Consider the following 144,179-nt stretch of genomic DNA (forward strand, 5'->3'; position numbering starts at 1 on the left):
GTTTTGTACGATTCACATCATACGGACTCGTGCGGATAACCCATTCCGTAAAACCGCTACGAATTCCCGGGAGACCAGGTTTAAATGACCAAACAAATGATAAAATAGTTTTTCAGTGCAGTTTCAATATGTTTTCTGTTCCATTCAGTAAGCCACAAACGGCAAAAATAAAGCTCTATGCCTAAATGTTAATTTCAGCTAGGTTTCTGCTAAGCAATGCTGTAATGTAGCAACCTGTCAATATAGGCACCACAACAATAAAAATAATACATAGTTTATGCATGCGGTGTGAAGCAGGCCCTAGTATGTATGAAAGAATGCCCAAAGAATCAAATGGACGGCCACCTTGCTGCATAAAGGAAAGTTACCTGTGCTTTGCGAGGAAAAGAGAGTGACTGGGTCACGCTAGCTGCCCGTCAGACCTGCTCACACAAAAGTGTTAGCGATAGTGTGTATGAGTATGCACCTCAGTCAGATGTGCTTTAGAAAGACCTGCATGTATGTCTGTCATGTACAGGTGGCCATATGTTTTAGGACGACCTCTAAACCCAACCAGAACTGCAGACTTTGGTCGACTGAGCATGCGGGCATACATACACGCTCACACAGATCTAGTGAAAAGACACGATCAAGCTGCTGAAGGTGCAACAATGGAAACATGACTAATCTGCTGCAGGTAGATTAAGAAAAGGGCTTTCATATTGCATGTTCACTAGGTTGAATTACAAGATTAAATTGCTTAGCATATATGTACCGTATATACTGTATATATAAAATTGGAAGAAAGCTATATCCTAGTTTGTTTACATATCACTTTACAAATCTAAAATAATGAATACCAAGAATATGTATATGTATATATATACTGTATATAAATATACATAAGTACATAGGTATATCTACACATATATATTTATAGTGCCACAGACCATACATATATATGCAGATTTGTGTATATTTATAATATAGCCACACATACACATGTGGTAAATATACAATGATAATGCCTATATTGCAATGCCAAGTCAAGAGTAACTCAACTGAACATTCACATCATCTCAAGTAAGCTTAAAGCCCAAAGAAGTTCAAGTGTATTGCTATATACGGAGGAAACGAGGTCCCCAGCCGTTTTTCGGGATGAGCAAGTCAAATGGAATATTGCTTTTGTAAGATTGGTGCCGTTTTGGATCCATAGATAGGGTATGGATGGGTTTGAGTGGACAGTGTATGAAGTTTGGGCCATTTCTGTGCGGTGGAGACAGCCTGGCCAAGCCTGGAGTGGTACGACACTTTAAAGCCACACAACCTGATGGTTCTAGAAGTCAGAGAAGAGATCTTGAGGACCCAAGTGAATAAAAAAAGGAGCGATGGTCCGAGGCTGGTAAAAGGGATTGTCAATGAAAAGACCACCTACAGTAAGGACAAGAGCAGAGAAAGCTGTGATTAATGGTGCGGCCCAGCAGGAGGCAGGGGAATACATTCTGATGAAGGTAAATGGAGTTGGGGTGTGCCCCAGGGGTGGATACTAGGGCCTCTGCTCTTTCAGGCTGTACGTGGAGTTTTCATTGCACTGGGAGCGTTTCAGGTTAATAAAAAACATCAACAACTTAAGCTGCACGTTTATCACTTTCCGACAAAAAAGAAAAAATCATACAGGGAAAAAAACTATTCAAATGGAAAGAACTCTGAGCTCGTTCATTCGATATAAAAGGCAGAGGAAATGTGAAACGTATGCGGCAACTTTTAAGTTTCCGTACAGATGTAGTTAGTACATAACTCTGACAAATCAGGTCTGTTGTGATTTTCGAGAGAGTATAGTACAATGACAGCAATAATCACTACCAAAGAGGACAAGCCATCGGTTGAGAGTGGACACATGAGGATGACCATGAGGAATGGGGAGGGGGAGTCCATTAACAATGAATGGGAAAACCGTGACCACTCATGTAACCATGGCAATTGTATTCCTCTTTGGTAAGCGATGATCATGACCCAGCCATAAGCCAGCACAAGCGCCGCTAAAAACATCTGACAAGAAGTATTGTAGTCAATTCTTAAACACGTTTTCATCAACCCTCGGCTGAAGAAGCATTAAAACAAGGACAAACCTTTCGTCTTGGTCCTTGGTGTGAGGCAGTCACAATTAAGTGGGGTCATCTTTGGAGGTATCGGGAATGACCCATAAAGGGTCTGGAATACTACCAGGCAATGTGCAACTGGCCTTTATATGAATTTGCTTGTGCTGGCCTCTGGAGGAGTATGAAATAACATCTCACACACAATTAGATACTCATCAATAAGTAAAAACAAACAAACAAAAACACATATCAGTAGCATGTCTCCATGGATCCCTTGTTGCTGCTTTCGATTCTCCGTTGTAAGGCTGTGACTGGAGGCTCCGGTGTGTGTCCGTGTGAGTGCTCATGTTTGAGTCGTGTAATGTGTGTGTCTCTCCTTAAGATTGTTACTCTACTGACCTTCTAGTGGAACAACGAAGAAGAAAGCTAAAGCCTGACTAACTTGTCTTCTGTGGAGAGGCTTTGACATTTAATGAAGTTACCATTTCTTGGGACCACTAAAGTAAAGATCTATGGGTGACGCAAAGGTCACTCAACACTAAAAGACTTTTCAAAAGATTGAGCTACATTTGAAAACACAAGCTGTTAAAGAACTGTTTTGGGTTCCAAATCCGTTTTTCCTGAGTGCCACAGAAAATAATTTCATCTCATCAGATAGTTGGACAGAATAATCACAAGACCTTTGACCACTACATTTGTCTGTACAAATTAATATTTTATGTTTTACAATAACTTTAAATTGCACAAATTCAAGGATACTGTAGACGGTTTCATCAGACGCACGCACCGTGGAGCCCGTGGAGCATGTCTTTCCGTTCTGTGTTTGGTTATCGCTCTGGCTAGTTGTATAACACTTAATATTTAATGTATCTTTTATTGTATATTAATTTCAAATACTTAACAGTTATTGATTCTTTGCAGAAGTCTCACAGAAATTAAGTTTGGTCATATTAAATCGACTTATAAAGACAATTCTACTACAACGAAAACTCCACTGTATAACCTTAAAGTAAAACCACAAAAAGAAGCCTTGGACAAATTTTAGAATAGACACGCTTTAACCGTTTAACAAATGCCTTACTCGAAATGACTTTCTGTGGAAATGTCTGCCATCACCGATGCTAGAGCCCAAAACATTCTTTAAAACATCTACATAAAAATTGACATTCTGAACTGCTATTTTCAGTACTAAATTCAAGAGTAGAATGCGGAAATGCTACGTCGCCACTAAAGCAGCGTCAAACCTACACCAGTCAGTTCATGAAGATAAGGTTTATTTGTCAACAGTAGTTTGTATTACATCTATACATCTTAAACAGCTCCTGATATCCATACATCGATTACGCCCGTGTCAAAACACAACCTCTTTCCATTCTACAGAGAAAGAATTACAACCATGATAACAAAAAAGGCTGATATAATTTAAGTTTCCCAGAATGAGGTAACAATTCACAGTACAAATCCTTCAAGTTTTCTAGAATGTAAAACCTGCATTTCGTTTTAAAATCGGAGGACAGTAAGAACAAAAAAAGTGAAAATGAGGAAATAAAAGCACTTGACAAACCCCCTTTTAGTTATCCCTGCATTTGATAGGGCTGTTCTACCTGACCATTCCTTGTGATGTCATCTGAAGCTCTGTGTGCGCGCGCGCGCGTGTGTGTGTGTGTGTGTGTGTAGACAGGCTCCTGAGCTAAAAGGAGTAGTAGTGGTGGGGGACAGGGTAGGCGGGCATTTTCATGATGGGCAACAGAAGCATTCTCTTGGGCAAACCTGGAGAGAAAACGAAAAGAGCACTCCACATAAGTCCAGGAGAAATTAAAGAACTTGAGGGTGTCTAAAATGAAAGCGTGTGCCAATTTAATATATTCTAGCATGGGCTTATGCATCCCAGAGTGGGGAGGACAGTGGGGAAAAAAACTGTAAGAATTGCAAGATAAAAAGAGAGGTGTTAATAAAGCATTTATTGGGATTAGAAATAAGATGTGTACCTGTTTTATATACTGTGGTTATGTCATCAATCATGGTATAGATCACTTTGCAAGATGTAAACACTAGTCCAGAAACACTTCTGGTTTCAGTTTTTATCTTGCATGCATCAAGAAATCTTAAAGTTATTTGTTTAACACTGTTATAAATGTTCTGTTGGTTGCATGTTGTTCAAAAGCTTGTGGAACTGAAACAGGAAGTTATTTTGGATCAGCGCTGAAACAGTATTGTTTACGTCATCCAAAGAGGTCTATAAAGACTTGTGACGTATTCAATAATACGGTATATCGTGATAACTTGCACAATATTGTTAGCACTGGCTATTCAGAAGACTGTAAATAATTTGAGATAACATGTTAACATAATCGTTTACATTTCTCTCCTTTTTTATATCTTTTTAAGCAAGCCGTGTTTTTGTTTAATGAAATCAACAAATAAATACCAGTTACATGAGTATGAAAGTGTGTTGTTATTCACCAAAGTAAATATATCTGCCTAAAATGCTGTGACTGATCATTCATTAACTTGAAATTGAAGTAAATTGTGTTAATTGAATAGCCATTCTTAATATAAATATGTCTATTATTCTCCTATTTCTAACAGACGATTACAGAATTTAACGCATAATCCACAAACTCGGCAATATCTGCGGCGATTTGAAATTTAGAGATCGTCACAAATTTTCTGCATAATTTGGCTGAAGATGTTCCCTCAAAACCAGCTCCAAAGTGAAGCAGAGATAGAAAGGTCTGTAACACTTACAATTGGAGAAAGCGTAACGGCTGACAACATCCATTGACATCCATTAAAAAAAACTAGCTTTTTGTTCTCCTTTTTCCAAACCCCCCATTTTAATAGCAAAATTTGAAATAAAGCCGCTACAAAATCAAGCATTTTTGGCCGCAGAAATCACTAAAACAATCGCTGCAAACTGGATTTTAATTAGTAAATATTGTGTCACGAAATGCAATCTACTTCGCAGTCTATAAAACTGTATATAAATCATTATCGAATAAAATCTAAATGATTTAATTTATTATCAATTGGTTAAAAGACACTACAAACCCAATAGCGCAAAATACGATATACCGTAACAAAAGTCCCAGCAACAAGAATACTTAAAAACACATTCCTATGGGTTTATTTAGTCATCTGAATACTGGCTTTAACTATTATTCTGACTAGTGTATTGCCTGAAGTGTACGGAGGGATACAGAGTGCTGGTTCGTCGGCTGGCGCTCTTATGTGGAGTGTTCATTCTATGTCATGTGTGTGTTTGTGTGCAAACAGAAGCGCAGTCGTAGTCTCACAGTCGCTCCCATTTAGAAATCTCAAAGCAGCAACAGGAGGCACAGGGTTGAACAGCATGGCTGGTGAGAATTAATGCATGCACACAGCTCTCAGGCACCCGACCAAAAGGATGGTAAGGGGGGGGCACTGTTCTTTTACAGCTCGATTCACAGGTTTCACCTTCCACCTAAAGGAACGCTCTTTATGTGGCAGGCAGAGACCAGGGCGCTGGGAGCGAACCCGTATCCACCCCCCGCCCACCCCTCTTATCCTCCAACAAACGCAGAAAACCCAGCAAACAACCCTTCGAATTCGGTCCTCGTTCCGGAACCCCACCTCACCTAGTCCACCCTGCACATAAGACTCATTCAAAGCATCCTTATTTGGGACGGATCTGAGAGATGATCGGAATAATACTCGATACTTAAAAACACAGACGGTTTACGCATCAGTGCGATGTTTCAAACCTGAAGAAATGTCTTTGTTCTGTTGAACACAAAAAACTCATTTGGAAGAATGCTTGTAATCAAACCGTTCTGGGGCACCATTGACTACTATAGTAGGAAGAAATCTACTACGGTAGCCAATGGTGACCCTGTTTTGTGTAGTTTCCCACAATCTTCCCACATAACATTCTTTAAAATATCTTCTTTTGTGTTCAACAGAACAATGAAATGTATACAGGTTTGAAAACTGCAGTGATAGAGGTTTCTTGGTTTACCAGTGCCATAACTTTGGTTTTACTACAGTAACATCATGGTTTTAACTGTAGTAAAACCATGGTTAGTAATGTCCATTGTGTCCTGTATGAGATTTTTGAACTGTAAAAATAGCTTAAGCACATACGCACTATAGTTGACGGCATCCATTGACTTTTGGAATGGTGCATTGCAAAGATGAAGAGAGAAATGCAGGGTTTGTAAAAGTGACTCCAATGTTGACCAATGTTCATTACTTACACTAAAAGTAGAGATTGGTCACAATTATAAATAATGTTTATTAATGTTTTTGATTAGTTTTAGCTGTTATAAAGACTGACATATGAGGCCATTAACCATTTACGCAACTCTAATCACAGATGCGAGGACTTGGGAACGCATTAGTGTGGCCTACTTGAACATTCTACAAGCACCAAAATGTTTGTCAAGTTTAGCGCGCTCTCTCTCTCCCTCTCTCTCTTATCGATCCATCACGCGCAGCGGCTGCTTTGAATGATGTAACTGTGCGCTGTAGACAGCAGCACTAAAGTTGACGCCCACAGAGCCGCCCAGACTGAAGAGAAATGGGCCAAGCGTCGAGCAGGCAGACTACACGAGCAAAGTCACACTCAGGCCAGATGCAGCAAGTCTTGCTCCAACCACAGTTCAGAACCAAAAGGCTATGATTCGGTTCCATCATCCAGGAAGATCTTTCTTTACCGGTTTCTTAGTGGACGTAAGTTTTTGGGGTTCTGCTAGGTTTCAAAGCCCAATCTTAGAGCTGAATGGAGGAGTAAGTGGGGGCAGATTTGGACGGTAGACCCTGACTGGAGGAAGGGTGGACAGGAAGGAAGGGCGTACGTACCGTATGCGGGAGCAGCAGCTGCTGCGCTGTACCCGTAGGGCGTTCCGAAGCCTGTGAGAACAAGGTATTCATCATCCACAGGGAAGCGCTCGTGTCAAAGGGTCGGTTGACCAAAACACGATAGTTATCATTCTTTATTTACCCTCATGTCATTCCAAACACATTTTACCAAAGAACAAAAACAGCATGATAAAACTATTATATAAGGGATGCATGATGTGTTTTTTCATGGAATCTGTCTACTTATATTCATAAACCGCATTAAAGAGATAATTCATCCAAAAATAAAAATGATGTTTTACTCAACCTCAAGTTGTTCCAAACCTGTATACATTTCTTTGTTTTGATATTTGGAAGAATGTTACTGGCTGACATTTCTGGGGCACCATTGACTATAAGTATGGTGGTCAAAGTTGCCTCAGAACTGTTTGTTTTCCTAAATTCTTCAATGTATTTTCTTTGGTGTTCAACCGAACAAATAATAATTATACAAGTTTGGAACAACTTTGTGATAAAACTTTGTTTTAACTGAATAATAAGTGGTTTGGCTTTACACACCTGGCGTGACGTATCCCGGTGCAGCGGCGCTGACGAATGCTCCTCGCGTGAGGGTGGGACGTCCTCTCCCCCGCGCTGCATGAGCCGCAACAGCAGACACTGCAGCAGCTGCAGCTAATGCTCCTTTAGACTACAACACACACAAAATTAAAAACCCAGCCAATCCCATGACAGCTTTGATGCGATTATTAACGCCAGTGCTCATGAGCTACCAGACCCTGTGACTCATGACTGTAGATGTTATTGATCATCTACCTGAGGGATTATTTTTTTCTTCTTGTTGCCAGCAGCATTGGGCCCAGAGAAGAGTTTCTCTAGAGCGGCGAGGGCGGCGCTGGCTTTGGCTACTTTTTTATTGGGCCCTGCGCCACGGAACTTCTGTCCATCAACCTCCACCTGCCAAAGAGAGCATAGGGGGAGGGTTTTACACAGGAAATTACATCATACATTTGTTATTTATGACCGAATGCTGGGTTCACACCAAAACGAAAATAACAAGTGACATTAAGTCGATGCAAAAACGCCAGTAGATGTGAACTTGCGGCAGGCGATGCGAATGACACAAATCGGAACGGCGCGATTGTCTTCCGAGGACACCATAAAAAATTTCAACTCGAAAAATAAATTTGCGCAAACAGCTCATTGACACCTACTGTTTGAGGGGCCCGGACGCACAAAGACACTCCTCTCGTCTCCCCGCGCTGTGTTTTCACAGACTTTTCCCGCAAGTAATCGAGCGGGTATGAGCAAAGCCCACTTTCAATGGCGTCTGATTGGAGGATGACGGATGTGTGACTCACCTCCATGACGAAGCGTTTGTCATGACTTCCTCCGCTCTCCGAGATGAGCTCGTACTTGAGGCCTCTACGTTTTTCATTGAGCTCCATCACAGGGTTTTTGCCGCTGGCCGTCAGAATAGGACCCTGAGTTCGCACCTACACACATCCAATTTACATTTCATGTACAAGCATATACAATTACATTTCATTTTTGACAGTGTTTGTGTGTGTGGTTGTGCACCTCCAGTGTGTTGGAGTTGTCTGAGGAGTGTGATGTGTTATTGCTTAAATGTGTGGTCGCTTCGCTTTTCCCTTCCCCGTCTGACTTCTCATCTGCACTCATGGAGTCCAGGTCTGTGTCGAAGCCCGTGGGGTATCCCATCGCCTGAAGCACCTACACCAAATGTCCACAAAAACACTACTTTACTACACACAGGGCATGACTAAAAGCAAATTGTCATTCAGTACACACTTTATCCAAATCGCTCTTGTTTGTGCATATACTTTCAGTTTAAATGTGCAAGTCATGCAAGTCAGAAGAATCTGTAAAAGCATTGTGAACATTCCTCCTTTCATATTTCATGGAAGTCATACAAGATTGAAACACCAACATTGAGTAAATGGTGAGCTTTTTTAACAATGCCACATGACCCTCAACAGTAATGAGTATGTAACTTTTGTCACAAAAGAGAACACCATGAGCTATAAAGTTAAAATTCTTAAAGAAATACATATATTTAACATGCTGGGACAGCCATCATGAGTCGACCGGTTTCAGGGATAATGAGCTCATTATTGAGAGCGAATTCATGATTGAAAAAAATCTGAGCTGACATAAAAGAGCACAGAAGATCCTGAAATCTGACCACGGCACATACTCGAGGCTGAAAAATCACTGTATCAGTGTGAATCCAGCTGTCGGCTTCCCTACACAACACACGCTGACAACATTACTCACTTTCCTGTCCCAACACATCAGAAATGCCCAAAAAACACTGTCTTTGCTAACATAATCTGACATATACTGAAGTAAAATCCAAAAAAATTTTCATTTTTGGAAGGTACACTGTTTCTTTAAGATGCTCTCATAAGATATCGCCAATGTGGTTTTAACATACAGCAGCATCGCTGTCAGACTGAAAACCTTTTACTTCTATTCTCCGTGATGTTTTCATAAATCATTACTATTGGTCACTCCTTATGATTTGTCTGTGTGCATTTAACCGATACAAAAATATTGAAAGTTTGTGTTTACATCATATTTGTCGGTGCACTGTGCATATTTATTTTGTATTTATAAGCACGCACACATACAAATACATGCAAATATTTCCTAAATATATACATGCATGTATTTATATATCATTTAAATTATATATTAACATATATAGATTTGTATTTTTTCTTACATTTAAAAACATGTTTAGATGCGTGTGTTTATAAATACAAAATGAATATGCAAAGTGTACAGACATGTATTACGTAAACGCAAACCTTTATTTCATTAGTATTTGTAATCGCGATGAATTGTTTAAGCCTCCTACTTTCAACAGCGGTCCAACTTCTGTTAATAAAGTGAATTTTCATATACTTCTGATGTTTTTATATGGTTTATGTAAAAAGCAACCTTTCCAATGAGATAATAAGGAGTAACAGTTGTCACACAATATTTTATTGCATTTTTAATCTACGGTTATTATTTTTTTTAAATCGATGCCGTAATCGTTCACATCAGCATCGTGATGCGTCCAAAAAACAATTATATTCAACAGTCCTGGTAAGAAGACAAAGATCTCATCAAGATCGCAACAATGTTCATTTGTCAGTCAGACCTATATTGGGTCTGTTGGTGCCATTATTGGCTGTGCACAGACAGAAAGAGGATTAAAGCAGTTCTGCGCTCCACAGAGCTGTTGTTCACACAGACTTCATGGATCCGAGGCCTTCATTGCAATCCGAGAATAACTTGTGTAACATAAACGCTTCTTTAGAAGTCGAAATGTAGATATACATGCATAGACCAACATAAACCAAGACCACATTTGCAATTGTGCTTATACGGATACTGAATATTAGCATAGCAGTGACTATTGAGATGAAGTCACCTGTGCTAATATTCAGTACTGTAAAACATCACTGTTGCATGTGTGATACTGCTCATCACTGTAACCTTGCAGGTTTTTATGCCCCTCATTCCCTTAGTATACCTTGACAGCCACGTGTAGCTTGGCGGTCTTCTTCGAAGAGCCGGAGGCCTCATAAACTGTGCCGTCCACGTCTACAGACATGGTGAAGACAGGGGCATGAACCGGACCTGACTGAGACAGCAGTTTATACTGCAGCCCCGGCCGGATCTGGTTCAACCGCATCAGAGCGTTCATGGGTTGGTTTGAGTCTATTGCTTTACTGTCAAGAACTGCTGAAATGAAAAGAGAAAGACAAGAAAGAAATGACAAATGATACCAAACTGAAGCTGTGTGAGGACAATATTATGGGATGCTACTTTCAGTTGTGAGACGCTTGTTGCTTGACAAACTACAATTTCAAAAACGTTCAAGAAAAGTCAAGCGAGCCTGGCACTGACATTTTCTTTTTGGATGCAACTTTTTTTTTCTTCGCAGAAATGTTTTACACTGGAATCAACTGCATTTTCCCATTACAAAATGTTTACTTTCTAACGGTGTGATCCAAGGAGTTACAAATGGCGGAAAAAAAACTTTAGGTAGAGATGTTCAACAAATAATCGTAATGTATTGCACTGTATGTATATATTTACAAACACGTACAAATTATATAAATGTATTAAAATATAATTTAAATTATATGTAAATATTATAATTAAAAGATTAATATTTAAATTATACATGCAAATAGTTCCTAAATATGAAGAGTTTGGTTCCGAAATGAGCCAAGACCCATTTTAAAAAATCATGTTTTGTATTATGTTATGTTTCTATTGTGTTTTATTGTGTTAGATAGCAGTATTTGTTTTGTTATAATGTCTTTAATCAAAACCAACTGCGGTTTGATTGATATTAATGGAATGCACAGTAAAAAAAAACTTTTATTATGGATGCGATTAATCATTGAAGTGCCCTAACTTCAGGCATAAAAAACAAATGCTCAAGGCAATAATTTATTTATTCATTTGAAATTTTTAGCTTTACAGTTATCATGTATGGATATGGTTAGCACTACAGACTACACTTTTTTATTTGTATATTTTCTGTGAAGCTGCTTTACAACCACGAGAAATCCTGAAAGCACTATTTAAAGCTTTATTTGCTATTTCAGGCTATTTTGATTGAACAAAACAAGCTTGTTACTTTTAAACGCTATTCTGTTTTGAAAACAGTTCAACTACTGTCACACGATGGTAAAAATGTAGTTGAGTTACAGTAGCAGTGCCGCTTCTATTAGTTAGCTACTCCCCGATGGTCCCTTACACACACAGATCATTTTCTAATGTTGTATCATCCTAACTCGCTCCATCAGCTGGCTAATTGCAAAATTCTGCTGCTTTGAAAGCAATTAATTTCAGTCCGGTGAGAATCTCAGGCTTGGGACAGCAGCACGAGTCCAAGAGAAATTAAGAATCAATGCCATTGATTTCCCAAAGGCTGCATCCTTCCTGTACGAGAGAAAGAGAGATGAAGACGCAGCGGGACGAGGAGGGAATTGGAAGAGGGGAAGCAAAAAATAAAAGACTAAAGCGAGAGAGACAAAGAACATAAACCTGGAGAGATTACAGAAGAAGATAGCAGGTGCAACATAGCAAATGAAGAAAATCTGAGTTCCTGCTAGTTAAAGACCGGCGAGAACATCAGAAGCAGTTTATGATATTTCACAATCTCTTAGCGAGGTCAGAATTTAGCTTCTGTAAAATGCGTGCGTGTGAGACACCTTTTCTGAGGTTGCGTTTCATCTTCTTGATGAGGTCTTTGTCGTCAAACAGACCGTCTTCATAAGGCCTCTTCAATCCCAGACCTGACACAATGTGAAATGATATCAATATTGTTTATATACAACCAAAAGGTGACGTGTGTCATTTTTGTGATGTTAACTATCAATGCATGCTCACCATCTTTATCTGACCAGGGGAATTTCTGTGAGGGTTTACTTGAAGGTAGAGGATCCATTTCTAAGACTTTATAGATCTGCCCAAAAGCCATCAGCCGCAATGCATACTGCAACACACACACACACACACACACACACACACAGATAAGGTTCCATACAAGTTAATACATTTGCAAAAACTAAACTATAATAAACTAAATCTGCAAAGTATATCATCTAACATTAAAAAATAATCTTTACCCTGAAGAAACGCACACACTTTATTTATCTTTTCCGATGTAGAGTTACGTGACTAGATCTAATATAGACGGCCTGGCATCAGGCATGCTTATAGCTGTTGGTGTGAAACATTAGACGGCAGCGGGACACTTTAATGAATCACCACATCCAGAAGAATAGAGGCCACAGATTGCCTCGCAAATAATTCATGCTCAAACAAACTAACCCACGGCTCATGTCAACATATATTAGCAAAGTGGTTTGCTTTAGTCATGGCCCTATTAGGAGACCCCTACAGTATTTCTAGAAAATGATTCCGTTTGACGAAACTCCTCGTAAAACTGGTTCAATTGATCACTTACCAGCTAACAAAGTCAACCCCTGTTTATAACCACAGTTTTGAAGAAAACAACACTGGTTGTCATTCTAAAAACTAATGCATGACATTCATACTCCATAGTAGGTCAATGAAATATAAATTGAATCAATACATAACACATTTTTCAATATGCTTCACATTTAGTGTCGTTTTGTTTCTTTTTAGAATGAAGCAATAATATGGTCCAAGAAGACATCTTCCTGGCTTTCCTAGTCTGTGTGCTCTTCATCCGATCTGATGCCAAAAATGTGAACACACACACACACTACCCCCGGCGCAGGAGTGAGATCTACGGCTGCATGGTTTTCCCACACTCATTACAGAGCCAATCATCAGGGAGCTCTTTAAGGATTTGTGTGTTATGGTTGTTATATCATGACATCTGTTGTGTTATTCTTATAGGGTTATTAAATTAAGCAACCATAAGAATACTGACATTCAATTTCACTTACACTAGACCAGGGGTCGGGAACCTTTGTTACCCAAAGAGCCATTTTTCCAGTTTTGGTTAATTCATTTGTGCAAAAGAGCTGTAGCCGAACCTACTATTATATACATATACAGTATATATATATTTCCATTACTTAACCCTCCATTCAATTATACTTCATTATATCGAACATAAAACAATTTGCATGTTCCTATATTTCTGATACTCCCAAAATACTGGATGTGTCTCTTCTGACTATGTTCGACTTCTTGAAATGCAGACCGATCTGGGAATGTCTGAGCACTGCAACGTTTCGAAAAGCACACAGAACTCTGCTCTCGCGGCACTTTGATGTCACACGCTGATCGGGCTGCGCAACGGCGCAACACCTCATGAAAGCTAACATAATTAGCATCTTGCTAATAGCTTCGTAGTTCGCTTTGCACAAAGTATGCTCACTACATGTATCAACTACATGTCAACTTATTCTCCCAACCCAAACCCTGTATAGTAACCTGTATAGTTACTTAAAGAGCACTTTTCGACCATCGCGCCGAGTTGCATTTCCATGGCCGAATCGTGCTAATCGTATGCATGCAGAGACATCACAGCGCCAATCTCTTGCTCTTGTGTTACGGCACATGGATCGGCACAGAGTCGAATGATTGAGCAACGAGGACGCTTTGGCGCGATGGTGGAAAAACGCTTATAGTTAGTAGTATGTGTAGTATTTAACATTGTTAAATGCTGTTAAAAGAGATTGTTTATTGTAAGTTCTTGTCAGCTAATACATTATATAATGTTCATTAATTTCACCATGTTTTAAGGTCTTAGCTAGTATTTATTTAGATTATTTTAAGATTAAATAGTTTACTTTCCTGGTATCGATTCAGCATTGGTATGGAAATTATTTTCTTCGTATTGTTGTCATCGCGACGACACTGCCGTTGAGCTTGACTAGCTTTTTACTGTGCATTTTTGTGATTAAATATTTTTAGCACTTGTTCTTTAATCAATCCACTGTGCTTTAGCTTTTTAGATAGTTTGTATGGTGTGATAGACTAGAAACGTGTGCCTTGTTTCATCACACACCACTCCGTCTAGATGCTTTTGAATGAAAGTAAAAAATGAATAATATACAGTCCTCATAACCAAACTTTTCACAAGTCGTTGACTAGTCGATTTAAAAATATATACAGTTTTGCGTATCCCCTGTAAAGTAACCGGCCATCTGGCAAGTAATGTGGCAAACCTTAACGCTGTAGATCACATGCACACACCTGAGCGTTGTATGTGATGGCCTCTGACTCCTCATCTGTCATGGCCGAGAGCGTGTTCACTGGTTCCTTCTCACAAGGATCGTGCAGACCAGGTCCACCTACATATAAGAGAATGAAGGACATCACTCTTCATCAAATAAAATATGTATGTACTGTAGTCTAACAGAAATATAATACGATTAATACAGATTCGTACAATTTTAAAAAACAAACTTATTCCTGATATTAAGTAGCTATTAAATACTCCCCGTTTATTGTAATCCTATTAAAATTATTTTGTTGTCATGAGCTTGTAACACATAAAGGCAAGTAAATGACAATGGCATCTCTGGATCAATTATTCCAGTAAAATACTCTATAAATAGACAAACAATATATGCTGTAATGCACAAATATTAGGACATACTTAAATCGCTAAATGTGTATTAGAAATGAGTTACGCTTTATATGTGAATGAAAAGAGAATAAGACCACAGAGGAATAGACTAGTTATGTCAAAAGGAGATAAATGAGCGGGTATTATTCCTCTGGGCCACAGGAACTAGATCTTATCTGCTCGACTGTCTCTACATTCACATTTACAATGAACTTCTACATTTACATTGTCATTTAGCAGGAGCATAATACATTATTACTTCTTTAATTTGAAAAAATATAGGCATTGAAGTCAAGAATTTAGCTTGATGATCAAATTAATTTAATAAAGCCCCCACTTAGATGCTTAAAATGGAATTTCTCACTCCATGAAGGATGTACAATTCCTTTTTCGCACTCAAAACTGTGTATTATTACTGTGAGTTTTGATCCTAATTCATACCTGGAAGCAGAATGCCCGAGGCGAGACACTCCATGACCCGGCGCAGGGCCTCACCTGCCCCCAGAGGCCTGTTACACGTGGCGATGGCCTTTTCACAAATTAACTCCAAAGGCTGAGGATAAAAGAGACTATCGTGATCAGAGAGTGATTTATTATGCACCTATTGAGATGTTATTGATGTGTCAAGGGGCCTCCGAGATAAAAGCTTTACAAACACTGACTGTTAATACAGCACAATACAATACAGCTCTACAAAGGCTGTACAAAACTAGGTTAAACGTTTTTTTGTAAAGTTTAACCTTGAGAACACGTCTATTAAAGGATGTTAGACAATAAACCAATGTGTAATACATTTTATGTGTTATAACATGCTTGTTACATGTTAACACATGTTATTACATGGTCTTAATGCATATTCATGATAAGATGCGTGACATTCGTACAAAAAAAGTTCAATTAGATACTCACCCATCCTTTCAGAGGTTCCCACGCTGGGAGTCTATTGCACATGTCTCTCAGTATTCGCAGGACAATCACGCACGATTTTAAGCCGTTAACTCTAGCCTGAGGAAACCAGAGGGAATCGCCCAATAAACCAAAAGCAACCATCAAACCCACCTTAAACCAATCAAATCTTTAGATCTTGACTCTGCTTTATGTGTTTGTTCGACTGTGGTCTGTGTTTTGTGATGACAGTGGGAACGGGTGGGACTTATGTTAGGTGGGATGGGAGAAGGGAAGATTCAGTCTAGGGAAGCACTAGACAAATTCTTCATGGTGACAAGCAGATTATGGAGAAAACAAAAGAAAAACAAGCAAAAGAAACCAAAAAAGTGTACCAAATTGCTTTTGTAGCCTTACGATACTTAAAAGTTTGTGATGAGGTGTTGAGCATTTGGGCAGCTGGAGGAAATCAAGGAATATGGCATATGTTTTTGTTCATAAGGCTACAATAACAATAAAAAAGTGAGCGCCAACCTGGAACCATTTGGCATGTCGCAGAGAGGCCAACGCCACCAGGCACCTCTGTCTATCCAACAGGTCCGCCGGCTCGCTCGACTCAACGCTCTCTATCGGTGAGAAGAACGGGACAGGAAATCAAATCACACACGCGTAGACAAGCACACTCACACACACGTACACGTGATGAGTTTGGTGGGGTCGAGGGGGCGGGGCTGATTAGGGGGAGGGAAAGAGGAAGACGCCGATCGGCTTCGGTGATCCAGGTCATCCAGAAGAGATGGAAGCTCAACGCATCTCTTTGGCTGGCTGGAAACTGGAGGAGGGATTCGCAAAAGGTGTTAGCATGCGTAAAGCGTTGAAAACGCCAGAAAACGGCTGAACCAGGCTTTAATGGGGGTTACACAGCGTCCTAACCGGGCAGCATGAAATGAATGTCAAGTGATAAAACAAGTTTTTTTTGTCCTAGGTGTAAATGCAACAGGCGAAAATAGACCATGGATTTTGTCAGTCGTGTTTGTTAGCTCCATCCGCAGTGAAATCTGACTGAAGCAAAGTAATACGGAGGAGAAACAAATATACAGTGGCACCAAAATGTATATGCACTATTTTAGGCACAGAAGAACACAGAAAAATGTCTAATGTCATTGTGTCAAGCAAACAAGAGGAGGGATTCGCAAACTAAGTTTTAAAATTTTTAACATCAATTTTCAATAAAATGTCTGCTTAAATAAAACATACATAAAATAGAACAAAACACAGACGTTCTTCAATAAATTTTATAATTCTCAAATAAATTAAAATATCAAATTAAGTAAAAATATGCAAATAAAGGGCAAATAAGATAGGGATAATACAGTTACTATACAACAGTATTATAATTTTAAATTGTAATATTAAACCAATGGTAAAATGACTATCGCTGTCGTCTTTCTGAAACCTGGTCTCTCTATATTAAGTGATTTTTAGTGTATACTGGTAAAAAGATTATTGTAAAACCCAGTAACAAAGTATTACAAAAATATATAAAAAAACGATAACAGACCAGATTTTTATTTAGCCTATAAATGTGGGACTATTTGAATTACCTGAAGTTCTTTGCTCCACTTTTCAGATGCAACTCTGTGACATTGGCACTTTCAGTACGCCAAAATGAGGTGAAAAACTTAAAATCAAGTTAAAGGACTTGAAATCACACATGACAGCTTGACGTTAAAACATGTGGATAAGAATTAGTTTAACAAGGCCCTAATTATTTATGTATTTACTGCATAAAGATTTGCCATGTATATGCATTCATTTGGAGAGTGTACAGTGTTCTGTCCACTTCCTGAAAAATGAGATTTCAGAAGGACAGCAGCGTTACGGGGAAAATCTGTAACAATAGATCACTTTACTATTAACCAAAGTAATAACATAGTATACTGTAGTTCTTTTTCATGTGAGTGTCATAGTTCGAATTATTTTGATGAGTCGTCGTAAACACATTTGAGTTAAACATTGCATTTGGTACTAGTGATGTAACAATATCAAAATCTCACTACCACGGTTGCAATATTCAAAATGATGACTTGGAAACGTGCCATAAGCATCCTCTTTTCATTATAATCCAATCATAACTGTTGCTTTGGGGTTAGATGAACTAAAAGTCCCACCCGATTGACCTTGCCAAAGGCAACATCTATACATTTTTTCTAACATTTTCTATACTAGACCAAGAAGACCTATTGCTTTATACAGTCATGTGAACACAATAACAGTGAGACAATTTTGCTATTGCGATAACACGATATCGATAATATTGTAACATCCCTATTCGGTACGAAGACGTCCTGTACTGAAACAGTTTGGTACGAATACATCGTTACACCCCAAATATGATCCACTAAAAGTTGACAACGGGAACACTGAATGTGATAAATATTTTGTGTGCAGAGTTTGTATTTGTCTGTGCCACTTTTATTGAAAATAAATGCCACTAATATTTTGTTACATAAAGCGTGTACACATTTTTAAGTGCCTCGAGCTGAGGGTTATGCGAGTGGTCAAAATAATTACATTTAGAATGGAAAAAAAGCTGATGCTGAGAAATGAAGTGTTCTGCCCGGTGGTGACACCGTGTTAACATTGAATGTGGCTGTACATGCTAACACCCTGAGCGAATCAGTGCCAGTTTGTGCTTTTGACACTGGAATAATGAAAACATGCTGTGGGTATTGTTATAGACCAGTCACAAGAGAAGAAATCCCTCACACACAAACACTTTTCAGGTTATTACTCTTCAGCTCTCCCACCCAAGTAACACACAACGCTCATTCTGCAGCTTCTCTGCGATCCTTTCAGTCATTTTCATGTTTACATTGTGTCCCAGTGCAGATATACAGATATAAACACTTCCCCAGGGTAAATTCAGAAAAAAAGTGTGTGAGTTTACAAGATATTTACATTCCTAACAGGATTTTGCAGACATTTTTTGTGATTTCTGCGGCCAAAATTTTGCAATGGCTAAATTCTTATATGGAGTATTAAATACTACTTGAATTGGCAAATAAGGTGTTCTTTAAAAATTCCACCTGTGAAAACATTATTTATGAATTTAAATTAAAAGGCATGCAGCAGATTCATATGACTTGACTGCTTTAAGTTTAAAGGTCTTTGCACAGTCTGACATTTTCGTAAACGTTTTTCCGTATTCGGCGCTTGTTAGTACGGTGTCTCTGAATTGTCAAAACGCTTCTCAAACTGCTTGCTACGGATGCGAAAAACGGACCCGGTCCAAATTCTTTTATGACGGACGAAAACATCAAAGGCAGTGTGGTAAGTGATTGACACAATGTATTTATTTTTTAACATGAGGACATTTCGGACGCAAATGTTGGACTCGATGTGCAATGACCTTAAGGCCAACCCAAGACAGGTCAAGCTAACCAATCACGTTTCGTTTCATGCCGCTTCATGTTTATGGTTTTGGAAATGTCTCTGCGTTTACATTTATGTATTCGCAAAAGTATTCGCATACTTTTAAGAAATCAATTAGTTAAGAAATCGTTTAGTTGATTGTGATGAATGTTCATAGACACTGAAATAAACATGATAGCTTTCTTCATTGATCATATGGCTTGGTGATGTTTCCAGGTGTGTTGTTTAAGAACGTGACAAACACATCGGTGAGGCTGACTTGACTCAAAGCCACTAGCCTGCAACATTTAGCCAAAAAAACGTAAAGGCGAATGCTAATGCTAAAAAAGCAGGATTTTGACGTAATGTCGTCTTCAGAAAACTTCTGCGACAATCTCTAAACTAAAGTTAAATTAAATGAGCCGCAAATTCTGCAGAGTTTGTCTGACTATGCATAGAAGATCCGTCAGAGTTACCCCACCTTCTAATCACCAAAACACACACACATACACACACGGCAAAAAACATTATCAGAAATATAAATGAATTAAGAATTAAAAGACAAATGGTTTAGAGCATTTACAATCTAATCATGAAACTCAAACAAAAACAGATGCATCTACTAAAAACATGTATAAGCATTTTCTTACTCCAAATTTTATCTAACTTTCAGCAAAGTATAATACATTCTGGTGTGTGCTATCAGATCATATTATCGTTGCTTTCATATATTCTGTTTATAAATACTTTTATTACTTCCTTCTCTTCCGATTGAAGACTGAAATATGATTTCTAGACATTCACTACCTAATATCGTAGTGTTATATGTGTGTATTGATGAGTCCTGAGATTGAGTCGTTTCTCAACTGGACAGGGCCCTTGACCTGGCCGGGAAATACGAGGTGCTCCCGTCGCGATCTACAACCTACCCCTCTATATCTCTCTCTCATTCTCATCCCTCACTTCAGGGGCAGCGTCCACATCTGACACGTCTGTTAGATGGATGAGGTGTGTGCTGATACGACTATTGATTCCTCGAGCCGGATACATTCTTTCATTTGCCACCCCCTCACCCACCTTTCTAACACCGCACATGAAAGAGGGCGTGCGAGTAAATGAACGAGAAAATGAGCAAAGCAGGAAAGAGAGTGTGTGACGGAGAGAAAATGAAGGACCTAAACATACTCCATTCAAAAGAGAGAGAGAGCAAAACAATGTTCTGCATCGCTGCAGATGTAATTGTTGCAGTCCAGACGCTGTCATTTAAAGTTACAGTGCAGATGTTGCCACAACAGACCCAGGTCGCGGCACTAAAAACTTCCTGGAGCTCTTAAAACACAAGCCCACCCTGATTTGACTCATTTGTGCTTGGAGCTTAAGTGCCTCGGCATCAGCAAAAACAAACCGTAAGACCAATTAGACTGCGCAAAGCATTCAGATTGATGTCAAGACTTTAAAAGACAGACAGGGAGAGAGAGAGACTTGAGGACGGGGGCGAGTTAACTGACGGATGAAAGGAAGAAAACAAAACACAAAGACTAATGGCTCTCCCGCGCACCTGCCACCCCTGCCAGAAACCCACCCATAATGCACTGGGCTGCTCTTATTGCTTAGGATATGGTTATTTTTTTCAATAAGGAGAGTTTATTTGCAGTTCTATATAGTTCTGTACCCTTTAACGAAACTTATTTCACTTTATATCATATACTATATTTATATTGTGTATAATTAATCAATGCTGATTGTCATAAAGAAAAAATGAGGCCTCACTCATTCACATTTAATAAACCTCTTAGTCTCTAAAATGATTTTTATTCTGCAGATGTAGGATGCGTTTGGCAAAAATAATTCACACAAATATTAATTAATAATAATAATAATAACATTACTTCTTTTATCACAAGCTAGTTATGCAAGCACATAAAAACCCAATTCTACATTGTTGTCAACTGTATATTTCGTTTAATTCAGCAAATATAAGAGACACTATATGCAGTTTCATATTTAAAGTACTTCTCTATTTTATTTCTGTCCACCATCTTGATTTCAGCACCCGCTACATAGAATGTTTCATCTGACGTGCGCGGCGAGACTTCAGTTAACCTCCGGCCTGTGTTAGGCTAGTATCTAATAATATAACTATTTATAATGACACCGCATTTAAAGACACCGTATGGCACATTGTCATCTAGCGGTTGAGCTTGGTATCGCTGTATTGGCGTGACGAGTTTAGCCAAGTAACGGTTCTTCTCGGTTGCTTGTTATCAGAAATAGTGTACAGGCCGATTAACTGCAACCCACGAAGGCACGCATGTTCAGTGACGTTTGCTTATGTGGTCACTTTCAAACAGTCTATATACTACAATATACTGTAACGAAATATTTCTAACAATGAATGCACACAACTCATCCATCTCCCTCTCTCACCACTAGTTTAGATCATAAAAGACCAGCTCACCCAAAAGGTCAAGTTGTTGCTTTTTTTTAAATCCCCATCATGTCACCTTTTTTTAGTACTGTATTGTACTTTTGCTTTATAGAACAAAGTTGCTTGCCATAAGAGTGAATTAACTACAGTATTTCTATAGGAAAATCTCTCACACCAAATAACGAATTTCTCAAAACACTGTCCACATTCCCGGCTCACCCACACACAAGCACAAACCTTGTTCATCCGTCTCTCCATCGTCTTTCATCTTTGGGGAGGTGAGTGTCACCTTCAGCGTGAATTTGGGTTCTGTCGCTGTGCACACTAAGACGGCCGCCTCAGGAATACAGCTCTGTACCTCGTATTTCTCCTCTGTTAACTTCTGTTGGGGGTCAAAGATCAAAATGTCAAAAACTGTGCTCAATTTATTGTAAAAATACATTTCTGTATAGCTGATTTCATCAGACGCCCACGCTGGCCCGAAGTTAACTTCAGGTATAAGCTCGGTATAACATAAAAACTGTTTTATATTTCATTTTAAAACCATGGTCTGTTTAAATACTGCATTCTGATTGGCTGAAGGGTGTGCATTAACTTAAAAATGAATAATAAAAAACATTACGCTGTTAACATCAATAAAAGCTTTAACTTGGAAAATGACCATGGTATAAGCATGATAATCAACAGCTAGCCGTGCGTTAAAGGGTTTTATTCGCTTCGTGTCGGGTGCTTCCAGACCTACACGTCGTGCATTAAAACCCTTTAACGCACGGCTAGCTGTGGATTATCCCTTACTTATATATTTACATCGTATAGTAATTGAATTACACTAGTTTTTGACTTGAAAAGGTCTACCTAAAGTTGCGCTGCCGTAAACCATCTATTAATAAAAATTAAACTTAAATCACTATATTTGTATATTTAAGTATACAAAAACTACACTTTTTATAATAAAACCACGGTATTTTTCAAAATAAACATTTATAAATATGCATTATATTAATATTTAAAGCCCTAAGTCAATGTACAGTATACATACACACCCACAGTTTTTCGATTCTATTCAAATCGATGTTAAATATGTCCATTCCATGAAGGAACTGGTCTTGTGCAAAACTGCAAGATCAAGTATTCAAGTAAGATCAAAGAAAAGTTTAGTAACAATATAAATGGACTTAAGAGTAATGAAATTGCGTAAAATGCATCTCCCTTATAGAGAAAAGAGGCAACTTTTCATCTAACATTTGAATGTCATTGCCGATGGTGCAATGAGTACAAATAAGCAGACACACGCATTTATAAACCAGATTATGAGGTGGTGGAGAAAGTAGACGGCTTGCTTTCATGTTTAATGTAATCTGGTCTGATGTGTTAACCAGGTCTGTAATCCATTCCATTAATTCCAGCCGGACCTTTCCAATCCACTCCGCTCCTTTCATGTAAACCAGAAATCAAATGACCTCGGTGTACATGCTGTGTGTTTGTGTGTGACAGGACGCACGTAAGGAGCACACAAACGGTCACATCATTCGTTTGCACAAAGCTATGGACAGCTACTTGACCATGAACGGTACATTGAGACGCATATAAACGCGACTGGCTCAAGTGTGCATGCATCTGATCGTTTAAGCTACATATATAACGAAAATACATCAGCATAGCAGCAAGCCTGCGATCCACCGATGGATGAGGCGAAGGAATGAATCGACTTTAAAACTCAAACGCTAATTGCTATCGCTCGATCGCTGATGTAACAACGCTGTGATTGATAGACTGAGAGAGAGCCAATGAATGAGAGAGAGATAAGGACACAGCAGAAAAGAAAGCAGTCGACTGCCATTCCACTAAGAACTGATCTATCATACTGAGACTCGACCTGCTGGTAACACACTCTCCTTTAATGGGATTTCTGTCTGGATGTGCGTGCGCGCGTCTCTGAGTACCGCGTGTCACCGATGGGCACCCCCTGTCCCCGGCCTGTCCTGGGTGTCTAATTAGGGACGCTGGCAGCTGGCAGGTCTAGATGAATTACACATGCTGAATATAAATAGATCGGCTCTTATGATGTTGCAGATTTCTTGAAGGAAAAATCATTTTTGCAGGTTTCCGACCATTTTATTTTATAGACAAAAATACTTCATATCGCTGCTCTAATAAAAAAAAAACACATTACCGGTTAATAAAAATACTGTAGCATCAGGATACAGTATTACTGCTGATGTCTTTGGGGTGTGTATCATTTCATTGGATTGTTTTTTGTATTACTGTAGGGCTGAGGTGTTGAGCGGCGTCAGCATTCTCATCGCACATCACAGTCACCCTAAAATATCTGAAATGAACTCCTTTAAAAATCTTCGACTGTGTGAATCCTCACTCCATTTTCAGAAAGCTGTGGTGCTTGATTTGATGTTATTTTACTCCGAAACATCCCCTTAGCAGTCAATAAAAATCTTTAAAATGTGTTAAAGTATTATCTTTCCTTCTACTCCGTGAAGGCACCACATGGGCAGCAATGTTCAGCATTATTTATACCAACCACCAGTCAAGCCTAATCAAAAAAATGAAATGTTATCAAATACAGTTACTGATACAAATCTAGCAACATGGGCGATTTAGATTTTATCAAAAGAAGCTCACTCAAAAATCATTCTGTATTGATGCCAAATACATGAATTGATATATATGCTCAATATACATTCGCAGTCAAAAAGTTTGGAAACATTTCCACATTTTAGAATAAGAATAAACTCATTGGAACTGTGGGAATTATCTTGTGACAAAGCATCCAAAATATATTTTTAAAATTTTTTCAGTTGTCATCGTAAAATTTGCTAAATCGTACACTTGCCATTTTAACATCCAGCTTTTTTTAAATCCCTTGGTTTAAGTCTTTCATTTCAAAAATATATTTTTATGCAATTTTTGTTTTCTAATTTAAGATTCTCTTTTTTTAAGATCAAGATCATTTTTTCAAGCGCGTCCAAACGTGGCTACAGTACTTTTGGTATTACATTGAGTGTGATTGTTTTGTTTCCTGTTTCAAACACATTATAATAGAGTATTATCATATTGCAGTGTGTCATTTTAGTACACACGTTATAGTAAAATATACTATATATTTTATAGTATATATTGTCCAAGTGTGGTTAATCTGTTGCTTCATCCGAGTATAAAACTACAGTTATTTCAGACTTGATTCAGATGGGAATCAAATTTATTAAAAGCTCCGTCTGATTTATTTCACTGGAGTATTTGTCGTTTGGCTTCACATCGATTGCTGTGTGATTCATTAAAAGAGCCAGCTCATAAACCTGATTCATGACCCAGAATACAGCCCTCTGTATGGTTGCTTTTGCATCCAGTGAAGACAAAATTCATTATTAAACGGTAGCTGTGCTTTTAAATCATCACAACTTTCAAAACGGAGTGCAGTTTGTTTGCTGTAGATTCACCGAGCTGCATGAATCACCGGTGTATGCGTCATTGCTCATGTGGGCCGAGCAGGTGTGCAGTTACCTCGATCTGCAGCGGCAGGTTGTCACAGACGGCACCCAGCAGTGTCTCGGTGGGTTTCTCTTTGCACATGAGCACCAGCTCCAGGTCCATGTCACCTTTAATCAGGAGCCCTTTGGCCACCAGACCGATTCTCATCACTCCACACAGAACCCCCCCACCGGTGGGTCCATTACTACAGCTGCTGCCCTCGCTGAGACATCAAGAACACAAAACAAGATCAAAGCACATGCAATATTCAAACACAGTCTTGGTCACCGAATCATTTCAGAAAACATTCACACCACACAAAAATCTGTCCATTTTTCCCATCATGCACCGGGAAGACTTACTTCGTGCTGCCTTCTGGCGATTCGTCAGCGCTCGTCTCGATCTCTTCCTCCTGCGTGCTGGATGAATTTGATTGGCTGGTTTGAGATTGGTCCAACCATTCGGATACGTGTTTAAGGGCGCACTCCACTGTGGAGACGAGGCTCTGTACAGCTTCCAGCTCCTCAGAGGAGGGGTAGATGGTAGAGTGCTTGGCCATGACGTGACGGTCATCATTCCCGAACGACCGGATGGACCTCTGACGGACAGAAAAGATTCATCGGAATTTGAACAAGTGGAAGCATCATATTAAGAAACTACTTTAAATGTGTAGTAAAATATGTCTTCTATCTTCTGAATGGCAAATCCCACGATGAAAATCAGCGCTCTAGTGTACAAAAGCATTCTTTCTAACAGAAGAAACCAGTCAAACTGTACATAGCTGTAATACGTCTCAACAACTTCTCAAGATCACCTTGGCAGACATCTTTAATTTACCTTTCAGGCACAGTGTTTGTGCGGGTAGTACAAGGTTGGAGGGGCATTCAGCCGCAGATGAAACTTTAATCAATCAAACTCAAATCTGCTTAACCTGATGGCAAAAACAAACGTCTGCACATCACAGACCTCACATACACACAACCAATGCATGTCCAAAGCCTTATGTTGCACCCAACCTGTGTGTGTGTGCGCGTGTAGGTGCGTGCGTCAGCGCTTTCTACATCATTGTTGCGGTTGGAAATCAATTTCAGCAGCTTAGTGTCAGTCACCCAACTACCTCTTCTTATCAGACATGAAGCCCCTCTCTCTCTCTCTCTCTCTCTCTCTCATCAAGCACCATCTCTCACTGTCAGTCAATCTCGCCTTTGATAAGCTTTTTGACAAAATGATTCAAAAAAAGTGACCAATATATTGCATGTTACAGTATGTATACCAATTGTATCAAATTCAATTTAACTTAATATTTCAACAAAAAGAATAATGTTTGATCGCAACATTGTGCCATATTTTTAACCGTTATAGACGCAAGTTGCGTTTCACCCATAGGATACAACAACAAAATATGGGTCATTCTCACAAAACCACAGAAACATGGCAGTTAAGAATTTCATTGTAAAACAATTCGATAGGATAAACATTTATTTACCAAACATAATTGTGTGTCAGCGTAGCACAATATTAACATAGGAATACAATTATTTATGCAATTTACTGCAATTCCTGCTGACATTCGTATTACCGCAACACTTTCCTATTTGTCTGAGAGCTTTATATGCTGTAATATAAAATTCCAATGTTCTAAAAAACTATATGATGTTCTTCTAAATGTTCTCAAATGACAAAAATGATTGAGAGTACAATCATTTTTTATAAAAATAAAGAGATAGTGGGGAAAAGCATATTCTCCTCCGTAACATTTTCAAAGGACTGTTTAACAAACACACACACAAATATTTAAATAAAGTTTGATTTTATTTTGTAATAGTGTACGTAAGATTTCTATTTTTCAAGATGAAAGCCTTATATTCTCTTGTCACGCTGTGTACATGACTTTTTTCATTCTCGTTCCCGATACAGCATTTAAAAAATGTTACATGTATAATGTTCTATTAAAATATACTTTTATTATGTATGTTCACTAAAATCAGCTTGGACATCATGGCTTTTAATTACTTTTTCTGTTATTAAACTTAAGTGTCAGTAAAGGTATGAAATTAATGATCCTAAACCTGCCATAACTTGTTTTTAATAAATATAATACGAGAAAATCATGTTTGTGAGAATCACCCATACATCACTAAATGCTAAATGACACTATACAACATTTATAAACTGCCCAGTTCGACAAAATAATAGTATTTATTACATACATTTAGAAATGACTGCATGGTAAAATCTTTGCCTATAACAGATTTTGAATGTGTGCATAACAATATAGTCATAACACATTTTGACTGGCACATAACTTGTGTGTCCCCTTATACACACACACACACATTTGCTGCATCCTGCAGTGATTCCCGACTGACTGAAGCTCTGCAGGAACTTAAAGCTTTGAAACAGCTGTTTCTGCCTTCAATAATTCATCAACATCACTTAATGAGAATTAATCTTTCCTGACATGATTTGCTTCTAATGAGGATGCATGTAAATGTTAATGACCAAGATAATGCAAACAGTGCATCTCTAGTACACGGCCCCATTTTTAGACATTCAAATATGTTCTTCTATTACAGCTTAATATACACAGACATCGAAGTATGTCATGCATGGGGAGGATCTGATCTGTTGTGAGATCATAACTGTGTTTTGTTAGTTTGACACAACCACAAACATACTGTACATGCGGCATTGACCGCATATGCCAAAGATGCCACCATATTGGGGACGGCATGACTTCCCTGAATATTAACGTTAGGAACACTTACATTTCTCAACCAAATTCAATACTTTATAAATAGCTCCATAAAAAGCTATGCCTCCTTTTTAGTCGTAAGAATTTTGAAAGCAGTAAAATCGTTTTAGACGCCAAACCAGCTTAAAAAATCAGCATGGCGTCAAACAATGGGTGTGGGCTTGAGGTGGGACAATGTATTTGGGCGACCAATGAGTGTGCCTTTTGGAATCCAAAATAAAAATAATCATTGTTACGCAACTCTGATGGCATGAAAGACTATAACAGTTAACACTATTATTGACCGGCATTTTGAAATAAAGTAGAATGAGACTTCATTTATGCACAGAGCTTTGACTTGAGCAAGATTCTTAGATTTTTTTACTAAAGTGTAATTTTTTTATATCTCTTCAATCTTGCTTTGTGTTTCAAAAGTCGTGACTGTAAAGAAACACTATGAAAATAAAGAAAAAAATGTGAAGGACATCCTGGTAACTGTTTTCTATGCCATTAGTGAATGGGGACACAAAACCATCATCCGTTGATGAAATCCTTCAATTGACAAACGGACTGAAGCAGTCAATATCTGTCCATATTTACATAGTAGGGATGCATCGATTCATACGATTTATCTTTATAAAACCTGTTAAGACAAATAAGAAATGAACAACTGCCTTTGTATTATTTCTCAAATGCTGCACATTTCTTTGTAAAATAAAAATATATTTTGTGTCAAATAACAAAATTAAATGAAAAAGAAACAATTAAAAAGGTCTCTTTAGGGGTGAATAGTTCCTTTTAGGAATAGTATCAAATGCTGGTGTGCCACACGGCACAGAATGACTCAGAGAGAAATAAAAAGGTAGGCGTGTAATGCAACCAAATCTTCCTGTCAATCCATTCCTCATCTTCAAAGGACTGAATTTCAATCATATCAGCCCTATTTAATACGAGATCTATTTCTTAATCCTATCTTTTCATTCCGTTAGCCTTCCTGCTTCATTGCTATATTCCATAGCAGACTCCCGTGATCATATGGTACCAAAGCCATATCATCACGCTTGGAGTCCCGGGAGAAGTACGACCTTTCATGGAAAATAGACAAAAACGACATCATCTATCCGTCTTCTGAACGACGGCTGTTGTGTAACCAGCGAGGAAAGAAAAACAAGATGTTTGCCGGCTGCAACCTTTATAGAAGTTGATGAATTAGCATGTGGTGTGCAGTTTACGCTTTGACGCAACCATACAAAATTCGTGTCAAATAAAATGACCACCAGTGTTAGCATGGATCAGCTTGTGGTCTTTCTGGGCATCTCCAGAAGTAGGTGGTTGAGTAATGGAGATGAGTATCTGTGAATAAGAGTGTGTGTATGTTAGCAGCTGTAACAGTGGTCTTGATGGCATCAGGCCAGTATTTAACAGGCAGTGTGCAGAGTTTATGAGGCGCTCCTAATAGCCGCTTGCCAGCAGCCGTAAAACATACTGGGAAGTGTAAAAGAGTGTAAAATAGCTGAGGAGGAGCGGAGAGCAGTGCATCTTAATCTCACATCATTCCAGAGAGAGATAGAGAAAGATACTGTATTATGAGAGAGAGAGAGAGAGAGAGAGAGAGAGAGAGAGAGAGAGAGATCAAGAAACCGAGTTTCATCAATTCACTGGTTGCATTAGAGACACACATGACACAAAATGATCTCAATCGAGTATACAGTAAGATGGACACATACACATCTACACGAAATTATCGACTGTAAAAACTCTCACAGCAGGACACGTTTCAATTATACATTGCTAGCATTATCTGGAAACCTGATCATTTTGGGAAGCCAACAATGTTTTGGCATTAGGTCATTTAATTACGTGGTGTATTTACGGCCCCTGCGTGTCTGTCAGATGTATTAGATAACCCTTTGAGAGGCTCTGGCATGTTGTGTTATCTCTCTGCGTGTATGTGAGGTCAGTGTGAGGTATTAAATTGATTGCGACCCCCTAATTAAAATGTCTTCCAGTCGACAATCATCTGAAGAACTCTATTATGGCAGTGACTTGAACTGACCACAAACAGCTGTTGACTGACGCAAGCCTTCACCGTGACTATGTGTTTGTTATAAGACTGACACAAACAGACTTCGATAATGTGTTAGCAGTTTTAGGACGTTCAAACTGTGTAAACCGTAAACGGCCCTTGGACAGAGACATGTGGACCACCGCTATAAAAAAATGTTTGCTACACAGATTTCTGGGATAGCAGTGAAATTAAACTTTTTTTGTATAATGGCTTGTCAACAAATTCACTCTTTTATTTCCTCCAGTGCACCTTTCTCTGCAATATCAGTGCAAGTTAGTGTAGATAATTACCTTAAAAATATAAACGTTTACCAACTAGTGAGCATAAACATTTTGATCAATCCCTGGAACCTTTCAGTTAAAACACTAACTGCGTTGTAGTATTACTACAGTAATATTGCCCTAGTGTGTCATGTTTTCTGTGTTGTAATGGACTATCTTATGCTTATGCTTAGCAGAAGCTTTAAGTTAATCTACAGGTAAGATGATACTCTCAAATCAATATTTTATGTGTGTGTACTTATCATTTATTTGCCAAGTACTCATAACATAAATAGGATAGTGTTTAGTCAGCTAGTCAAATGCAAAATAAACCTCTACATTTGGATGATAAAGAACTGGCTCAGTACATTATCCCTTGCATATACTCTCTATAATGCTGACAAATACGCAAATGCAAATCGTTATCTGCTTTTACTGACATGATATAATTAGAGCTGTCAGCTACAGTAAGTGTAACGGCACAATGAAATATTCAAATTAAATTCATAGTGTGAATGTCTGACACTGTGAAACTTCAATAGTTGGTTCAATACGCATTAAGCTCTATTTACAGTATGTTGTACTCCAGAAAAGAAATAAGGCAAAAATTAAAGGTCGATTTAATACTAGATGGATTAATTTCTGGTAATTAATATATTTTTTATAACAAAAATATGTTCTTCTGTGTCATATGAAAGTTGTTATCTTCACGAGTGGTAATATTGTCTTTTAACTGTGTTTTTAATCCTTTATGGCATTGACCCATTTTCTTCAATGGTAAGCACTTTACTGTCGCAATCCTTTTCTATAGTATTCGATTTCATTTCATTGCATGATGCAGCACTACGTACCATTGTCATGTTTTTGATAATCCATTTCTTTAGGTGCTAGCATAGCAGCCAGATTGTTTGTGTCTTTGTGTTGTGTGTACCGTATCTGAGGTCTCTGACACTTTGACCCCCGTCTGACAGTAAGTCAAGCGAAACTGGAAAGGTCACCTTGTTTTGAGTACAATAAATCAATAAGGATACAGATGCAAAAAAACAAAGACAAGGAAGCAAGTCCATGTATGCGATCGCATGTGCGTATTCAAGGTCACCCCGGCTGCGGCAGAGACACTGGGTTAGCATTAGAGCTCACGCTAGCGGGATGCTCATTACGCGGAGTTATTTATGAACCACTCCCCCACCCTCAGACTTTAATAACTCAAACCGCACAGCCCTGCTCTCCCATGAGACCTCGCTCCCCCAAAGCCGGAGGTGAGGGCCATTAATCAAACGCTGATCTCCTCCCCTCTTTTCTCTCTTTCACTGTAAGCTTCCGTCACATTTTGTTTATCGCATCTCGGCACGATGTAGATACGAACACTTTAGATAGAAACATGTGTAAGTGATATACATGTATATTTGACATTTGTCTTTGACACGCAGACAACTGTGTTAAACAGAAGTTTTTGGTTTACCATGGCGGCTGGAGGGATGCTAGTCTCGGAGACTCCGTGAACGTGTGTGTGCGAGGGCGGTGTGTGGAGACGGGGGTCTTTGGACACCCTCTCCTCATGCGCTCGCCTCTCTGCCCCCTCCGCTGCGCCTTAATGCACCAAAACCTGCAAGACAAACAAAAACATGAATCACACTATTGCGTATTTTCTTATTAGCAACAATATGAGTGTATTAGGGCACAAGCTATTACTACTTTATAATGATAGATAAATAGGATCAAAATTAAAGGGACCAAATGTGCAGCATCACAATCGCACACCCACATCCCTCAGGAGAGATCAATGTCTGTCTGTTTGAAAATGAGCAATGCAGCGTATAAACGTTGTGCATTTTTCATGAACTGGGTGCTGCCAGACAAATGAAACAAAGTCTTATTGTTTAGCTTTTATTACCGACACAGGTATGTTTGCATGTATATGTATTTTTAGTTAAGACTGTTTAAGATTATTTTTTTAAAACACACACGTTGTTACGGGAGTGATGGCAAAACCATAGTTTGTGTACTTTTTTACCTTTCTTAATCTCTTATCTAGCCAAATGTTTTCCCTGCGTCAATGCAATATCCCCGGGATATCATTTCATTTTCTGGATTACGGCCGTTAGAGCTGAACAGCTGCAACCACCCAAAAAAGCATTTCTGGATTAAAATACAGATTTTAAAGAACTGCCATCAGTGTTTAGCTGAACAGCAAAATAACTATTTTACATTTTTCTATTTAACATACCGCCAAAAATAATATCCTACTTGAAAATTTGCTGTCTTCGCCTTTTATCAAAATATATTATTAACATATATTAATCTTGCATTCATCTTGCACAGGTGTGCTAAACTAAAAATTCAAAAACATGACAACACGTGCAAAGCTTATTGAGTCAAGCTGCTGAATATTAATACGGGCGAGGATTAATACCATCAATACGCTTTATTGAAATATGCCATAAAATGCTGATAAAGCCCATATTACTTCAAACATCTGCAGTTCACATTTTTGGCCCGATAATTTTGTTTGATAAATATCTCAAAAATTGGGTGTTGTGTCCATATCATACACCTCATATTTTGATGGTTAAATCGAACCTGACAGGGTTCTGAAAAATACTGCCCAAATATCCCCAACCCCTATAATTTTTGGCCTCTACTATATTTTCCCCATTTATTTACATAATTTATGCATCTCAACACAATAATATCTGACAGAAAATCTCACCTCATGCCCAATTCACCCAATAATTTATATTCCAGACAAAAAAAGTTGTCAGAGACACAGTTTATCTTCTGAGCACCTTATAAGACAGAACAAGGAAGTTGGTAAAAGGCCCAACACAGCTGCCAACAGAGCAATCACAGCTGAACGCTGCCCTGAAGATCTGCTGTAATAATGTTCAGTGGTGTGTGTCCAAACAGAGATGTTCACAGTCTGCTCGCCGGCGTCCTCCTGTCACTCCCTTGTTATCAGACCAGCAAAACTCCGTCACAATCTGCTGAAGTCGCAGCGTGCACAAAGCGATTCAGAGAGATCAGTACTGCCAACAGAATGATCCGGGTGACGTCTATTTAAACATAACATCTAATAGAAACTCACAGAAAGCCAGATAATGAGTTACGACAGCATCAAATATAACTCATCTCTGCTACACTACCAAGTCCAGTACAATAAACGGCACTGATCAGATCTTTTATTTTCTATAGAAAGTCGCACATCGGCTTCTATGAAATGATATAATGGTGCCAAACTCAGACTTCCTGCAACAGCACCGAGGAAACTGCTTGAGCATCAATAAAAGGCTTCCTTAGCTTGCTTACAATATATAAATGACTAACCACAATGAAATAATTAAAAAAGTTCTCATGTTGGTGCATGTATAATTTAAAAGCATTTGTACATCACATCACTGAGGTTAAAGTCAGCAGGAGGTTATTGATTTGCATGCGGCTAAGGCAGCGGTCAGATCGCGAAATCATTCGCTTAACCTTCATATTTCGGCATGAAAGAGCAAAAGCGCACATACATTTACAGACTTGTACAAGACAAGAAAAAATGAGACAAGCTTCTCTCAAGCTTCTTGACCGACCTTCATCTTAGTTGAATGCCAACAGTAAATCCACCATCTCTTCTCGCTACTCTCTTTGACCGATATCAATTCTGTAATCGTTTTTCTATTTTACCGTCCTCGAGGGGTGGGGGCCTGGGGTTAACTGGATTCTGGTAATAGGAGTCTGGATTTGTTGAATGCCCTGAGGTAGCGTTTCCACCCGATGAACATTTACAGTCTGACTTTGATGCAGGATAATGGGGCGAAGCTCACACCTGCCAAAGTTACGCTTTATAGACGAGATAAACAAGCCCTCCTGAACCTGACTCGTGGATTTAAAAGCAGAATCTTTAAACGCAGAAATAAAACCTCATGAGATAAATGTGGTTTTATTAGAAAGTGATCTTTAGAATCTGTTCTTTTGATGAATATTTTATACACGTCATTTGAACGTTATTAAATGTTATACACTTGCAACATTTCTTAAAATATATTACATTTTCACTTGAGATGTGTGCAAATGATAGTCTTCAAATTATTCCTGTAGCTTGAAGGGTTAGTTCACCCCAAAAGGAAAATTCTGTCAGACTGACCCCCACCGTCAATTAGAATATCAATAGTAATAAATCACTTAAATGAGTTAAAGACCAGACTACAACTTGCGTGTCTGCCGTCTTCAGCGTAAGAAACGCAACGAGTGTCGCAGCAGGAGTTCTGTCATGTGAGAAGGAGAGTGAAGTGAGCGATGATGACGAAAGCTTTTCTGTCAAAGAACATGTAAGCATGGTTATCAAGAGCCAGATACGTTTGTTTTCATTTTAAAAGCCGGTGCTTTACCATTTATTTGACAAAATACTTTCCTTTCTTGTTCGTTTCGTATTATTTATTTATTTAACAAACATCTTTCTTATTTACAGTGTGTGCTGTGATTACTCGTTTTGTAAATTTTTTGGTTTGTTTACTTTTTAAACTTAAAGGTTTTTTATATTCGTTTCTTATTTTTTTTGCATGGTGTGTGCAGTGATGATTCTTTTTGTAAGGTGTTGTACTCATGTACTCTTTTATTAATTTTTTTATTAACTTTTTTTAATAAGAAAGATATTAAACCCACCATTAATTCATAGCCGTTCCCAAATTGCCGCAAATACAAAACTGAAAGTAAAATATGTCGTGCTGACGGACGCATCTTCGACCTCCCAACACCAGTGTCACCTGTACTACCAGTGTTTTTACACGTAAACCGGTTGAAAATTGTCATTGCCGCCACTTCACTAGCGTACAGGAAGCTTCTTATTGTCATTTTTCATTAAACTGGCTCATTAAAGTCAACCATTCCACCTGAGATTTAAAACAACAGGGAACTAGTGAGGAGCAGCTATGATTTTGACTCCAAAACTGATAATCGTTGTTCGAAGTGACTTTAAGAGGGGAGGCTTGAAAATGAATGTTAAAATGTCTTCACCTCAGTGCTACTTAAAGTGTACTGCAGAGATGATGTGTTTTTGTATGCAAAACACTGGAAGCTAGTTAACATTTAAGCACTTACACTTCCATCCCCAAAAGTAAATCGATTTTATGGTTAAATGCCTAAAGTAAGGTCGGTGGTTGAAAAAATGGTTTTATTCGATGAAAATACAAATCAGTTATAACCTGCTCAAGCGTTATTGTGTCTTAAAAACCTGCGTTTGCTAACAAGCTGCTAAAAGCGAAACAACGAATGCAACATAGCCACAAAACTCTAAAAACATAGATGGAGATTCATTCACATAGGAATGATTTCCCAGGGGACATGTTTTTAATATAGATTGAAAGTGTTGTCGGAGGCTATCGACCGTAGTTTAGTCTGTTTATAACCTTCTGTTAGCTTATTACCTCTGCTGATTATATATAGGCTTAAAAAATAGCAAATATTGGGGTAGTTTGTAAAGATCATCTTGATAGACAAAACGCATAAGTATCAAAAACAAAGCATATTTTTGCGATCTTCCGAAAAATGTACAGGCTGTCGATCGAGGCAACCAGTGCAGCGCTAACTTCAGGGTTGGCCCACAAAAATGCGTCATCCCTGCACCAGTCTATTACACACATTCATTATCTCTCTTTTATTATTCTCTCTGTGTGAGGAAAGTCTTCTCTAGGGCGATCGGGTGACGGAGGGTTTGATTAAATATGGGGGAGATTCAAACAGACTCTGCATCACAGACTTAATGCGCATCGTATACGTACATCATGACTAATTCGCAAAAAAACTTCTCGTCTTCTTAATATGTGTAAAAAAGGTTTACATGAAATTTCTTAAGGACTCCGAACAGGTGCACGCTTCTTCTCATCTCATGTTTTTGGGGGGTTTGAAGAAGGATCGGCGTTAATAAGACATCTCTCTAAGAGCTTGTGTAGAGCCAATAGTCAATCCTTTATAATCTCTAAACAAGCACTTCCTTGATTGAGAATCAAGATGTAGAAGTGTGCATACTACGCATATTTATAAAGAAAAAAGTGTTTAAACTTATTAATGAATCGTGTTTTTTGCATTGAAATGAATGACGTAGAAGGACGTTTTTCAAACATTAAGAATGTGGTGTACACGTAAATGCTTAAATTAAGTTATTTTTGCATTTTTCATCTATGAATTGACCATAGCCTTAAAAAATGTAATGTGGTCAAAAATACGTGATTTCTCGTAAAATGTATTAATTCCCTTGACATTCATAACATTTATTTGACAAATCCTTAATTAATCCATAATGTTTATATATAAAGTATCTAATTTGCATTTGAGTTTGGCAAGTGTTTTTAAAGTCTCCTCAGAGAATCTCATATTTTGGTTCTATAATTTTGTCTTAATAAAAATGTAATAAACAAACAGAATTATTTTTCCTGAAAATTGCATATAACTGACATAAATGTTTTACAAATACCATTAACTTATAAATCTCTGATAAAGTATGCTTATGTCAGCCACACAGATTATATTATATAAATGATGTAATTACACACATTTTATTGAATGCAGTAATTGCTCGTACCACATGATAAGGGGTCGTCACACATCATTTACACATAAATCGTATATAACCATTTAGCATGTGCTCCTTTTGTGCTCAAAGTTTTTTCTTTCCTCCCCACCAATATTCTATTAGATCCCTCAAAAGGAAAAGTGTTCTGGCCAGAGGCGCTGGCATGTCTCATTAGCATGAGGTTGCCAGATCAGCGCCACGCTTCTCTGCACACTGAATATTGGAAAGCCCGCTTAATGAATCTTAAACATGGCAGCCCGCACCTGCTCCCACTCTGAGCAACCAGAGAAAACATGCTTTAGTTAGGGTGTGTGCAGTAAACAGATGTTAATTCTGTTGCTCCAAACATACAAACCATCAGTCGGGGAATGTTTGTGTTGTCCTGATGTTATTTCAAACTCTCAAAGGCGACTGAAGGAAATGCAGCTGTGTATGTTTAGGTTAACAGTCACAATCAGCTGGATTATTTTAAATCCTCAGGGGAATTATAACCTGTTTAACTGGATCTATTAGTGTTTTAAACACACATGCTATGTACAGTGGGAATCAAAGGTCTGATTATTTACATTAAAATAGATTTATCAAAAAACAACTAAAAGCCCAAACAGAAATCTAATAATTAATTGAAATATTGCATGTGATAAATAGCTAAATAAACATTTGATGGTTTTAGATTTCATGTTAAAAAGTTTTCTAAAAACCTGCAAACGTGCACTCTTGAGCACCACGGCAGAACAACACGCTTCTTCGCTGTCTTACCCACAATCCCTGTGGACACGCGTGCAACACCCAAACGCAAGCATGCACATAAGCACAGGTCTAGAAAGCCAATGTGCAAGCCACTTTAGGAACTTCTACATTGTATCATTAAACAAGTGTATATACTGTAGCTTTATAGAACCAAATTGTATTGATGTTGCACAATATACCAGTGCTACAATAGTACTGGGTTTATATGCATGACAAGAATCAAGCACAAATAAATCGTCATTCAGCTCCACGTGTTTTTCGTAGAGATATACTTTTGTAACGTTCAACAAGCAGAAAATCTTAAAAGACTAAGGTGTGCTGGCTAACAAATATTCAGATTTCTACAGAAAATGCTGGTGCTATACAAAACATGACGAACTGAACTGTGTGTGTCCACGATGGCGCCAAAATGAAACATCAAGCTCGGAAAAATTTGCTATGATCCATAGCTATCACGGTTAGTTCACAGATGTGTTAAAGACCTTCTCAGACAAGCAGATGTTTTTTTAAACAAAGGATTCGTGTGTTTGTTTCAGTCAGATTTGACAATATTCAATGATTCTGTCGTCATCTCTACAGCTTGAGATGCTGGAAATACAGCACCAAAGACAAATCACTAAAATCAACGTTGTATCAAAAAGACAGTTTATGGTGTTAAAACCCCCTACATTTATACATTTTGTTCTAGTGCTTAGAATTGTTAAGAGTCATTCATCTAACATGCTCCCAAACACTAGCAGTGCACCTCGCGGAGGTAAATTTAGCTCAAATAAAAATAAACACTCTTGTCAGCTCAAGCAGATGGATGACTTAAATAAAAAGACCAGTCTGTTGAAAGGAAAATGAAAAATGTGTCAAGGTGCCAGTATGAAGTTCATTACTGACGATATGCGCAGTGCAAACAAAAATACATTCAAATCATCCCCAAACAAATAAAATGCAGAGGTTTCCTTTTTAAGGAAATATTCCTGTACCTCCGATGCGAACTTGAGATTCTTTCTGGAATCCCAGAAGGCGTCTTCATAAAAAACGGCCTATGTTCAAGTGAAAATGAGAGAGAAAGTCTGGTATGAAAGTGCAGCTTCCCACATTTGCTGATGATTTGGCAGTGCTGCGAGAGAAAACGCTGAACACGCTTAGAGACGATGGACGCCATCAATAACCGAATAACCGCAATGTCAATATTTAAGATGGAGGGGTGCTGCTTGCTGACTTGAGGTCAAACCTGGAGGGACGAGAACGAGGGAACCGAGGCTAACAAGGATAAAGAGATTACTACGGAGGGAACGCAGAGACTAGCAAGTATCCTGGGAAAAGACATTTCGTTCTGACAGACTTCTCAGAATTTTTGCACAAACGCTTGAATATTCATTACTTTCACATCTTTGGTGACTCACTTTTCTCGCTCTTTTCTCATTTGACTCACTTCCTCAATTAACTTCTGATGACATAACATGACACCGAAAAACACGTCCATGCATGATCCATCAAAGCAAACGGTTCTCAAGCATAATTCAACATTTCAGTGTATGAATCAAAGTATGCTATATATGAATGATGTCTTAAGAGTAAAACGCTTTCCCACCCTAATGTGCATAAAAATAAATATCGAGGCATATGCCATTTTTTTCTTTACTGGGTTAGAAAACTATATTCAAAGAAAAACGTTACATTCATGTTATAGACAAATAAAGCACAATAAATAAATCAAGGTGAAAACAAATGATATGTTGAGTACAAAAACAATATAAAACTCCAACCATGGTTCTTCGATGGCATTGTTCATCACCTTCATTATTAAAAGTGTAAACATTTTAAACATACTTTAGCTTTAAAACCAAGAGATTCCAAAATAAGCATGACCATATCTTAATCTTTCTTTACAGGCAGAATTTTTTCCTAAATGCTTAAGACATTTAACGTCAAATCAATAAACACACTGAGCCGGTTACACAGCACTGACAGCCGAGGAGACATAAACCTGATTTACAATACTGCGGTTTCATTCGGTTGGTTTCGTTCCGCTAGGGTTCTTCAAATGAAGACAGGCCAAGTAGCCCACGTTCAATGAAGAGAAGTAGATCAAACTGATTTCCTCTATGATCTTTGTTGAGGACAACACAGGCACAAATCCACACATCTCCCTAAATCCATCTTCTGCCACCGAGCATTTCATTCTGAATCTCTAAAGTACACACACGCAACAAATGCAGGAGCAGAATATTTATCCGGCTATTAAAAATACAGCAAGTGTGTGTAATGGCTGTCTCATGCAATGGATGGTAGAGTAGCTTCAATGGACTAAACCCTAAAGGTTATTACTAAAAAAAAAGTATATTTTAGCTCAAGAGATTCTCTCTGGTTTTACACTTCCTCTTTTACATTTTAGGTTCAACAACTTGCACTAGCGCTCTTAAAAACATCATGCCTTGTTAGGGACGCAAATATAGTTTTGTTAAGTTACAAACTGTAGCCTTAAGCTGGCACCTGCATTTCATTAACTGTAAGTGACATCAATTCAATCTCATATATTTGTACAACAGTACAACATTCCCAGGATGCTTTGTGCCTTTGTTTGCTTCGGTAACACTTTGAAAGAGCTAAAATTCTAGCTGACCATTTTACAAAACATGCGCTTATATGAAATCATTTTAGAATGGATCAGGTCTATGGAGACGTCATAATGGGACGTGAGTGGACAAACACCGGCCATTGGTTTAGTTTCTGATGCATGATTCACCGTGGTTATATTCTCTCACCCTCATTTCTTTATTATGTGGGATGCAAAATGAGAAATTGTTGCTTTAATGCTTTTGCTGCGGTTTTTAATACAATGTGATTTGTGTGGGAGAAATACAGAGCAGCTCACAGAACATTTGAAACACTGCTGGACATGAAAGAAAATATAAGATGGAATATGAATGTGTGTGAGATTGTGTGTATATACGCAGACACTGTGTCTGACCGTGCGGGTTAAGTCAACTCAACACTTTGTCTCCCGCTGATAAATCAAAGTGGCTCTTCAGAGCCGAAACACCAGTCGAACACAACACTATGGTGAACGACAGAACCATCTTTATCGTCCTGTTTCCTTCACACAGACCTCAAAGAGATGATGCATGACCACAGTGATGCTTTTGAGCTCTTGAATAAAAACATTATCATATCGATGGGGCTGCGTATAACGCTATGGTTTAGGATGTATGGAATTCCTTTCAATTCTTGAACAATTGTTAAGGAGCAATAAAAAACTAATTTAATACGATTACACCTTTATTATTTATAAGTATTAAAAAAATCTTAAGAAATGGTACAAATTATTAATTTACAATGCGAATTAACAAATCAGATTCAATTCAAATGCATTGTTACCGAACAGCAGATTTCACAGAGTTCAATCTAGAAATAAAATACTAAATGCAAATAATAAAATGCAAGTGACCACATTATTCAGCATAGTTAGGTTAGCAACACCACGCTTTTGGTCGCCCGCTGTTAACCCATGTGCAATCCTGAAGCAAAACCATTTCAAAGCGGCTTCCCTTAAATAAATAAACACGGTACATGGAACTCTTTCATTTAATAAAAACCCAGACAAATCCTGTTATCCATGATACAACCTCTTAAAATGACCCTTATATAACGGCATAAGGGTCACATTGCTCTCTCTCTCACTCCTCTCTTTTCAGGCTCACGCAGGGTGGAGTTCTGCGACAGCTCGCCGGTCGAGCCGCATCCAACCTTGAGCCGTCATGGCTCGGGATCATGAGCACCATCTGTTCGTGCTGAAATCAACCCAGCAGGCAGCACGCTGCACTCCAGCACGGATGTGTATGCGCGTGCGATCCGGGCATGTCTTCAGAAACGTCTCTGGAGTTCTGTTTGTGAAGACGGCGAGACGGTGCGGCACAAACTCGCCATGTGCACTCTTAGAAGAGATTGAACCTTTAGAGTTAGAAGAACTTTAAAGTTCAACTATGAACCTTTGTGATTATTATAAGTTCTATAAGTAACCCTTTGTTTTTGTAATTTTATTATCATAATTTAAGCCTACTTTAGCTTACATTAACACATATATAAATATGAATGTATAAAAATGTTGAACACACAAACAATTTAAGAGAGATTTAAATCTACATTCAATGAAACCCTGAATGCTTCTTCCCATTTACTACTTGGAAATAACATTGGATACTGCGCTTCTAGTCGAACATACGACCCATGAACTCCGAGCAGCTCAATGAAGCCGGAGCGCAGGGAGACGTCACATCCAAAATGCTTGCAGTCATGCAGTGAAATTAGCGCGGAGCTAATTTATGCAAAACTGTAGAGTATTTGACTGGAACGCTGTGAGGTCGGAAGTGGGATATTTCACATCTTGTGTTCAACAGAGAGCGCAGGAACTGAGAGGAAATGCTTAGTCAACCTTAAGACCGTAATGAAAACATGAAAATAAAACAAATGAAAAGTGAGATTAAAGTGTACATTAAAAACTCTGTCGGTTAAGGCAACGTGTGTTAATTATATCACGATTTGGCTGTTCTGCTAAATTTGTCCGTGCGGGATGCTGAGCAAGTTTTCCTTCACAGGTACCATCACAGGTAAATAAAATATTATTTATATTCAGAGTTCTTGCCTCTCTCTCTATTCAGAATAATTGATCAGTTTAAAGGGGATTTATTGTTTATAGTTACTGTTAATGTTAGTTAGATGTTAAAGTTAATTGTTATTTAATTCATTTGTCTGTTTTTCTTTCTCTCAGGTGTCAGTGAAGCCTACATCAATGCAATGTGACAGCTGATGGCCAAAGGGTCATTGTAAATGTGTTTTAGTGTGATGTTTGTATTACTTATTATTGCACTTTTTAAAAAAAAAAAAACACTGTGGTCCTGAAACTGTCACCCTGCAGTACTGAAGGATCATACAGCTTTAGGGATTTACACAGCTCTGCACTGCTTACATCCGTTTATGGATGTTCTCTCTGTTTTTGGCTGATGTTAGGAAGAATGTTACTGACTGACAAAGTCACAATTCACTTACACACAAAAACACTAGTCAAAAAGCTTGTGCTCTGCTAAGGAAAGAAAGTCAGGAGGGTTTGGAATATGATGGTGAGTAAATTATCATATATTGCAGATTATAATAGGCATTTTCATTTGCTTAAATAAATGTATAGGCCTATATACAGGGAGGTGGGGTTGCCTCATTTCATAATTATTTCACTTTATGTTATACATATCACAATCAGATGTTAAAAAAATTATTGTAATTGTGTGTTTTGTCTGAAATATTTCCATGTACTTATAAACATTTTATGGAGAATCATGGTGTTGCGTCCATGTTATAGAATTTGTAATATAATAACAACAGTAATAATAATACTACTGAATGGTGACTAGAAAAGGGTTCCAAAAGGACCTCTGCTGGTTCTTTAATGCACCTTTAATTGGGTTCCAATTGGAAACTTTGCAACCTTCGGGGAACCTTACAGGTTCACCTTTTTAAAATCACCAGGAACCTCAAAAGGTTTATTTTTAGCGTTTGTGTAAAAAGTGGAATCTGGGAAAAGAGTTTGGGTTTGTGCACTCGTATCCGCCACATAACCTTCAGCTGCCAAGCCGCAGCGGATCACTGAATCCATTCATTCCAGGTCAATTTGGGCATGTTACTTGACAACACCAATTCATTAGCACGAACCTTCTCTCTCTGTCTGAATAACTCCATCCAACCCGCTTGGTTATCCAGTGGTAAGCATGGCGCACAATGCACTGGGACATTCAGTCTACGGTCAATTCGACTAAGTGCTGTCGTAAATATTTCAGCGCTAGTCTCTCCCGGTTGCATCTCCTCATTCCTCATTCTCCTTTGATCAGATTCATTTAACTCTCTTTTTTTGTTTGAGCGCATCTCCCTCTGAGCCATCCAATCTCGAACATTAATTTTTTAAGTCTCTAAAACATGAATTCAGCAGTATGGGTTCTCATGGGCAACCATTACTGGCGTAGTGTTTAGAAAAATGAAAAGGAAGCATTAAAGGGTCGGTTGAACACAAAGAGAGACATTTTGGAATAATGTTAGCACCAACAGTTCTGAAGCACCATTGACTGCCATAGTAGGTAGAAAAATGTAGTAATTATTTGGTTCTGTAGAACACAAAAGAAGAATATATCTCTGTGTGTTCAAGCGAAGAAATGTATACATGTCCGGAACAACTAGAGAGTAGGTAATTCATGACAGAATTTTCATTTTTGGGTAGAGGATCCCTTTAAAGGTATCAACAATGCTATTATTAATAAGTTCATGAAAAAATAAACAGATTATGTTTTCAAATCGGAATTGTAAAAAATATGGTTTAATAGTCAAAAAGCTAACATAGATTTTCTGTCTGTTAAATAACAATTAAGTTTGAGATTTAACGCTTCTTTGTTTGTTTTGGAGTTATAGCGGCTTTGTAAATATGAAATGTTGCTTGCATCAGTTCTGTCGTGTGCATCTTGTATTCTATCGACTGACAGAATAAATGTAATAAACCTTTTCCATATTTAAGATGTAAAACAACTCAGCGTTACACACTACAATACAAGCTTTATTTCTATAACACATTTAATACTACTGTCGTTGACCAAGTGCTTTCCAATAAAAGTTCATACAAAATCTAAATACAGACCAACAATACAAAAGAAAAGAAAAAAAGTAATAATGATCAAACTAAAACCTGAAACAACTTTGGTCCGGAAGAAAAACCATAGCAAAAAAATAGTGGATCTCGATTTAAAAGCATCCACAGATGGGGATAAAGAGGTTATGGCATCTCTCGCTGTGGGTTTATGTGCGAGATCACAGGAAGTGAGGGAAATGGCTAAACACCCTGCAACCAAGCAAAGGATGACAAGCATGGTTTTTAACACCTTTCTGTTTTGTTTTCAGGCCTTCAAAGCAGACAAAACAGAAGAGAGGTGAAACGTTGTTCTTCCTGTCTCTCTCGGGAAATGTTTGGAAAGCTATATTGTCTTACAGTATAACACACATTGAACACTGAATACTGCCTATTATTGTGTAAAGCGTGTGTTGATAAACATATCAAACATAGTCAGTCACATGACTTCACATCATTTGTCACACTTTTTTGCACACACCACGTTGCAAGTGGACTTCAGTCATCAGCAGTGTTGTTTGGTCAAAACATATTTTTTTGTTAAGGATAAAGAAAACAATAACATGGTAAGAAAGTTAATGTCAATGCTCATGAGTTCAGTGTGTATATAGAGAGTGATGGGAGACCGCTGTGTGTAAGGAGGTGAAAAACAGCTCGTCTCAGCAAAGTGCTGAATTCCTAACAGTGTTCAGTGACCTCAGGGGCCGCAGTCGTTTCCAGCCGTACAGACGAGACAGAAGGATGTGTTCATTTCTCTCTGTATGTGTGTGTCTTTCCTTTCCAAGCTGCAGTTTTGACCCCTGACCCCATTTCCAGAACACACTACTCTCGTCTTTACATATTCATTACCTTTCATCCTGCATTACTGAGCGTGCTCATGGTCCGGCACTGAGTGTTCTGTAATGAATGCATTAGACTGCCTCTGCTCTGTTTATTCATGACTTATCAGAGATTCTCTGCTCCCAGGGTTGTATGTTCACTGGGCATTCCACCTTTATCTGGGTTTCTGGTTTGACACTATAAATGTTAAGGTCACATGAAATCTTTCTTTTTATTCCTTTTATTATTATTATTATTATATTTTATTGCATTGATTTTTTTATTAAATTGTATTTATTTTCATTTTATATAAATATCTTATTTAAATTACTTATTTTTATATGCAGTAAAAATATAAGGAGACTATTTTTTAATTAATTTCAGTTTTTCTAAATGTACCATTTATAGGTATATAAAGTCATTTTTGTTTCATTCTGTAAAACTAATGACAATAATTCTTGCAAATGTTAAAAAAAAATATTTGCATTTATTTGAAAAAAATAAACACTGGAGAAATATGTCATAATAATGGAAAAGATGCGCTGTACTTTTTTTTAGTTTATTCACTTTCAAGCAGTACAACGAGGGTCGGGCGATGTCTACAGTGAAACATTGTGATGGACGATGACATAAGGGGCTAAGGCGGGGGTTGGGGGTATATCAGTTTGCTAGATGGCCTTCTGCCAGAACATTAAAAACAATTATATCAAGGCTCCAGACTGCAACCAAATCGCATTTTGCGAACAATTTTCAAGACAGCAAGTACTCACGCATGCACAACCTGAAAATTTGGAATTTCCTCCAGTTGTTATTTCATGTATTTCACCAGTGTAAGCTGTGTGTGTATTAGTCAACTTCGTGGGTCACGCATCACAAGTTTTTACACACACACACGGCAAGAGCATTGTTACGATTCACTTGCTTTCACTTTCACCGTAAATCTCAGTCTCGCTTGCATACGCATTGCGGAGCCTACAAATAATACTCAACCACGGATAAGCGCTAATGGACGAACTCGACACATACACTGAATGTCATACTGTAAACTTTGCCGTCAACATTTGTCTTGGGAATGGGCTGTACGTGTAAGGATGAGTGGAGGACTTCGGACCCCGGATGACGCAAATTGCGGCATGCAGGGGAATGGCGATGCCGGCCCAACATTGTGATGGCTGTCAGATGTCACTTCTGAGGTTATTCATTGTATTGATACCCCACATAAAATATTTCCAAGATAAACAAAAATCATATAACAACACAGAGAGAGAGAGAGAGAGAGAGAAAGAGAGAGAGAGAGAGAGAGAGAGAGAGAGAGAGAATGCTAAGAGAGATCGCATGCTAAGAGAGATCCCATGCTAAGAGAGATCGCATGCTAAGATGGACAAAAAAAACAGAGGCTCTGTGCCGGATCATCCCGCAGGAATTGTCGTCATGGCTACATCTTTCCTGCAGCAGCTCCCTGATTCCCAAAGAGGGATGAATGGAAGACAGGAGGAGAGAGAGATACTGACAAAGGAGATGCAGACACATAGATCGGGTCCTATTGCCGTGAGAGATTGGGGATTGAGATGGTTAACTAACACATGGTAAAAGAAACAGAGGCGCTGTGTGACAACTGATACAAGAGAAACTCAATCTAACAACAATTTCAGCATTACAAACACTCCCAACGCAACCTTCAACCAGAGAGAATAAGATTGAAGGCTTTTACACAGTTTAATATTTATAAGGCTGTCCGTGACCTACTATAAAAAAATATGCTTGCTTGCTTAATTAAAAGGAATAGTTCTTCAAAATGACAATAATGTTGTTATTTACTCACCCTGTTGTCATTTTATATCTGTATGATTTTGTCTGATTGGTTTGCTGTTACCAACATTCTTCATAATATCTTGTGTTCTACAGAGGAAATGAAGTCATGCAGGTTTGAAATAACAAGAGGGCGTGTAAATGACAGAATTTCATTTTGAAGGTACACCTTTCCTTTAAAGTAATAGTTCACCCTAAAATGAAAATTCTGTCATTTACATGCCCTCAGATTGTTCCAAACCAGTATACATTTCTTTGTTCTGATAAAGACTGAGAAAGATATTTAGAAGAATGTCAGTAACCAAACTGATATCATCCCGCATCTATTGCCATAGTAGGGAAAATAAATACTATGGCAGTCAATGGGGGATGAGATCTGTTTGGTTACCGACATTCTTCCAAATATCTTCCTTTGTGTTCAGCAGAACAAAGAAATTAGTACAGGATGACATCATTTTCATTTTTCTGTGAACTATCCCTTTATCACAATGTGCAAAGATTAAACATGCACAATACAAAGTCAAAAAAAGTAAATTAGCTTCAATTGTTCATATTTGAGTATGTGCAGTATGTGCGTACACACAGAGCAGAAATGGCTGTTGGAACAGCGCATGGCTAAGCAAACACGCATGTCTCATGTATATCTGTGTTTATCTGTTTTCATCGGGAACGGCTGGTCTCAGCAGTCGATGGTTTTTAATCAGAAACCAAAGCAGCTTGTTGCAAGCGTTCGCCTCTCTGAGTCGCAGCTCATGGTAATGTCTTCCACTGAAGAGATGTTCAAGACCTGCTCGACAAACTTCAAAATGCATCAGACAATGATGAAAACAGATTTGAGACCGGGGGACGAGAAAGAGCAATAACAAAAACTGGCAGAACACTAAAGCTGCACAGTGGAATATAGTGGCACAAAGTATTGGACAGGAATTGACAGAAAGAGAGAGAGAGAGAAACCTTTCTCTTTCAGAGATTCAAAGAACTGTTCAAAAGAGGTACGGCACTTTTTTGGACAGGTTGCAAATTCATGTCTGAACCTCATGAGACATTTTTCTTTTTCAAGAAATATCTAAATCGCGTTGTGTGGATTGACGGAAAAAAAGCCAACCTGCAGTCTAACTGCATCAGAAGGGTGATCTAGCTGGTTACTAGGGTTTAAAGTGTAGAATGACCTGAAATCGTATAATTTCATACTGTACAGTATGGGAAATGTATGTTGGAAACCGCAGTATGCAAAAAAACTGTAGTTGGAAAATATCTCCGTATGCATTGGCTGAATACTTTTCTATCCCATAATGCCACAAATGCTGCCAAATGTAAAATGATAAACAAAATATTTCTCCAAGTGTTCTTTCCCAGTGTTAGTGATGAACGAAGTAAGAAATGAATTAAAGCACATTTTTGTGAAGTCATTCAAACTGCACTAAATGCAGTAAGAGAAGTTTCATGACCGTGGCAAACAATTACCATTAGTTACATTCAAATGGCAGATGTACTGAAATCGCAGCGCTCGAGACGCAGGCTGCCAAAGTCACAGCTTTTTCAAGGACACTGCGGCGAAAGAGAGTCTGTGTGTTTGATGGAGAGAGATGAGCATGCAAGAATATGAGAGGCAGCCTGGGAATACACTCGCGCGGATCGGCCGCATCACAAGCATGTGTGTCAGCGTGTGAGGCTTTCGGATACGGTCTGCAAAGCAATCCAGGCGGGTACAAGAAAGATGGCACGGTTGAACCTGATTGTGTCAGATGACCGGAAGGTTGCTTTATTTTTCTTCATGCATCAGTTTTGTGTGTGATCACCTGACCTGCTCTGCTTTATAGGTCCCAACCAGCTAAAAAAGCCCCAAAAACAGAGAATTCAGAACGGCAACATACTTCTGAACTAAGCAACAGAAGCACACTGAGCCAAAGACGGCAGACCTGAAATAATACAATGTCTGAGTGGTTAATTTTGGCATCGGACAAGACAAAATCGATGCCACCCACCACGACTACTTTGTTATTTTTGCTCCGAGCACTTCACTTCGCAATTCTAACTTAACAGCCGTGATAAATTGCCTTTATCTGTGCCAGCGGATGGTTGAACCGAAAATGAGTCAATGAATCCCTTTTGTGGACATAATGTGGTGCCATTACTTTGCCGGTAGACTGTACTTGGTCTCTAAAAGGTTTTAACACTTATCAGTAAAGATGAAAACCAAATTTAAGGCGGAACAAATACATCAACATGACTGAAATATAAAACATTTATTTCAACCTAAATACAAATTATATATAGTGAATATAATTCACTGGCAAGCTTCTTCCCGATACAAAATCCAAAGTGGATGGCTAAGAAGGAAACAAGCGTGTAAACTCACAATCCACAACGTCCAACACTAACCCGTCCAAGTGCCCTGATGGACTTTTCAGTGTACAGTCAAATAAAACTAAACATGGTTTGGCCAGCCCTTTAAATTTTTTGAAAGCCATAAAACGCTCTTAACACATCCCGGCACCATTAACCCCAAAGGGTCTCATATAGCGAGAGCTAATAATTTCTTACATTTACGCATTCGGAAGATTTGCCAGTGACCTCGAGTGCATTCAGTTTAGTAATTGAGCAGTATGTGGTTTGGGGGCCACCGTGACTTGTCCACCCTGGACTAAATATTCCCAAAGCAAGGAAAGACGGAGATGTTTTGGATGTCCAAAAGCCAAGCATGTTCTCAAAATAAAATCACAGTGAAGAGATGACACGATTGATTTACACAATGCGCCCTAGCCTGACCCCCTCAGATAAGCTTGAGAAAGAGTTCACTTACCGTGAACAGTTACTTCCGGTCCTCTCCAGCACCTGCTCGCAGAAGACAGACTCTGATGTATCGGGACCTGAAGAAAAAGATGAATATTTATTGGTCTGTTCACAGAAAATTGTGTTGAAAATAGGGGTTGAATGATACACTGAGGGATGGTATTCTTTAGGAAAATTTATGGGCTCAAATAAAGTACAAAACTACAACCAAGCGCTTAAATGCTCCTGCCGGTGCGTTTGAATGCACAGGGTGGGCTGCTTTTCAGCATACCCTCCGAGCACTCTGAGCGTGTTAGGAGTTGAATCACAGCTGATCCTCGGTCTACCATCCTGCGAGTACAAACACTGGTACTCCCTTTATCGCACTGACCCTGTGGTTGTTGTTCATCTCACCGTGTGAGATACAGACCGTGAGAGAAAAAGATAACGCACCGGTTCTGAACTCATGTTTTCGTGATCATGCTTCAGCACGCTGCGTGGGGACAGGGTTGCACATGCTGCCGGAGGCGGAAAGGTAAATGACACAACCTGGCAGCTCTGTAAACAATAACTCCAGCTGGTGCTAATGGAGTGACCATTTGCTACAAAAAAATCTATTTCCATCAGATAACGTAATGACAAACCATGGAATGATACCCGAACATTGCACTGCTGGCCCATGATAAGGATTTGGAAAATGAGAAATTAAAAATGATATTTAAAATGAACATCACATTGCTTTTGTCAAATAATTGGTCAGGTCATCACAAAAATCAAGTAAAATAATCCCTGTAGGCAAGACAATGGCCAGTAAACAGAAACTCATTCGCTCCCATTCTAAAATTAGCAGTCAGTCTCTAGTGGGCACTCCACTGATTCATCTGAGGACTCTTGAAATTGACCAACCGTGTCTTTCATGCTCCACCTCCGTCGATGGGCATCCGGCCAAGACTTAACTGTTAGTCGTTCCACACGTGTCCTTCCATAGGAACAGCACGCTTTATTGTTTGATGAAAAATACAGCACTGAAAGGATGCCGGGAGACCATAGACGTAGACACTGGCCCATCACTAATCTCCCCAACAGAAAATTAATCTGCATGGAACTGTGCCGCACTGAATGTACTTATGAGCCCTACATCACCGTTTGACTGGGTGGGTGGGGGAGGGATATTGAGATCAGGAAGATAAAGACAGTTAACAAAGCAAATGAAGTAAGAATATAAATGTAAAACGATAAAGAGAAACGCAAGTAATGAAGGGAGTAATGAAAGAATAAAACAAAGACGGTGTGAACAAGAAAACAATAAGTCAAACAATAGTAGTAAGCAAAAAATAGTAAGGAAAAATAAGACGAGGGGAAGGGGAAGGGTTTATTTTCAATCGAAACACCTATTGTTTAGCACATTATAAACAAAAATAAAGCAAAAACAGGACCCCTTTAAATAAAGGGAAAGGAAGGAAAAGAAGATAGATGCTTCATAAGGCAAAAAATTAAAGCAGATGTGGATTTCGGTAGCAAGACACGTAAAACACCAATGACATAGATTTGCCGAGAACTTTACTCTGACCACACAATTTAGCATTTTACACCTGTAAATATACACTGGCCCATTAACACCCAACAACACATAAAAAACAACCACAAAACAACTGCTTTTACCTTTATGTATGTATTAAAATAATAAGATCAAAAGCATTCGGATGAGTTCATTGACCTAAATGAGAGTGCAGACGTTAAGGAGGTTTTTGGTTCTATGCATTGATCAAGCTGCACTAAAACACAAGCATTAGCAGAAATGTAATCAATGTACAGCGCTCCAGTTCTAACATCAATAGCAACACTCTTCTGTGAGCTACTATGATACATGAAAGACTCAATTATCTAGAAAAACTCATTTGTCCCATGGTCTCAAGTGAATAATGGCTCCCTCATAAAGATAAAAGGCCATGGTCATTTATTTGATGTGCTTTCTGCCAGGATTACAAACTAATCAAGCTTTCAAAGACACAATACAAGAAGTGAATGGCCAAAACAGTAAGCTATGAAAGCAATCCTATCACGCACTGCAATGCGGGTCTATATACACGATGTCTATATTTTTGTAATGAGTCTAATCTCCACACAAAAGCGATGAGCCACGCAGGATCATCTGTAAAGTGAAATTCAATTAGTGCTTTCAGACGATGTCTCTCACAAGGCGCTCCACGTTGAATCCTGGAGAAAAAACTGCTTTCCAGATAAGATTCGCTCAACTGTGGGCTACGTGTCAAGCTGATGCTGTCTGTGTTATAAACTTCAACTGATAAGGACTGTCATAATCAGACTGCTACTTAAACTTTCAGATTGAACATGGCACAAAGAGAGAATATCTTTTGCCCGTGAGCCATAAGGCACAAAGGTAAATTGTAGTCACACATTCTCCATTGTCCGTTTCCCATCAATGATGGCTTTTTCGGGACGAACCTGTTTTTGTCAGGTAACGCTCTTTCTGAAGAAAACAAAAACGCCCTTCTGTATTGTGTCAGGCCTTTGTAAACACAACGTGAACTATCTTCATTCCAAAGCATCAGTTTCCATCGCTTGAAAGCCGAGGGGATTGACAAACCAGTCTGAGTAAAACTCTGCAACTATGCTCAAGGAATATCAAGAGAAATCTCCCGGCCGAACTCTGATTTTCTCTTGTCAGCAACTGTAAAGGTCAGGTATGCCATTATTATAAAGTAGCATTGCCCTTTAGCTGCAGGGATTCTGTCTGGAGGAAATCATTCAAATAGCACTGAATTAGCATTCTAATTTATTCCCACAAAAGGGCTGTCAGTATTTTGGTTTTTAGTTAATAGCGCCAATTGCTTAAATTCTTGTAGTTGTTAAAGGGATAGTTCACCCAAAAAAGAAAAATCGGTCATCTTTACTTACCCTCAGGTTGTTCCAAATCTATATGCATTTATTTGATCTGCTAAATACAAAGACATTTGGAAGAATGTCAGTAACCAAACATATCTCAGCCCCCATTTACTGTCATAGTAGGGAAAATAAATACTATGGGAGTCAATAGAGGATCTGTTTGGTAACAGTCATTCTTCCAAATATCTTCCTTTGTGTTTAGCAGAACAAAGACATTTATACAGGTTTGCAACAATCTAACTGATGACAAAATGAGCTTTAAAGGGATAGCTCACCTAAAAATGACAGAGCTTGTATTATTTCATCATGTTCCACCAAAATAAAACGGAGGAACTGCGCTGTTAAAACACTTTAGTTGTTACAATCTAAACATTCAGTCCATTTATACATGTACAAGGGTTGATCCCATGAACAAAAAAACCTTTAAACCCAGAATCACAAGAAACAATCTGACACTCAAGAAGATAAATGTCTACTGCCTGTACTTTGAAAGTCAATGGGGTCAATGTTGTGTGTTTACCAACATTCTTCAAAATATCTCCTTTTGTGTCGTTTCTTCTGCAGAAAGTCATATAGGTTTGGACTTTCATTTTGAGGTGAACTATTCCTTTAGGAAAATGAAAGTACTTTTGAAGGCTAAGCACATTCACCACTTTTAATGTATCACAGTTAAAATGTTCAAGCTTAAATTTCCCCCAAAAAAACTTTTATAAACAACGTAACAAATAAAGTATGACTAAAGGAATCATTTTCTCATTGGGGAAAATAATGGTATATTGGAGATGTATCCTTAAAATGTGCTTATATTGTCAAAGGAATCTCTTTAACTTCCATTAAAAACATATTTTTCCATCTATTGTTTAGAGAGTTAGAGGTGAAATAAGCCCTGGACGTGTTTTTGTCAGGTTTCGTGAGATTCACCCATTAGTACAAAATATCTGCTGTTGGAAATATAACACAAAGACCAGTAAACATTCATGCCAGCAACATTTTGGACGAACCAAAATATTCTTGCAAGATATTTTTCAGCTGGCCAAGACTGTTTAATTTCTGCATTTTCACTGCTGCTTTACACTGTACGACTTCACCTGGAATGTCTTCAAATGACATGAACTCAAATGACCATGAAAACCCATAAAGATGTGAAGTACAAAGTGACTAACTGCAGAGAACTATAATTACAAGTGTCAGCCTCAGACGCCCAGATGGTCTCTTCACAGAGCTGAAGCTGCATCTGAACTGAGAGAATGATGCAAAAACAACATGCATGCAACAAACTCTACTCAAGTACAACAATATGGAGAGAACAAATAATCTTAATATACAAAATAACTTAATCTGGACTATAGAAAAGTAAACAAAAAAAACTCATATACAACCGAAATCATCTGACAGGCTTCTTGAAGTCGGTGCGAACGGTTATACTTTAAACTTGATTTCCTTGTAACATCACAGTTGAAATTATTCAGTTTGGAGCAGTCTTCAGCAGTAGACAACATAAAACAAATCATCGTATTTACTTTATGAATCATCAAGACTAACATGTATTCATTGGAGTGTAGTTTTAAAAAAATGTCAGCTTTCAGCATAACGGCATTTCCATCTGACACCAATTTCTCACCCTTCCCTCAAATCACACAAAACGAAATAAATTGAAACCGGTTACATTTCAGTGGTCTTCAAAGATATTCCAAACACATCAGCCAGTATAAGCGTCTTCACTGGTGGCGATTCAAGTACAGCCATGTTCAAGTGAGAATGCAGACACTAGTCGCCCATGCACCTGCATTGTGATTCGCCAATGAAAGGTCGCATTGACCTCCGGCGTTAAAAGCTCACCAACTCACGAATGATGAAACCATTCTCCTCTGTCATTCATCTAAATAAGGCTTCTCACAAAGATCCGACCACATGCATCCCGCGGAGATCTCTTGCAGACCGTTTCTACTCTGTTTGAGCAATAAAGCTGTACCCTCCGCTGCCAAAGCGCAATTGTTTGCCCAAACTCCCACAGACACTGGCTTAGCAAAGCTATTCGAGTATAGAGCCAGATCCCTCACTCTCGCTTTAGCCCAAGAGGAAAAAATCCTCAACGGGACATTTTATCAGGACTTTTGACCCCGGCTGTACCACAGCACTGTTAAAGTATAGTAATTCTGGTAAACCGACAGTAGGAAACGGGTAGCAATTCAGTGAAGTGCTTCAAAAAAGACTGTTTAAGTGTCTACACGCTGTAGTGAAGTCTGGTGAAGACGGCAATCAGGAAAAAATGCCTCGGAGATTATCCGGCTCAGTCCTCTTAAATAAAACCTCTTATCTTGCCAAATGATTCAGGCCTCTGTGGCTTTTAGCATCAAAGAGAATTCCTTTAGGATTTTTCCTGAGGTAGGAGAAGTGTGTAGGGCTGTTACGGTGGCAGTTTATGGACAAATTAACTGAGGTGGAGCAGTGGTTGGGAAGTATATATTATTTTTATAAATAGTATAGAATAGATATTATATAATGCGTGTAGCAACCACATGACCAGTGGAAGAGAAATATATACCTTATTTAAATAAAATATGATATCTGGAATGAAACATCCGTCCATGTTTAATGCGAAAATCCATCAGTGAAACTCCACACAGCATTAACATCAGTAAATAATTAAAGTTAAATAAAAAAGCTCTTGTTGCAGTGACAACTTCAGTCAGTCGTGTGTGTCCTCTTATAACAGTCCTTAATAATTCCTTTTGAAAGCAACTGTTTAAACCTACCTTGGCTTTCCTATTCAGATTGCCATAAGTGATTTTTTTCTACTCGTTGATGGGAAACTAACATGTCGACATTGTCCAGTTTAATCGGCAATCTCATAGAACTTGCCTTTTCTGTTCTCCCTTCGCGGAACCACTGTAACCACTGAAAAGCTGTCGGGCCAGTCAAGGATAATAATAGCGAGCGCTCTAGTGGCTGTTAACTGTCATATCTGAAACTTTAAAAAGGTACAAGCCGAGGGCGCTTGCCCTGACTTTGCTCGATTAACCCGCCAACACAAGTTTCTCCATCATTACACTCTCCCAATGTTTCAAGCAACTCTCAAGTTCCGTCACCACATCGCAAGGCCCACCCACTCCTCCTTTCATTTGATTGGACAATGGGAAAAGAGGCGCATGACCTCAAGTTGAGTTTTTCAACTTCAGGAACTCCGAGCGCTCTGCAAAAAAACCTGAGGTGCTTGGCACGCATAAGCAGAACGCAAAATGCCCCTTGCCGACCCCTAAAGCTGGGTTCACACCAAATTGTTTCCACGGCCTTTATTACACACGGGAAAAGTTTGTTAATGTCACGTGAGTGACGTGATCTGGCAAATATTTTCAACCTTCACTAGATTGACGTTTTTGCGTCAGTGCACGTTTTTGCATTGACTTTGTATGTAATTTAAACACATCATTGCACTTTTCCACCGCATTGGTGCAGTGGTCACGGCCCTAGATGTGTGAATACTAAATCTAAATTTGGACAGGAATGGATTTCAAGTGGGGTGGGCAAGCAAAATTACGTTTTACAGATTTATAATCCAAATATACTTTTGTTTTTCTCATAAAACCTCCACAAAATGACCAAACTTTTGGCAAACTTGGAAAAGTTTAATTCAGGAATATCTGTGGTTGTGGTATTTTCTTATTTGGTCTTTGTCAAGTATAATCAAAGCTAAATTCTTCCTGCGGGTATGTTTTGGTATGCCTTCATGAAGAATTTATTAGTTGTTATTATTTATTTATTCATTAGAACTTTATTTCACAGTACATCAAAATATTGTGAATGTGTATATCATTCTTTTTTCCTACAAAGGGTACTTAAATTCTAAACTATATGAAAAAATTATGGACCTTCCCTTAAAGCCAATGCATCAATAGCATCATCTCAATTCTCCTAACACAATCCAGAGCAAAGTATGTATCTCTCCTGCATATACTTAATAACAGCTTAATATACACAGAGATCTAAAGCAAAGCCATTCATAAATTCATAGCACTTTGTTTAGTCTGCTATCATAGTGTGGTTGTTTGAGCTTTCCTGACACAGCAACACATTTTTGGAGTGCTAGTCGATAGCAAATAACATGTTAAAAAACATCCTTGAAACAAGAGTTGTTTTAAGCAAATCTGGTGCCACTAGTTTACACACTTTTAAACATGCCACTGAGGCCAAAAATACCAGCTGAATAGATGCCTTCATCTGAGAACAAAGCTTAACTTCAACATCAATTCAACAACACAGAGCGAAAACAGAGCAAGATTTCTAGTAAACCCAGCAGCTGTTTAAGTCTGGGCTTAATCAGGAATAGCTGCTGAAACTGACAGTAAATCAAGCTTTCAGCTCACAAAGACGTCTCTCTTTACAGTTTATATTGAGAAAGGGACTGTGTTTCCCAGCGCCCGAAACCACAGACATTTCAAGCTTCGGCCATCCACAAAACAAGCTTCCACTCAAAATCTGGCTCGCATTTGCCCCAAGAGCCAAAATATTTACCTTTGCGTGTTCTCCCTTCCTAACGCATCCTGTATTAGACGCCAAAGACGTCTCGCACTGGTATAGGACACACATCCGAGCCAAAACGCATGCAAAGATTATGGGTGTTATGAGAGGACTTAGACTCGATTATTAAAATAAAAACAAATGGTTGAATTGAAATGTGATGTAACAGCCACTACGCAGTACAGATTACAGCAGCTAATCCAGTTTTATAGGACACAGCTGTGAGCTCAAAGAAATTCACCAGACAGTGTTCGGCAGTAAGGATGAGAGATGCCCAGACGGGTCGTTTGGGTTTTGAGAGCGACTCGTACAGATGTGAATGCAACAACTATATGCAAGACTAAGGGGGCGTACAATACACAACAGACTATAAAAAACATGCATTTTACTCCACCATGCAGTTAAATGTGCATTACTCAAAAGTTTTACTATTTAAAAAACAAAATAAAAAATATAGATCTCTATATCTCTAGATGCACCTGTTCCGTACATCCCCCTTAACACAATCTGGGCCATGCCCAATTATTTTACTGTTGCAGTTACTATAGAGACGCGCTCCCTCCCACTCCTGGGTGTTAAGAGATGCGAGGTGCAAGGTGTGTCATCACCCCGCTTGTTTAACACCACCACAAATTCTTAACGGATCTGCTTTATACATCACAGGAGAAAGAAGCCGTGAACCCGCTAACAGGCGGAGGTCAATGTCACCTGAATGTCTCACACACACGACGAGTCAAGTTCATCTCGATGTGTAAACAGCGTGACTGACTGTGTTAATGGAAATGATGAAATCGGTTTCACTGTGTTCTGGAACTAGCAGATCCACAGCGGTTTGATAAAATAAAGTTTCCATAAGGCGAGAGGTGAGAACAGCGTGCTCTCTCGAACACACACATCCGGTGCACCACAGAAGCTCTGAGATTTAACCCTCTAATCAGATCAACATTAAAAGCTTATAATCAGTGAGGTCTTTGTGTCCTGAACAGCCTGCCGTGATGCCTGTGAAGCGGTTACACCACTCGTCATTGCATCTGACTGGTAGTTTGTTTAAGTATTATATTTGCTTTGTAAATTGATATAAAATGACTGAGCAGTGTCGGCACAAATAGACCTGTGGTTAGTATTAGCATGCCAACATATAGCGCCAGTATGCTCATGGCAAAGCGAGTTTGATTCCAGTCTCGACGGTCCTTTGCCCATCCCCTACGAGAGCCCAATGCTTTCCTTTCTGCTCTCCAATGTCCTGTCCCAATAAAGGCAAAAGCCCCTAAAATATAACTTAAAAAATATAGTCTGAAGTACAATCCCACAATTACTTTTACAGTTTCCATCACTAATATACACATTACAGAAAATAAACATACATAATAGCTAGAATTACACATTTTGTACAGTTAATTTCAAAATTTGATTCTCAACCATGTATTCTAAAATACCATAATGAAAAACAGGAAATTGGCGTTTCAATTATTTAAAGTGTCAATCTGTACATTTATTTTAGTAAAGAATTTACCAAAATCAATTATTGAGCATGTACACGAAAGAGAGGAGTTTAAAACTGTCACTACCCTTCCGGGATTCACCACGGAAAGCTTGTAATACTAGTTTTAATTTTCCTTGTCGGGTCGTGTTTCTCCGGAAATCCTAATTTGGAGTCTTTTGTCAAAGCGTCATTTCGTCACATTCGTAAACAGAACGAAGAGGATCTGGCTACTAGCCTGTGTGTGGATGATGTGATCCTCACAACTGCTGGGTAGGGTTATATACAGAATTTTTTCTTGGAAACTTAGTATTATTTATGGCAGTGTTTAGTACTTTTACTTTTAAATGCCAAGCAGCACTGAAATCTGGGGATTCATCAGTTGTGAAAACCAAGAAAGTACGAACTGATGAGAGCTACAAAGAAAAAGGGAATGTGATAGGACTCGTGTGAATACAATATTTAATATTGGCTAGGCATTTCAAAGGTGGCGTGAACTTTTCGGACATGGCTTTATTTCTTCTAAACAGGTAAGACATTTCAAAACATAACACCGCAACTCACTTGTTGTGTTAATACAAACGGGTACCGTCAGCATTTGAGACCTGCGATCACATTCGGGTATCTTCTGTCCAGTTCACATTACAGGACTTTCCATGAGCAAGAACAAAACAGGAGACTCCCGGCCAAAATGGCAGTGTTCGCAGGCATGGAAATGACGAAATAATATAAAAATGCTTCAACGCAGCCTCCAATATGTGCTATTTGGGTCTGTTTATGTTCTTTTAGTTTTGTGTTCTATCATCTGCCATGTTATCTGTTATGTTTATCATGCGCTACTGATGTACAGTGAAGATTCTCACAGGTGCACTGTCACAAGCCAAACGTGACATACGACTCAACACATCAGACTCATCCGCACAGTTGAGCAGTGCCAAATCACAACAGTTGTAAAGAGAATATGAACTGAAGTACCAATTACAAACAGAGATGGCGACAAAGAGGACATTCTTACAGAATGCCACTTAAATAATATTCTCACCTATAAACAGTTTAGATCAGATTTGCTTAATCGGACTAGGTGTTACAATCCCGCAATTCAGCACAGTTGAATTGCCCAATAGTACATTTCCCATGCCTTCGGCATGATAGAGGGTGGAGTAAAGAATATGACTTTAGGAAAAGGAGGTCTGTGGTTTATCTGGGTTCGTCGGGCAGGCATCCTCTGTGTTTGGAAGATGAATGATTCTAGAGATGCTTATTATATTATATAATTATATTAAAAATAACCTGAAGACATGAAATGTTGGGCAACTTGAAGAAAAGCTCTTATAGCGCAGCTTCCCTATTAGCGTAAATACAGTGATAAGCGCCACAAACAGATTGTAGCATTATGATTTTAGTCGGAGGTTAAAGTTGAAGAGATTGTGTGGGTGATTGAATCGAGATCAGCATCTCGATTCAATCGTGCAGCTCTACTTGGAAATAAAAAAAAAACATTCCCAGTCAATCCTCTAATTGTTCAATCCAGTTCACACAAATCATTTTAATTCAGTTATTTACTCAAACTTTAATGATTTTTATATTAAACAGTATATTTTACTCTGATTGTAAGGGCTTCTCTAGAACAAAATACAAATTTAACTCCTTAACATTTGCAGCAGCCAAAAACCTATGAGAGGAGAACTGACCTACATGTAAACGCATCCATTCAGTTGTCCGATTAAAGGTGATGTAGGTCTTTTTTGTCCTATGCCATTTTAACATGCACACAGAGCCAGAATTACGACATTTGTTGCTGGATTACCCTGAAAATAAATACTGCTTCAACCGATGTTAAAGTCACGGAAGCTGTTATTTGACCGTAGGTTATCTGAATGTGTGTAGCTGATTCTTATTACCAGCTGTAGGACTGTGATGAAAGTGAAAGTAGTTTAGCGCGTAATGTCTAGTGTCAGAATATTAGACCCTGCAGTGTGAATGCAGCCGCAGTGACCTCACGGATAGTGGGGAAGAGGGGGGGTAATAAAGATCAAGGTTTGCATCCATTCAGAGCCCGATCTCCAGAGACTGCACCATCCGCAACCAATGTTGCTGAGACTGCATCCGCTGACAAAGACTATTTTCATGCGAGAGGGCCGAGTGGGCACACAATAAACGTGCACGCTCTCTGTGCTTTAGCCACTTTGTTCACAGTTGTGTTCCGACTTTGAATATTACATATTTTTCAGGTGGAGCAACGTTCCTCGCATTACAAGATGGCTGTCAAATCAAACACAAACAAACTGGAGCATCTGACAAGCATCCAACCTCTCAAGCAGAGCATTTATGAGGAAACAAGCTAGTATTTGATTCATTACCTCCATCTGAAACATAACCACCACCTCTACTAGACAAAAGTGCACGAAAACACATGACAGTAAAAGTGAAAGAACATATACCGTTCCTATTGTTTTCCTCCTCTAATCTGTAAAAATAACTCCAACCAGAGGCAAAGTGGGTCAGAGAAATCCCAGGATAGCAGAGAGAATCAGCCAGTGCAGACAGAGCTCAGCCCATCACAGCTACACACACACGCAAGTGTAAAGATGCTGTATGCTGCTTTGCGCTCACACCGAACATCCTTAAAAAATATACATTTAATTCATGAATCCATTTGTTCATAAATCATTTCTCAAAACCTTCCTTATCTATTGGTTTACAGTATATGCATGTATAATATTTATGCTGTCTTCTGTGTATTTAGTCTCTTAATGTTGTGTTTTAATCAACCTGATCGCACAGGAATCTGAAACTGCGATGTTCATAATTGAAATCTACAAAATAAATTCCAAATTTCCTCAATAAAAAGATCTAAATTGAACATTTTGTATTTACTAATAGTATATATAGTACATGTGAAGAGTTTGGTGAGAAATGAGATTAAAACTAGCGAATTAACGATATGGGAAGTTTTATTTGAAGTTATCTTTGCAGAAAATTTTCATTATTACAAGCTAAAATTAAAATAACGTATTAACACAACACTATTCATATTATTATTTTTGGCTCCGAACGCCTGCAGCGGTTTTCCCTGTCGCTTGTAACGATGACTCAAGATGCAGTCAAGGAGGAGTCAAGATGCATAACATTGCTCGTGTCACTTTTATACATTTATGTTTTTGAACCGTTAGTTTGGTTTCCACATTTCAGCACATAACGGCACTTTTGTCTCTGAACGTATTGCAAATCAGAGATCAAATGATCGTAAGGTAAAGAAAATGGAACACACACGGCTGTTTTAGCTTCATTAAAGTTCAGTATGATTAATCCGTTAAGTATTACACATATACAAAGTTTTTGGACCGCCTTCTTGGCCATTCTTATTCATACTTAAGACAAGTCGACTATACGGTCACAAAACGTCATATGAGTCGTAGCGCACATCCCTACTCTTGACTACATATCCACAATTCAATACATTTTACAACCTCATTTCAATCAATTAGATCTGCTGACCAGCAAGACAACGGACTAAAAGAAAAGCCATACAATTATCCCATTACAGAGCTGAAGTTTGTCTTTGCAATGCCAATTGTGTCCCAACACTTGTATTTCTCTTTGTTCAAGACTGAATCTGTAAATAGACAGCAAAGGAACGGGTCGAAATTAGCAGCGGCTGTCAAATCTACCCGCTGTGACGCAATCAGGGTATGACATGAAAAGCGAATGGCAGCAGCCAGGTTTACTTCTCCACAGTAAGCCACCAGGTGATTTATCATGCTAACAAGGCTGACGCTGCCCACATCAAGCCTGATCGCTAAATGCTAATCGGGAGAGACTTCCAACCCTAAAAACCAGCCATTGTAACAAATAGCCATCTCACAGACTAAACATTCCTCATGTTTGATAGTCCATTTCATAGCATCCTATCAGAATCAGTGTGGGCAAATTTGACTCGAAACATCACTCCACCAACATCCACACCCAGATAAAAAGACCAAAGGGGCACACAATGTTCCTGCATGCATTCGCAAGGAAGCAACTCAGAAATCCCTGGGATTTGTCAACCTCAAGAAATGAGGGGAAGGTATGCAGCACGGGGTGTCCCTCGACGTGTGGGAGATTTCCAATTACAGGCTGCTCCTGAGAGCTTAGCAGACGACCACGAACTGCCACGAGAAAGTTGAAAAGCCAGTATGTGAGGCTCAATGACACACAGAGGATGAAGAACACTCGCTCTGATGAAATCGATATTTGAGTTCAGCTGAGAGACAGAGTAGAGAAATTAAATCTGGACAGTAGGGTGGTACACATTGCGTGACAGGCAGAAATGTGCCAAGCGGTAGAGCATCACCCAGCTATAAAAAAACTACCGATTGCACCTTTCAGTATAAGGGGGGCCTTTTATATTATAGTAATAATTCTGTCATCATTTATTCACCCTTGTCACTCGAAACCAGTATATGACCCTTTCTTCTGTGGACCATAAAAGAACATAGTTTGTAAAAGGTTTAGTTTCTAATGTCAAAATAAAAATGTCTGTGTTCTGTACAAGAAAGTCAAGTTGGAGTAAATTAATGAAATTCTTTTTTAAACTATGCATTTGAACCCATTCGTTTCTGTACTGATGTCACACTTTTTGTACTTAAAAAACATTTTTTGGTTATCATAAAATATATGGTTCTTTGAGCAAAACTTAGAGGAAAATGTCAGTTGACTAGTTGGTTGGAAACGGTGCTTATTCGCAAATGTGTTTATGCAATATTCCAATTTTGCCCATAAGCTAAATTCGCAACTTTGGATGGAAACCCAGCTAATGATGCAGGTTCGAACGTGGCCTATAACATCCTTAAATCCAGTCACTTTCCATTACTCCTGTTAAATGAAAGCCACATAAAACAAAATCAAGTGAGCTGTTAGATATTCAGGATGTTATGATACAATGTCAAGCAAGTAGTTTATGTTCTGTCACGGCACAGGAAGACGTCACTCACAGGAGCATTAGAGCGAGACAGCGACAGATAAGCGGCTTCAGGAACACATCAAGGACTCTATCTGTAATGATACATCGACACATACACACCCAGGATGATAATGTTGCTAAAGTAAGAGGGGTTGTTGGCTGAGGCTGGTACATTTGGCTGGAGGAACAGATATTTGTGATTTGGCTTGTGATTTTGGTCATTTAGATTTTGCCCTGATAAAAGTGCTGGGGCTGTTTAGTAAACTTGCATCAGATGGACATCTGTGGCTGTTACACGAGTGTTGCATAAAGATGATGCAATGTAAAAATAGCACATGCATCTCAAGACACAGAATACTACACATACACATAATAATATGATAATCACATGTGTACATTGACACGTCGGTGTCTCATAATTATTTATAGTGTTTTCTTGACCAATGCGGTAAATATGTGGGGGGAAGGGCTGCTCCACTAAAAGTGATAAATGCATTACCGTTGAAATTGTGGCCCACAGAAACGGGCGCAGATGGCCATTTGGAGCTCTCGGTGGGCCAGAGCTCATGTGGACCAGTACAGCTCAATGTGTCACGCTCAGAACTCAAACAGGTGGAGCTAGAGGACTCCCGACACTGACAAAAGCAGGTTTCCCGACCTGCAGAATGCGATGGCAAACAAACGGTTGGTAATCCTGCAACAAAGGAGGACTTTTCCATCGCTTCAATTGGGGTAACTGTCATATTTGAACTAGAACAGTTATACCTGTATTTTGTTAAAACTAAACACTCATATTACAAGTGGATACTGCAATACAGCTGTGGCTTGAAAGTATAATTCGTGTAATGACCACAGACTGTATAAAACAGGTAATAACTTATATATTTTAAGATATGGCATTGGATCACTTTCTCTCCCCCACTCTTCTTCTAACAGCGTTCACGCCCATTTTAGTTGCATTATTCAAAACAACAGTGAAAGGGGGGCGGGGGGTAGGGTCGCTTTTAAAGGGTCACCAAAAATGGGTCACCAGAAATGAAAAAAAGTCATAATTTATTCATGTTTTTTAAAACCTGTATATGACTAGGGTTTGGTATTGTTCGGTATCGGTGCCTAAATCAATACCTTTAATGTCATTCACCTGTTTTAAGACTCTTTTTTAAAGAACAATATGTTCAATTAAACAATATTTATTAAATCATAAAAAAACACACCAAAAGTTTAAGCGAATGGGAATGAGCATGGACACTAACATTGAAAGATGTTAATAGTGTTTTCCCTTTACGTTGTTTAATGCTCACCATAGTTAATAAAAATGGGCAGAAAATGCATTGAATATATCAACAGATTAAGTCCATGTACAGAGAGCCTTCAGTCTACATTATATGTGCATTATTTTAAAATCAGACAGTATATATAATGAATAAGTATAATTACATGCCTATACATGCAGTATAGGCCGACTGATGTCTAGAGTTCAGACTGACGGATGTTATAATGGCACCGGGCTTCGGTACCCAACCCTATACATGACGCTTTGTTCTTTGGAAAGTTGGGGAATCAACTTGGAAGTCAATGGGGGCCAATGTTGTTCAGTTATCAAAGCTCTTCAAAATATCTTCTTTTGTGTTCTGCAGAAGAAAATAAGTCATACAGGTTTGAAACGACAAGGGAGTGTGTGCATCATGACAGTCACGTTTTCACTCACCACTTTCATCACATTTTTATCTTTAGACAAACTATCCCTTTTGGGCTGCGTTTCATTGGCTTAAAAAAAGACGGCACACAAAAATAATTTGACTCATAGCATTTCAAAGATTGGCCATGAGAATCGTGTAGTGATTTGAAAGCGTTAGAACGGAAAGGAAATAGTAAAAAAGGAATGTCGTCATTGATACTTTTCATGGTTAGTTAATCACAAGACTGTAATTTCAATTAATAGTGTTGCAATACTACGTGTGTGCTGCCTGTGACGCATTTGAAACAGGACAATCAGAAACAAACATTCCATCATCATTGAAAGCCTGGTCTTTATTATAACCCATCCACTTACTGTAGGAATTCAACCAACCCGTACGAGCCCAGAATTGAGCAACATTACCAATTAACCTTAATGAACAGACCGACAGTCATTATAGGGCTCTCAACAGCCACCACGGCGGTTCTGAAACACTGAATAAGATCGGTGTCAGATAAGTGCAGTTCTGTCACAAAAGTACAATACAGTCCGGATCATTTCCTACAATTAAGTCTGACAGCTTAATCCTCGCTGCCATAACTCACACACACAAGCTATTGTGGAAAGAATAACAAGGACTGTATCACGTGCCAGAGCCAACGCAATAACCCTGACTTGTCTTTATCAATATTCCTCTCACTCTTTTATAGGCTAAACAGAGGGCTTCTTTCATCTCTCTAATAGCGTGCCAGCAAAAGTACCGGGCCTGGTCTAATTGGTTAATTCTCAGAGGAGTCAAAGGGTTGATGACCATCAAGGCAGAACAAATCAAAGTGTCTGATACCCCACGTTTTCTTCATTACCCTTCTCTTTTTTTTGTTCTCTCCATCACCTATAAAAAAAATCAGCCCTGGCGATGCCACCGTGCAAGAAACATCCCTTATTAAATTACACACGCGAAGCACTTCAATGTCAAATAGGGATTAATTGCTACACGCAATAGCATTCAAGCGACTGGGTCTCCTATGCCTCACAAAGAGTTCTCTTAAATCTAGTAAGACTACAATAAAAAGAGACAGAAACAAATACTGCATCTAGAAATACTCTCGTTTCTGCTGACAGAAGTTTAGACCAAATCCACTGAGAAAGTTATGTGACAGTTCCAAGGATAAAGAATTCAACTTCAGCCCCCTGAATTACACTTTATTTAAATGCATTTTACTAGTGCTTGCTCATATGGTGGGTTAGGGATTCGAACACACGCCTGACTCTAGACTTTGGAGCACAACTCATCACACAGTTTGTGCTATGAACATAAATGATACATAAAAAGCACAATGCATCAGACAAGCACTCCTTACATTCTGCCGAAAACAAAGAAATCAAATGTATCTATTAACTGGCCTTTTCTTAAAGTAAATAAAGCATTTACCATCCGCATGGCACGATGCCCAGATTTAAATAAACCATAAAATAAACAGAACTAAACCATAATTTAACATTTTATTGCAATACCCGTTTTGGTTCTTTCCATCAAATATTTGCTTAGATTAGATTATAGAAGGTTTATCTCAGGTCATCATTTCATTTCCATTTTGCAGAACTTAAGTCAGAAATAGCCAAACAACCTTAAACAGCTGTGCTGTGGAAATATAAAAGAGCTTCATACCACCAAATATATTCAATCTCCTGTGTAGTGCAGATTTGTTTAGTCCATTGTTAGTTTTAAATGCAGGCGAGTGCATGTGTCCACCAACACGAGTGTGGTGTGTCCACCAACCCTTCAGGTCCGTCTCTCTCGTTGACTCTCAAACACCTTACATGGCCATTCCTTCCCATGCCTGCGTTAGATCTGGTTTCTGCTCATCTCTGGATGCATTTCCGCTGCTCCTGACGCCGTGTCAGCTGTACACGTATACACAAACTGCCTGTTGACACAGCGCAGGGCACTTTCCCACTGCGTACTTCACCAGGAGCCCCAGACCTCCATCCATCCTTTTGTATAAACTCACGATCAAGTTTACACCTCCTACCTTGCTCTCTTCTTGCTTGGACCCCAAGACAGCTCAAATGATAAACTTCTATTAAAGGACTGGAATAAAGTCAGTGTTACATTTTAAGCCGGCCTAGCTGGTCGTGCAATGGTGTTCATTTGGTTTAGCTATAGTCAGCCAAGTTGCTCTCACCGCCTGCCCATTTGAAAAGTGCCAAAACCACCAAATCACACCAGTCTGACCAGGCCGGTAGAACAGAATGCATTTGTTTAACTGTTTATTTCTAAACCCAGCGCTATACGTGCCAGTTCTTTTATGGGCCGTTTGCCGCATGCGATTCATCTCTCATTATCCAGTAGAAGGTACATCCTAGCAGCCAAGAAACAAACATAAAACAAGCCAAACATAGTTGGCACAGTGAGATGTGATGCCCATTGCTGCTAACCGACGATAATGTATAATTGGTGCTGTTGTTGGAACTTTTGCAGTTGCAACACCCCAAAACTGTATGTGTAAAACTTGAGTACAATACTTCTCCTTTTATAAGAAAAGTTCCTTCATCTTGGTCTTGGTTCTCTCTTTCTCAAACACTCTCAATAGAAAGGCTTTCCTTGTCATCCAAAGAGTAATAAGATGTCCTGACGGTAGAGGGGAGAACGGTGTCTGGTGCCCTGGCTCTGGAGGAGGAAGTGGGCTTTGGCTCGAGTCAAGCTCAAACTCCCCCACCTCTGTTAGCAATGTCAGCTTTTCCCATCAGCTCAGAGAAAGCCAAAGTAGCTCTGATCGGTTCAGAGAGAGAGAAAAGAGAGAACACAAACATTTGATCAAGTGGATAGACACTAACCCATTTTGCCCAACATATACAAAATCTATAAGAAATAGTTAGAGCTGGGATGACATTGTGTATTTTTTTTCAATAAATTACTGTTAAATGCCACCACGTTCGAAAGCAAGAGGGCGCTCTCGTGCAGAAACTCTGAATACGGGACACAGAAGAAGAACGATTTACACACGTAGTTCCAGGAAATGCGAACGGACATGTTCTATCGCTGTTCTTCAAACCTTAAAAATAAATCAAGTATATTTATAATGATGATGTTTGACGAATTGTTTCAATCGCGTAGTTATTGTAGATTGAGCACGAGAATACAGAATTGAGCTATTTCAGAATCAACCTAGACAGGTGTAATTTGTGTGAATGGCGATATATATCATCACAGCACTAGTGGCTAGACACTCACTAACCCATTCAGTCCAACAGCCACATACATCCAATTCAATAAATGTTGACAAAAGTTTTGAGAGTTTGGCTTCCCAAATCATTTTCATTATATGGAAATGAGACGCCAAGAAGATGTGAAGATGTTTGAACTGTCCATGTAACCATCTGAAAAGAAAAACCTATATTCACCAATATTCTGGACTGTAATTGTACTTTTGTTTTGGCTCAAATGAAGACAGCTCGGACACACGCAGAAATGAAAAAGAAAAAGTTTCAACTTGCTCTCTCAAGGGAATTCGGTCCTTACAAACAAGTGCAATCTTTCGCATTTCTACCCAAGGCAATATGTGATAGCCACAAGCTATTTTCAGCCAATGTGCCAAGCAATTTCCAAAGCAAATGCTGAGCTCACAGCAGTGTGTGTGTCACAGAGAGACAGAGAGAGACAGAGAGAGACAGCGAGACAGAGAGAGACAGCGAGACAGAGAGAGACAGCGAGACAGAGAGAGACAGCGAGACAGAGAGAGACAGCGAGACAGAGAGAGACAGCGAGACAGAGTGAGACAGCGAGAGACAGCAAGACAGCGAGAGACAGCGAGAGACAGCGAGAGACAGAGAGAGACAGAGAGAGACAGAGAGAAGACAGACAGAGACAGACAGACAGAGACAGACAGACAGACAGACAGAGACAGACAGAGAGACAGACAGAGAGAGAGACAGAGAGAGAGACAGACAGACAGACAGAGAGAGAGACAGACAGACAGACAGACAGACAGACAGACAGACAGACAGAGACCAATTGCATGCAGAAACAAACTTCGCAGTTATGCTCTTTGTTCTTGTGAAAAAATTCACAAACACAACCTCATTTTCATATGGTTTCTTATTAAACACAAATAATATGAAATTTATATGAAAATATGAAAACTCTGTCTGTCTGTCTCCAGGTACTGATATGAGGATTTTTATACCGCGTCGTGTCGCGTACTACAGTTCGTTTATTGCAACGGGAGCGTTCTGGTTTGTCGCGTCGTTAACTCGCAGTGCAGATGGGGTGTGAAACTGCGGAAGTCCCTTCACAGTACGCACCTGCTGCGAAATGATCGTCAACCCTTTCCTAACAGACGTAACATGTCGGAGTCTGTCATAAAAACACAACACAGCCTCATCATCGAAACACGTGCGCGTCATTAACGCACTTATAAACCGAAACAAATAAAACGACGATAAACCGCGAGCACGCGTGAAAACTTCCTCTGAAACGAGACGACGCTTAAGGTTCAGACTCGTTTGCACTTCATGTTACATTCGGAAAACAGAAGCAACTTTAAAATGCAAACGCGCGGAGTCTCCGCTCGAGCGAATCTCCCGCGACTACTGCAAGAGTGCAACACACACGAGCACTAAAAGATGTTAAAGCGCTACTTACTTCTGAACCAACAACTGTGTGATAATCCAGCCGTATCATGAACGTGTCTGAGTCGAGTTCAAGCTAATGTTGTGGTGTCGGCAAGACACTCAGCGTGTCCGTATGCTGCTGCCGCCTCCTATCGCGCGCACCGAAAGAGGAGCGCGCAGAAGCGGGTACGAGCTCAATTCATTATTTACGGCGAGCGGACTTCACCGTCTTACCGAAGTTTCCCTACAACGATCTCGCGTGAAAATCACCTTCGTACATTTCCCCGTGAAATCTTTACTAGATCCGTGTGACCGTCCGGTTACTTATACATACATGTGCCCCGAAAACACGCTTTGCATTAACATGGGATTGGCTGTAGCCTACTGCCTACGCATACGCGAAACGTAAAAAGTGATGACGTTTGACTGACATCACATTTTGACAGGCTTACCAACGAGAAAAAATAACACAAATAAATAGTGAAAAGTGCAAAGATTGAATTCCGTCGCTCGTTGTAAACAGTCTCGCGTTACATCCCGGGGTTTATTCTCCTTCATCCCCTGCTAGTCTAATAAATTATTCAGCTACAGCAGATGCGCCAGCTCGACCCGACTGCAGCATCTGAACGGCGACGTGAAGTTAAATGCAAGCGAGTAAATGCAAAAACATCGCGCGATTGCGCTGCATGGAAACGCATCAAATGCACGTGCATTTATAGGACTGAGGATGTAGATCCGCCCGGCCCAACAGATGCAGTGTTTTAGCTCACAGCATCAGCAGCATACGCGGACAGACACAGTCAGAGACGATGCCCTTCATGAGCAGATTAAACAGTCATCGCAACATGAAAACACGCATTAAGCCCTTTCACTTATCCCGTTGAAGCGCGATATAAACACCGTGTGGTGTTCAAGAGTCCCGAAGGAGGTCAATTACCGTAGTCTTGTGTGTCGTACCGATATTCCTCCAGTCAAGTGTTTCTTTCTCCGGCTGTCTCGCTCTATCTGCTTTCCAACTGCTTCAAGTGTTTTGGGCGACGGGCGCGTTCACGTCATGATATGCGCGCGCTGTAATTGGAGGACCGCAACAACTGATACACTGTAACACCTGAGCGACTGTCTGCTACAATGTTAACATTCGTCTTATTTCACCGGAAATTAAACAAATTGATATAAAAGGAGCCACACTTGTGGAACGTTGTTTATATTATGCAACTGTTTGTTTCATGAAATTGAACAAAAGGAAATTGATTCTAAAATATGAAGCTGAATGTATACAGTTTCATCCATCAGACCCATGGCCTGGACCGAAGTTAATTTCCGGTCTGTGTTTGCTTGGTTTTAATAGGCCCTATAACAGGGCTATTCATTTGGCGGCCCGCGGGCCACATGCGGCCCAGAAGCAACCTCAGAGTGGCCCCGCAATAGAAAGTATAAAAGGGAAAATAGGGTCGCGTCAGCGATATTTTTCTCTCCACTATGGCCACGCCAAGACCCGCCCTTCAATAGCATTCACACACTACTATTGGCCAGGTGTCCATGTGAAATGCCTAACCCCAACCAATCGAGCTGCTTCGTAGGGCGGCTCTTGGCGTGGCCATAGTGGGATTGGTAATTTTGCGTCCCGCCAAAACTACCAACACGTAAACAATGCAGAGCGTGCTGTGCCGGTAGTAGCCTACATTACTATCAATATGTCTTTCTCAACACTGAAACGTAAAATTGACAATGAAAACCGTCAGTTTAACCCTGCCTGGACTGACAAATACTTGTTTATTTTACCGCCACATCCAAATGCCAAACCGATGTGTTTAATTTGTAATGAGTGCGTTGCAGTAAAGATTACAATCTGCGGCGGCACCACATTGAGAAACACCAGACTTTCCGCAGCAATTTTCCTGAGGGATCTCAAGAGAGGGCTGCAAAAGTGCAGAGTTTGATTGCATCTTACAACCGGAGCAGTGTTACCATGGTACGGTCATTTACAGCCCAAGAGAGAGCTACCGCAGCATCCCTTCGTGTTTCCTGGATATTGGCAAAAAAGAAAAGGCAATTCACAGACTCTGAAACCGTGAAGGACTGTATGCTGGCCATCGTGGATGAGGTGATAAATGACGATAAAATTAAAACGAGCGTGGCATCTGCTATAAAAAACGTACCCCTGTCAGATACTTCCAACAGTCGGAGAGTTGAAATTCTTGCTGCAGATGTGTATGAAACTCATAGCAGCGGCGAAGCAGCTCGTAATGACACATTTTAAAACCAACACAAACAAATTTATTGAAAAACATGTAAGCCTTATGAGTGGCCCAACTAACCTTTCTCGGTTTGAAAATCTGGCCCAACTGAATTTGTAATTGAATAGCCCTGCCCTATAATTCTATTCTATCTAGTCTATTCATCTATTTTAGTTAAATATACATTTAAAATTTCAATACAAGTTGTATTGTAATGAATCGTGGTGTGAGATTTTGAAAACATGCTGTTAATATTAGCCTACATTGTTTTATATTATTCATATTTATATTTATCATATAAGATAACATTAGAGAGAGATTTTGCCATCACACCTAGGACAAATGTAAATGTTAGTCTGACAACTGCCCGCATACATAAAATTAAAATAAATACTTATATCAAATACATATTAGTGGATCCTAACGATTTTGAGTGAGTCCCCATTGTCCAATGTTTGAAGGCAAAAATGCAAAGATGCACAGTATATTTGTTTGAGTTTATTTCAATACTCTAATGGAAATTTTCTATCCTTGCTTCATGAAGTGTTTATCTTTGTTTTTCATTCCTGTTATTCTATCCTTGCTTCATGAAGTGTTTATCTTTGTTTTTCATTCCTGTTATTCTATCCTTGCTTCATGAAGTGATTATCTTTGTTTTCTAATGTGTTTATCACGTTTTTCTCTATGCGCGTCATACCGTTTCATTGCTTATGATACAGATTAAACGACAACAGAATTCTTTGCAAAGAACCTCATGCCTCTCTGTGCATTGTGTTTGTCTGGGCTGACCCACCTGCTTTAAGGAATAAAAAAAATCCATGACAGTACTTTAATATCTTCCTCCTGAAAAGCCCTTGAAAGTTTGTTAAGACCCCCTAGTGGGTCCTGATTCAGAGAAAGATAGATCTTGTCAAATGGCGTAATAACCCAGTAAGGTGAGCATGAATGATGAGACACACAATGACTTTAATGTTTATGAATCAGCTTTCAGTCGAGCACATGAATCAGATCTACACTGATCACAACTGCATATTTCAATTATGAGTGTTTGAAAATGTGTTTGCTGAGAAATAAATCAGTGTTGGGACAGGGAATAGAGAATACTTCAGCCTTTCACATTCATTTCCCAGATTTTTCAAAGCAAGGCTAAACATATTAGTCCGGTCTCTCCTGTAGAACAGCATGCCAAAGACACAGCCACCACAACCCCATCCCTCCCCCACATACACACAGTTCAACACAGGTTACAGCACTTCAATTCCTGTTCTGTTTAAAGGGTGTGATACCTACCACAAGTGTCTAGGACAAAAGAGCATATTGTCAGTTACAAACACTTCTCTATTCATCATGAATGCAGTACAGACACGTATAAATGAAACAAAATTCCATATAACTCTATTTAAACAAACACGTCTCTACTAGCGTAATGTCCGCAGTCATCTATACAAGAGGTGACATAATCTAATAAACCTGCATGTTTTTGCATAAATTAGTGAGCTTCAACCTGCAACATTTTAAACCATCAGCTCCTCCCTCTTGACTCAGTTCTTCATAAAGTGCTGTGGAAACATGGCCATGAGGCTTTCATTTTCTAAAAATAGTACAGTCTTTGAATACAACTGAAGAAAAGGAAGCTTAACCAGGAAATAGAAGTACATATGCTGTTGGATAAATATCTTGGGTTGTAGAGCCTCTTTTCTATAATAAATAAATAATGTGATATAGGTAGGTAAGGGGCTGATCCATGACCAACGAGAACCAACATCTCTTATAGTTTGCAAAATGATGGTCACTTAATAGTGTGCTACTTAAATGTTACTTGAACTTTGGTCAGACTTGACTTTGCTTTGTTCAGACGGTAGTACGAAAACGTAAATTTGCTAATTTTTTTACCTTTCTGTTACCGAGAGCTCACGCTGTGACGTTTTTCAGCAACCATCTACTTACTAGCTGAAATATATTTAAAAAATTCTCGTTTTTGCCGAAGGAGATAACATATTTACGAAACACACTCAGTCTGTCCGTTTAGGGTATGAGACAACATGAGAAATTCCATTCAAGGGGACCCGCAGTGTACAGTATTTACGGTAGATAGGAATAGCTCATTCTTAGGTTAAAAAAGAAATATTGTACAAGTATGCCCTCCGGACTTTTGACATCCATACAGTATGTGCTTTGGAAGCTCTGTTCTCTCCTCCACACCTCCATGTCTGGATGTTCAAGCCTGAAAGTAGGGTTTTCTGTCCCCACGGGACTTCCATCCTGACCTGCCAAACCCAGAACACACTGCCCCCCTCTTATCCCCACCTGGATCACAGCAAGACAAAAGCGGCACAGATGGCCAGCACTCACTCCTCCCCCACATCCCCAACCTCTCTCAATATGACCACATCCCTCTCAATCCTATCACAACGCTCCTGGCATTCAACACCGCCCTCAGGAGTTACAGCAGCTTTTATCTGCTCGACTTCAGGAGGAGAGGCTTTGAAATCAAGGCACTAGATTACTTCCTGTCTGTCTCCCGACACCTGTTCATGTAGAGTCAGTGAGAAGGTTTCACAAACTGAGTCATCTTGATGATGAAGATAACCTTGCCCCTTTTCCTGTTGTGTCAGGGCCATTCCAGATGATGGGTCCATCACGCTCTGGAAGACCTTCAGAGAAAGCGAAAATAGACAGAGAAGCTGAGAGAGTGACAGTTTGGGCTGTCCACCCCTGCTGTATCCTGACCTACATGACAGGTGGTCATTTCAAAGCTGACAGGTCGGGGGAAGCTGGGTGTAAATAACTAGAGTTGAACTGAAGAAGATGCACCACAGAAACAAAACAGACCAGCAGATAACTGCTATCATACAATACAAATCTTTTAAATATTCAACTTTGTTTACAATAAGATGTATATCAAAACCAGCTCGGTTAGAGGACCAGCTAAAAAATAAGCACACACCCTTTAGCTAGTTAAGAAAGTTGTATTGTGTATTCTGTTTGATATAATTATCAACAGAACATCATTCACAATACATTTCACAGTCCAATAAAAAACATTAGGAGTATGAACATTTCTAAATGACCGTATTTTGTATAAGTAACCATGTGAACTCGGGTTCATTTGATGAGACATATTTGAATTTATATTAAAATCTTCTTTCTCTTGTGACTAAAGAAAACATATCAAAGCTTTTTTTTATTTAGAGTCTTCAAGCAACAACCATTTGCCTTGAATTTGCAGAATTGTAATTTTATCAGACAGTTTCTTCAGGTCTCACCCTGAGCTTTTTAAACAATATATTGATTTTTTAAATTTTTTTGTCCTTATTGTTTACTACAAATCATCAATTTCAAAACTTTTTTAGTAAAGAAAATTGTACTTAATTATTGTTCTAATTAAACTTTTTTATTATACTTCAAATATATACGCAAAATGCCTTTAGATCAAATTATTTTTAAGATTAGAAAATATATTTCAGTCAAAAACAGTCAACATTTGAATAGTATAACATTTGTAAGATTTCTGAGACTTTCTCAACAGAAATTTCTCAGACACAAGCAGAGAGAAATGGAAAAATTCTTTACATTGCGGCACACAGTAGTGGCATAGAAGTGGCTTTCTACCGTATTTGAATGCCATAACGAAATGTAAATTTATGAAAATATCATTTCAAATGGGTAGAACAGCACTTCGATATACCACTGCTGTGTGCCGCAATGTACAGCATCTCCTAAATGTAACTAATTTCTAATTTTTCCATTTCTCTCTGCTTTAAGTCTCCCCAACCAGAAACTGCCGAGGGTTCTTCCTGTGAAACACAGATTGACTTTATTGTGAAAAGTGGGAGTTGTCTACCAGCTGCTCTGATTGGATAAAACAATCACAAATAAGAGGGAAAATATATTCAAAGGGAGTTTGAATAAGTTAAGTTATAGATACACAGGAGAAAAATCGAAAAACATTTAAGGTGACTTTTAAAGAAATACACATCCATATCTGAATTCTTCTAATGTAAAAGAGGGAGTTTTTGGGGAGGTGTAAGAACTAACTGGCCATTCATCCAGGGCGCAAGAGTCACGCTGACATTCACTAGATGGTAGTGGCAGCGTAGCACGGGCAGCGGGTACCAGCAAAGGAGAGGTGCCGACAAGTTCAGCAGGTGACATGGAGATAGACGAAAGGGGCGTGAGGCAACGGAGGTCCATCAGGCGACTGCCTGCGTACATGAGAAAACAACATCACTCGTCTGATCCCGTCATCAGTCTCTGTTCTTAGTTTTTCAGCAGATGCACGATGTCAACAGGGCTCCCATTCAACAGGTCTGATACATGGTGTCAGCTGTCTGCAGCAAATGGACGCTCTTTTATCTTGGCATGATTGATGTATCTGTGTCGCAGGGAAGCAAGGCCATGGAGAGAGGAAACTGAAAAGCGCCGCCATGTTTACTCGTTTATGTGACGTGTGAGTTCCTGCATGTGGATGTTTGATGGGGGAAATTTATTTTTGGATACCTGCTTTGTGTCGTCTTGTTTACTTCTCAATTTATTTAGTTGTCTCTGCTTGTTCTGTCTGATTCTTGCCTGCTCTGCTGAGATAACAAACAGATTTAACCGGTCTATTATTGCCTTATGTTGCCTCCTACTCTACTCAGACTGGTCTGTTTGCTGGCTTTAAAGTGATCTTGGCAAGCCAACATGACTGATTTGGTTCATTAGTTTTAGTTTTATCAGAATATTGTTCTCTTTTTTTTGTACATGCATGCACACATGCACATACACATACCTGTCCACAATCTTACATGTACACTGTTTAATAAACTTTTATAGCAAACATTTTTCATCATTAATACATGATAGTATAGTTTAAATCTCTATCTCCATAACCTCTCTATTTCCCTGCCGGACACAAGTCACACATTTTCTCTCCTGCTCATTTTATATCGATGATCCATTTCAGTGACATTTTGTATTTAATCCATTTTAAATAGTTTTATTTAATTGGAAAATCTCATTATAAATTATTTACAAGAATAACTTTATATTTAAATATTAATGCATGTTTTTTTATATCTATTTCAAAAGTGTGTGTGTGTGTCTGTATATACAGTACTATATGTGCATATACTGTATACTGGTTTATATATTTGGTTTGACTATATATATACAGTATGTAAGGGATAATCCACAGATAGCCATGCGTTAAGGCCAAGAACAAATCCTTTAATGCACGGCTAGCTGTGGATTATCCCGCTTATACCATGGTTATTTGCAAAGTTAAAGCTTTTATTGATGCTTGAAGTGTAATTTTCGATTAAAACAGGTGAATGATGCATACAAATCTGGGACCAAATTATTCAGACACTTTGTGTTTCCTTAGGTTTCTTTATACTTGACACAGTGTCGCGACGCGATACCTTTGATGCACGATTGATGCAATACTTTTGCTTAAGTATGAATTGCTAATGTAACCTGTTTACACCGCAGACTTAACAAAATGAAGCATTGCTTGGTAACTGGTTGCCCTAAATTGGTATTATTTTAAATGTAACGCCTGACAGCTATTCAGCCTAATCCATCACACATCTTTCTATCAAAGTTTTTTGACATAATCAAGATGAAGACTCAGTATAACTCTGAGTTCTTGTCAAATTTTATTACAATTTTCTAAACTATAGCGAATAAGCTTTGATAATGTGAGAAATGTTAAAGGTGTCTGAATAAGTTTTGGTTTGACTGTATACATTTCATTTGGTTACTGGGCAGATGTTAGAATTTAAATCTTTTACCATTACCACAAATGTTTCATGGCAATGCATTCTGGGATGCATTTGATATTTTAGAATTCATCCAAAATGTGGACACAACATAATAATTCAATGAAACAATCCACTTGACTCTCAAGATAATGATTATAAAAAGAAGGAAAGGGGGATAAAGCCTATACAAAAATGGGTAAAATGGACTATGAAGGACGATGGAAAAATTTGGTAAATACACGGTAGGAACTCGACATTTACATTTACATTTTTTCATTTGGCAGACGCTTTTATCCAAAGCGACTTACAAGTAGTTTCTTTACAGTGGCACATTACTGCAGAGCAATCAGGGGAAAGGTGCCTTGCTCAAGGGCACTTCAGTCATGACCTGCTGACACTGAGATTTGAACCAGCAACCTTCTGATCACAAGCCCAACGCTCTAAAGATCCGAGATGTCACAACTTTGCACAGCTATTATCTGAAACAACAACTGAGATGTAAATTCAGAAAGATCAATGTATTAATATCACAACAGTGTAGATGTAAACACTAGAAGCACTTCCGTTTTGTATCTATTTATTATTAGTATTTTTAAGTCTTATATATATATATGTATATATATATATAATAAAATCTTAAAGATATATGTTTGACATTTTAAATCGGCAATAAATGTTCTGTTGGTTGTACTTTGTTAAAACATTTATGTAGTTGTAAAGAACTGAAACAGGATGCTCCTCTCGACCAGCATGGTATACGTCGACCTGAAGAGATTTATACTTTATGCTTTTTAAGGTTGCGTTAGCACATTTTGTCTTGGCGTATTGTGTTAGTTTAGATCAAGCACTCAGAAAAAGAGTCATAACCGTATGAGAGGAAGTTGAAAGATTATCCTTTCACTCCTGCAGGAAGTTCTGGATCGATGGCTCTTCAAACTGACAAGATTCTACTGCAGCATGTCAGTTTGACCCTGACCCCGCTCTGCGTTCCTCTCAGCTGTCAATGAAAATGTAGTGGGACCCCCACCAACCCACCTCCACCCTTCTGCGACATCATTTCATCTTCTCTCATCAAAACCCCCATTTCTGACTATCCTGAGAAGTCACTTCGGGCCTCAAGCCCACACTATTTCACTTCAAAGGATGAGAGAGAGAGAGAGTGTTTTTGGGGAGGAGGGGGGTGTGTGAGCAGGATGAGGGCATCACTTCAGCTTCAGATAGAGATTCAATTCTTCATGTGGGCGATATGTACAGTCGCATGCCCTCAGTCCAAACAGAACAACTCTAGGCTGTGTTATCTAGAGCACTAGCTTAATGCAATGCCTGTACCTGTGACCTGGTTGATGTTAAAATAACAAGGATGGGAGAGGTCTACAAAACCATCAGTCCTACAGGTCACCAAAAACTGTCATTCTAAAATGCTATAGGACACTCCCATGGGAACCCATTGGAAATTCAGTTTGACCTACAAATTCACATCATGACAGCTTCATTTCTAAGGCACTTACAGAGAAATCGCATTTGTACAAAATATTGCTCCACATGGCTGTACATAAAACATGAAATATTCTCTGATATACTGTTCATTGCGTACAATTTTTTTGCTTGTTTTACTTTCAGACAAAACATGGTAGCTGGTAGCTTGTTGCATTGCATTATGGCACAGTGTAAAAAGGTAAACATGATTTTATTCGATCGACACATTATTACTTTGCTCAATAAATGTTTAATAAAATGAAAGCTAATTGTGGTTAGTGTTTCATTTTCTCTATTTGATTCATTTTTAGTCTAGACCTTAAAGTGTCTATTAGTTTCCACATGAATTATTTTGACCACTTACATTAAATAACATATATTACCATTAGTTATGGCAATTTATTAAGTGAACAATAAACAAAACTTCCCTGCATTTGATAGACTATTATTGCATTTGTAAAATGTTAGGGTGCATTTTTACTAAAGGTTACCGATCACACATGTCTTATAACCACCCAAACTTTTGTTATATTTAAATAATTGAAATGATCTTTTACATTTTCATGATTATTTTGATTTTGAGTAAAACCTCTGTATATAATTTACTACCTTTAAACATTCTCAGAATTTATAACCCCCAGCATATGCTGATTTATGTACTTTTTAAATATCAATGTTAAAGAAGATAATAATGTTGTAGTTTTATACTGACAATAAAAAAATTCACATGACTTGAAATCAATTCAAACTGCAATATATGAATACAATACTATTAGTTTAAAGTATATTTTGGGAAATACACAACTGGTACAGGACATAATATTGTCACGGTCCTCAATGAAGCTCTTGATCATCAGGCCACAGGTGTGTGTGTGTGTGTGTGTGGAGTAAGCTGTAGTTGTGTTTTTCTCGGCATGAGTCACAGCACTTATCATAGAATGGGGCTTAGTAAAGCATCGTGTGGTCTTTTAAACCTGCTTCCCAAGTTCATTTAGGAAGATTTGCTGTGAGTAGTGGGGAGTATTTGTGTTTGGCTGCCCAAATGAGTGAATCCTGAAGCCTCTTGAGGGCCAAATGGTGGTTTTATTCAGTGAGACGGTAAAATGGAAATTAGAGAAATACAACTGTAAATTGCATGTGCTTACATGGGGGATAGAGGCAAACGGCTGAAACAAACAGCTCCCAAAAAGTTTGGGACATCCTTAAAGTAAAAAGTGGCTCGTAAAGTAAATCTGTTACAGAAGGCTATGTAACTTGGAATTAGATGCAGCTCTGTCATGTCTCTCTCCCCCACGTTTCTTTCTCCTTCACCCGACCTAAAATGAAGTAAAGAATACACAGAATTAACATTTTAAGTAAAAAAAATCATTTATTGATAGAGCTATTATAATCACACGAAACCTTTCAAGAACATGTTATTCAATATTTTTTTTACATCATTTTCAGATATCAGGTTTTGTTAAATCGACCTAATCATTTTTATTTACTAACAACACTATTCTATGGCATGCTTCCCTAAAAACAAAAAAGAAAGTTACATTTTATTACTTTTTTACAGTTTGTAATTTGATATTAGTTTATGTATAATGTATGCATTTTTCAGTTTTAGTTTAGCTTTAATTTATTTCAAGTTTAATTTAATAATTCATTATTAATCATTCATATTTTTTAACAATTTAAGTGCCTCAAACTATTTAAGTTTATGTTTATCAAATAATATTTAGGTTTCACTGTATAAATACCCATTAAAAACTGTAAAATTCTGGCAGCCGAGGGACTAGAATTTCTTTTACATTTCTATTTTTGTAAAGTAAAATGACAGGTTTTTCATGTTATTTTACACCCAACTATATACCCAGAATTGACAGTCTATTACTGTAATTTGACATTTTTATTGCATTTCATAAATACATGAACATTCTGTAAAATAAAATAGTTATATGTATTCATTTAAATTCAACATAAATGTTTTAATAGTTTTGGCTAACTATAACCATGTTGTTTATAGGTCTGTCCGCTTTGTGGCTATCTCTTCTTTTAGTATTTAGACTGCTCCTATTAATGATGATTTTTCAATCAACATTCATTCCGTCGAGAGAATGATCCTCCATTATCTCAACCCCTTTCATCCCTGCCCTCCGCACACACACACACGCAGACACGCACGCACACACACACACACACATTTGAGCTTCCCAATGGCAATCTCTTGCATTTGATGAAAATGAAAATGGATATTTACATGCAAGTTAATCCACTTTTCGTATGGCTGGGCCTTTAATCGGGTAGCTCGCCTTGTTTAAACGTGCTGATTAAAGACACATTTAGAATGGCATGTTCCCTAAAGGTCAGATATGAAAACACACCCGATAAAATTCCAAAATAAAACATCCTTCAGTTGAGCTTGTTCATCAGGCTTTGCATTCTCACGCAGTAGGTGAGGCAGGCCAGTGTGTGGGTGTTTACAAACATATCTAAACATCTGCATCTCAGAATTAATTCTCTCTTTCAGTGTTTGTTGACTCCAGCAGCGTAGCTTTGTAACTGATTTGGCGTCCATTATTCAAAACCCTCAAGGCCGTTTGCTTCAGCAGTTCAATCTTCACCCTGGATTTTCATTTAAATGGGTTTCTACACTTTTCCCTCTCGCTTCTTTTTCTTCTGTAGCCTCACGTTCTTTCTGCGTCTCTCATCCTGAGCATCTTTCAAGTATCTTTGTCACAGAAAATCAATGAATGGACCGCCATCTGTCAAATGCTCAAGGCATGTGTGTCTGTTTATGAGCAGATTTGTGCCATATTAAGATGTGATCATATTCTGAAGGAGAGGCCTGGCAACAGGTATGTGTGGCAAAAGGGACATCTTCACATCCAGCAGATTTTCTGTTGACTGAAATCTGTTGTCTATTAAAATCTTGTGCGCAGACGAGATGTAGCCTGGAAAGGTAAGGGATGTAACAATCTTGCTTACATTTACATTTATGACTTTACATTTACATTTAGTCATTTAACAGACGCTTTTATCCAAAGCGACTTACAAAGAGTTCGGGGAGCAATAAGCGACATGACATAAAAGAGCAATAGTTCAGTAGGTGCTAATGCATAGTTTCTAGTTTCAACAAAAGATAGACTACTACCTGTTGAGAGAAGAGGGTTAATGTATTTTTTTTCATTTATCTGTCACGTATTCAAATAAGGTGTGTTTTTAGTAGTTTTAAGCGATTTAATGCCCTTATGAGAAGGCATTACTCATTTAATGAACGCAGGGTTCTTGATGGGGTGCGGGAGTGTAGTAGTATGCCGGCGCAGATCCAGTGATAGTCCTGTGGGAAAACATCAGTGACGTGAATCTGATACAGGCTTCAACCGGTAGCCAGTGGAAAGAGATGGAAAGGGGTATCACATGAGCCAATTTGGGCTGTTGGAAGATGAGGCGTTTTGAACCAGCTGAAGTGGTTTGAAAGCCTTTGCAGAAAGACCAGCAAGGAGAGCATTGCAGTAGTCCTTGAGATTACCAGGGCCTGGACAAGGAGTGGTGCCACATGCTCAGTGAGGTAGGGTTTAACCTTTAGAATGTTGAATTAGGCATATCGACAGGATCACATTTTCTTTGCAATGTGATCATTGAAGGACAGCTGTTCATCAAATATGACTACGAGGTTCCTGGGTGATTTAGAGGGAGTGATTGTGGAATTACCAAGTTGTATCGTGAGGTCGTGTTGCACCGTGGGGTGTGCCGGAAACACGAGTAGTTCTGTCTTGAACAGGTTCAGCTGGAGGTGATGCTCTTTCATCCAAGCTGAGATGTCATCTAGGCAGGCTGTTATGCGAGCTACTACAGTGGTATTGTCTGGGTGAAACGAGATGTAGATCTGGGTGTCATCAGCATTACAGTGATACGAAGAGCCATGTGCCCATATGATGGGTCCTAAGGATGTCATGTAAATGGAAAAAAGCAACGGTCCAAGCACCGATCCCTGAGGGACTGCAGTGATCATGTGGTGAGCAGTGGACAGCGAGCCCCTCCATGACACCTTGAATGATCTGCCGGAGATATAGGATTGGAACCAGCGGAGAGGGGAGGCTGAGAGTCTTAAGGATGACAGGGTTGCTAGCAGTATCTGGTGATTGACCGTGTCAAATGCTGTGGAAAGGTCTAGCAGAATCAGGACAGAGCATTTGGATTCTGCCTTGGTTAGCAGCAGTGTTTCTGCGACTGATAGCAGTGCAGTCTCAGTGGAGTGGTTTGTTTTGAAGCCAGACTGCTTGTCATCCAGTAGATTGTTTTGGGATAGGTATGAGGAAACTTGGATGAAAACTGCCCTTTCTAGAGTTTTCACAATAAAAGGGAGGAGAGAGACAGGTCTGTGACTGTCGGCAGTAGCAGGGTCCAATGTGGTTTTCTTGAGTAGGGGCTTGACCTGAGCCTGTTTTAATGTGGATGGAAAAGTGCCTGTGAGCGTAGGGAGGTGTTGATGGGCTGTAGTATGGAACGAAAACGGTGGTGCATTCAAAGAGTTGTTCTTTGAGCCCGTTTTCAAAAGTTTGCGATTTCAGTCCCCTAAAACACTGTTTCTGTCTAAACGGACAGCCAGAAAGCATAATTGTTTTGTGTTATTAGTTGAAAATCTTCTTGTGCGAACGGCATCTAAATGTAAATGTTTTGATGCAGTTCGGGGTGAAAATAATAATTAAATAATAATGTACCTCATCCACCCTAGCCAAAAATACAAACTAAAAATGATTTTAATTTTGTCTCATATTGACTTCAGTTTCTCATGCCACCTCCAAATGCCCACCCCAGCATGGCATCCTAACACCATCACTGACCGGCACTCGGTACTCACAAAATGTCCCAGACTTATCTGAATTCTCACATGAGCATCAGAGGGAATATACTGTAATCCCAACTAACACAAGCTCTCAGACGTTGTCATATCTCCTCCATTATCCTTCAAACCCGTTGCGTGTGTCTGGAAGCTAAACATAGTTGCCCCCTCACCCCGTGCTGTCTGCACAGCAGTCTAACTCCTGTCTGACCCCCCACCGCCTGTCTCACTGTCATAACCTGCTGAAGGATGTCAATATGCACAGCACACAGAGGTTTGGTCAGTGATGCATACAGGCTCTCATAATCGAAATATCTAAAAACCTTTTTGATCCACCAGCTTTGAAATACATTTCTTCCTAAACAGCCTCACTGGCAATAACCAATATATCTGGATTCAATTCCCAGAGAACACATGGACCAACAATTGTTTACTCAATTGCACTGTAAGTCACTTTGAATAAACATATCTTTCAAATAAATCAATGTAATTAAAATGTTTACATTAAACAACTTGCATGAGTTGGCATGCATCAATTGACAATAATTATTTTTGCTTTTTGATGACAAATCCCCAAAATGTCAAAAAGTAGTTCAATGAATTTTTTTCATATATGCAGTTATCAATTTAATTAATAAGAAGCGTCTTCTCACAAATCACAGCGGCAATAAAATATCATCATATGTTTAGTCAGGGGGGTAACTCTTGGGAAGAATGCGTCGCAGCTGTGTAAAAAGTTCTTGAAAACTGTCTAATGGAACACTGTTACGGGTGAAACTCTCTCTCCAACTCGTCCAGACCACCAGAGGGAGCATTCGCAGGAATATTGACCATTTCTTATTCGGACTCATGGGCCATTTCCAGCGATTTAAGCAGAACACACACACACGTGCGCAACCTTTGTGAAGTCTTGATTTGCTAAAGTGGTCATTTCTGAGCGTTTCTATTGTGGATTGCTTTTCTCTAATTGATATTGGACTGTTTCCCTGTGTTTGATTCTTTACCGTCTGCCCTGACTATTGCCTGTGTATTGGATTTGGATAGTAAGCCACCTGCTCTGAACCCAAGGTAAAATCCAAAAGCACAAGACAGCAGACACGAGGGCATGGTAAAGGGAAACCAACCAGGGATAATAGACAAAAGGGAAGGGGTGGGGAATGAAACACTGATGGGAAGCTTAAGGAGGAAACGAGAGGGGCGGAGTCATAGACGAGACCGGAGAGAAAGCACATTATGTCGTAACCGTGAGTGGATTCCAAAGGGCATTTATGCCCACTACAGAGTCATTTTAAACCACTGTGAAGTGTTTTTGATGTGCAGTTTACCAAAGACTGCACCAAAAATGCAGTTTGAAACTGACTCTGTTTACAACCTCATAACTCGGGGATGGGGTGAAGACTCGGCACTAAAACGATCACTGATGTTTCAGCTCTGCTTCTGCAACACAAGCACATGCTGCTCACACGTCGAATAAGGCATCTATGTACCTCGAATGAATGGTCCGAGATCAATAATTTGCATATTCATAAATCTACGTATACTAGATAAAGCAAGGGTGTAGTATTAAATTCAAGTCATTTTAAGGCACAAGGAAATTATTACCAGAGGGAAAAAATACATTTGCTATTTAATGCTTAAAGGTGAGTTTTAAGGGATGAAATGATTGAGTGCAGTGGGACTTTAAATATGTTAACAACTACTCCTTTAAACACCTCTTTCACGGTTGCAGAAGAAAAGGGAATGGTTACAGGCTCTATTGCGTACCCTAACTGTGCAAAAAGTGCAAAGAGAGGGAAAGATGGAGACGGATATATGAGAAAACAGAAGGAGGAGAGACACCCGGTGTATGTGTGATGGTGTATCAGTGATGGACAGACCAGCTGGTTGAGGTTCAATTCACACCTCCTGTTGGGGGACTGTATCTGGAGCTGATACTGAGATGTGTTACCTCATCAGCTCCTGTCTCTCTCCATCACTGCTTCTCCTCTCTTTTTCCCAGCCTGCTAACCTTAAAGCTAGAAACATGCCGTTGCACATACTTCAGGTATAGTTCACACAAAACTGAGAATTATTTAGTCATTAACCAACATATGTCTGCCCAAACCTGTATGACTTTCTTTCTTCTGCATAACACTCACAAAAAAAAAACATTTGAAAGAATGTTGGTAACAAAATGCTCATCTAACTGAATATATTTTCTTGTGTTTCACAGAAACAAAGTTATGCAGGTTTTACATGTTGTACGGGTGATAAATTACTTCTCGAATGCAACACGGCTGCTTGTGTTGTGAAGCGAGATATTTTCAGACCCACTTTGTCAAAATGCAACAACGCACAGGTGTTTGTGTTCATGTTCTTGAGCAAGGATGCTTCAGGCTAAGTATCAAATTTTGGTGAGTAATATGTTCCACTCGTATGCTAAACCTGAATAACACCTCAAATTATGAGACTTTTTGAGATAGCCTAAATTGTGAAGTGTGTTATTACTTGATTACATATTACTACAGACATAGACTGACTGGAAAGACAATTTTTTTACTTGGGCCAGTAAACAACCATCTGGCAACCACTCGGAAAACTCTAGCACTCTAACCACTTAGCAACACCCTAGCAATGACAAAAACAACATAGCAACCGCATTTCAGCACATAAAAACACTGAATATGTTAGCGACTAAATAGCGCCCTTGCAGCCAGCCCTGTGACGGCATGTTTCTCACAAACAAACACCACTCACAATATACAAAACTAGTTATTTTCAGATTTTCCTTCTCACCGTCTCTTTAAATGTACTCATTTTTTTACCAGCCCAGCATGCTGTCAATTTCGACAATATTGTGAACTGCTGCTGTTCCCACAGAGAAAGAGAAGCAGTTGGACACTTCAGAGAGACTGAAAAGAAGAGAGGGAGGGAGGGAGAGATGAGAAAGTAAAGCAGATTACATCTGAAGTGCTGAGCACTGCATCTTTGCTAGCTGGTGATTGAGAGCCCTTGATATTGTCATTAAACACTAGAAACAGGCCATTGAGGTCACAGTACTGACTCCTAATGGAGGAGAGGAGAAAATACAGAGAGAAATGAAAAACTAGTAAGAAGATCTTTGACTGGCACCAAAGGGGTTGGTGCTATTTGCAGCTTAAAGTTGCCAAAACGTTCTGCTTAGACAGAAAGAGGCCAGCTGACCCACTCGCATGTATATTAACCAATATGTATTGTTTAAAGGGTTAATGTGATTTAATGTAGAGAAAACAGTTAAAGACTGTCTGTAAAGACTGTATCATTTACTCAACCTCAAGTTGTTCCAAATCTGCAAACATTTATTTGTTCTGATGAACACAAAGAAATATATTTGGAAGAATGCTTATAACCAAACAGTCCTTGGACCCCATTGACTAGTTGGAAAAATGACAATGGTAGTCAAAGAGGCCCTACGTCCTACATTCTTCAAAACATATTTTTTTTCATGCTAAACAGAACAAAGACATTTATAAAGCCATTTTACCTATGGTTGTTAAGAAATGTTTGGTTAGAAAATCAAGTCATGGTGCGTTTCACAGTCGATAACAGTTTGAAAGCCAAATCTCTAAGACACTGGATCCTCTTTTTTTAGTGGTAGCACACCATTGCGAACACATGCTTTAGCTGAAAGCGATAATGAGGAAATTCTTCGATTAGACAAATAACAAGTACAAAGAATATACAGTGAAAGGATCTCCTCTCACAAACGTACAGTATAGAAACCCATAATAAAGTAGACTAACAAGGAGGTATCTGCTGTGTTCCTAACAATGTCAAAGACAGAAATAAACTATGTTTTTTAACACTATTTTGAATAAAGCCAGATTGTCAGTAACACCTCTTCTACACACCTCTCCCATCAGTCACACACTTTAAGTGCTGATTATGTTAACATGTCCAGTCTGCACACCCTGTCAGCACCACTTGTTTAGATCGCAAGTTTGAATAGGTGATAAGGGTGTGTTTTCATCATAGAAAACTGATGAACTATTGTGATGAAGCCCAAAGGATTTTTTATGTATCCAAAGCGCACTACAATAACTTGCTACCTTGTAGAACCAGCAAATAGTGCAGACAATTCCAGACAATGCACAATGTCACATAGCCTTCAAAGGCGTAGTTTACTTCAAAATTTGCCCTCATTGACTTTCTATAGTAGGAATAAAAATGACTATGGAAAGTGAATGGGGGCAAATTTTGAAGTGAACTACTCCTTTAACATTGCAGATACATGAAAACTCAAACGTACACGAACACCCAAAAAATAAGTTAAATTAAAGGAATTGTTCACTTTCAACATACATGTTCATGCTAATTTACTCACCCTGTTGTCATCCAAGATGTTATGTATATTTTTCTTTAGTCGAAAAGAAATTAAGGTTTTGATGAAAACATTCCAGGATTGTTTTCCATATAGTGGACTTCAATGGACTCCAAATTTACAGTTTCAGTGCAGTTTCAAAGGGCTTTCAACGATACCAGACGATGAAAAAGGGTCTTTCTAACGATCTGTCATTTTCTAAAAAAAATTGCTCGTCTTGCTCTATTCTGCAAAGCGTGTTCGCAACTTCGCGTAATACATTATTACGTTAAAAAGGTCACACTTGACGTAGGTGGAAATACAGACTAAGTGTGTATAAGTTGAAATTGAAAATACTAAGTCAGATGCCATTTACAAAAAAAGGGAGTTAGAAGGTAAAACAACAATATCGGACAATTAAGAACTTTGAGGAGAAGATTAAATTGTTACCTTTTCAACGTAATGTTTATATCAAAAATCTTAATTTCTTTTCGACTAAAGAAAAAAATATTTAAACATCTTGGATGACAACAGGGTTAGCTCATTATCATGAAAATGTATGTTGAAAGTAAACAATTCCTTCAAGGAAAACTTTTCCACAAATCGAATTTGTTTGAAATAATTTATTTGAAATCTTGTTGTATGAATTTAATGTGTTTTTTTTTGTAGTCCGGACTACATACAAATCTGTTGCATTTACATAAAATAATTATTTTATAATATCATTTGAGATTCACATAATAAAATAATGTTTACTCATCATAATATATCTCGGCGGCCATGTTTTTAACGCCACTGGGTGGCTATTTACATCATAGCAAGTCCACAGTGCGATCTACTTGAATAAGGGAAGGCATATATTTCTAAAACTGCTGGCAAAAATCACAATTACACATGACTTGAACTGTGGTTTGCTTAGCTTTTTTCGAGGTCGCCTCATCTACTGCGTCTATGCACTGGCTGGCATGTGCTTCTCAAGAGCCCCACTCCAGAGAATCATCGGCCTTTACTGATTGACGATTGGCTCATTTTACTGGAAGGCGGGACTTTATTTGATAGAGCGGCCATATTGAGCGTTGCATTCCTTGCCATTGATTGTAAAGGGAGTGGCACATCTTGTTAATATTAATATCTTTGGTTCGAGTTGCACACTTTTTGCTAAACAAACATGATTATTGAATATGAAAGTTTAATTTTCAGTTCTCAATTAAAATGTGCTTAATTCATATAACTTTAAATATTCTCTTATCTTTTACAAAGGATATTAGGTTAAGACAACTTAACCAAAATTCTAATTTAAAATGGAAACCTCCCACTACCTAAGCAAAGGCACCACTCTTCTGAAAAATATTCTGAAACATATTGCAAACTCTTCTAAATGTCAAAGGTAAATAAACAGTAAACACTTACAAGTGTTTCTATCCACTGAAAAAGACATAAAACAACACTTAATAAGATAAATTCTCTCCTACTGCAGTCTTACATGTTGGAAAATGGAAATCATCTGCCAGTTTTAACCATTCTGTATTAACACAAATCATTCATGTAGTCCCAACTTGAACGGATTAAGTTAGATGATTTACCATGAAACAAATCATGCTGTGTCAAATTAGCTTTTTTTATTGTTGAACTAACCTTAAATTCAAATTAAGCAAACTCAAAAGGTTTTTGAGTGAATTCCTGAATTGGCATAATTTCTCATGCTGTGTTTTCCAACTGTTTGCTTTACATCTGAATGGTTCTCTGAAAGTTTGCATTCCCACTCGACCACACAGACTGCATGCTATAAATGCCTTAATGTCAACAATTGGTGTGAACATGAGTACAGGACACATGGCTGCGGTCTGACTGCTAATCGTGCCTCACACCAGCCATGAGTGAATCCCAAGACTCAAAGAAAAGCTATCATCGGTGAAGACATGACCCAACGGGAGCAACGTTAACATAAGTGTATATGCTTCGGACTGCATCTGCTGTCAGTTTAGATTTCTGTGTAGATCAGTGTTGATTGAATAATACTAATAGATTTCTACTCACCAAATTCCTTATTACTATCTATGTGTTATAGCTCTGTTCAATCCAGCAAAGTGTCTTCCATTAAACACACACAGATCCAAAGTCTGGCACTGAAACCAGGAGTCGCTAAAGAGAGAGATTTGTGTGTCACAGTGACAGACATTCTGTGGTTTACGCTGACAGATCCGGCCTTAAACAGGAAGTTTATTTCCCTCTTGGCATCAGGCCACTGCACACTGGGGAAACTGATCTCAGAACTGTGCCTGTGTGTGTTTGCAAAAGAGTTATTACTTGTCTAAAAGTACATTTAGTAATACTGTGGTAAAAGTGTATCACGCCGAAAACACGCTGGTCCACTCGAAAATGTTGAGCAGTGTCACATGTTTGCCTGTTAGGCATGAAAATGACACGCATGTAAGAAGGTGTAGTAACGTTCGCAAAACCGGGCGATTTTCGAATGTTTTTATAATTCTTGATGTGTCTTGGGTGTACATGGTATTTTGCGTACAATTATTACTTTGTGCCCAACCCATACACCTTAACCCTAACAGTTTGTATATTATATAATATAAAACACAACACATAAAAGGCAGATACAGCTAAAGATGCTATTTATTCAAGTGCAATTATAATTTAGTGTTCCGAGCCCACTATGGAAGGCAATGATGTGTCAAAGCTGAAAATTACTAACATTCTTCCAAATATCTTCCTTTCAGTTTATCATAACAAAGTCATTTATAAAGGTTTGGAACAACTTGAGGGAGAGTAAATAATGACAGAATTTTCATTTTGAGGTGAACTATGCCTTTAAAAGTCCTTAATTGTTCTGTAGCTGCCATGATATTTGAGTATATGGAAATATATTAAGAAAACAATGAAAAGACCTCAGCAAAATCAAGTCACATACCAATGCTTTGGTCACAAAGCTTGGGTTGTTGGGAATATAACTTCTAAGTAAACCTATAGGAAAGAGTAACACATAATTTCCCCCTGAAAGAGTTTGAAGGAATTGAGACAGACAGCTCTAGACGTTCAACACATTAACCAGAGAAAGAATGACAAACTGAAGGACCAAACTCACTCAGTGGCCGTATATCATAGTTATTGTGCTCATATTACTTTCACAGGTAAGAGAGGCAGTTTTATCACAGTGGCATCATGGGAAATTATAAACTACACAGAGAAGAATGAATAACTGGAGCAATGATGTTATCAATGTGGGGAACACGAGGTCAGATATGTAGGTGGAGGAATCTCATCAAGAAATGTTTCAGCCTAAATAACAAAGTCAAATGTTTTGTACATTACCATGCCAGATAGAAATATCATCCAACATTATACATATCTTCTGATGGAGAGATGAAGCTAAAGACAGACAGTTTAAAACCCAAAATTAATCTAAAAAGTGGAAATAGAAAGAGATAGAGTGAGATAGAGCGGGAGAGGTACAGAAGGGCATTCAGAGGACGTCAGGCTTCTGCTGCTGTCTTTTTCTTTATCTGCTTTGAGAGCAGCTGCGCTCTCTCTCTCTCTCTCTCTCTCTCTCTCTCTCGGTGGGACGAGAGAGGTGAGATAGCTAATTATAGCTCCGCACAACACATTATTCACACATTAAGGTGTGAGCCAATCCAAGGAACGAGAATGATATTTTGCTTTAGATTCGTTAGGTTTATTTCAATATCTGTGCTCAGAAGAATCTCGCACCTACTCAGAATCTCATTCTCACTTTCTGTTGGAGTTTAATCTCATTCTCACTTTCTGTTGGAGTTTCTTTCTCATTTACTTTTCTTATACCCCCAAGACTTCAAGGGCCCCAGCCAGTGTTGTCAGTCTCACATTATTAGCATCGATTTTTATTGATTAACAGCGGAATGTTCCTGGTTGAGAATGAGCTCGGAATCTAAAAAATGCAAGAGAGATGACTTTAAAATAGACAACGAATGGTTATATGTTTGTTACGTCTGCATTTATCTTGAAAAAGAAGAAATTATTTCTCTTTCGTGGAACCCTATTGTGCTTGCACAGGTTCTTGCCATGCAAACGGTGTACAAAAACCTTGCTAGCCTTACTGTCTCATGAATAATGCATCACACAGAAGAATTTGATTTGATTTCTGTCCCGCAGTTCTTCCCGATTTCGCAGTTCTTCTCGACCAAACACTGCATCCTTCTATCACATGTTGGTTACCACTTCATATAAACCTCATATAAAGGCTTAACCTTGTCCACTTCCTCAAGGTCTCAAAGACACAGCTCCAGAGAGTCATTAACACAGAGCTCATCTTGAGAAATTGAAAAGTGGAAAGTCAGCGAGAGAGTAAATTGATGAGCAACATCTTACATTTGTAATGAATGAGATCGTAACCACTTTTCTGACACTTACTGTTTAACAGCTACATGTGATAAATCTTTAATCTTTATTATTCTCTTGTTTAATGGCTTTTTTTAAGGAGCTCATGAATTTTTAATCGTGACTTTGAGAACACAATTCATGGTTGTGTATTTTTTAGCGTAAATTGAATTCATTATCATGGCATTGGGATTGACTTTGGAATAAGAAGTGAGCCTTGTGTTGGATGCTCGCTGGAATCCCGGCTGGACCGGACTGGACGCCTGCTGGACTGCCGACTGGATTGGAGGCTGCGACCCCCTCCTCTGCTTCTTTCTCTTTAGCCGGCTCACTGGATGTGTGGACGGCTGCAGGGAAGCGACGGAGGTGTGGACAGCTCCGTGCTGGAGGAGTCAGACGGGGAGTCCCATGACTGCCTTCTTCCAAGTCTTCCATGGAGGCTGGTAGGAGGAACAGATCCGGCAGAGCTTAAGGCGGGAGGTGATAAGGACCCCACCCCTTTACATTATGTTGTGATAACAATAATGTGTTTCTCTTTACACAAAACACCAAAAAATCATTTTGTTTACATTGAATCACTAAAATGATTAACTGAGCATTAATAAACACTGTAAATGAAAACTGTAAATTAAATTATTGTTATTTGAATGAATGAATTATTAAAGCATCAAAACAGACTGACTGCTGGGAAGCACTTGCGCTCACAGCAGCTTTCACATCTAAATAGGTTGACGGCAAAGACTGAAACAGGGAAAACTAGGACAGCGGAAACAAGAGAGTGAGAAAGAGATACAAAAGAACATGTACCAGACTATTAATGATGAGAACTGCGGTGCAAGGTGTTTTTTTTCACATTACACTGCAAACGATCGATGTGACACATTCATTCATAAAAGTCTGCAGTTAAGGTGTCTACACACAGATTTAATCTCTGAAGGTCAACAAGTCTCTGTGATGTGGTTACTGATGCCTGCAGTATTGTATTATATCACAGCAACCAGAAGTTTTTCATCTACATGAACATAATTGATCTGATGATTTGAACTGAAGTGAACATATATTGAATTGACAGACTCAGATGCAAAGGTGTCCCTATATAGCCTACACTTTGTGGTCCAATTGCTCAGCCTAAACTGTTATTGTATCTTTATGCTTATTGCTTGGCTGGCTCGAGACCTCCCTCAAGTGCAAGGAATTTGTTTTGGTGACAGGAGCATCCAGTACACAGAAACAGCAACAACAGTACACAGACACCATAACACAATAGAATACAGTACACGGATGATTTAAATAAAAAAAGAAATAAAATATAATAAACATAAGATCAAGATATAGAGAGTAAAGCTATGTGTGTATTTAAATATGTACAAAATAGACTATTGTAGTACAAGGTATGTGCTATATACAGCGGAATGAATTATAATTTACAGAAAAAAGTCGCATAAAAAATAGATAGCGTACTATCTGGAGGATAAAATTAATATTGCACTTAATTTCAGTAAAACCTAATACCTCATTTAGCAGCAACCTGGCCCAGGACGTCTCTCCAGCTACTGACTTGCAGACTCAACCCTGCTTGGGATTAGAGGGAAATTTAAATCACAAATCTGCCCCCGTTTGGTAACTCAAGAATGACACATAACCTTGCCATGCCACCTAATGTGGAAATGTCAAAAGCGCCAAACACACAAACACAGGCACGCACGAACACACTTTTTAAGGCTTTTAATGAGGACCCCTGAAAGCTCCTCTCACCGCAAGGCAATCGAGCAGCACGGCAAACACCACCATCTGACTGCGTGGTGTTTAATTATGAATCCGCAGGCGACGCCACAAACAGCGACATCCATCACTCCTCAGTGCCCGTCAACTGGGGGGAGGGAGCGCAAAATTCAACCCAAAATCGAAAGCTTTTAACCCCCAAGAACAACAGTGCACCTTGCCACATCCACTTTAACCAATGTAGCACTATATTGACATCAGTTTGCAAATGCAAAGCTATCCAAGAAACGGAAAAATGCATGCAAGAAAGTGGATTTAATGGACAGAACATTTCAGAGCTGATTTTAGAAATTGTATATTTTTTCTAACCTGATTATATAACAGCCAGTCGAAATCCTTTTACATTTAAAGGGTTCTCGCCTTTAAAATGTGTAAATGTAATCCACCATCTTAGAATAAACAAAGCGATATTGTGTTTTGGTGAGGATGATAATATCGTTTTTGTTAAAGTTATCTTTAGTTATATTAAGTCGAGCTGCAATTGGAGTACGACTGTAGTATTTAAACCTTTTTTAAAGGTACAATACAGGGGCCATTTTGGTGCCCTAAGCATAATTCCATTATGATGCCCCCCCCCTTAAAGGTGCAAACTTTTCTTCAGTAAACAGAATAGCAAAACAAAAAACTATCAATGTTTAACAGTAAAATCTCAATTCAGATCGCAAGCTGCACCGAAATTAAAATTGCTCGCCCAGCACTGCACGGGCTTCAAACCTACGCCGGTCCGAATGGGAGACGAGCGCTCTAACGAAGAGGCTAAAGCGTATCTGTTGGTTCGTGTGGTTTACACACTGCATAGCACTTCATGCACATTTCCCGAATTTAGTTTAATTTTGATTAAACATGGATTTACCATGTTTCGTTCCGGCGGCGCTGGATGTGACTTACTTTAGCCTTGCTGCTATCCTGAGCAAGCCTGATCACAAGCAAAAGTTTTTGAACAAATCTGAACCACGTAATATTCTGTCAACAATCGATAACTCCTCTGCCTCCGCCATCTCCTACACGAATCCTAAACTCTGATTAATACAACTAATAAAACAATTTAATTAACGTTCAATCTAATTTAGCGCCCTCAGTTTAAAATGTATGACAAAGTCGAGCAGGAAGGCGGGATCTCGCTGATGAGTTAATCCAATCATAGCCCGTTGGAGGCATTGCCTCCTCTCACGTGACTTTTCTCCATTCTTTTCAATTACCCCCACTCAAACTCACGGCACGCTTTAGCGGGTATATGTAAAGTCAATGAGTTTAGAGGAGGCAAGAGAAACGCTGTCTCCCTTTGGAATGCCTTCGAGCGGGGGCGCTGTTTCACACTGTTTTATACGCTGATTCATCTCATATTTAGCTAAATACGTTATATCCGCTGTCCTATTCTATTTCTGAACTGTTAGTAATATTCTCATTAGATTATTTTCGAGGGGGAGGGGAGACACTGCCTCGGAGGAAACGCCCCTGATTGAATTTGCCGCCATGTTTGTACAGCAGCCCTAAATGGACAAACAACTCTACAATGCGCGTTTCCTCTTCTTCTCCCCTGTGGTATAGTGGTGAAACGGATCGCTGATGATCCACACGGATCGTGCCCTACCGTTTGTAACGCATGTGACCCGAAGTCACACAGCTAATATCACAACGACAACATATCGTTGTTCTAACAAACCGAAAAACCTAAATCCTAAGTACGACGCAGGTCCTAACGCGTCTCTGCTGGAAAGTTTTTATAATATTCCTAGCTCCTAGGAATCGCCTGACTTTTATCCTTCTTTTTATACTTATACTTGTTGTGCTTTGAGCGTTGTACTCTTCCCTGTGTCAACATGAGAAGACACGCTGTTGCAGCCGACGACATCGTTATGTACTGCTGTGGCCAAATCTATAATACAATGCTAGCGGCCGCTGTAAATAAAAAACTGCGCCTTTAAAAGTAAAGATTTTAATCAAACTTTGAAAGTGCATGCAAATTTATATTTTAATAATAATCAATATACAATTCATTTAAGTTTGATTTTGTATACAGTATTGATTATTTTCAATAGATTCAATTATATTTTATTTTGTCACACAAAGTCTGACATTGCGTTGTTTCATGTGTTATGAATAGGCATGGGCCGGTATGAGAGTCTGACGGTATGATAACCTTGAACAAAACTATCACGGTTTGACCCTATCACGGTATTACTATTACATTTCTAAAATGTGTTATTTTAAATAAAAATAACTTTTTTCCCCACTGAACACAATATGTAAACATTAAGAAACATATAGAACATTTCGGTACAGTAAACATGTCAGGTTAAAAAATGTAAATAAATATTTGAGTTCTTATTCATTAAATTAAAATAAATGCAGTGAGTAGCTCAACAATAATCAGAAGTTCAGAACATAAATAATTTTCTGTAAAAAATCTTTTATGGAGTAAACCGTGCTTTGAGCGCTTTTTTAAACGCCAGCGCCGGCGTCTTTTTCTGCGTCTGTTGAGGTTGAAAAAAGTTAAACTTTTACGTGAAGCTCCCTTTTCACAGCTAGCCAATGACAGAGACCTGTCGTTTCCATAACAACATGCGAGGAACGTGATTTGTCGAGAAGGCCCAAGCTCGAAAATATAAAATGGCGGCCGAAACGCCTGTTGGAGAATAGTGTTCTATATAAGTTTAATTTTCACTTTTATTGCATTTCTAGCGAGAAATGTACTGTAGTTTTTAATTATGTGATTAGTTATTGCAAAAAAAAACGCTATGTTTAAAATTGAAATCTGTTTCTGCGGCTGTCTTCGTGCCTCTGAAGTCTAATATCAATTGAATAAAGGATTTTATGACAGGCAGAAGGGTTGATGGCAGTTTAGAGATGCTAGATTTTTTTTAGACATACATAACACTTTCAAAATTAAATGCTTAAAATGTTGTCAGTCAAAAGAAAACTCATTATGTTTTTTTATTCCACAGTGTAGCCTATTTTTAAAAGATGGGAGGCTTATCTTTTCTGTTACGTTGTAATTTCTTGCCTGGGAAATTACCAGTTAAGTTATTGGCTTGTAAGATTTGTTTTCAACACAATTCCCCCCCATAAAGTCTCATTAGCTCCAGAAATAAGTCTTTAGTTTTTCCTAATTGGTTTGATAATATAAATTTTGTTACGGATCGATTTGATGAGAATGGAGAAATCTAATCATATGAAGATTTTCTTTATACTTACAATTTTCCTATTCCTTTTAAAGAATTAAAAAAAGTTGTGAATGTCATTCCAAATGGATTAATACTGCTAATGAAAAGTCACCTTACATTTGGAAGTAGTGATCGAATATTTCCTGAAGTCTTTGTAGATGGTATTAATTTATTTCCCCCTTCATGTAATAATAAAGAAAAAAATTTAATTTTACAATCCAAACGTAAAATCTCTCCTAGAGGAATACCATTTTGGAATTCCCAGATATTACAATATATATACATATAACTTTATGGATATTCATAATAAGTGCATTTTTTGTAATATACAGGAGGATCATTCGGTTAATTTATTTTATAATTGTGTTGTAACTATAAGATGGTTGTCTGATGCTTTTTTTTGACCCCCAAATTGATTATATGTTTTCTCTATATTATAGGTTCATATTCTAATAAATGTAAAATGTTTGATTATGTGGTGAACTTCAATATTTTATTTGCTAAATATTATATTCATAAAAAAGTTTTTATTTCATTTATGACATGATATTAAAATATGAAGATCATTTGCTGTTTATTCTTTCTATGTACTGTATTGTTAATTGGATGTATATAAAACAATGATTGAATGTGTTCACGAGTAATAATGTGAAAAGGATTTTGTGGAAATGTTTTTCATACTGTACATCAAATTTGACCCGGATCAAAACCTGAAGAAAATTATTCAAATATCAGCTATTTCAGAACATATACATATAGTACTTTGATTAACTAAATGGCCAAGGCCCACCATCAATTTTATGGGCAAGCATTTTCTTCATAAAATGATCACTAAACTACAAAAAACTTAGCTTTTGTAGCTGTGTTTAAATACCATTTAGAATCAAAAAGCATCCGTAACCTTATTGATCACTTCTCCACATGATATCTCTCCGGTCTTTCATAAGAGACAATCTGCCGCCACGGTGTAATTTTTGCATGTGGTGGTGAGACAGTAGAATAATGCATGAGGATTGATTAACGGATTGATTCACAGGGAAGAGAGACTGAGGTGAAAAGGGGCGGGGCCTGGTTTTTGCTGAGCTGCGGTTTTGTGCTCAAGCTTCACGCTGGTCTTCTGAACCTCAGTGCTGTTATTAGATTTGCACATTAATGTTTGATGACTTTGCTCATCCACACCAGCGGAAGCCAATCGGCTGCCGCCAAAGACACTCAAGGTCACATGGCGACGCATCCGGGGGAAGTGCGGGGTGTCACCTTTACAAACCGCCAGCCAATTAAAATCCTGGTGGGGTGCATTGTGTGAGTATGTGGGTTTGGTGTGATATATGATATACTGTACACACCAACGGCAAGCCTGGAAAAAACGAAAGTGATGGTTTTTAAACTAGGTACGTTTTTCTACCCATGACATCCATACAGCTAATGTACAATCGCTTCTTATAAAGCTGCGATTTACATGTGCTTCCTAATGCAGCTCCGCAAGGAGGCCCAGTGATCCAAGAGGCAGAGCTATATGAACAGTCCCAGTGAACTGGTTTTCTGCTGTCACGTTCCCCGAGTGTCTCCATTTGGGTGAATGATTTACAACACTTCCTGGCCTCTGTTGTCATCCTCAACCACACTCTGCCATCCATCTGCATCTACAAACGATTACCATAAAGCTGAGATCTGCATGTTCTCCACAATGCAGCTCCGCCTCTGGGATCACTGGGCCCCATGGCAGAGCTGCATGACCAGCCCCTGTAAAGCTGCTTCTTTCAGACCCGATGATCCCAGTGGCGTGCGTGCGTGTCTGTATCACAAGCCCTTGTAAATCTGCATCTTTCCTCTTTTGAGGAACACAGCCACCAATCCCCCCAGTGAATCCTATTGGGCAAATGATTAACCACACTCCTCTGCCCTCTAATCTAGCCTCCTCCAAACACACATTCACACCCCATAAATCCTCAGCCCCTGTTGCCCGGCCGACAGGTAGCATCACCTAGGGAGGTTGCAGACAGTCGAGTAAAAGAAAAATAACATTGCTGCAGCTGCTTTCCTTCCTACACAAAAAGAGGTCAGCAGGAACTGTAATGTATAAACCTTGACTGTCAAACGGTTACTCTTGAGTGTGCAGATTAAAATGAAAAACAGAACAAACATTCTGGGCAAGGATTTGGTTATGTTTATGACCAAAAGACACTTAGTGTCTGTTGTTCCATTTAATGCAGACTGCTGATTGGTTCATTAACAGTTGAAAGTATCAAATAAATGAAGCTATTTCTATCAAGTTTGATTCAAAACTACAGTTATTAAATAACCATAAGGTCTATTCCTGGTTTAAATTAAGACAATCTGTGAAAATTCGGTCATCATTTACTCACCCTCTTGTCAGTTTGACTTTCTTTTTTCCGGAGAACACAAAAGAAGATATTTTGAAGAATGTTGTCAACCGGCATCCATTCACTTGCATTGGTTTTGTGTCCATACAACAAAAGTGAATGGGGGGCTGTGCTGTTTGGTTACCGACTTTCTTAAAAATATCTCCATTCGTGGTCCGCGGAAGAAAGAAAGTCATACAGGTTTGAAATGACAAGAGGGCGAATAAATGATGACAGAATTTTCCTTTTGGGTGAACTATCACTTTAGAATTCGGCTCTGGAAAGGGCTTTGGAGCCGCTTCATTGTTCTCATCACATTTTTAAAAAAATCTTACGTATAATACTTAACATGTTCACAGTTGTGTTTAAGAAGATGGGAGGAAGTAAAGAACGACAACAAGAAAATTTTGCACGTTAAAAATAAATACGAACTCACGTGTCAATCACATTCGATTTTAATGCGTTTTTCGCATCCGTTGCATTTTGAGATGCGTTTTGACAATTCAGAGACACCGTACAAACAAGCGCAGAATACGAAAAAATGCAGACGAAAGTTTCGGACCAAATGTGCCAAGACCTTTACACTTTGACCTGTAAATTACTGTAATTATTACAGAGGATTTATTTGCTCTGGCTTGAGTTCTGACTCATGATATTACAGGTGGAAAGAAAACACATGAGCTCTATACAGAACAGTTTGTTTCTCCCCTCTACAGTTTCATTTATAAGCCGAATAACAAAAACATTTAAGAAAAGCCAACAACGTGACTCTAAATGAAGTTAGTTTGAGTAAAGTGGCGTTTATTTATTATTTGCACTTGAATATATTTTCAGTGGATTCTAAACAAATTGTTTTGATGTAGTTGTTTATAGACTCAAGGTAAAATACTCCATTGTTTATTCTCCATTCAACTCTGGTCCTTTGACAAGTTGTCGGTTGACCAAAATGTTTGTCATGATTAAGAGAAATGCTCTCGGCGCCATCATGTGGCAAGCACGCAGTACTACATTCCACATCAGCATACTACTTACTACTTTCAATTCATGCTGAATGTAATTTGGGTAATTTTAAAAATTATTTTGTGGTGCATGTGCATAGTAATAGGTATTATTAATATAGTAAAATGAAATAAAGTGAAATAAATATCTTTATTTGTGTCTCGAAGATGCTCTTAAAACATGTTGAACATCATTTGGGGGAGGTAAAAGTAATCCGTTTCTGGGATTAACTTTTCCTTTAACATTGCTTTATTAGAATCTAGATCTTGCTTATTCACTGCATGCTTTGTCCTGTCTTTTACCTTTTCTGAGTTTTTCTGTTTTTTCCTGTAAAACACTGTATATTGTAAAAAGCGCTATAGAAATACAATTGAATTGAATTGAGAATCGTGTACGTAAAGTTTGTTTGTTGACTGACTCTCATCGACCTGTTTTTCAATTTTCTACTGACACACTATAGGCTACAGCAAAATATATAAATAACTGCCTTATTATCATACCGTCTTCATTATTTTTATAATGCACAATTGTTTGATTTGTTTCGCCATACATTACATATTTTTCTTCCACTGTCACTACCGGATCTATGAAGGATTATGTTTTGTTGTTGTAAATGTGATGTTTTGTGAGTATATTTTTTATCCTTTATTAAACTCAAAGTAGAAGCATACTTCTAGTGTCTTACAATTAGATTTGTGTGAACGAGCTGGAGCTGTGTCAACACCATACCAGCATATGTGGTTATCCTGTGTTTTCTGTTGTTTCTCTCATGCATAATATCCACAACATATATTTTTTAAGATAGTTCCATCTAAACGCTGCCCCCATATAACAGGCACATTTAACAGACATTACACAAATCCTAAAAAAGAAATATAAGTGACCTGATGTCATCATGTTTTTGTTTCTACAAATGTAAAGATATCATAAATGTAAATGTTGTTTGTGCCTTTATGTAAGAAAGCAAGATATTTATGGGGCAGATTTGCTCGGTTTTTTATTATTCTCCAAACTTTCTCCATAGTTTCTGTCATGGTTCTCGTGGTGAGACACAGAGAGAGGACCCAGGTGCAGACAGCGGGGATGGGGTTAACAGATAATTTAATAAATAATAAAACAAAGACCCACGTGGGGGTAACATAACAAAACATGGGAATATTATGACAAGACAGAACAGGACTAAAACTAACTACACATAAACAAGACTTGAATATACTCTTGACAAAAACTACAAATAACTAAACTAACACAACACAGGAACTCACCACACAAACCACAATGAACCAGCACAAGACAGAAGACACAAGGGCATTAAATAAGGGAGCAAATCAAGAGGGAAACAGGTGAAGGGCATTAATCAATAACGAGGGTAACGAGAGGATGGGAACAAAGACGAGACAGGAGAGAGAGTATGGAAGGCCATAAGAACAATAATTGTCTCTCCACATTTAACATGAGGTTCTGTCATGATCCTGCCACTAAACCAAGAGAAACATGACATGATGTGGCAGAATCATGACAGTTTCAAGTGTAGATTGTGTGTTTAATGTTCCACCTGAATGCAAAGCTCCCTAAAATATCAATGAAGATAATGTTTATTAAGTTTATTAGGCTTTTTACGTTTTTATTTCTTGGTTGGCATATTAGCACAACATATCATATTTTAACTATAAGAAAAAGAAAGCTTTTAAGGGTTATCAGATTTTAGTTTTATTCTCATGGCCAGTAGTCGGCACTAACGTCCCACTGCTTTACTAAAATTCCTCAGGCTGGAAAAACTGTGGACTTATATAACATTATTTCTGTTTTATATAAACCATAATACAACTTTATTAAGGCAATTGGGAGTGACTACTAGAGCTGGGTATTAATTCAGAAGTCCCGATTCGATTCCGATTAAAAGGCTTTCGATTCGATTACGATTCTTAATACGATTCTCGATTCAATGAATTTAGATTGATCAAACAGGATTAGGTTTTTCAATTTGAGATGAAATATAAACATAATATCTCAAAACATTAGCAGTAATGAGGCTTACTGCAAATGAACAGTGAACAGTTCATATTTGATGAACAGCTGTCCTTCAATAATCACATTGCAAAGAAAATGCAATCATGCCAATATGCCTATTTTAACATTCGCAAGGTTAGACCCTACCTCACTGAGCATGCGACACAACTCCTTGTCCAGGCCCTGGTCATCTCAAGGTTGGACTACACCAATGCTCTCCTTGCTGGTCTTTCTGCAAAGACTATCAAACCACTTCAGCTGGTTCGAAACGCAGCAGCACGCCTCGTCTTCCAACAGCCCAAAAGGGCTCATGTGACGCCCCTTTTCATCTCTCTCCACTGGCTACCGGTAGAAGCCTGTATCAGATTTAAGTCACTGATGTTTGCAAACAGGACTATCACTGGATCTGGGCCGGCATACTTTCATACTACACTCCTACACCCCACCAAGAACCCTGCGTTCAGCAAACCATCGGCACCTTGTAGTGCCTTCTCATAAGGGCACTAAAACCCTTTCCTGCTCATTCTCATTCACAACTCCTTCCTGGTGCAACATTCTTCCCAATGCGGTCCGGTCAACCACATCTCTCACAACCTTCAAAAAACTACTTAAAACACATCTCTTCTGTGAATACTTGACAGACAAATGAGAAACAAAAGAAAAAAGGTACATTAACCCTTCTCTCAACAGGTAGTTAGAGAAGAATAAGCATAAAAAGGAGGAAGAGAAATTGCGAGAAGAATTGCGACTGTGGACACGCATTGAGCTGACTGCCACTGCTTTGAGTCCCCCTAAGAAGAGCACAGAACATGTGCAGTCGGGGAAGTCAGAGAAAGAGCTGATGTTAGACAGGAAGTGAAGGACGGAAACAGTGAGCCTGAGTCATCAGCACCGCCCCCTGAACAGTACCGCCTATTGTATCCTACCCTAACTCAGCCCCCACCATACACTTCACCAAAATCGACTCTCAGCAAACAACAGGTTATGGTTGAGTAAATTAACGGCCTTGAGTCATGGTACTGTTCTGGCTTTGGGTGACATAAGGGGTCTGTTGGGTCAGATTTTGACAGCCTCTCAGATGGGGAGTTTTGAACTCGAAGCCCAAACCCTTAAAGCGCCAAATGACACACCTTTGTCGAAAGTAAGCACAATGGTGGGCAGGGTACTCGGTCGATTGTACCCATTGCCACCCACCGTATACCAAAACATCAAGTTTCGCATAAAACCAGGTGAGACAGGTGCAGCATATTATTTCAGGTGTGCTGAGTGGGAACAGATGGTGGAAGAAAATAGTTTAAACAACCCAATTACACGAGATATATTCAGAGCAGCAGTCATGGCAGGTGCCCCAATAGTGTTAAACAAATAATGGAAAATAACCCTGACATTCCAATTGCTAGAAATGAAGTATGGGAAAGGCATTTAGTTCACCACACAGATAGGGCTGTAGAGAAAGCAGGAAAAGATGAAGAACAATTAGAAAAGATAAAAACAGAGTTGCTAAAATTACAGTTAGAACAAGCAAAGAATGAGGGAGGGACAAAAAAGAGCAAGCAGATGCCACAACAATCCCATCAGCCACCCCCTTACCAATATGATGGCCCACCCTATGAAGAAGATAATTTTGAGGGACCCTGGGAAGCACCCAAAAGGTATACACAAGCTCATGCAGCAGGGGGAGGGGAAATAGACAAAGGGGCAATTGGAGGGGTAATAATAGAGGGGAGGTCTTATGGAGGGAGGCAGCAGGGCGGGGGAAATTGTTTCGTGTGTGGTGAGGCAGGCCACTGGATGAGAGAGTGTCCGCAGATTCTAGGTCAAAATAACGGACCACCTGCGGGGGGATGGGGTCCTCGAGGAGGTGGTGCCGGTGGTCGTGGCAGGGAACCACAAACCCCATACAACCCGGGGCAACACCCTCCACCACCCTCCTGGTGCCTAGGCACCCAACATGGGGCCCGGGGGGTGGCGCGGGGGATTGTTGAAGGGGCCCACAGAGAACTGACAAAACAGTGGGGGTCGTCACGTTATCTGGGGGGTAGAAAAATGGCAAATCAATGCTTATCACACTCGTTCCTTTTCTCCAGCAATGCTCCCATTCCTCTTTTGGGGAGAGATTTATTAATAAAATAAGGGGCTAGCATTCTGTGCTCAGCAGAAGGGGTTATAGTTACATTTCCAGATGGTACAACCACTAACTGTTCCCTATCAGGTAATATGACAGACAGCCAGTGGATGCTGACCTCGTGTGGTGAGGAGGAGGCAGCTGATCTTTACTGGGAATGACATAACCACTTATGAAGAAATGTTTCAGGAAGTGGAGGGGGACAGATGGGTGTTGGAGGGAGCCGGAATTTTTGTAAGTAAAGAAGGAGTGATGGCTCCAGTGAAGCTGACAGAAGAGCAGTTGAAATGGTATGAAATGGCAGACACAGCAGCACCTCACATATCGTTAGCCTTACACCCAAGCCATGAAGCCAGGGAGCTAGGTAAGATTACAAAACCACTGTTGGCCACCCAGGATTGGGAGCCCACGGAGAAGACAGATGTTAAATATTCACCTAAACACAAAGCCTATTGGATAGAAGGTGCCACACAAGACACTGGAGCTCTAGAGCATGTGCAGGTTTCTAGATTCCATGGCAGGGAGCTGTCAGATAGTGTGGAAGCACCAGATGTCATAAAACATTTACCTGAGGATCTTTGGTCTCAGGGCCCAACAGATGTAGGTTTTTTTAACATGTCTCCAGTTTACTTTCAGTTAAACACACCCGACCCCATCTGGATTCCACAATACCGTAACAAACCTGAGGCGGACGAGGGTGTGGCCGCAACAGTAAAAGGACTCCTAGAGAGGGGTCTTATTACACCATACAAATCTAGGTGGAACACACCTATTTTTCCGGTGCCGAAACCAGGCATGAATAAGTACAGGTTGGTACATGATTTGAGAGCAATCAATGCTGTTGTGGCTACACCATCGTTAACAGTGCCTAATCCGTATACCGGACTCTCTGTGATAACACCTGAGCACAATTGGTTTACATGTATTGATTTGGCTAACGCATTTTTCTGTATCCCTTTAGCAGAGGAATGCAAGGCGTGTCTGGCTTTCACGTAAAAGGTTGTCAATATTCTTACAACAGATTACCCGAGGGGTTTGTTTTATCATCAGGAATTTTTAACCCTGCACTAAAGCAACAATTACAGGACTGTAGTTTGCTTGCGCCAGCAACGCATTGCAGCAATTTTGCTTGCCGACCACATCATATACAGAAATGAGGGCATTAACATGGCAGATTTGGTGGAGGAGGGAGAACCACACGACTGTGCACCGATCACAGAGAGGGCGTCAGTGGTCAAACCAGGTTTGTTCGCAAAAAATTATTCAAACCCATAGGGGCGAATGGTGTCCGTCATGGAACAAGGTAATAGCACATACCGGTGGTTGGACCCCGAAAGAACCCATAGCAAATATACCATTCCTCTATTGTCTGGCGACCACTTCCTGGATGACGATGACAATGATGATTGTGATGATGTGTGACCACTTTCAGTGGTCAAGAGAGGGACTGAAGGATTTTTATTGTGGTTTAAACATGCCTTTACATTTAATATGCTTTATGATTTCATTATTGATTACTAACCGTGCATAATATGTTGAAAATATAACCAGTGTGTGAGTTGGGTTAACCAAGAGTTAGGAGATTATTATTGAGTGTATTTTCCACAGGAAATGGTATGTGTGTGTGTAAAGATCAGATTACACACGGAGCCCCATGGAATGTGGTGGGGTGTGGGGTGTTTCCATATGATGTTTTACAGAGCAAAGCAGTGGCTGAGGCAGAACAAAGGAGAGAAAGCGGATTGGACAAGTCCCAGGCTTCCCCAAACCCCCATCTGTAACCAGAGACACGTCGTGAAAGATTATAGATACCATGTAAAATTGTTGTTCTGGGTCGGTCCTTTGTGAGACGTTTGCGTCTGAGGACCCACCCAGCAGCTGTATTGTTTGAGACTTCTGATCAATAAATTTCAACATTTTCTTAACTGGCCTCTCTCCAATTTTGAACACGCAAAAAATAGCACGAATGTTCAATACACGTCACCATTTTTCTCAGTAAATATATTTCTCAAGGTGCTGTTGACATGAAATCTTCACCAGATCATCCCAAATAATAAATACATACATACAGGGACGTCATTTCCATGCTGCTTATCGGGCTCTGGTGCAGGAAATAGCATGAACGCGCCAACCATGTCTTCAGGGCTAAATGTGATAGGGCATGTAATAAACTGTTTACCCTTATTCATCGTGTCAGGCTGTCTGTTGCGATGTGTTCATAGCGCAAGTTCATATCGCGATGGCGATGAAAATTCGATCGTTTAACCCTAATAGTAAGACTAGAATTGTAAACAGATTAGCAAAAATAATCTTTGATTGGTTGATTACATGAATATGTTTTAATTATTTTATTTTTGTGTTTTGTAACAAGGTTAAAAAACACTGTATTTTCCACATACCATGCATCTTTATATATCCTCTGTGCCCCGCCTATATGAAACGCGATTTTTACAAAGATAATCGCTCTGAAAAGCGAGGTGTGCTATGATTGGCCAGTTAACCTGTGAGTAGTGATTGGTCAAATACTGCAAGCGTGTGACCGAAATGTAGCGCCTCTTACCATATTTGGAACATCAGTTTCCAAAGCAATTGTACTGACAGGTACGCCCACCTTAATTGCTTTACATTTGGGCGGTCTTATGTGAGTGTTTCACACCAAACGCGGTAAATTGCTCAACGGTTTTGACTTCATTACAGATGTGAATTTGCGTCATGAGAGGGGCTTCTGCCGCTCGTTCACGGCCCTACTAGAGCAAGCTCCTGATTGCTTAACGCTTAAAGTTCAGATTTTTCAAGTCGCGGAATCACTCATTTGCACGAAACGCGTCTTTGCATTGACTAAACATGTAAATCACTTGCGCTTAATGCTTCATTCGCGTTTGGTGTGAACACACTATTAGTCAAGTCATACCACGAACTGACTTAGATTTGTGGGGGGGTGGTTACACGAGGCGTTTCAGGCAGGTCTGGGTGAGCATTCCCTTTTAGATAGAATGCATCTTTTGTTCCGATACTTAAATGTTTGCATTTTTAAGTGTCTAATACATGCATTGGCAACTTATAACAAACCAAAGCCAGAGGCAACAGTGGCAAGGAACCAAAACTCCACTTGTGTGTTGCCGCATTCACAGAAACGTTATAGACAGTGACGGACTTTTCACTTCAGTCCTGCATGTTCAAAATTTGAGGAAAGTCAGTTTTTCCCAAAAAGTTTAAGTAAAATTTATTATCAGATGTAAAAGCTTCTTTCCAGCTGGGGTTGCTTCTCATATACATGAGTAAGAAAAACAACCACGAGCCTTCAGGTTCACAGATATTTAAAACATATTTGACATTGTTTCTCTCTTCAGGCTCCTCCCCTGCCCTGGGGCGGTCGTCATTCCTCTGAAACCAATCACCTCGGGACACGTTAATCTGACTACATTTCCCCGCAAACTATTGGTTATCTGCAACACATCATTTGAAAACTGCCTGGCCTTGCAAGCAGAATGTGATTAATGACAGGAACATTCTTTCGCACATACACACACTCGTTATCTTAAACTTAGCTCCTGCATTCCTCACAGCTCTTGTTTCACACTCCTGCAAACTAGTTTTCAAGATTAAAAAACCAGCACAGCGTAAACGTACTCATATCATTATATTTGACAGTAAAACAACGTCTCGGTTGTGAGAGACTGACTGGGGTTTGATCTTGAGAACCTACCTTCTCCGAGATAATTAATTATAAAACGGCAATGGGTTTGGTGAATGGCACGCGCACGCCAGTCTCCGCCCCGTACATACAGGTATCAAGGAAGATGGCGGCGGTCATTCACTTACCCTTTGTACTGAGGAACCTGAGAGGGCACTCCCGTTCACTGCAGTGATTCGGTGCAGCGTTGTGGCGTGAAGTCATTGTTTTACTGTCAAATATGATGATATGAGTATGTTTACGCTGTGCTGGTTTTTTAATGCGCCAATCTCTGTTTGGAGACAGCCCTCCCCGGGAGAATCGCCGGGCCTGAACTCTAGGCACCCTTGGGACACGGAGAATGCCTGTAGGTCCCCCACCCTCTTGATGGAGGCGAGCGCCGTCAGGAGTGCAGCTTTCATCGACAGATGAGGAAGACTAGCAACTCCGAGGGGCTCAAACGGGGCCGTACCAAGGCCCTGTAGGACCACGTTAAGGTCCCAAGAGGGTACAGAGCGCGGTCGAGGTGGATTCACCCTTCTCGCGCCCTTGAGGAACCTGGTGACCAAGTCGTGCTGACCGAGAGACTAACCCTCCTTGAGATCGTGATGCGCGGCAATGGCAGCAACATACACTCTCAGCGTGGAAGGGGAGAGATTACTCTCAAGTCTCTGCTGTAAAAAGGCCAGTACCAACCCGATCGGGCAACTCCGCGGGTTCTCCTCCTGGGGAGAACACCAGGACGAGAAGAGGCACCACTTATAAGCGTACAATCGCCTAGTGGCAGGGGCTCTAGCCTGCAGAACAGTCTCCAGGACCGCTACCGACAAGCCCCTTATTTTTTATTTTCTTTTTATTTTACCTTTATTTAACCAGGTAGGTCAGTTGAGAACAAGTTCTCATTTACAACTGCGACCTGGCCAAGACAAAGCAAAGCAGTGCAACAAATAACAACACAGAGTTACACATTAAACAAACAGTCAAAAACACAATAGAAAATCTGTATACAAAGTGCAAAATGTAGTGCAAAAATGCAGTAAGGTTAGGAGGTAGAAAAATAGACTATAGTGGTGAAATAAATTACAGAATTGTCATCATTAACACAGGAATGAAGAATGTGCAAATTTGATTAAACCCAAATAAATATGGGGATGAGGTAGTAGTGTGGGCTATTTACAGGAGGGCTATATACAGGTGCAGTGATCGATAAGCAGCTTTGACAACTGATGCTTAAAGTTATTGAAGGAGATAGGAACCTCTAGCTTCAATGATTTTTGCAATTCGTTCCAGTCATAGGCAGCAGCGAACTGGAAGGAATGGCGGCCAAAGGAGGTGTTGGCTTTGGGGGTGACCAGTGAGATATACCTGCTGGAGCGCATGTTACGGGTGGGTGTTGCTATAGTGACCAGTGAACTGAGATAGGGCGGGGATTTTCCTAACAAAGACTTGTAGATGACCTGGAGCCAGTGGGTTTGGCGACGAATATGTAATGAAGGCCAGCCAACGAGAGCATACAGGTCGCAGTGGTGGGTAGTGTATGGGGCTTTGGTGACAAAACGGATGGCACTATGATAGACTACATCCAATTTGCTGAGTAGAGTGTTGGATGCTAGTTTGTAAATGACATCGCCGAAATCAAGGATCGGTAGGATAGTCAGTTTTACAAGGGCATGTTTAGCAGCATGAGTAAAGGAGGCTTTATTGCGAAATAGGAAGCCAATTCTGGATTTAATTTTGGATTGGAGATGGTTGATATGAGTCTGGAAATTTAGTTTATTGTCTAACCAGATGCCTAGGTATTTATAGCTGTCCACGTATTCTAATTCGGATCCGTCGAGAGTAGTGATGATGGTCCGGTGGGCGGGTGTTTGCAACGTTCGATAGAAAAGCATGCACGTAGTTTTACTAGCGTTTAAGAGCAGTTGGAGGCCACGGAAGGAGTGTTGTATGGCAATGAAGCTTGATTGAAGGTTAGTAAACACAGTATCCAAAGAGGGGCCAGATGTATACAGAATGGTGTCATCTGCGTAGAGATTAGGGTCCCCTTAGGGTCTCCTCGTCCCGTCCAGGGGCCAGGCATGGAGATTCCAGAGGCCCGGGTTGGGGGGCCAAACCGTGCCCTTCCCCTACGACAACAGGTCCTTCGTCAGGGGAACTGGCCAGGGGGGGGGCGTCGTCAGATCTACCAGATCCGAGAGCCAGGTCTGGTTGGGCCAGTACGGCGGCACTATCAGAACCTGATGCCCCTCTTCCCTGACCTTGCACAGGACCTGTGCAAGGAGGCTCACTGGGGGGAAGGCGTACTTCCGCTTGTCCCGCGGCCAGCTGTGTGCTAGGGCATCCGTGCCGAGGGGACCCTCAGTCAGGGAGTACCAGAGCGGGCAATGGGTGGAGTGCGGGCAGGCAAACAGGTCCATCTGTGCTTGGCCGAACCGCTCCCATATGAACTGGACTGCGTGGGGATGTAGCCGCCACTCTGCGTGGGGAGTGCCCTGACGAGAGAGCGCATCGGCTGTCTGGTTCAGGTGGCCCGGGAGAAACGTGGCCCACAGGGACTTGGTCACCTGCTGACTCCAGAGGAGGAGGCGTCGGGCGAGTTGCGACAACTGCCGTGAGCGTATGCCGCCCTGGTGATTGATGTACGCAACGGCAGTCGTGCTGTCCGACCGGACTAGCACGTGTTTGTCCTGCACGAGGGGCTGGAGCCTCCTCAGTGCCAGATGGACTGCTAGCAACTCTAGGCAGTTGATATGCCACCGCAGTCGGGGACCCGTCCAGTGACCCGATACTGCGTGCCCGTTGCACACCGCACCCCGTTACCACAACACGCCTCGAAACCTTGAAAGGTCAAGTCTGACCAGGGTAAGAGAGTGCGAAGGCACTGAGGCGTTTGGCGTTTTATAATTAATTATCTCGGAGAAGGTAGGTTCTCAAGATCAAAACCCAGTCAGTCTCTCACAACGTCGAGAGACCGACTGAAGGGGAACAGTAAACATAAACTTGAAATGCAGAGAACATCGTAAACCCATCAACAGAAAGTTATAGAAACGAAGTTAAGGAACCAGCAACAAGGGCTTTTCGCAAATTACATTTTCCCTTGGGATATTTTCGTAATGGCATTTGCATAGGCCAAAATTTCAAGGCCATACACACACTACACATTACACATGACATGACACATGATAGCTGCAAATAAACCTCCGTTTTACAAATATGGTAAAACAGTAACTTCAACTACTAAAGACTCCTTTCTCGATATACGGCCTGATTCCTCAATGGGGTTAAGGAATGGAGAGTAGGGTGAGAGGAACTCCATCAGCATCCTATTGTGGGCCGCAAACCATTGCCTGCTGATGTTGGAGCGATGGAAACTGACATTGTCCCAAACTAACACGTACTTTGGCAGGTCATCTCCAATCTGACCCCTCTGTTGTTCAGGGATGATATCCCTGTAGAGAGTGTCTAAAAAGGTGACGAGACTTTTTTTATTGTATGGCCCAATAATGGAAATATGCATAAGCACACCATACTCAGAGATAGCAGCACCCATGGTTATGTTCCCGCCCCTTCTGTTTAGGTGTGAAAAGTGGCCGTCTGGAACCCTGTGAAGTTGTCTTGCAGTCCTAAGTGGAAAAAATATAGTAATGAAAAACACTAAATTGAGTAAAATAAAATGCCAATGTTTACGTAAAGTATACTTACTGTATATTGTAAAACTAGTGCTTAAATGTCATGGGGGATTATACTATTCAACAGAGACCCATTATAATGCATTTTGATCAACATGACATAAGCAATTGATAATGTAGGAATCTGCACAGAATTGTGTCATAATTATTTGCATGGATGTACCAAAGCATTTGCAACTTGTTCAAAGAAATGAGAAAATGCTTGTTTGATGTGCACAAGTGACACAAGGATGGAAGGATTGAACAAGAAGTTTTGATAATTTCAAATCGGATCTGAGAAATGTACCAAATTGACTTAGAAAAAACTGTATTTAAAGTGGGTGGGGGTACTTTTGGGGCAGTTTTGTTTCACCCAAGTGTCCCATTTCCAACCCTCTCAAACTGATGCATGGATGCATATAGCCAGAAACAATTTGTTTGATGCATGCAAAGAAGCAACACTGTGTGTCTCAAGAAGCATTTATTCATGATTACGTAGACATGCTAAAATTTCAATGCCACACACTACACATTACACATGACATTACACATTTCATAAAATTTACATTTAGTCATTTAGCAGACGTTTTTATCCAAAGCGACTTACGGACGAGGAAACATTGGAAGCAATTATAACAATATAGGCAACAAAATGCATAAGTTAATTAAATCCAGTCCATTAAAGCCTAGCACAGTAGACAAAGCTAAGAATAGTGAGGTAAGTAAAAAAATATTTTTTTAAGAAGACAGAAAAGAATTAGAGGTTAAAATCAGTCATCTACATTTTGACAGAAGATATGCATTTTCACACACTACACCTGCCTGTAGTGTTCTAGCAGTGTAAGGTTGAGAGTGGGTTTCTTCAGTAGCGGTGTGATGCAGGCCTCTTTGAACGTAGTGGGAAATGTCCCAGTGGTGAGAAAAGAGTTGATGATGTGGGTCAGACCAGGCACAACTGCTGGAGAGATGGCATGGAGGAGATGGGTGGGGATGGAATCCAGTGGGTAGGTGGTAGGGTGGTTGGAACCAATGACCTTGGAAACATCATTTTCAGACAGAGGAGAAAAGGCGGGTGATGGTGGTGTAGAAATCTGGCTGTTGATGGCGGTAGTTTTCTTTACGAAGAACGATGCAAAATCATTAGCCGTTAACTCCGATGAAGGTGTGGGAGCAGGCGGACAGAGGAGAGCAGAGAAGGTTTTTAAGAGTGTGTGAGAGTCAGGAGAGAGGTCAGTATGGTCTTTTGACTCGGGCCATTTTCTCTCAGCTGACTGGAGGCTGGTGCGATGCTCACTTGGTACATCCGATAACCAGGGGGCAGACAGGGATGCACGGGCTGGTCCAGATGTAGGAGGGCATAGGTTGTCCAAGCAGGATGTAAGCGTGGAACACAGAGTGTCTGTGGCACTGTTGGTATTCAAAAGAGAGAGCTCCTCAGAGGGGGGGAGTGCATACAAGACAGCAGAGGAAAAGCAGGAGGGAGGGAATCCTGATGAGATCCCTGTAGAGAGTGCCAAAAGACTGTTTAGGTGTGAAAAGGGGCCGTCTGCAACACATTGAAGTTGTCTTGCAATCCTATGTTGAAAAAATGTAATAATGCAAATCACTAAATTGAGTAAAATAAAATGCCACTGTTTACTTAAAGTATACTTACTGTATATTTTAAAACTAGTGCTTAAATGTCATGGGGGATTATACTTTTCAACAGAGACCCATTATAATGCATTTTGATCAACATGACATAAGCAATTGATAATGTAGGAATCTGCACAGAATTGTGTCATATTCACTTGCATGGATGTACCAAAGCATTTGCAACTTGTTCAAATAAATGAGAAAATGCTTGTTTGATGTGCACAAGTGACACAAGGATGTAAGGATTGAACAGGAAGTTTTGATAATTTCAAATCGGATCTGAGAAATGTACCAAATTGACTTAGAAAAAACTGTATTTAAAGTGGGTGGGGGTACTTTTGGGGCAGTTTTGTTTCACCCAAGTGTCCCATTTCCACCCCTCTCAAACTGATGCATGGATGCATATAGCCAGAAACAATTTGTTTGATGCATGCAAAGAAGCAACACTGTGTGTCTCAAGAAGCATTTATTCATGATTACGTAGACATGCTAAAATTTCAAGGCCACACACTACACATTACACATGACATTACACATTTCATAAAATTTACATTTAGTCATTTAGCAGACGTTTTTATCCAAAGCGAATTACAGACGAGGAAACATTGGAAGCAATTATAACAATATAGGCAACAAAATGCATAAGTTAATTAAATCCAGTCCATTAAAGCCTAGCACAGTATACAAAGCTAAGAATAGTGAGGTAAGTAAAAAAAAATTTTTTTAAGAAGACAGAAAAGAATTAGAGGTTAAAATCAGTCATCTACATTTTGACAGAAGATATGCATTTTCACACACTACACCTGCCTGTAGTGTTCTAGCAGTGTAAGGTTGAGAGTGGGTTTCTTCAGTAGCGGTGTGATGCAGGCCTCTTTGAACGCAGTGGGAAATATCCCAGTGGTGAGCAAAGAGTTGATGATGTGGGTCAGACCAGGCACAACTGCTGGAGAGATGGCATGGAGGAGATGGGTGGGGATGGAATCCAGTGGGCAGGTGGTAGGGTGGTTGGAACCAATGACCTTGGAAACATCATTTTCAGACAGAGGAGAAAAGGCGGGTGATGGTGGTGTAGAAATCTGGCTGTTGATGGCGGTAGTTTTCTTTACGAAGAACGATGCAAAATCATTAGCCGTTAACTCCGATGAAGGTGTGGGAGCAGGCGGACAGAGGAGAGCAGAGAAGGTTTTTAAGAGTGTGTGAGAGTCAGGAGAGAGGTCAGTATGGTCTTTTGACTTGGGCCATTTTCTCTCAGCTGACTGGAGGCTGGTGCGATGCTCACGTGGTACATCCGATAACCAGGGGGCAGACAGGGATGCACGGGCTGGTCCAGATGTAGGAGGGCATAGGTTGTCCAAGCAGGATGTAAGCGTGGAACACAGAGTGTCTGTGGCACTGTTGGTATTCAAAAGAGAGAGCTCCTCAGAGGGGGGGAGTGCAGACAAGACAGCAGAGGAAAAGCAGGAGGGAGGGAATCCTGATGAGATCCCTGTAGTGTGGGAATTAAAATGAATGGATAAAACCATAAGTGTTTCTTTGTCTTTTAACCAGTACACTTTTGTGTGTGTGTTCGAATTACTGCGTGAGCTATATGTATAAGTGTGAATGAGGTCGTATGTTATCTGATGTATTGTGTGTGTGTGTCAAAATTATGAAGTATTTTAAGTTTAATAGATGTGTTTTAATTATATAACCATGTGTATGCTATGTGTATGCTATATAACTATTGAAAAGATGTTTTGTTAAAGGCAAGGAAACTTACAGACAAAGGCTGGTTTCAAAAGTTGTAAGAATGTGTTTTTCGAAGATCGGAATGCGGTCAGTATATGGGGGTTGCAGAAGAGGCTCCCTGGAGATGGGGGATGGTGACCCAGAACTGAAGGGAAAAGCATGTTCTGTTTATGTGTATGTGCACACGAAAAGGGAGCACACACACACAACGTATTTTGGAGAACGTGTTGTGTTACAGATTTTGAATGTGGAGTCAGTTCGAGGTGGCAGCACTGATTGGCTGCTGAAAGAAAGAAGAACCGCCCAGATAAGGAGGAGGTCACAGATTGGCTAGGAGGGAACAAAGAAACCAGAAGAGAGATCGACGTCACATGCTGTATTTAATGAGTTTTTGTGAAACTTTAGGGGTTGTTGGTCTAGCTCATTGTGGAGAAACAACCCAGCGCGCTGTTAAACTTTTAAATCTGATGAATAAACTTCACTTATTTTTGTGAAAAATTGTCTCTTCAATATCTCAAATTTTTGAACATGCAGGACTGAATGAAAAGTCCAACAATTTGGTGACCCCGACGTGATTTGAGGAGAAGAGAATTTCGGCATTACATTTTCGCGGACCCTGCGGGTCGAGGGAAATCTCGAGACAGATTCAGGTTCAACACAAAAGCCGGCTAATAAAAAAGGTAAGCAGAAAACCTGTTAATTCGAATTCTGCTATTGAACATACTAAATTTCTGTGTTGAATTTGATGAACATCTCGATCGAGTAAAACTATAATTAAGATACTGAAGTGAAAGAAATCAGATTTAAAAGGAAACATAATTTTCTGGGTTTTGGAACCCTATTGGTCTGGGACCATAAATTATGTTTTGGTCTGGGACCATAAATGCCTTGAGTTTGGAACTCTAGTCTGGGACTATAAAGGCTTTTGGGTTAAAATAAAATTCCTTTGGTCTGGGAACCATAAAATCTGATTGTAGAATTATTACATATATATGCCTTGAGTTTGGAACTCTAGTCTGGGACTATAAAGGCTTTTGGGTTAAAATAAAATTCCTTTGGTCTGGGAACCATAAAATCTGATTGTAGAATTATTACATATATATGTTTTGAAAAGGCCGTGATTGTAGAATATATATGTTTTGAAAAGGCCGTGATTGTAGAATTATTACATATATATGTTTTGATAAGGGACGTTTAAAGAAAAAGCGTGTATTTTTATTTTTTTATTTTATAATAAGTGTTAATAATGGCGGAATCTCAGAAGGAATGTGATGAGTGCAGGTATCCTCTGGTTTTGGTGCAGTGGCAAAACATTACAGGCATGTTAATAGCACAGACCGAGCCGAAAGATAAGAAGCAGAGACAGAAGGAGATTGATAAATGTTGGATAGCATTGTGTGAAGACTGCGCGTGGGGAGATACAGATAAATTAAGGGTGCTTTTAGCACCTAAAATTAGGAATATGGAAAGGAAAGCGCATTGCAGGTTGAATAGACGTAGGAACGAGAAGGACAAAGTTAAGTGGTATAGTGCAAGGAAATATAAGGGAGAAGAAGAAGAATTGCAGAAAAAGCTAAGAATGTGGAGTCGAATAGCAGCAATTGCGACAGCAATTAATTTAGCAAAGGTGGAAGACAAGGAGAGAGTAGTGAGCAGCTCTGAGGCTAAAATGAAAAAGGAAGTGGAAAAAGGAAGCAGTCAGGGTAGACCATCCGCCCCGCCCCCTGAAAAGACCAGCCCTCTGTACCCAATCACACAGCGACATGACATCAATCGCTAGTAAGCTCCCACCGATTACCTCAGGGGGCTCCAGGTGGCTGAGTAAATTAACAACACTCAGTCATGGTAACATTTTGGCCGTGGGTGACATAAGATGCCTTTTAGGCCAGATATAGACAACCTCACAAATGCACAGTTTTGAACTCGAAGCCCAAACAATTATGACGCCAAATGGGACGCCATTCGCTGGAGTGAGCACAGATATAGGCAGAGCACTTGGACGATTGTATCCTTTGCCACCCACTGTGTATCAAAACATCAAGTTCCGCATTAAGCCAGGTGAGACTGGAGCGGCTTATTATTTTCGTTGCGCTGCTGAGTGGGAACAGATGGTGGAAGAAAATAGTTTGAACAATCCCATTACACAAGATATATTTAGAACAGCAGTTATGACAGGTGCCCCAAATGGTATCAAACAACTTATGGAAAATAACCCAGACATCCCAATAGCAAGCAACGAGGTATGGGAAAGGCATTTAGTACATCACACTGACAGAGCGGTAGAGAAGGCTGTAAAGGAGACAGAGGATCTTGAGAAGGTGAAGACACAATTGTTAAAACTGCAGTTAGAAAAGGCAAAAACTGAAGGGGGGGTAAAAAAGATTAAACAAATGCCACAACAAAGCCAACCATATACAGGACCTCCTTATGGGGCACCCTATTTTGAGGGACAGCCTAACGCATCACAACTATACCCACAGCCTAACCCGTCTTGGGGACATGGCAATGGGCAAAGAGGAAATTGGAGGGGTAATGCAGGCAAGCAGGGACAGCCCGGGGGGAGGTCGCGGAGCAGGGACCAGTGTTATGTGTGCGGCAAACATGGACACTGGGCAAGAGATTGTCCACAACTGACACAAGGTCAAGGTCAGCAAAACGGTCCACCTGCGGGGGATGGGGTCCCCGAGGAGGTGGTTCCGGTGGTCGAGGCAGGGGACCACAGACCCCAAACAACCCGGGGCAACATCTCCCGCCATTCTCCAACCTACAGGTGCCCATGTACCCGACACGGGACCAGGAGAATTGGGCGGAGGAAAGTTGAAGAGGCACACAGAGAACCACCATGAGGGAACGGGCCGAGCCCCTCATGGAAATCGTGGTTAAAGATAGACCACTGAAGGCTCTGGTGGACACTGGAGCCACCTACTCCACTGTTACTGAGGGCGTGATTCAAAGTACAGACTTAAGTAACAAAATGGTGGCGGTGACAGGGTTCTCTGGTGAAATTGAGAAATGGCCTATGACGAAAACATTACAAGTGCGAGTTGCAAATCAGTGCTTGTCGCACTCATTCCTGTTCTCCTGTAACGCTCCCATTCCCCTTTTAGGTAGAGACTTATTGACTAAGTTAGGAGCAAGTATATTGTGTTCAGCAGAAGGAGTTATAGTCACATTTCCAGATGGTACAAAAACAAATTGTTCCCTTTCAGGTCACACCACAGACAGCCAGTGGATGCTAACATCCTGTGGGGAGGTGGAAGATGCAGATATATATTGGGTAATATTAGACCATAGCGTAGCCCCAAATAGTATTCTATCTAGGTATAACGAACATCGTCAGTGGATTACCAGTTTAGACATCTTTTTGCCACCCATAGACCCCCTTCATTGCACACTATATTACGATAGGGATGACACCACGCCCTATCAAGATATGTTTCAGGAAATAGAGGGTAGTAAATGGGTATTGAGGGGATCTGGTATTATGGTAGGAAAGGAAGGAGTCGTAGCACCAATCCTATTGACAGAAGAACAAATGAAATGGTATGAAATGTCAGACACGGCAGCACCACACATTTCTTTAGCGTTACATCCAAACCATGAGGCTAGGGAATTAGGCAAAATGACCAAAAGATTGTTGGCAGCCCATGACTGGGAACCCACCGAAAACCAGGGAATCTTATATTCAAAGACACAAAAAGCCTATTGGGTAAAAGTACACACAGAAGACACTGGGGTGCTACTTCACGAACAAATTTCTAGATTCCATGGCAGATAGCAATCAGATAGTAAAGGCGCAGCAGACCTCATTAGAAATTTACCTGAGGATCTTTGGTCCCAGGGACCAACAGATGTAGGTTTTTGTAATATGTCTCCAGTTTACTTTCAGCTGAAAACACCTGACCCCATCTGGATCCCGCAGTACCGCAACAAACCTGAGGCGGACGAGGGTGTGGCCGCAACAGTACAAGGTCTCCTAGAGAGAGGTGTTATTACACCATATAAGTCGAGGTGGAACACACCTATTTTTCCGGTGCCCAAACCAGGCACAAGTAAGTACAGGTTGGTACATGATTTGAGAGCAATCAATGCTGTTGTGGCTACACCATCGTTGACAGTACCAAATCCATATACTGCTCTTTCAATGTTATCTCCAAACCATAAATGGTTCACGTGTATTGATCTAGCTAATGCATTTTTCTGTATACCCATTGCAGAGGAATGTAAGGCTTGCGTGGCATTTACCTATCGGGGTTGTCAATATTCTTACAACAGGCTACCCCAGGGGTTTGTTTTGTCCCCTGGGATTTTCAATCACGCACTGAAGCAACAGTTGCAGGATTGTAGTCTGCCGGAAGACTGTGTGCTGATCATGTATGTTGATGACCTACTCTTGGCAGCCACCACAGAACAGGCATGCCTGGAGGGGAGCCAGCTTTTGTTACAACAGTTACACAAGTGTGGGTTCAAAGTAAGTAAGGAAAAGCTGCAACTATGCAGACCTTGTGTTACATTTTTGGGTCGCATGATAACCCCACAGGGGTCCACGCTTACTGCATCACAAAGGAAAGGTATTTTCAGTCATCCAAGGCCAACTACGGTAAAAGAAATGTTGTCATTTTTGGGTCTCACGGGCTATAGTAGACACTATATCCCGATGTATGCTACACTGACAACCCCATTAAGAGATCTAATCAGAGAACATGGAATGAAAAATCTCAGGGCAGAAATAGAATGGACGCAAGAGGCAGAGCGCACATTCATAGCACTTAAAACCCAGTTAGCCCATGCAGCTAACCTAAACTGTGCGAATTACACTTTACCATTTTTCCTAGATGTGTCTGAAACAGGATCGTGTGCACACGGTGTGCTCTATCAGAAAGAGCAGGGTAATAGGAAAGTGCTGATGTACGTGAGTATATTGCTAGACAACATTGAACAAAGGCAGCCTCCGTGTAGTAGATTTATTGCAGGTTTGGCAAAGATTGTGAAGAAAACCTCACACATTGTTATGAGACATCACCTTGTTGTATTAACCACACACTCAATTGCTTCTTTTGTCAATTCAGAGTCATTTACATTTTCTCCTTTGCGCCAGAGGCGAATCGCAGCAGTCTTACTAGCTGACCATATAGTGTACACACACGAGGGCATCAACATGGCTGATTTGATGGAAGACGGTCAGCCACATGACTGTGCGCCTATCACAGAGAGGGCGTCAAAGGTTAGATTTGATCTTTCTGCTAAACCACTGTCAACCCCACCACCGGTTATGACTCTGTACACAGATGGTTGTTGTTTCAGGGCAGAGGATGGGAGCCTGAAGGCAGCGTATGCAGTAGTGGAACGGGTGGGGGATGCACTGGTAACTAGGGATGCAGGTAAATTGGAAGGAAAGCAGTCAGCTCAAAGAGCAGAAATGGTAGCAGTGACTAGGGCTCTGCACTATGCTGGTGAATGCCGTGTGAACATATATTCTGACTCAGCTTATGTTGTTACAGCGGTACATGTTGAAATGCCCTTATGGCGATGATGTGGCTTTAACACATCCTCTGGTCGACCAATTACGCATGCGCATGAAGCCAGAGACCTTTTGGAGGCTCTGATGATCCCTAGGGAGGTGGCAGTAATTAAATGTACTGGCCACTCTAAGACGGACGGTCCTTTAACTGAAGGTAACAATGCTGCAGATCTGGCAGCGAAGGCAGCTGCTGGTTATATCACCTCACAGATGTTATGTCGATCTGAGAGAACCAGCACTGACCTATTACCACGTTTTACACGAGAATATCTGCAGATGGAACAACAAAAATGCAGCCCAGAAGAAAAATCAGTATGGGTTCAACACGGGGCAGTGTGTGCCTCGGATGGGCTGTGGCAAGCACCCGACGGACGCCCTGCGCTTCCCATCACATTGTCCCCATCAGTCCTTACACAAGCTCATGGGGTGAGTCATGTCAGTGATAAACAAATGATGAGGGCCCTTGAACACTGGTGGCACCCTTTTTTGAAGGCCATGGTCACAGGGCATGTGACAACCTGTAACATATGTCAAGAACATAATGTGAAACTCACCATTAAGCCTAAAAAGGGTTCATTCCCTCTGACCTGTGGCCCAGGGGAGGAGATTGTCATTGATTTTACCGACATGATTATGAGAGTAAACGGCAAGCGCTATGTTTTGGTGATTGTTGACTATTTCACTGGATGGCCGGAAGCTTATCCTGTCGGCCGAGAGGACAGTACGGCCGTGGTTAAGTGTTTAGTTAACCAATATATACCTCATTATGGGTTCCCCCGTCGTATCAGATCTGACAATGGGAGTCATTTCAAGAACGAGCACCTAAAAATAGTGGAACAATCTTTGGGTCTTACACATGCGTACGGTGCCGTCTATCATCCTGAGAGCCAGGGTAAAGTCGAACGGATGAACCTGACATTAAAACTGAAATTGGCTAAAATCTGTGCACAGACAAAACTTAATTGGCGAGCCGCTATCCCTATCGCACTAATGTCTATCCGTTCATCTGTTAATAGAATCACCGGTTTCACTCCTTTTGAATTGCTTACAGGTCGACAGTTTCCAGCACCCACGACAGCGCTGACGGAGGAACCTGTACGCCCATTGTCTCACACTGTATATTTTGGCAAACTCACTGCTCTGATTAAAACCTTTTCCCATCAGGTCAACCCTGCTCCAGCTGAACGGCTCACCCCAGTCACGGCGGACTGGGTCAGGATTAGAACATTCCGAAGGAAATGGAATGAACCACGCTGGTCACAACCCCACAGAGTGACAGCACGTACCTCACATTGTGTTCAACTCCAGGGAAAAGGAGGCACCTGGTTTCACTTAACCTCTTGTGTGGCTTGTGAACCCCCTTGTAGGGATCTTGCAGAGACACGGGTGGACCTGTGTCGTCAGGTCCAAGAGAGGGAAACGGGTGGAGAACCAGAGGCTGAAGAAGCCACAGGTGAAATCACAACACCACCAGTACAATAACAATTGCAAATCATTCACAAGACAGGTGTCGTGTTCACAAGTCCATACACAGATATGGTACTGAAAAGGTGATTGCACAGAACAGACAACCAGGTGAATGTGCTGTGACCAAAGAGAAGGACGGTAGAATCATTTTCCAAAAGTGCAACAAACTTTGAGTGAATAATAACGGAGGTGGAAATACGTGTTACCGTTTATTCTTTATAATCAATATATATTGTTATAATTGTGATTTTTCATATTTTAAATATTCACATATTTTCATATTTATTATTTTTCATATTTTTCATATATTTCATATTTTTATATTTACTATTTTTCATACTTTTATATTGCTATTGTGATTTTTATATTGTCATATTCATTAACGTATAACCATTTATTCCTTACATTTCTATTTTGTGGGATTTTAAATATATTTTTTCCTTAATTGCATATTCCCATTAAGTATACTGTGTGTTTAACAATTTTAATTTCCAAGAGTGTGTTTATTGTTCCCTTTAAAGTACTAGAGAGGGTAACGAGATGAAGCTGTGGGAAAACTGTAAGCTGTCAGGGATCCTATTAATAATTTCAGGGGTTATAGTAGGAATAATTTTTAGCATAACTGGGGGTCAGGAAAGCAACAACACCATATCGAAACCGAGTTACAAAAGAGCCATAGCCGATACGAGGTTACCGTGTGAACAACTCGTAATTAACTATGTTTGGGGTAAGACCACATCATTTACTTTCGACCTATGCGCTGTCATAAATTGTGGGGGAAAAAATAGCTCATGGAGGGGGTACGAGGTATATGTATGTACGGACGGGAATATGGACAATGTTTGTAAGGCGTACCAGTCTAGGCAAACCTATAGGGGTGAATGGTGTCCCTCGTGGAATAAGGTAATAGCATATACCGGTGGTTGGACCCCGAAAGAACCGAGCCTTTTGACCCGTACCTCGGCAAAATTGTATTTCAAAATACAAAGAGATTATAGTGCAAGTCAAAATCCACTCACCCTTTCAATATCCACCAGAATGGGATCAGACAATTATACAGGGGAGTTTTTCCTTATAATGGGGGTGCACAGCCCAGGAACAGATAAAAAAGCAGTAATAAAATTTGTTGTGGACAGTTCACCTGAGGAGGAAAGAAATGGGACAGTAGCTGAGCCACTATCGGTAGGACAAAAGAATGGAGTGGTAGAAATAGATTACACCATGTTAAAACCAGAAGATATGATAGAAAGAGCCACAGGATATGTGGAAAATAATTTGTGGCTGGAATGGATAATTACCACAGCCAGAGAACAGAGCTTAGATGATTGTGTAGGATGTGCTAATGCAAGACCCCATTTATATATTGAACCAGCCCCGTTGTACCAAAATGATACGTGGGGCTATGAGTGTATGTTGGCATTGACACGGATGGCCAGTCCAAAAAATTGTACAACACTCGCAGCAATATTCCCACCAATAACCAACTTTTCACGGGCAGGTCCATTTACACCAAAGAAAGCAAATTATACCTGTTATGATATTAAACGTCAATCACCAACCATCAACCTGGGGGAGATAAACAAGGAGTGGTGTGATCAGATAATAGTAGATAATGGGACTAAAATAGGTACGTGGGCTAGGGCGGGTTTGTATTATTATTGTGGAGATCGAAGATTGTTTACTAGGATACCTGAGAAGGCAAAGGGAGTGTGTGCTTTGGTAAGACTGGGAGCCCCAATAACTCTGATAGGTGACAGAGCAGTCAGAACGGAAACCATAAATTCAGCAACATTGACAAGAAGACGTAGGAGACACATCATTAAACAGAGAGCAAGAGGTTCAAGTGTAGATTTATCATTAAATAGTCCGACATATATTTATGCGATAGGGATTCCCAGAGGTGTACCAGATGAATACAAGCTAGCAAACCAAGTGGCAGCAGGTTTTGAGAATATACCCATAATAGCTGCTCTTTTTCCAGTCACCCCAAACAAGAATGTAGATAGGATTAATTATGTTCATTATAATGTGATGAGACTAGCAAATATGACAAGGGATGCAGTAGATGGTTTAGCGGAGCAACTAGCACCAACTTCACTGATGGCTATACAGAACCGTATGGCTCTGGACATGCTGTTGGCAGAGAAGGGAGGAGTATGTGTGATGTTTGGTGATCTTTGTTGTACGTACATCCCTAATAATACGGCACCAGACGGATCAGTCACTAGAGCATTGGAAGGTTTAAAAGCTTTGTCTGTCGAAATGAAGGAACACTCGGGAGTGGACAAAATCCGATCGGGGAATGGTTAGATAAGGCGTTGGGGAAATGGAAAGCATTAGTGATGTCCATTGTAGGGTCCATAGGAGTATTTTTGGCAATCACAATCACCTGCAGATGTTGTTGTATTCCGTGTATTAGATCATTGTGTAACAGGCTCATTATGACAGCCATAGAGGAAAAAGTAAGCCCACCCCAGTACCTTATGCCTTTATTGTCCAGTGAGTTAGAAGAACAAGAAGATGATTTATGACCTCTTTCGAGGTCATAGAGAGGGAATTGTGGGAATTAAAATGAATGGATAAAACCATAAGTGTTTCTTTGTCTTTTAACCAGTACACTTTTGTGTGTGTGTTCGAATGACTGCGTGAGCTATATGTATAAGTGTGAATGAGGTCGTATGTTATCTGATGTATTGTGTGTGTGTGTCAAAATTATGAAGTATTTTAAGTTTAATAGATGTGTTTTAATTATATAACCATGTGTATGCTATGTGTATGCTATATAACTATTGAAAAGATGTTTTGTTAAAGGCAAGGAAACTTGCAGACAAAGGCTGGTTTCAAAAGTTGTAAGAATGTGTTTTTCCAGAGATCGGAATGCGGTCAGTATATGGGGGTTGCAGAAGAGGCTCCCTGGAGATGGGGGATGGTGACCCAGAACTGAAGGGAAAAGCATGTTCTGTTTATGTGTATGTGCACACGAAAAGGGAGCACACACACACAACGTATTTTGGAGAACGTGTTGTGTTACAGATTTTGAAAGTGGAGTCAGTTCGAGGTGGCGGCACTGATTGGCTGCCGAAAGAAAGAAGAACCGCCCAGATAAGGAGGAGGTCACAGATTGGCTAGGAGGGAACAAAGAAACCAGAAGAGAGATCGACGTCACATGCTGTATTTTATGAGTTTTTGTGAAACTTTAGGGGTTGTTGGTTTAGCTCATTGTGGAGAAACAACCCAGCGCGCTGTTAAACTTTTAAATCTGATGAATAAACTTCACTTATTTTTGTGAAAAATTGTCGCTTCAATATCTCAAATTTTTGAACATGCAGGACTGAATGAAAAGTCCAACAGTAGAGAGTGCCAAAAGACTGTTTAGGTGTGAAAAGGGGCCGTCTGCAACACATTGAAGTTGTCTTGCAATCCTATGTGGAAAGAATTTACTAATGCAAAACACTAAATTGAGTAAAATAAAATGCCACTGTTTACTTAAAGTATACTTACTGTGTATTTTAAAACTAGTGCTTAAATGTCATGGGGGATTATACTATTCAACAGAGACTTTGGCAGTTTTGTTTCACCCAAGTGTCCCATTTCCACCCCTCTCAAACTGATGCATGGATGCATATAGCCAGAAACAATTTGTTTGATGCATGCAAAGAAGCAACACTGTGTGTCTCAAGAATCATTTATTCATGATTACGTAGACATGCTAAAATTTCAAGGCCACACACTACACATTACACATGACATTACACATTTCATAAAATTTACATTTAGTCATTTAGCAGACGTTTTTATCCAAAGCGACTTATAGACGAGGAAACATTGGAAGCAATTATAACAATATAGGCAACAAAATGCATAAGTTAATTAAATCCAGTCCATTAAAGCCTAGCACAGTAGACAAAGCTAAGAATAGTGAGGTAAGTAAAAAAAATATTTTTTTAAGAAGACAGAAAAGAATTAGAGGTTAAAATCAGTCATCTACATTTTGACGGAAGATATGCATTTTCACACACTACACCTGCCTGTAGTTTTCTAGCAGTGTAAGGTTGAGAGTGGGTTTCTTCAGTAGCGGTGTGATGCAGGCCTCTTTGAACGCAGTGGGAAATGTCCCAGTGGTGAGCAAAGAGTTGATGATGTGGGTCAGACCAGACACAACTGCTGGAGAGATGGCATGGAGGAGATGGGTGGGGATGGAATCCAGTGGGCAGGTGGTTGGAACCAATGACCTTGGAAACATCATTTTCAGACAGAGGAGAAAAGGCGGGTGATGGTGGTGTAGAAATCTGGCTGTTGGTGGCGGTAGTTTTCTTTACGAAGAACGATGCAAAATCATCAGCCGTTAACTCCGATGAAGGTGTGGGAGCAGGCGGACAGAGGAGAGCAGAGAAGGTTTTTAAGAGTATGCGAGAGTCAGGAGAGTTGCTGATCTTCGGGTGGTTATAATCAGTTTTTGCAGAGGTGACGTCAACGGAGAAAGTAGAGAGAGAGAGGTCAGTATGGTCTTTTGACTCGTGCCATTTTCTCTCAGCTGACCGGAGGCTGGTGCGATGCTCACGTGGTACATCCGATAACCAGGGGGCAGACAGGGATGCACGGGCTGGTCCAGATGTAAGAGGGCATATGTTGTCCAAGCAGGATGTAAGCGTGGAACACATAGTGTCTTTGGCACTGTTGGTTTTCAAAAGAGAGAGCTCCTCAGAGGGGGGGAGTGCAGACAAGACAGCAGACGAAAAGCAGGAGGGAGGGACCGTAGGTAGCGCCGGAAAGTGACCAGCGGTAAGACATCTGCGTTGTCTGGAGCGGTGAGGTCGGGGGTGACAAAGAAGTGATCAGACGTGTGCAGCGGAGTGACCTGAGAGTGATGAGTGGAGCATTTCTCGAATCATCCTTGTCATTTGCAAAACAGTAAGTGCATTTCTGGTTTTGATTGTTTGATTGCAAGAGACGGCACATGATTCACGTTAACGCTTTTACTGTTTGTACAATAATTTATTGACAGACAGTGTCATTGTGATGCACACAGGAAAAGACAGCACTGCATAGCACAAACACATGTAGAAATCTGAACATAAGACAATATCCTTAGGGAAAACTGTACATGCAGTGCAGTGGAATTACAGTGCAGTCTTCCTACACCTCCTGACGTTCCTGTCTTTTGGGCAACGGATTCTCATCCACATCACAACAAATATCTTCTCTTGCGATACAGCGTGAAAATCATCTTTCAGAGTGTCTAATCCAGCCTCTGCAGGCATCAGCTGTGATGTCACACACGTTACATCCATGGCAGCCAGAAGGGTCATCTGTGTATGCGGCTGGCCATCATATACTTTTAATCTTCATGCTGAGAAAAATTCCTCAACGGGGTTGAGTAGGGTGAGAGGAACTCCACCAGCATCCTGTTGTGGGCCGCAAACCATTGCCTGATGATGTTGGAGCGATGGAAACTGACATTGTCCCAAACTAACACGTACTTTGGCAGGTCATCTCCAATCTGCCCCCTCTCTTGTTCAGGGATGAGATCCCTGTAGAGAGTGTCAAAAGACTGTTTAGGTGTGAAAAGGGGCCGTCTGCAACACAGTGAAGTTGTCTTGCAGTCCTATGTAGAAAGAATATAGCAATGCAAAACACTAAATTGAGTAAAATAAAATGCCACTGTTTACTTAAAGTATACTTACTGTATATTGTAAAACTAGTGCTTAAATGTCGTGGGGATTATACTATTCTACAGAGACCCATTATAATGCATTTTGATCAACATGACATAAGCAATTGATAATGTAGGAATCTGCACAGAATTTTGTCATAATCATTTGCATGGATGTACCAAAGCATTTGCAACTTGTTCAAAGAAATGAGAAAATGCTTGTTTGATGTGCACACATGACACAAGGATGTAAGGATTGAACAAGAAGTTTTGAGTCTTCAAATCGGATCTGAGAAATGTACCAAATTGACTTAGAAAAAAACGTATTTAAAGTGGGGGGGGTACTTTTGGGGCAGTTTTGTTTCACCCAAGTGTCCCATTTCCACCCCTCTCAAACTAATGCATGGATGCATATAGCCAGAAACAATTCATTTGATGCATGCAAAGAAGCAACACTGTGTGTCTGAAGAAGCATTTATTCATGATTACGTAGACATGCTAAAATTTCAAGGCCACACACTACACATTACACATTACACATGACATTACACATTTCATAAAATTTACATTTAGTCATTTAGCAGACGTTTTTATCCAAAGCGACTTACAGACGAGGAAACATTGGAAGCAATTATAACAATATAGGCAACAAAATGCATAAGTTAATTAAATCCAGTCCATTAAAGCCTAGCACAGTATACAAAGCTAAGAATAGTGAGGTAAGTAAAAAATTTTTTTTTAAGAAGACAGAAAATAATAAGAGGTTAAAATCAGTCATCTACATTTTGACGGAAGATATGCATTTTCACACACTACACCGGCCTGTAGTGTTCTAGCAGTGTAAGGTTGAGAGTGAGTTTCTTCAGTAGCGGTGTGATGCAGGCCTCTTTGAAAGCAGTGGGAAATGTCCCAGTGGTGAGCAAAGAGTTGATGATGCGGGTCAGACCAGGCACAACTACTGGAGAGATGGCATGGAGGAGATGGGTGGGGATGGGATCCAGTGGGCAGGTGGTAGGGTGGTTGGAACCAATGACCTTGGAAACATCATCTTCAGACATAGGAGAAAAGGCGGGTGATGGTGGCGTAGAAAATTGGCTGTTGATGGCGGTAGTTTTCTTTACGAAGAACGATGCAAAATCATCAGCCGTTAACTCCGATGAAGGTGTGGGAGCAGGCGGACAGAGGAGAGCAGAGAAGGTTTTTAAGAGTGTGCGAGAGTCAGGAGAGTTGCTGATCTTCGAGTGGTTATAATCAGTTTTTGCAGAGGTGACGTCAACGGAGAAAGTAGAGAGAGAGAGGTCAGTATGGTCTTTTGACTTGTGCCATTTTCTCTCAGCTGACCGGAGGCTGGTGCGATGCTCACGTGGTACATCCGATAACCAGGGGGCAGACAGGGATGCACGGGCTGGTCCAGATGTAAGAGGGCATATGTTGTCCAAGCAGGATGTAAGCGTGGAACACAGAGTGTCTGTGGCACTGTTGGTTTTCAAAAGAGAGAGCTCCTCAGAGGGGGGGAGTGCAGACAAGACAGCAGAGGAAAAGCAGGAGGGAGGGACCGTAGGTAGCGCCGGAAAGTGACCAGCGGTAAGACATCTGCGTTGTCTGGAGCGGTGAGGTCGGGGGTGACAAAGAAGTGATCAGACGTGTGCAGCGGAGTGACCTGAGAGTGATGAGTGCAGCATTTCTCGAATCATCCTTGTCATTTGCAAAACAGTAAGTGCATTTCTGGTTTTGATTGTTTGATTGCAAGAGATGGCACATGATTCACGTTAACGCTTTTACTGTTTGTACAATAATTTATTGACAGACAGTGTCATTGTGATGCAGACAGGAAAAGACAGCACTGCATAGCACAAACAAATGTAGAAATCTGAACATAAGACAATCTCCTTAGGGAAAACTGTACATGCAGTGCAGTGGAATTACAGTGCAGTCTTCCTACACCTCCTGACGTTCCTGTCTTTTGGGCAACGGATTCTCATCCACATCACAACAAATATCTTCTCTTGCGATACAGCGTGAAAATCATCTTTCAGAGTGTCTAATCCAGCCTCTGCAGGCATCAGCTGTGATGTCAGCACACGTTACATCCATGGCAGCCAGAAGGGTCATCTGTGTATGCGGCTGGCCCTCATATACTTTTAATCTTCATGCTGAGAAAAATTCCTCAACGGGGTTGAGTAGGGTGAGAGGAACTCCACCAGCATCCTGTTGTGGGCCGCAAACCATTGCCTGATGATGTTGGAGCGATGGAAACTGACATTGTCCCAAACTAACACGTACTTTGGCAGGTCATCTCCAATCTGCCCCCTCTCTTGTTCAGGGATGAGATCCCTGTAGAGAGTTTCAAAAGACTGTTTAGGTGTGAAAAGGGGCCGTCTGCAACACAGTGAAGTTGTCTTGCAGTCCTATGTGGAAAGAATATAGCAATGCAAAACACTAAATTGAGTAAAAAATAAAATGCCACCGTTTACTTAAAGTGTACTTACTGTATATTGTAAAACTAGTGCTTAAATGTCGTGGGGATTATACTATTCTACAGAGACCCATTATAATGCATTTTGATCAACATGACATAAGCAATTGATAATGTAGGAATCATCACAGAATTTTGTCATAATCATTTCCATGGATGTACCAAAGCATTTGCAACTTGTTCAAAGAAATGAGAAAATGCTTGTTTGATGTGCACACGTGACACAAAGATGTAAGGATTGAACAAGAAGTTTTGAGAATTTCAAATCGGATCAGAGAAATGTACCAAATTGACTTAGAAAAACTGTATTTAAAGTGGGGGGGGTACTTTTGGGGCAGTTTTGTTTCACCCAAGTGTCCCATTTCCACCCCTCTCAAACTAATGCATGGATGCATATAGCCAGAAACAATTCATTTGATGCATGCAAAGAAGCAACACTGTGTGTCTCAAGAAGCATTTATTCATGATTACGTAGACATGCTAAAATTTCAAGGCCACACACTACACATAACACATTACACATGACATTACACATTTCATAAAATTTACATTTAGTCATTTAGCAGACGTTTTTATCCAAAGCGACTTACAGACGAGGAAACATTGGAAGCAATTATAACAATATTGGCAACAAAATGCATAAGTTAATTAAATCCAGTACATTAAAACCTAGCACAGTATACAAAGCTAAGGATAGTGAGGTAAGTAAAAAAATAATTTTTTAAGAAGACAGAAAATAATAAGAGGTTAAAATCAGTCATCTACATTTTGACGGAAGATATGCATTTTCACACACTACACCGGCCTGTAGTGTTCTAGCAGTGTAAGGTTGAGAGTGAGTTTCTTCAGTAGCGGTGTGATGCAGGCCTCTTTGAAAGCAGTGGGACATGTCCCAGTGGTGAGCAAAGAGTTGATGATGCGGGTCAGACCAGGCACAACTGCTGGAGAGATGGCATGGAGGAGATGGGTGGGGATGGGATCCAGTGGTAGGGTGGTTGGAACCAATGACCTTGGAAACATCATCTTCAGACATAGGAGAAAAGGTGGGTGATGGTGGCGTAGAAAATTGGCTGTTGATGGCGGTAGTTTTCTTTACGAAGAACGATGCAAAATCATCAGCCGTTAACTCCGATGAAGGTGTGGGAGCAGGCGGACAGAGGAGAGCAGAGAAGGTTTTTAAGAGTGTGCGAGAGTCAGGAGAGTTGCTGATCTTCGAGTGGTTATAATCAGTTTTTGCAGATGTGACGTCAATGGAGAAAGTAGAGAGAGAGAGGTCAGTATGGTCTTTTGACTTGTGCCATTTTCTCTCAGCTGACCGGAGGCTGGTGCGATGCTCACGTGGTACATCTGATAACCAGGGAGCAGACAGGGATGCACGGGCTGGTCCAGATGTAAGAGGGCATATGTCGTCCAAGCAGGATGTAAGCGTGGAACACAGAGTGTCTGTGGCACTGTTGGTATTCAAAAGAGAGAGCTCCTCAGAGGGGGGGAGTGCAGACAAGACAGCAGAGGAAAAGCAGGAGGGAGGGACCGTAGGTAGCGCCGGAAAGTGACCAGCGGTAAGACATCTGCGTTGTCTGGAGCGGTGAGGTCGGGGGTGACAAAGAAGTGATCAGACGTGTGCAGCGGAGTGACCTGAGAGTGATGAGTGGAGCATTTCTCGAATCATCCTTGTCATTTGCAAAACAGTAAGTGCATTTCTGGTTTTGATTGTTTGATTGCAAGAGACGGCACATGATTCACGTTAACGCTTTTACTGTTTGTACAATAATTTATTGACAGACAGTGTCATTGTGATGCAGACAGGAAAAGACAGCACTGCATAGCACAAACAAATGTAGAAATCTGAACATAAGACAATCTCCTTAGGGAAAACTGTACATGCAGTGCAGTGGAATTACAGTGCAGTCTTCCTACACCTCCTGACGTTCCTGTCTTTTGGGCAACGGATTCTCATCCACATCACAACAAATATCTTCTCTTGCGATACAGCGTGAAAATCATCTTTCAGAGTGTCTAATCCAGCATCTGTAGGCATCAGCTGTGATGTCATCACACGTTACATCCATGGCAGCCAGAAGGGTCATCTGTGTATGCGGCTGGCCATCATATACTTTTAATCTTCATGCTGAGAAAAATTCCTCAACGGGGTTGAGTAGGGTGAGAGGAACTCCACCAGCATCCTGTTGTGGGCCGCAAACCATTGCCTGATGATGTTGGAGCGATGGAAACTGACATTGTCCCAAACTAACACGTACTTTGGCAGGTCATCTCCAATCTGCCCCCTCTCTTGTTCAGGGATGAGATCCCTGTAGAGAGTGTCAAAAGACTGTTTAGGTGTGAAAAGGGGCCGTCTGCAACACAGTGAAGTTGTCTTGCAGTCCTATGTGGAAAGAATATAGCAATGCAAAACACTAAATTGAGTAAAATAAAATGTTACCGTTTACTTAAAGTATACTTACTGTATATTGTAAAACTAGTGCTTAAATGTCGTGGGGATTATACTATTCTACAGAGACCCATTATAATGCATTTTGATCAACATGACATAAGCATTTGATAATGTAGGAATCTGCACAGAATTTTGTCATAATCATTTGCATGGATGTACCAAAGCATTTGCAACTTGTTCAAAGAAATGAGAAAATGCTTGTTTGATGTGCACACGTGAGACAAGGATGTAAGGATTGAACAAGAAGTTTTGAGTCTTCAAATCGGATCTGAGAAATGTACCAAATTGACTTAGAAAAAAATGTATTTAAAGTGGGGGGGGGGGTACTTTTGGGGCAGTTTTGTTTCACCCAAGTGTCCCATTTCCACCCCTCTCAAACTAATGCATGGATGCATATAGCCAGAAACAATTCATTTGATGCATGCAAAGAAGCAACACTGTGTGTCTCAAGAAGCATTTATTCATGATTACGTAGACATGCTAAAATTTCAAGGCCACACACTACACATTACACATGACATTACACATTTCATAAAATTTACATTTAGTCATTTAGCAGACGTTTTTATCCAAAGCGACTTACAGACGAGGAAACATTGGAAGCAATTATAACAATATAGGCAACAAAATGCAGAAGTTAATTAAATCTAGTCCATTAAAGCCTAGCACAGTATACAAAGCTAAGAATAGTGAGGTAAGTAAAAAAATATTTTTTTAAGAAGACAGAAAAAAATAAGAGGTTAAAATCAGTCATCTACATTTTGACAGAAGATATGCATTTTCACACACTACACCGGCCTGTAGTGTTCTAGCAGTGTAAGGTTGAGAGTGAGTTTCTTCAGTAGCGGTGTGATGCAGGCCTCTTTGAAAGCAGTGGGAAATGTCCCAGTGGTGAGCAAAGAGTTGATGATGCGGGTCAGACAAGGCACAACTGCTGGAGAGATGGCATGGAGGAGATGGGTGGGGATGGGATCCAGTGGGCAGGTGGTAGGGTGGTTGGAACCAATGACCTTGGAAACATCATCTTCAGACATAGGAGAAAATGCGGGTGATGGTGGCGTAGAAAATTGGCTGTTGATGGCGGTAGTTTTCTTTACGAAGAACGATGCAAAATCATCAGCCGTTAACTCCGATGAAGGTGTGGGAGCAGGCGGACAGAGGAGAGCAGAGAAGGTTTTTAAGATTGTGCGAGAGTCAGGAGAGTTGCTGATCTTCGAGTGGTTATAATAAGTTTTTGCAGAGGTGACGTCAACGGAGAAAGTAGAGAGAGAGAGGTCAGTATGGTCTTTTGACTTGTGCCATTTTCTCTCAGCTGACCGGAGGCTGGTGCGATGCTCACGTGGTACATCCGATAACCAGGGGGCAGACAGGGATGCACGGGCTGGTCCAGATGTAAGAGGGCATATGTTGTCCAAGCAGGATGTAAGCGTGGAACACAGAGTGTCTGTGGCACTGTTGGTATTCAAAAGAGAGAGCTCCTCAGAGGGGGGGAGTGCAGACAAGACAGCAGAGGAAAAGCAGGAGGGAGGGACCGTAGGTAGCGCCGGAAAGTGACCAGCGGTAAGACATCTGCGTTGTCTGGAGCGGTGAGGTCGGGGGGGACAAAGAAGTGATCAGACGTGTGCAGCGGAGTGACCTGAGAGTGATGAGTGGAGCATTTCTCGAATCATCCTTGTCATTTGCAAAACAGTAAGTGCATTTCTGGTTTAGATTTTTTGATTGCAAGAGACGGCACATGATTCACGTTAACGCTTTTACTGTTTGTACAATAATTCATTGACAGACAGTGTCATTGTGATGCAGACAGGAAAAGACAGCACTGCATAGCACAAACAAATGTAGAAATCTGAACATAAGACAATCTCTTTAGGGAAAACTGTACATGCAGTGCAGTGGAATTACAGTGCAGTTTTCCTACACCTCCTGACATTCCTGTCTTTTGGGCAACGGATTCTCATCCACATCACAACAAATATCTTCTCTTGCGATACAGCGTGAAAATCATCTTTCAGAGTGTCTAATCCAGCCTCTGCAGGCATCAGCTGAGCTGTCATCACACGTTACATCCATGGCAGCCAGAAGGGTCATCTGTGTATGCGGCTGGCCATCATATACTTTTAATCTTCATGCTGAGAAAAATTCCTCAACGGGGTTGAGTAGGATGAGAGGAACTCCACCAGTATCCTGTTGTGGGCCGCAAACCATTGCCTGATGATGTTGGAGCGATGGAAACTGACATTGTCCCAAACTAACACGCACTTTGGCAGGTCATCTCCAATCTGCCCCTCTCTTGTTCAGGGATGAGATCCCTGTAGAGAGTGTCAAAAGACTGTTTAGGTGTGAAAAGGGGCCGTCTGCAACACAGTGAAGTTGTCTTGCAGTCCTATGTGGAAAGAATATAGCAATGCAAAACACTAAATTCAGTAAAATAAAATGCCATGGTTTACTTAAAGTATTCTTACTGTATATTGTAAAACTAGTGCTTAAATGTCGTGGGGATTATACTATTCTACAGAGACCCATTATAATGCATTTTGATCAACATGACATAAGCAATTGATAATGTAGGAATCTGCACAGAATTTTGTCATAATCATTTGCATGGATGTACAAAAGCATTTGCAACTTGTTCAAATGAGAAAATGCTTGTTTGATGTGCACACGTGACACAAGGATGTAAGGGTTGAACAAGAAGTTTTGAGAATTTCAAATCGAATCGGATAATGTACCAAATTGACTTAGAAAAAACTGTATTTACAGTGGGGGGGGTACTTTTGGGGCAGTTTTGTTTCACCCAAGTGTCCCATTTCCACCCCTCTCAAACTAATGCATGGATGCATATAGCCAGAAACAATTCATTTGATGCATGCAAAGAAGCAACACTGTGTGTCTCAAGAAGCATTTATTCATGATTACGTAGACATGCTAAAATTTCAAGGCCACACACTACACATTACACATTACACATGACATTACACATTTCATCAAATTTACATTTAGTCATTTAGCAGACGTTTTTATCCAAAGCGACTTACAGACGAGGAAACATTGGAAGCAATTATAACAATATAGGCAACAAAATGCATAAGTTAATTAAATCCAGTCCATTAAAGCCTAGCACAGTATACAAAGCTAAGAATAGTGAGGTAAGTAAAAAAAAATTTTTAAGAAGACAGAAAATAATAAGAGGTTAAAATCAGTCATCTACATTTTGACGGAAGATATGCATTTTCACACACTACACCGGCCTGTAGTGTTCTAGCAGTGTAAGGTTGAGAGTGAGTTTCTTCAGTAGCGGTGTGATGCAGGCCTCTTTGAAAGCAGTGGGAAATGTCCCAGTGGTGAGCAAAGAGTTGATGATGCGGGTCAGACCAGGCACAACTGCTGGAGAGATGGCATGGAGGAGATGGGTGGGGATGGGATCCAGTGGGCAGGTGGTAGGGTGGTTGGAACCAATGACCTTGGAAACATCATCTTCAGACATAGGAGAAAAGGCGGGTGATGGTGGCGTAGAAAATTGGCTGTTGATGGCGGTAGTTTTCTTTACGAAGAACGATGCAAAATCATCAGCCCTTAACTCCGATGAAGGTGTGGGAGCAGGCAGACAGAGGAGAGCAGAGAAGGTTTTTAAGAGTGTGCGAGAGTCAGGAGAGTTGCTGATCTTCGAGTGGTTATAATCAGTTTTTGCAGAGGTGACGTCAACGGAGAAAGTAGAGAGAGAGAGGTCAGTATGGTCTTTTGACTTGTGCCATTTTCTCTCAGCTGACCGGAGGCTGGTGCGATGCTCACGTGGTACATCCGATAACTAGGGGGCAGACAGGGATGCACGGGCTGGTCCAGATGCAAGATGTAGAGGCATATGTTGTCCAAGCAGGATGTAAGCGTGGAACACAGAGTGTCTGTGGCACTGTTGGTATTCAAAAGTGAGAGCTCCTCAGAGGGGGGAGTGCAGACAAGACAGCAGAGGAAAAGCAGGAGGGAGGGACCGTAGGTAGCGCCGGAAAGTGACCAGCGGTAAGACATCTGCGTTGTCTGGAGCGGTGAGGTCGGGGTTGACAAAGAAGTGATCAGACGTGTGCAGCGGAGTGACCTGAGAGTGATGAGTGGAGCATTTCTCGAATCATCTTTGTCATTTGCAAAACAGTAAGTGCATTTCTGGTTTTGATTGTTTGATTGCAAGAGACGGCACATGATTCACGTTAAAGCTTTTACTGTTTGTACTATAATTTATTGACAGACAGTGTCATTGTGATGCAGACAGGAAAAGACAGCACTGCATAGCACAAACAAATGTAGAAATCTGAACATAAGACAATCTCCTTAGGGAAAACTGTACATGCAGTGCAGTGGAATTACAGTGCAGTCTTCCTACACCTCCTGACGTTCCTGTCTTTTGGGCAACGGATTCTCATCCACATCACAACAAATATCTTCTCTTGCGATACAGCGTGAAAATCATCTTTCAGAGTGTCTAATCCAGCCTCTGCAGGCATCAGCTGAGATGTCATCACACGTTACATCCATGGCAGCCAGAAGGGTCATCTGTGTATGCGGCTGGCCATCATATACTTTTAATCTTCATGCTGAGAAAAATTCCTCAACGGGGTTGAGTAGGGTGAGAGGAACTCCACCAGCATCCTGTTGTGGGCCGCAAACCATTGCCTGATGATGTTGGAGCGATGGAAACTGACATTGTCCCAAACTAACACGTACTTTGGCAGGTCATCTCCAATCTGCCCCTCTCTTGTTCAGGGATGAGATCCCTGTAGAGAGTGTCAAAAGACTGTTTAGGTGTGAAAAGGGGCCGTCTGCAACACAGTGAAGTTGTCTTGCAGTCCTATGTGGAAAGAATATAGCAATGCAAAACACTAAATTGAGTAAAATAAAATGCCACTGTTTACTTAAAGTATACTTACTGTATATTGTAAAACTAGTGCTTAAATGTCGTGGGGATTATACTATTCTACAGAGACCCATTATAATGCATTTTGATCAACATGACGTAAGCAATTGATAATGTAGGAATCTGCACAGAATTTTGTCATAATCATTTGCATGGATGTACCAAAGCATTTGCAACTTGTTCAAAGAAATGAGAAAATGCTTGTTTGATGTGCACACGTGACACAAGGATGTAAGGATTGAACAAGAAGTTTTGAGAATTTCAAATCGGATCAGAGAAATGTACCAAATTTACTTAGAAAAAACTGTATTTAAAGTGGGGGGGGGGTACTTTTGGGGCAGTTTTGTTTCACCCAAGTGTCCCATTTCCACCCCTCTCAAACTAATGCATGGATGCATATAGCCAGAAACAATTCATTTGATGCATGCAAAGAAGCAACACTGTGTGTCTCAAGAAGCATTTATTCATGATTACGTAGACATGCTAAAATTTCAAGGCCACACACTACACATTACACATGACATTAAACATTTCATAAAATTTACATTTAGTCATTTAGCAGACGTTTTTATCCAAAGCGACCTACAGACGAGGAAACATTGGAAGCAATTATAACAATATAGGCAACAAAAGGCATAAATTAATTAAATCCAGTCCATTAAAGCCTAGCACAGTATACAAAGCTAAGGATAGTGAGGTAAGTAAAAAAATACTTTTTTAAGAAGACAGAAAATAATAAGAGGTTAAAATCAGTCATCTACATTTTGACGGAAGATATGCATTTTCACACACTACACCGGCCTGTAGTGTTCTAGCAGTGTAAGGTTGAGAGTGAGTTTCTTCAGTAGCGGTGTGATGCAGGCCTCTTTGAAAGCAGTGGGAAATGTCCCAGTGGTGAGCAAAGAGTTGATGATGCGGGTCAGACCAGGCACAACTGCTGGAGAGATGGCATGGAGGAGATGGGTGGGGATGGGATCCAGTGGGCAGGTGGTAGGGTGGTTGGAACCAATGACCTTGGAAACATCATCTTCAGACATAGGAGAAAAGGCGGGTGATGGTGGCGTAGAAAATTGGCTGTTGATGGCGGTAGTTTTCTTTACGAAGAAGGATGCAAAATCATCAGCCGTTAACTCCGATGAAGGTGTGGGAGCAGGCGGACAGAGGAGAGCAGAGAAGGTTTTTAAGAGTGTGCGAGAGTCAGGAGAGTTGCTGATCTTCGAGTGGTTATAATCAGTTTTTGCAGAGGTGACGTCAACGGAGAAAGTAGAGAGACAGAGGTCAGTATGGTCTTTTGACTTGTGCCATTTTCTCTCAGCTGACCGGAGGCTGGTGCGATGCTCACGTGGTACATCCGATAACCAGGGGGCAGACAGGGATGCACGGGCTGGTCCAGATGTAAGAGGGCATATGTTGTCCAAGCAGGATGTAAGCGTGGAACACAGAGTGTCTGTTGCACTGTTGGTATTCAAAAGAGAGAGCTCCTCAGAGGGGGGGAGTGCAGACAAGACAGAAGAGGAAAAGCAGGAGGGAGGAACCGTAGGTAGCGCCGGGAAGTGACCAACGGTAAGACATCTGCGTTGTCTGGAGCGGTGAGGTCGGGGGTGACAAAGAAGTGATCAGACGTGTGCAGCGGAGTGACCTGAGAGTGATGAGTGGAGCATTTCTCGAATCATCCTTGTCATTTGCAAAACAGTAAGTGCATTTCTGGTTTTGATTGTTTGATTGCAAGAGACGGCACATGATTCACGTTAACGCTTTTACTGTTTGTACAATAATTTATTGACAGACAGTGTCATTGTGATGCAGACAGGAAAAGACAGCACTGCATAGCACAAACAAATGTAGAAATCTGAACATAAGACAATCTCCTTAGGGAAAACTGTACATGCAGTGCAGTGGAATTACAGTGCAGTCTTCCTACACCTCCTGACGTTCCTGTCTTTTGGGCAACGGATTCTCATCCACATCACAACAAATATCTTCTCTTGCGATACAGCGTGAAAATCATCTTTCAGAGTGTCTAATCCAGCCTCTGCAGGCATCAGCTGTGATGTCATCACACGTTACATCCATGGCAGCCAGAAGGGTCATCTGTGTATGCGGCTGGCCATCATATACTTTTAATCTTCATGCTGAGAAAAATTCCTCAACGGGGTTGAGTAGGGTGAGAGGAACTCCACCAGCATCCTGTTGTGGGCCGCAAACCATTGCCTGATGATGTTGGAGCGATGGAAACTGACATTGTCCCAAACTAACACGTACTTTGGCAGGTCATCTCCAATCTGCCCCCTCTCTTGTTCAGGGATGAGATCCCTGTAGAGAGTGTCAAAAGACTGTTTAGGTGTGAAAAGGGGCCGTCTGCAACACAGTGGAGTTGTCTTGCAGTCCTATGTGGAAAGAATATAGCAATGCAAAACACTAAATTGAGTAAAATAAAATGCCACTGTTTACTTAAAGTATACTTACTGTATATTGTAAAACTAGTGCTTAAATGTCGTGGGGATTATACTATTCTACAGAGACCCATTATAATGCATTTTGATCAACATGACATAAGCAATTGATAATGTAGGAATCTGCACAGAATTTTGTCATAATCATTTGCATGGATGTACCAAAGCATTTGCAACTTGTTCAAAGAAATGAGAAAATGCTTGTTTGATGTGCACACGTGACACAAGGATGTAAGGATTGAACAAGAAGTTTTGAGAATTTCAAATCGGATCAGAGAAATGTACCAAATTGACTTAGAAAAAACTGTATTTAAAGTGGGGGGGGGGGTACTTTTGGGGCAGTTTTGTTTCACCCAAGTGTCCCATTTCCACCCCTCTCAAACTAATGCATGGATGCATATAGCCAGAAACAATTCATTTGATGCATGCAAAGAAGCAACACTGTGTGTCTCAAGAAGCATTTATTCATGATTACGTAGACATGCTAAAATTTCAAGGCCACACACTACACATTACACATTACACATGACATTACACATTTCATAAAATTTACATTTAGTCATTTAGCAGACGTTTTTATCCAAAGCGACTTACAGACGAGGAAACATTGGAAGCAATTATAACAATATAGGCAACAAAATGCATAAGTTAATTAAATCCAGTCCATTAAAGCCTAGCACAGTATACAAAGCTAAGAATAGTGAGGTAAGTAAAAAAATACTTTTTTAAGAAGACAGAAAATAATAAGAGGTTAAAATCAGTCATCTACATTTTGACGGAAGATATGCATTTTCACACACTACACCGGCCTGTAGTGTTCTAGCAGTGTAAGGTTGAGAGTGAGTTTCTTCAGTAGCGGTGTGATGCAGGCCTCTTTGAAAGCAGTGGGAAATGTCCCAGTGGTGAGCAAAGAGTTGATGATGCGGGTCAGACCAGGCACAACTGCTGGAGAGATGGCATGGAGGAGATGGGTGGGGATGGGATCCAGTGGGCAGGTGGTAGGGTGGTTGGAACCAATGACCTTGGAAACATCATCTTCAGACATAGGAGAAAAGGCGGGTGATGGTGGCGTAGAAAATTGGCTGTTGATGGCGGTAGTTTTCTTTACGAAGAACGATGCAAAATCATCAGCCGTTAACTCCGATGAAGGTGTGGGAGCAGGCGGACAGAGGAGAGCAGAGAAGGTTTTTAAGAGTGTGCGAGAGTCAGGAGAGTTGCTGATCTTCGAGTGGTTATAATCAGTTTTTGCAGAGGTGACGTCAACGGAGAAAGCAGAGAGAGAGAGGTCAGTATGGTCTTTTGACTTGTGCCATTTTCTCTCAGCTGACCGGAGGCTGGTGTGATGCTCACGTGGTACATCCGATAACCAGGGGGCAGACAGGGATGCACGGGCTGGTCCAGATGTAAGAGGGCATATGTTGTCCAAGCAGGATGTAAGCGTGGAACACAGAGTGTCTGTGGCACTGTTGGTATTCAAAAGAGAGAGCTCCTCAGAGGGGGGGAGTGCAGACAAGACAGCAGAGGAAAAGCAGGAGGGAGGGACCGTAGGTAGCGCCGGAAAGTGACCAGCGGTAAGACATCTGCGTTGTCTGGAGCGGTGAGGTCGGGGGTGACAAAGAAGTGATCAGACGTGTGCAGCGGAGTGACCTGAGAGTGATGAGTGGAGCATTTCTCGAATCATCCTTGTCATTTGCATTAAGTGCATTTCTGGTTTTGATTGTTTGATTGCAAGAGACGGCACATGATTCACGTTAACGCTTTTACTGTTTGTACAATAATTTATTGACAGACAGTGTCATTGTGATGCAGACAGGAAAAGACAGCAATGCATAGCACAAACAAATGTAGAAATCTAAACATAAGACAATCTCCTTAGGGAAAACTGTACATGCAGTGCAGTGGAATTACAGTGCAGTCTTCCTACACCTCCTGACGTTCCTGTCTTTTGGGCAACGGATTCTCATCCACATCACAACAAATATCTTCTCTTGCGATACAGCGTGAAAATCATCTTTCAGAGTGTCTAATCCAGCCTCTGCAGGCATCAGCTGTGATGTCATCACACGTTACATCCATGGCAGCCAGAAGGGTCATCTGTGTATGCGGCTGGCGATCATATACTTTTAATCTTCATGCTGAGAAAAATTCCTCAACGTGGTTGAGTAGGGTGAGAGGAACTCCACCAGCATCCTGTTGTGGGCCGCAAACCATTGCCTGATGATGTTGGAGCGATGGAAACTGACATTGTCCCAAACTAACACGTACTTTGGCAGGTCATCTCCAATCTGCCCCCTCTTTTGTTCAGGGATGAGATCCCTGTAGAGAGTGTCTAGGTGTGAAAAGGGGCCGTCTGCAACACAGTAAGGTTGTCTTGCAGTCCTATGTGGAAAGAATATAGCAATGCAAAACACTAAATTGAGTAAAATAAAATGCCACTGTTTACTTAAAGTATATTTACTGTATATTGTAAAACTAGTGCTTAAATGTCGTGGGGATTATACTATTCTACAGAGACCCATTATAATGCATTTTGATCAACATGACATAAGCAATTGATAATGTAGGAATCTGCACAGAATTTTGTCATAATCATTTGCATGGATGTACCAAAGCATTTGCAACTTGTTCAAAGAAATGAGAAAATGCTTGTTTGATGTGCACACGTGACACAAGGATGTAAGGATTGAACAAGAAGTTTTGAGAATTTCAAATCGGATCAGAGAAATGTACCAAATTGACTTAGAAAAAACTGTATTTAAAGTGGGGGGGGTACTTTTGGGGCAGTTTTGTTTCACCCAAGTGTCCCATTTCCACCCCTCTCAAACTAATGCATGAATGCATATAGCCAGAAACAATTCATTTGATTCATGCAAAGAAGCAACACTGTGTGTCTCAAGAAGCATTTATTCATGATTACGTAGACATGCTAAAATTTCAAGGCCACACACTACACATTACACATTACACATGACATTACACATTTCATAAAATTTACATTTAGTCATTTAGCAGACGTTTTTATCCAAAGCGACTTACAGACGAGGAAACATTGGAAGCAATTATAACAATATAGGCAACAAAAGGCATAAGAGCATAATAAGGCATAATAAAAGCAGGAGGGAGGGACCGTAGGTAGCGCCGGAAAGTGACCAGCGGTAAGACATCTGCGTTGTCTGGAGCGGTGAGCTCGGGGGTGACAAAGAAGTGATCAGACGTGTGCAGCGGAGTGAACTGAGAGTGATGAGTGGAGCATTTCTCGAATCAGCCTTGTCATTTGCAAAACAGTAAGTGCATTTCTGGTTTTGATTGTTTGATTGCAAGAGACGGCACATGAGTCACGTTAACGCTT

General features: G+C 40.1%; 1 protein-coding gene across 7 annotated transcripts; it reads right to left on the minus strand.

Annotated features, from left to right (window-relative positions):
- Positions 1-915: 915 nt before the first annotated feature.
- strbp (spermatid perinuclear RNA binding protein) lies at positions 916-70,908 on the minus strand. Of its 7 annotated transcripts, none has more exons than XM_079448544.1 (19): positions 70,728-70,819; positions 49,680-49,746; positions 31,753-31,896; positions 25,591-25,826; positions 25,262-25,451; positions 21,983-22,127; positions 16,438-16,529; positions 15,928-16,023; positions 15,460-15,571; positions 14,643-14,740; positions 12,336-12,441; positions 12,158-12,241; positions 10,462-10,673; positions 8,496-8,648; positions 8,276-8,410; positions 7,731-7,871; positions 7,476-7,605; positions 6,918-6,968; positions 916-1,410 (listed from the first exon to the last, which is right to left on the minus strand). In XM_079448544.1, exons 3-19 carry the CDS (start codon positions 31,753-31,755, stop codon positions 1,316-1,318), a joined length of 2,079 nt encoding a protein of 692 aa, XP_079304670.1. In that variant the 5' UTR covers positions 31,756-31,896; positions 49,680-49,746; positions 70,728-70,819; the 3' UTR covers positions 916-1,315. The 7 variants fall into 7 exon arrangements, with proteins under 7 accessions (XP_079304670.1, XP_079304669.1, XP_079304671.1 ...); XM_079448543.1 differs by lacking the exon at positions 70,728-70,819 and adding an exon at positions 69,822-69,968 and having other exon boundaries at positions 939-1,410; XM_079448545.1 differs by lacking the exon at positions 70,728-70,819 and adding an exon at positions 69,822-69,961 and having other exon boundaries at positions 1,183-1,410; positions 10,462-10,670.
- Between the last annotated feature and the right edge of the window lie 73,271 nt (positions 70,909-144,179).

Source organism: Barbatula barbatula, assembly GCF_947034865.1.
Source record: "Barbatula barbatula genome assembly, chromosome: 24".
In the NCBI taxonomy this organism is placed as follows: Eukaryota; Metazoa; Chordata; class Actinopteri; order Cypriniformes; family Nemacheilidae; genus Barbatula; species Barbatula barbatula.

What these genes read in the sequence shown, in the direction of transcription:
- strbp (XM_079448544.1), bottom strand. An exon ending in CCCCTGGTCAGATAAAGATG is followed by an intron (nt 12,242 to 12,335) that starts GTGAGCATGCAT and finishes ACATTGTGTCAG; the next exon opens with GTCTGGGATTGAAGAGGCCT. An exon ending in ACAACTCCAACACACTGGAG is followed by an intron (nt 8,411 to 8,495) that starts GTGCACAACCAC and finishes GGATGTGTGTAG; the next exon opens with GTGCGAACTCAGGGTCCTAT.